The sequence below is a fragment of the Drosophila sulfurigaster genome, chromosome 2L (genome assembly GCF_023558435.1).
Source record: "Drosophila sulfurigaster albostrigata strain 15112-1811.04 chromosome 2L, ASM2355843v2, whole genome shotgun sequence".
NCBI classification, from domain to species: domain Eukaryota; kingdom Metazoa; phylum Arthropoda; class Insecta; order Diptera; family Drosophilidae; genus Drosophila; species Drosophila sulfurigaster.
In genome coordinates this window covers 2501393-2645571 of record NC_084881.1, presented here as the reverse complement: position 1 = coordinate 2645571, position 144179 = coordinate 2501393, and the positions used below count along the sequence as shown (strand labels likewise).

Here is a 144179-nt window from a genome sequence, read left to right as displayed (position 1 = left end):
AAATCGTGATAACTTGAATGAGTGAATAATACTACGCATAATATTTTATAACTACGACTTTTTTGCAGCAACGACTTAACACTTCCGCGACTTTTCAAGGAGTGAAGTGCTTTTGCAACTCTTGTTCTTCTTCATATTTTAACAGAGTGCATGAGCTGCCGGATCGCTAAACTTATTATTAACAGAAGTGACCTGTTTACATTCGGCCCTCCTGATCTTCTTCATCTGTCCCAGATGACAGTAACTCCTCGTTGTCCATCACAAACCTCCAGAGCTTCATATTGTCGCAGCTAGAAGCAGTGATATTAGGCCCTTCAACATCAGCTGCCTTACGAACGTCATATCGCCCATTTCCCTTCGCCTTTGTTATCTCGTATGGACCAAGATACTCGCTTGCCAGCTTGCGTCCGGCGACAAATTGCGTTCTCTTTATGGCGACCAGATCTCCAACTTTATATGTCTGCTCTAGCCGGCGCTTCTTGTCGAAATTGCGTTTGTAGACCTGCTGTGTCTGCTCTATATTTCGTCTCGCCTCCTCACGTTGCTTTTGACGCTCATTGTTGAATTGACAGACCATCTCCTCCTCTAACATCTGCAGTAACAGATCTTCGGATTGATTATGCATTTTTGCGCCAAAAAGTACTTCAAACGGAGACATCTTTAAAGATGCATGTACATGTGAGTTGATGGCTTTCTGAACTGCGGCGACGTGCTTGAACCACTTGTCTGGCTCACTTGTTGACAGTTTTGATATGATCGACAAAATTGTTCGGTTAACCCGTTCAACCTGTCCGTTACCTCTTGCCACGCCTGTCGTCGTCTTTACGTGGTCTACCTTCATCTCGTCAAGGAATTGTTGAAATCCATCCGATGTGAATGCTGCTCCTCTGTCCGTAATAATACGCTGGGGCAGCCCGAACACATGGACCATTCGTTCAACCTCTTCACAACTTCCTCATGGCCCGTCGACTTGGTTGGAAACAGCCATACGAACTTGCTGAATCCATCTACTGCCGCCAAAATGTACTTATATTGCTTAGCAGATGCATCCATGGGACCTAAATGATCCAGATGTAATGTGTGTAAGGGAGCATCGCCTTTGTCGATCGTGTTTAGAAAACCCTCTTGTTTTCCCAATTTCTTGCTGTGGATTATACATTTTATGCAATTAGAGATCAAATTAATTGTCTTACTCTCCACATGTGGGATCCAGAATTGCTGCTGGATAGCATGCATCGTCTTTGTGTCGAAAAATGACCAACTTCGTGTGCTGTTTGAATAACCTCCCGCTCCAGTGACCTTGGAACAGCTAGTAATTCGCTTCCATTAACATTTTTGAAAAGAACGCCCCTTTCAGCTTAAATTCTTTATAAGGTCGTTCTTTAACGATTTCTATGATCGCCTTCATAAAATCGTCTTGTTGTTGCGCTTTCCTTATGCGAGCTGTCAGTTCGGTCGTTACCACCATACAGGAATTTGGGAAACGACTAAGAAAGTCTACATGCTGCATTCTATTCCCAGGGCGGTGTTCTGTTTCAAAACTGAAATCCTGCAAGTACAATATCCATTGCCCAACTTCTCGTGGAACCTCCTGTTTTTGTTGTAGCCTTAAATGCGGCGCAGTCCGTCAGCAGCTTAAAGTTAACACCCAGCAAGTAGGGTCTAAACTTTTTGATGGCTAAATAGGCTGCTTTGACCTCTAAGTAATAGCTGTGTCTTTTTGATTCGGCGTCCGTCGTTTTCTTACTCCAATAGTAAATCGGGTGCATCTTGCCCTCGAACAACTGCAGTAATACAGCTCCAAAACCGTCTTTAGAGGCATCAGTGTAGAGCTCGGTCGGGGCATCTCTTGAGTAAATATGCAATACCGGTTCCTTCGTCAGTATATCCTTCAACTGCTGCATTGCCTGTAGTTCTGCCGTACCAATATGGAAATCTGCTCCCTTCTTTAAAAGATCAGTTAACGGGCGTGCAATGTGAGCATATCCGCGAACGAATTTTCTGAAGAATCCCGTCAATCCCAGAAATGACTGTACTGCTTTGATATTCTTCGGCGTGTTGAAATGGCTGACTGCTACAGTTTTCTCCTTTCCCGGCCAAATTTTACCAGCCTCAATGGTGTGGCCCAGAAAATTGATTTTATTTTGCATAAAGCTGCACTTCTTCCATTTAATTTTTAAGCCATACTGCGCTGCTGTCTCCAAAACTCGTCTGGTCTTCTGCAAGCATACCTCAGGCGACTCGGCGTATATGATTATATCATCCACGTACAGCTGCATGTCTCCAGAGTTTATAAGGTTCTGGAATACAAACTGAACAAACCTTATGAAAGCAGCTGGCGAATTTTTAAAACCAAACGGCGTTTTATTAAATTCGTAAAGCCCTTCACGTGTAACGAAAGCTGTCATCCATTTGCTTTCTTCTTGAATTGGCACGTGGAAATAGCCATTCTCCAAATCCATTATCGTATACCAACGTGCAGCCTGCAAACTCTCAAGCACTTCCTCCATCAGTGGCACCGGAAAACAATCCATCAGTACCCTGTTGTTAAGTTTTCTGTAGTCGACGCATACTCGCAGTGTGCCGTCCTTCTTTTAACAACAACTACTCTGCTTGCAACATTTGACGACGATTTGCGTACGACTCCATGATCAATCCACTCTTCTACTTGCTTCTGTACAGCGGCAGCTTCATCTGGTGATAACCGAGCAGGTGGATGGCGAAACGGCTTAACCACTCCATCTGGCACTATCTTTAGCTCGACAGGACACTGTTTAACAACTTGCGGCGGGTTCTCGTAGGTGTCCTCTATCAACTGCTCGATAGGCTTTCGATATTTTGGCGAAACTGTAAAGAAGACTCTTCGCAAATATTATATACGTCATACTCATCATTATGCATCGAGCTTCCTTCCATATTCAAAAAAGTATATCCTCGTTTGTCAGCCACCATGCGAAATTTATTGATGAAATCGTGCCCTAGCAGTACATCGTATTCCATTTCATTGCTAGGCACAAAAATAAAATTTTGGTCAGTTGACAGCCGATCGACCACTACTTGCGCGTTGAAACATCCAGTTGGTTGTGTCGTGGCATTGCCCAATCCACGCAATACTGAGGCAGTCTTAGTAAGCTCTACGTTCTTCATTTGATCTACGATATTTGCCTTTATCAACGTCACATCCGACCCTGTGTCCACCAGACAGTCTACTTCAAGATTGTTGACTTTTATCTTTTGGTGCGGCTGTTCTCGTATACAATTTTATTAACTTTTTCAACTTTTGTAGGACAATTACGCGAAATGTGACCCTCTCGATTGCAACTAAAGCATTTTGTGCTGGCATTGCAATCCTTTCTTTTATGTTCTGTCGAACCGCAATTATAGCAATGCTCTTTTTTTCCAGCTGACGTCATTTGCTTGTTGTTAAAATTCGTTTTCTGTTGCTCACTCTTCTTTTCATTCACATTCAGCTTATCGTAAATCTCAAACTCTTCTTTCAATGACTTAAGTGACTTACATCGCAACATACTGCACTTATATTCATTTTTAATATCGAGTCCATTTACTATGTGATTAATTACAGCAATATCTTCAATGTCACCAAGCGCAGCTATCTTCCTCATTTGCAACATGTACTCGTGCATTGACTCATCTTTCTTCTTCTTTCTATCCTGCAGCTTCTTGTGTAAATCTGCACTATTGACACTGCATGCAAACTCTTCGATCACACTACGTTTCAGTTCTTCGTAACCGCACACATCTTCAGACTCCAGGAATAGCTTGGCTGTTCCAACCATCTTGCCTCTGGCTTGAACATATTTCTGTTTTTCTGAAAGCTCGTAGGCATCCGCATTTCTTTCGAAAATTTCAAACCACTTTTAACTGGTATCGATTTTCCATCGTAATCGGCCACAACTTTTTCAAACTTATCGGCTGCAATCTTAATCTGGCCACTTTGTTTTCGTCAACTTCTATTTTCAAACTTAACAGCTGCAGCATTTGGTCAACTTTCTCAGATACACTGCTGGTCACTCTTTTTCATTTTCCTCTTCCATTTCGTTCTCTACCACAAGTTCTAATTTCGACGTCACCTCTTCTTCTGCTTCTTTGTGTTGTACATTCGTTTTCTTTGCCGGCGTTTTTTTGTTTTTCTTTACTGGCGTATTCAGTGTAGCCATTGTGTATGTATCCCGCAACGCAGAAACGCAATTACGCAGATGATCACCAAAATTGAATTGAATTGAATTTTTTGCAACTTCCACTGTAGTACTACTGCTTATTGGATTCGGACCTTTCAACTTATTTTGAAATAAGGGCTTCAACTTACAAGACCCTATTTCACAACTTTGCAACTGTTCCGTCTATCCGTATTTTCAGCAACAACTTTCAATTTTTCACACACAAGACTCACGACCGGTTGAGCCCCCAAATGTAAAGTATTTTTATTGAATGTAAATTAATTGTTTATTATAAATCGTGATAACTTGAATGAGTGAATAATACTACGCATAATATTTTATAACTACGACTTTTTGCAGCAACGACTTAACACTTCCGCGACTTTTCAAGGAGTGAAGTGCTTTTGCAACTCTTGTTCTTCTTCATATTTTAACAGAGTGCATGAGCTGCCGGATCGCTAAACTTATTATTAACAGAAGTGACCTGTTTACATATATATGAGTATGCTGCAACATGTTTTCAGAGATAATAGCGAAGATGATAAATTCCACCAGAAAAGATAAGTTGAGCACCAAAGCCAAGATGGCTATCTAAATTTTCTTTGGGTATCTTCGGCTATCTTTGACGTAAGCACTGTGGTCTACACCCAAATGACAGATTTTTATTCAAATACTTATAAGTGTACGGACAGGGTTATAAAGGTTAGATAGTATTAGTGTTAGTGAAAGGATAATAATATTAGTGTTAATTCGATATATTGCTTAACAGCTATGGGAAAAGCATATATGTTAATATGAACAGTAACCGTTGTAACTGTTTTCCGGAGCCGCCCACCACATCAAAACAACTTAGGTTAAAATTTGACGAGTAACTGAATATACCCACAGCATAAGACCCTAGGTGAAACTAAGCATTTTATTTTTATCGAATAGAGGTCTTCGGTGGTCATCTTCACCCTTTCTAACACGTTGAGTCCCCATATTAGGATCACCTCAAGGTATTCTTCTGATGGGATAATCGTTATCGTGGTGTAATCAATTTTTGGAGGAGCCTCGTTGGTGCCTTATTTCCGGCAATAAACACTTAACTTGGGGTTCGTCTACTGCATTTATAAAGCTGATTGTGTGACCTCCGCCTGCTGAGTACCTCCTTGAATTACCTTTGTAATCCACAAGTCATCACACGTAGCTACCACCCGCCTGCAACTTAGAAGGCCAATCGACCAATTTATCTTTTTTTGACAAGTGAAACCCTATTGAAAATTCTGTGCCATAGACTTTTCGAAATATTCGACTCGAAACTGATGAGTCATTTAAGACTTGATCATTTAAATAACTAATGTACAATTTATAAGAATTTGATACATTTCTAAATTCGTTGGGTAAATAAACTTTTGTATTATTTTTGCGGCAATAGTGCGAAGGCACAGCTGGTAATTATACCCGCTACCCATAGGGTAGAAGGGTATTATAACTTTGTGCCGGCAGGAAATGTATGTAACAGGTAGAAGGAGGCATCTCCGACCCTATAAAGTATATATATTCTTGATCAGCGTCAACAGCCGAGACGATATAGCCATGTCCGTCTGTCCGTCTGTCCGTCTGTGTGTCTGTCCGTCTGTCCGTATGAAAACCTAGATCTCAGAGACTATAAGAGATAGAGCTATAATTTTTTCGACAGCATTTGTTATGTTTGCACGCAGATCAAGTTTGTTTCAAATTTTGCCACGCCCACTTCCGCCCCTAAAATCAAAAAATCTAATTACAAGCGTAAATTTAAAGCTAGAGCTGTGAATTTTGGAATATACTATAATTACTATAGTAGTTATGATTCCTGAAAATTTGGTTGAGATCAGATAAAAATTGTGGAAGTTATTAAAGAAATACTTTTGTATGGGCAAAAACGCCTACTTACTAGGGCTCTTAGTTGCTTTGGCCAACAATCTGGTACATTGTGCCGTCTATGGTATATTTTGAATGGTGTGCTGTATCGATATACCAAACATACCATGTGGTATATTTTTAGTATTTTTATTAGTATTTTCGGTATATTTTGAAAATAATACCGCAATATTTTGCCCTTATTAAAAATGGGTAGCGTGTATCTCACAGTCGAGCACACTCGACTGTAACTTTCTTACTTGTTTTTTTTATAAAATTTTGTACAATTTCAATTTTAGACCCATCAGTTTTATTCTCCGACCCTATAAAGTATATATATTCTTGATCAGCGTCAACAGCCGAGACGATATAGCCATGTCCGTCTGTGTGTCTGTCCGCCCGTCCGTATGAAACACTGGATCTCAAAGACTATAAGAGATAGAGTTCTAATTTTTATTCGACAGCATTTGTTATGTTTGCACGCAGATCAAGTTTGTTTTAAATTTTTGCCAGGCCCACTTCCGCCCCCGCAAATCAAAAAAATCGCATAACAAGCCTAATTTTAAAGCTAGAGTTGCGAAGTTGTAGAAGTTATTAAAGAAATACTTTTGTATGGGCAAAAACGCCTACTTACTAGGGGTCTGAGTTGCTTTGGCCGACAATCTGGTACCATAGACATACCATAGTTTTAATTTTATCGTAACATATACAGTGGTTTTCAATGTGCGCGCGAAATTATCGTATGTCCATACAAATTTTTTTTCATTTGCATGGAAATACTTCAAACGCACAAAAATAAATAAATACAATAAGAAATGTTTCTAATCGCTCAAACATCTAATGATTTTGCTTATTGTTTGTTTGTCTTTATGCCGTTAATTTTCGGTGTACAGTACACAGACTTTAAAAACTGGAAACTTTTTTCAAACTCTTTATTTAAACATAAAACATTACATTTATGTAAATTACGAATTGCCGTTATTAAAAAATGCCCATTATCAATAGAATTAAATGATGAATATTTTGAAAATTCAAAGAAGTATATTTTTAATTTGCCTAATTCCACTCAAACAATAATATTATTATATAATTGTAAGCTAAATATTTCTAGGAAAAATTTGATGATCTTAATAATTTATGTAAGCTTAATAGTATATGTACCTCCCAGATACCACAATGAATATAAAAGTTTGGGATATTCTTCGAAAGTATTAGATTGTTTAAACGAAACAGATGAAGACGATGATATTTTGGTTTAATTTTTCATAAATATATTACAAATGTGTTTATAATGTTGTTATTTATTAAAATTTCTAAATAAAATTTCTTAATAAAATTCTAATTTCGTATAATAAATCAAATTTTATTATCGTATGTCGCACGATGTGCGCAAGAGTATGAAAACAAAGCGTGCGAAATTATCGTATGTAATTATATTTTATTTTTTCATGAAATGTCGCCTTTAATGACAAAAATTAAGTTTTCATTCGTTATTGTAGCTAAAACCACGAAACCTTGAAAAATATTTCCATGATTTTCTCATTTATAAAAGATTAAATAAAAAAAAGCTTCTCCTGAAAAATTGGATTTTTCAACATACGATACATTCGCGGAAATGCGTCGATATGTTCCCAAATTTGACGAAATGTCAGGGTAACAAACAATTTTTATCTGATGGAAACCAAATTTTCAGAACTCATAAGTGATCATTGTAAATTCGCAGCTGTAGCTTGAAAATTACGCTTGTAATTAGATTTTTTTGATTTTAGGGGGCGTAAGTGGGCGTGGCAAAAATTTGAAACAAACTTGATCTGCGTGCAAACATAACAAATGCAAATATCTCTTATAGTCTCTGAGATCCAGTGTTTCATACGGACGGACGGACAGACGAACAGACGCGCAGACGGACAGACGGACATGGCTAGATCGTCTCGGCTGTTGACGCTGATCAAGAATATATATACTTTATAGGGTCGGAGATGCCTCCTTCTACCTGTTACACATGTTTCCTGCCGGCACAAAGTTATAATACCCTTCTACCCTATGGGTAGCGGGTATAAAAGATACGCCAAGACGATAAATTTGGCCAGAAATATGTTAGTTGCAGAGCAATTTGCTTATTATGATATAAACGGAAAGAAATAGAAGTATTTGACGAATAATAAATAAAATTTATATATACCTATATTTTTTGAATGCCCTCAGTGGCGAATAGTTTATTAAATTGGTAATTTTTTGTTAATTTCTTTTTATTGCTTTTGAAATTCTTCTTCTTCGAGTCTGAGTTTATTTACTATTTCAGCCCTAAACTGTTTTCCGCGTGATAAAACTGCATCATTAAAACAGATGGACTTGTATTGATTTGGTATGTAATTGGATGAATAATACCATACAGTCGAGCACACTTGACTGCAGCTATCTTATTTCGTTTTTTGTTGATATTCTTTCTTAATATCTCCGCAGAGGGTACAATATTATATTCAAATCGTTTGAGTTTATTTCTTTTATGCTGGGTGAGATCAACTGACCAAATGCATATGGCCAAACTGATTCAACTATTGCTGCTAATCCAAATTTCTCCTACTGCCCACCTAAATGCCTGTTATGTATACTTCGATTATCTTTCTTTTTAAATTAAAGGGTCTAATAACAACGAGATGAGTTTCAAGTCAAGGTTCTCAACTCCTCAGCACGCAATGTCCTTTGATTATGCGGCTGTGATAGCAGCACTTTGTTATTATTGTTATTCCTTCTGGCCTTGTCAGGTGGCAAGCAAAAGTTGAAGAAAGCTCTTCTCATTAGAATATTCTCAACGCAGATTTGACAAAGCAGCCAGCCTAAATGTAGGTTAAATTTTCCCTCTTTCTCAGGTTCAGTGCGTGTGCTTGTGGGCGAGAGGTACTGCGTGTGCTGAGGTGGTGTGGTTTCGACGCTTACACGAACTCAAAGCTCACACCCTCTTCCTTCCTTAAGGATGTTGTTGCTATTGTTGTTGTTACAGCTGCGCATTTTTAAACAAGATTAAAGCGCTCACGTCGCCAGGCTTGCACGTCAAAGGTGAGATGGTGATTGGGTGGCCGAGGGGAAACATTGTGGCAAGCATACGCAAAAGCAGAATAGCTGTCGGCAATTTGTTGATTTTACAGTAAATGGGTCGCATCTTAATGAGTTCTTACTAAATATTTAAGAGCAATGTTACAAGAGCGCCGCAAAAATAAGAGGGTAAAATCTCAGAAGGCTAAAATATCTTAAATTGTAAAATATTCCATTTTCACAAAAAGCTGTGCATGTTTGTGTTGAAATTTCCAAAATTGGAAACCAAAATGTAAAGCAGTGGAATTATAAAATCAAATGGCTGACAACTGGCATTATATTCCATAAAGGCATCGGCAACCGAAACGAGGCGTTAATCTACACAGCGGGTTTTCGCAACAAGTAACAAAATTTGTAATAACTGTCTGCCTATATGGGAGATAAAAGGAAAAAAGCAAGATTACTTAAATGATTAACATTCCATTTTTCACACAAATACTTGCTTAAAATTGTTTGCATTGATTGCGCTGCTGCACAATTCAATGCTTATGTAATGGAGATGTGGGTAATACAACGATACATGTATATGATATATACGCACATACTTATGCATAATATACAAAAGTACTCACATGTGCACATGTATGTATATATATACGTACATATAGATTGACATTTGTGTCACGCATGTTTGTAATTTTAAAAATTTCCCGCCTGTGTAGCAATAAATTCCCTTAATGAAGTTTTAAACAAAAAAGAAAAAAGTGGAAAAATGTTTTCAAAAGAAATAAAATAATTTGCATTTATCGAATCGCAAATACTCTTGAACAAATCCCTCATTAGTCTTTGGGAAAACAAAGGTGGAGAACTAAATTTATTTGTTCGGCTTAATCAAAAGTGTGGACTGATTTCTCTATAGTTATATTGTTTGGACTCTTAATATTACGCGATAAAATAATATATATTTTTATCTTATAGTTCGAGCAACGTTATCTTCTTAACAATTAAGTTACACACAATTTAGAGTATAAACTGCACGATTGCATTTTGGAAGGTAAATTACGTTTTTTACACCTCGCCCATACATTAAATGTAATTATTTCTTTAATTAAAATATTTAGTGAAACAGCAAAATAAAGGTTGACAGTTGAACAAAAGTCACGTTGTGTGTTGTTGCTACTGTCCAAGTTGAGCGATTCAGATTAATTGAACTCATTAAAAATATTATTGCGTATCATTCATAATGGAATCGACTTACATACTTATGAAAAACAATCTTTTTTAATATGACCAGATTATTACAATTTATTGCGCAACTGATTTGAGTTGTAAAAATGGGTAATTAAAGCCATCTTCCGAGTAATTTTCCGTGGAAGGTCCATCATCATTTAAGAAACGACAAAATTGAAAAATTAAAAAATTGACCCTCTACTGCATGAGCACAAATATATTAAACAAAACAATTTTTTTTAGTTTATTTGAGTTTATTGGGGTAAAAATAATATATGTTCCGACTTTTTATTTTTGTGGGCGCATAGTTTGGGGGGAAAAAATGAAGCCATATATGGATCTGTATGCATTTAGCGCCTTTTCGAGTTTGCCATATATGACTTTCTATGCATTTATCTGAAAGTTCATAAAACAGTTTCTTTTGCCATTATAGCATTAAAATACATTACATTTTTCACAAAAGGTGTATGAGCGGAAAGAACAATAGTTTTGGCAGAGTTTCCGTTGCTTTTTCCAAGTGGGAAAATGCCCAATATTGTCCATCCGGACAGCATTCAAGGGTGTTTTTGGTGCTTTATTCTTTAGCTGGTAGATGGAGTATTTTCCTTGCTTGTCCTGGGAGGTGAAGTTGGAGTCATCGCAGCACGTCCACTCTTTTAATTTTTCCTGTCTTGCACAGATGCTCAGCTTTTAAAAGCTTGAACTCAAAAGTGGCATATATTGATATGTCTTAAGACGCCATAAACTCCATGAATTAACCAATCACATATCAATCATGTGAAAAATATTTGTTTATACCATTTTCTTGAACGTAATTGAATTGTATAAAGTCCTAATAAAGAATCTAGCAAGTCAACGCCACCCATATGGTAATTGTACACATCAACTGCCATAGGAGAGTCGATTTCTTAATACTTTTTCGTACGCGATACTGCATATGGGTAATTTCTCTGAGGGATGTCGCGTGCGACCATCTTTACAGTGACAAAAAAACATAACCTGACACAATTTTAAAAATAAGAAAGGGTATTTTTATAGCTTTATATTAGTACTTTAGTTAGAGCTATGAATGGTTTTGGAATTTTTTTCTGTTTTGTTTTCTGTTCTGATGATTGCACAAATTCGTATGCAAAACCAAAAATGAACGAATTTATATATTTTATTGTAAAACAGAAGAAGTTCCTAAAATCAATCATAGCTCTAAAAATAGTGCTAATCCAAAGCTTTAGGAATAACTATCACTTATTTTTAAAATTGTTTTATTTTAAGTATTTTTTGTCCTCTAAAATGGTCGCACGCGACATTTACCAGAGAATTACCCATAAACAGCCATATGGTGCTTCCGCAGTTTTTACATAAAATTGTACTCTTGATGCTCTACCTATAGTTAAATTATATTTTTATTATAAATAATAAAAAATACTTTTCAACGATAACCGGGCTTTTTAGTAGAGCAAATTTATTTTCAAATTCAGGAGTATTCATTTTCGTTCATATGCTTGAGACGCCTGCTCAAAACTAATTGAAACTTGAGATAAGACAACACAAAACTGTCTGCAAACAAAATTCGAACATTGAATAGTGCAAAGAGAATAATTAATAACAAACGGTTTAGTGTATGTACCATATTACCACTACAAAAAATAATTGAAAGTGATAAGATATTTTAATGTTATATTTGAAACTTTAATTCACCACAATTATCTGTCAAAATCTGTCAAAGACAATATAAAATACAAAAAAACGTAAAAAGAACAAACACAAAAAAGCTATAAACGAATGTGTTCGACTGTATCATCCTATGTTCATTAAAACTATGTTTTAAAAATATAATAAATTTATATACCGAAAAATTCGAAATGTTCTATACATTCAATTTCAATTTGTTATATCGATCTAGTAATTCATTTAAAATATACCACCGAGTATAAAATATACCAGATTGTCAGCTACCAAGACGGGTAGACGGGTATTATAATGTTGTGCCTCCAGGAAAAGTATGTAACAGACATATGGAGGGAGTTCCGGTCCTATAATGTAAGCTCTTGATCAGGGTCAATTAAAAAATGCCGAAGTCTATAATTGGTATATCGATATAGTGCCACATTTTATTTATATACCATAGAGTACATATACCAGATTTTCAGGAATCATAAAGTATATAGTTGTTACTGTATGTGGACGTTGGAAAATTAGAAACAAACTTGTTTGTGTTAATTTCAAGCTGGAACTTGCACTTGTCTGGCTCACTTGTTGACAGTTTTGATATGATCGACAAAATTGTTCGGTTAACCCGTTCAACCTGTCCGTTACCTCTTGCCACGCCTGTCGTCGTCTTTACGTGGTCTACCTTCATCTCGTCAAGGAATTGTTGAAATCCATCCGATGTGAATGCTGCTCCTCTGTCCGTAATAATACGCTGGGGCAGCCCGAACACATTGGACCATTCGTTCAACCTCTTCACAACTTCCTCATGGCCCGTCGACTTGGTTGGAAACAGCCATACGAACTTGCTGAATCCATCTACTGCCGCCAAAATGTACTTATATTGCTTAGCAGATGCATCCATGGGACCTAAATGATCCAGATGTAATGTGTGTAAGGGAGCATCGCCTTTGTCGATCGTGTTTAGAAAACCCTCTTGTTTTCCCAATTTCTTGCTGTGGATTATACATTTTATGCAATTAGAGATCAAATTAATTGTCTTACTCTCCACATGTGGGATCCAGAATTGCTGCTGGATAGCATGCATCGTCTTTTGTGTCGAAAAATGACCAACTTCGTGTGCTGTTTGAATAACCTCCCGCTCCAGTGACCTTGGAACAGCTAGTAATTCGCTTCCATTAACATTTTTGAAAAGAACGCCCCCTTTCAGCTTAAATTCTTTATAAGGTCGTTCTTTAACGATTTCTATGATCGCCTTCATAAAATCGTCTTGTTGTTGCGCTTTCCTTATGCGAGCTGTCAGTTCGGTCGTTACCACCATACAGGAATTTGGGAAACGACTAAGAAAGTCTACATGCTGCATTCTATTCCCAGGGCGGTGTTCTGTTTCAAAACTGAAATCCTGCAAGTACAATATCCATTGCCCAACTTCTCGTGGAACCTCCTGTTTTTTTGTTGTAGCCTTAAATGCGGCGCAGTCCGTCAGCAGCTTAAAGTTAACACCCAGCAAGTAGGGTCTAAACTTTTGATGGCTAAATAGGCTGCTTTGACCTCTAAGTAATAGCTGTGTCTTTTTGATTCGGCGTCCGTCGTTTTCTTACTCCAATAGTAAATCGGGTGCATCTTGCCCTCGAACAACTGCAGTAATACAGCTCCAAAACCGTCTTTAGAGGCATCAGTGTAGAGCTCGGTCGGGGCATCTCTTGAGTAAATATGCAATACCGGTTCCTTCGTCAGTATATCCTTCAACTGCTGCATTGCCTGTAGTTCTGCCGTACCAATATGGAAATCTGCTCCTTCTTTAAAAGATCAGTTAACGGGCGTGCAATGTGAGCATATCCGCGAACGAATTTTCTGAAGAATCCCGTCAATCCCAGAAATGACTGTACTGCTTTGATATTCTTCGGCGTGTTGAAATGGCTGACTGCTACAGTTTTCTCCTTTCCCGGCCAAATTTTACCAGCCTCAATGGTGTGGCCCAGAAAATTGATTTTATTTTGCATAAAGCTGCACTTCTTCCATTTAATTTTTAAGCCATACTGCGCTGCTGTCTCCAAAACTCGTCTGGTCTTCTGCAAGCATACCTCAGGCGACTCGGCGTATATGATTATATCATCCACGTACAGCTGCATGTCTCCAGAGTTTATAAGGTTCTGGAATACAAACTGAACAAACCTTATGAAAGCAGCTGGCGAATTTTAAAACCAAACGGCGTTTTATTAAATTCGTAAAGCCCTTCACGTGTAACGAAAGCTGTCATCCATTTGCTTTCTTCTTGAATTGGCACGTGGAAATAGCCATTCTCCAAATCCATTATCGTATACCAACGTGCAGCCTGCAAACTCTCAAGCACTTCCTCCATCAGTGGCACCGGAAAACAATCCATCAGTACCCTGTTGTTAAGTTTTCTGTAGTCGACGCATACTCGCAGTGTGCCGTCCTTCTTTTTAACAACAACTACTCTGCTTGCAACATTTGACGACGATTTGCGTACGACTCCATGATCAATCCACTCTTCTACTTGCTTCTGTACAGCGGCAGCTTCATCTGGTGATAACCGAGCAGGTGGATGGCGAAACGGCTTAACCACTCCATCTGGCACTATCTTTAGCTCGACAGGACACTGTTTAACAACTTGCGGCGGGTTCTCGTAGGTGTCCTCTATCAACTGCTCGATAGGCTTTCGATATTTTGGCGAAACTGTAAAGAAGACTCTTCGCAAATATTATATACGTCATACTCATCATTATGCATCGAGCTTCCTTCCATATTCAAAAAAGTATATCCTCGTTTGTCAGCCACCATGCGAAATTTATTGATGAAATCGTGCCCTAGCAGTACATCGTATTCCATTTCATTGCTAGGCACAACAATAAAATTTTGGTCAGTTGACAGCCGATCGACCACTACTTGCGCGTTGAAACATCCAGTTGGTTGTGTCGTGGCATTGCCCAATCCACGCAATACTGAGGCAGTCTTAGTAAGCTCTACGTTCTTCATTTGATCTACGATATTTGCCTTTATCAACGTCACATCCGACCCTGTGTCCACCAGACAGTCTACTTCAAGATTGTTGACTTTTATCTTTTTGGTGCGGCTGTTCTCGTATACAATTTTATTAACTTTTTCAACTTTTGTAGGACAATTACGCGAAATGTGACCCTCTCGATTGCAACTAAAGCATTTTGTGCTGGCATTGCAATCCTTTCTTTTATGTTCTGTCGAACCGCAATTATAGCAATGCTCTTTTTTTCCAGCTGACGTCATTTGCTTGTTGTTAAAATTCGTTTTCTGTTGCTCACTCTTCTTTTCATTCACATTCAGCTTATCGTAAATCTCAAACTCTTCTTTCAATGACTTAAGTGACTTACATCGCAACATACTGCACTTATATTCATTTTTAATATCGAGTCCATTTACTATGTGATTAATTACAGCAATATCTTCAATGTCACCAAGCGCAGCTATCTTCCTCATTTGCAACATGTACTCGTGCATTGACTCATCTTTCTTCTTCTTTCTATCCTGCAGCTTCTTGTGTAAATCTGCACTATTGACACTGCATGCAAACTCTTCGATCACACTACGTTTCAGTTCTTCGTAACCGCACACATCTTCAGACTCCAGGAATAGCTTGGCTGTTCCAACCATCTTGCCTCTGGCTTGAACATATTTCTGTTTTTCTGAAAGCTCGTAGGCATCCGCATTTCTTTCGAAAATTTCAAACCACTTTTAACTGGTATCGATTTTCCATCGTAATCGGCCACAACTTTTTCAAACTTATCGGCTGCAATCTTAATCTGGCCACTTTGTTTTCGTCAACTTCTATTTTCAAACTTAACAGCTGCAGCATTTGGTCAACTTTCTCAGATACACTGCTGGTCACTCTTTTTTCATTTTCCTCTTCCATTTCGTTCTCTACCACAAGTTCTAATTTCGACGTCACCTCTTCTTCTGCTTCTTTGTGTTGTACATTCGTTTTCTTTGCCGGCGTTTTTGTTTTTTCTTTACTGGCGTATTCAGTGTAGCCATTGTGTATGTATCCCGCAACGCAGAAACGCAATTACGCAGATGATCACCAAAATTGAATTGAATTGAATTTTTTGCAACTTCCACTGTAGTACTACTGCTTATTGGATTCGGACCTTTCAACTTATTTTGAAATAAGGGCTTCAACTTACAAGACCCTATTTCACAACTTTGCAACTGTTCCGTCTATCCGTATTTTCAGCAACAACTTTCAATTTTTCACACACAAGACTCACGACCGGTTGAGCCCCCAAATGTAAAGTATTTTTATTGAATGTAAATTAATTGTTTATTATAAATCGTGATAACTTGAATGAGTGAATAATACTACGCATAATATTTTATAACTACGACTTTTTGCAGCAACGACTTAACACTTCCGCGACTTTTCAAGGAGTGAAGTGCTTTTGCAACTCTTGTTCTTCTTCATATTTTAACAGAGTGCATGAGCTGCCGGATCGCTAAACTTATTATTAACAGAAGTGACCTGTTTACATATATATGAGTATGCTGCAACATGTTTTCAGAGATAATAGCGAAGATGATAAATTCCACCAGAAAAGATAAGTTGAGCACCAAAGCCAAGATGGCTATCTAAATTTTCTTTGGGTATCTTCGGCTATCTTTGACGTAAGCACTGTGGTCTACACCCAAATGACAGATTTTTATTCAAATACTTATAAGTGTACGGACAGGGTTATAAAGGTTAGATAGTATTAGTGTTAGTGAAAGGATAATAATATTAGTGTTAATTCGATATATTGCTTAACAGCTATGGGAAAAGCATATATGTTAATATGAACAGTAACCGTTGTAACTGTTTTCCGGAGCCGCCCACCACATCAAAACAACTTAGGTTAAAATTTGACGAGTAACTGAATATACCCACAGCATAAGACCCTAGGTGAAACTAAGCATTTTATTTTTATCGAATAGAGGTCTTCGGTGGTCATCTTCACCCTTTCTAACACGTTGAGTCCCCATATTAGGATCACCTCAAGGTATTCTTCTGATGGGATAATCGTTATCGTGGTGTAATCAATTTTTGGAGGAGCCTCGTTGGTGCCTTATTTCCGGCAATAAACACTTAACTTGGGGTTCGTCTACTGCATTTATAAAGCTGATTGTGTGACCTCCGCCTGCTGAGTACCTCCTTGAATTACCTTTGTAATCCACAAGTCATCACACGTAGCTACCACCCGCCTGCAACTTAGAAGGCCAATCGACCAATTTATCTTTTTTTGACAAGTGAAACCCTATTGAAAATTCTGTGCCATAGACTTTTCGAAATATTCGACTCGAAACTGATGAGTCATTTAAGACTTGATCATTTAAATAACTAATGTACAATTTATAAGAATTTGATACATTTCTAAATTCGTTGGGTAAATAAACTTTTGTATTATTTTTGCGGCAATAGTGCGAAGGCACAGCTGGTAATTATACCCGCTACCCATAGGGTAGAAGGGTATTATAACTTTGTGCCGGCAGGAAATGTATGTAACAGGTAGAAGGAGGCATCTCCGACCCTATAAAGTATATATATTCTTGATCAGCGTCAACAGCCGAGACGATATAGCCATGTCCGTCTGTCCGTCTGTCCGTCTGTGTGTCTGTCCGTCTGTCCGTATGAAAACCTAGATCTCAGAGACTATAAGAGATAGAGCTATAATTTTTTTTCGACAGCATTTGTTATGTTTGCACGCAGATCAAGTTTGTTTCAAATTTTTGCCACGCCCACTTCCGCCCCCTAAAATCAAAAAAATCTAATTACAAGCGTAAATTTAAAGCTAGAGCTGTGAATTTTGGAATATACTATAATTACTATAGTAGTTATGATTCCTGAAATTTGGTTGAGATCAGATAAAAATTGTGGAAGTTATTAAAGAAATACTTTTGTATGGGCAAAAACGCCTACTTACTAGGGCTCTTAGTTGCTTTGGCCAACAATCTGGTACATTGTGCCGTCTATGGTATATTTTGAATGGTGTGCTGTATCGATATACCAAACATACCATTTGGTGTATTTTTAGTAATTTTATTTTTTATTAGTATTTTCGGTATATTTTGAAAATAATACCGCAATATTTTGCCCTTATTAAAAATGGGTAGCGTGTATCTCACAGTCGAGCACACTCGACTGTAACTTTCTTACTTGTTTTTTTTATAAAATTTTGTACAATTTCAATTTTAGACCCATCAGTTTTATTCTCCGACCCTATAAAGTATATATATTCTTGATCAGCGTCAACAGCCGAGACGATATAGCCATGTCCGTCTGTGTGTCTGTGTGTCTGTCCGCCCGTCCGTATGAAACACTGGATCTCAAAGACTATAAGAGATAGAGTTCTAATTTTTATTCGACAGCATTTGTTATGTTTGCACGCAGATCAAGTTTGTTTTAAATTTTTGCCAGGCCCACTTCCGCCCCCGCAAATCAAAAAAATCGCATAACAAGCCTAATTTTAAAGCTAGAGTTGCGAAGTTGTAGAAGTTATTAAAGAAATACTTTTGTATGGGCAAAAACGCCTACTTACTAGGGGTCTGAGTTGCTTTGGCCGACAATCTGGTACCATAGACATACCATAGTTTTAATTTTATCGTAACATATACAGTGGTTTTCAATGTGCGCGCGAAATTATCGTATGTCCATACAAATTTTTTTTCATTTGCATGGAAATACTTCAAACGCACAAAAATAAATAAATACAATAAGAAATGTTTCTAATCGCTCAAACATCTAATGATTTTGCTTATTGTTTGTTTGTCTTTATGCCGTTAATTTTCGGTGTACAGTACACAGACTTTAAAAACTGGAAACTTTTTTCAAACTCTTTATTTAAACATAAAACATTACATTTATGTAAATTACGAATTGCCGTTATTAAAAAATGCCCATTATCAATAGAATTAAATGATGAATATTTTGAAAATTCAAAGAAGTATATTTTTAATTTGCCTAATTCCACTCAAACAATAATATTATTATATAATTGTAAGCTAAATATTTCTAGGAAAAAATTTGATGATCTTAATAATTTATGTAAGCTTAATAGTATATGTACCTCCCAGATACCACAATGAATATAAAAGTTTGGGATATTCTTCGAAAGTATTAGATTGTTTAAACGAAACAGATGAAGACGATGATATTTTGGTTTAATTTTTCATAAATATATTACAAATGTGTTTATAATGTTGTTATTTATTAAAATTTCTAAATAAAATTTCTTAATAAAATTCTAATTTCGTATAATAAATCAAATTTTATTATCGTATGTCGCACGATGTGCGCAAGAGTATGAAAACAAAGCGTGCGAAATTATCGTATGTAATTATATTTTATTTTTTCATGAAATGTCGCCTTTAATGACAAAATTAAGTTTTCATTCGTTATTGTAGCTAAAACCACGAAACCTTGAAAAATATTTCCATGATTTTCTCATTTATAAAAGATTAAATAAAAAAAAGCTTCTCCTGAAAAATTGGATTTTTCAACATACGATACATTCGCGGAAATGCGTCGATATGTTCCCAAATTTGACGAAATGTCAGGGGTAACAAACAATTTTTATCTGATGGAAACCAAATTTTCAGAACTCATAAGTGATCATTGTAAATTCGCAGCTGTAGCTTGAAAATTACGCTTGTAATTAGATTTTTTTGATTTTAGGGGGCGTAAGTGGGCGTGGCAAAAATTTGAAACAAACTTGATCTGCGTGCAAACATAACAAATGCAAATATCTCTTATAGTCTCTGAGATCCAGTGTTTCATACGGACGGACGGACAGACGAACAGACGCGCAGACGGACAGACGGACATGGCTAGATCGTCTCGGCTGTTGACGCTGATCAAGAATATATATACTTTATAGGGTCGGAGATGCCTCCTTCTACCTGTTACACATGTTTCCTGCCGGCACAAAGTTATAATACCCTTCTACCCTATGGGTAGCGGGTATAAAAATACGCCAAGACGATAAATTTGGCCAGAAATATGTTAGTTGCAGAGCAATTTGCTTATTATGATATAAACGGAAAGAAATAGAAGTATTTGACGAATAATAAATAAAATTTATATATACCTATATTTTTTGAATGCCCTCAGTGGCGAATAGTTTATTAAATTGGTAATTTTTTGTTAATTTCTTTTTATTGCTTTTGAAATTCTTCTTCTTCGAGTCTGAGTTTATTTACTATTTCAGCCCTAAACTGTTTTCCGCGTGATAAAACTGCATCATTAAAACAGATGGACTTGTATTGATTTGGTATGTAATTGGATGAATAATACCATACAGTCGAGCACACTTGACTGCAGCTATCTTATTTCGTTTTTTGTTGATATTCTTTCTTAATATCTCCGCAGAGGGTACAATATTATATTCAAATCGTTTGAGTTTATTTCTTTTATGCTGGGTGAGATCAACTGACCAAATGCATATGGCCAAACTGATTCAACTATTGCTGCTAATCCAAATTTCTCCTACTGCCCACCTAAATGCCTGTTATGTATACTTCGATTATCTTTCTTTTAAATTAAAGGGTCTAATAACAACGAGATGAGTTTCAAGTCAAGGTTCTCAACTCCTCAGCACGCAATGTCCTTTGATTATGCGGCTGTGATAGCAGCACTTTGTTATTATTGTTATTCCTTCTGGCCTTGTCAGGTGGCAAGCAAAAGTTGAAGAAAGCTCTTCTCATTAGAATATTCTCAACGCAGATTTGACAAAGCAGCCAGCCTAAATGTAGGTTAAATTTTCCCTCTTTCTCAGGTTCAGTGCGTGTGCTTGTGGGCGAGAGGTACTGCGTGTGCTGAGGTGGTGTGGTTTCGACGCTTACACGAACTCAAAGCTCACACCCTCTTCCTTCCTTAAGGATGTTGTTGCTATTGTTGTTGTTACAGCTGCGCATTTTTAAACAAGATTAAAGCGCTCACGTCGCCAGGCTTGCACGTCCAAAGGTGAGATGGTGATTGGGTGGCCGAGGGGGAAACATTGTGGCAAGCATACGCAAAAAGCAGAATAGCTGTCGGCAATTTGTTGATTTTACAGTAAATGGGTCGCATCTTAATGAGTTCTTACTAAATATTTAAGAGCAATGTTACAAGAGCGCCGCAAAAATAAGAGGGTAAAATCTCAGAAGGCTAAAATATCTTAAATTGTAAAATATTCCATTTTCACAAAAAGCTGTGCATGTTTGTGTTGAAATTTCCAAAATTGGAAACCAAAATGTAAAGCAGTGGAATTATAAAATCAAATGGCTGACAACTGGCATTATATTCCATAAAGGCATCGGCAACCGAAACGAGGCGTTAATCTACACAGCGGGTTTTCGCAACAAGTAACAAAATTTGTAATAACTGTCTGCCTATATGGGAGATAAAAAGCGAAAAAAGCAAGATTACTTAAATGATTAACATTCCATTTTTCACACAAATACTTGCTTAAAATTGTTTGCATTGATTGCGCTGCTGCACAATTCAATGCTTATGTAATGGAGATGTGGGTAATACAACGATACATGTATATGATATATACGCACATACTTATGCATAATATACAAAAGTACTCACATGTGCACATGTATGTATATATATACGTACATATAGATTGACATTTGTGTCACGCATGTTTGTAATTTTAAAAATTTCCCGCCTGTGTAGCAATAAATTCCCTTAATGAAGTTTTAAACAAAAAAGAAAAAAGTGGAAAAATGTTTTCAAAAGAAATAAAATAATTTGCATTTATCGAATCGCAAATACTCTTGAACAAATCCCTCATTAGTCTTTGGGAAAACAAAGGTGGAGAACTAAATTTATTTGTTCGGCTTAATCAAAAGTGTGGACTGATTTCTCTATAGTTATATTGTTTGGACTCTTAATATTACGCGATAAAATAATATATATTTTTATCTTATAGTTCGAGCAACGTTATCTTCTTAACAATTAAGTTACACACAATTTAGAGTATAAACTGCACGATTGCATTTTGGAAGGTAAATTACGTTTTTTACACCTCGCCCATACATTAAATGTAATTATTTCTTTAATTAAAATATTTAGTGAAACAGCAAAATAAAGGTTGACAGTTGAACAAAAGTCACGTTGTGTGTTGTTGCTACTGTCCAAGTTGAGCGATTCAGATTAATTGAACTCATTAAAAATATTATTGCGTATCATTCATAATGGAATCGACTTACATACTTATGAAAAACAATCTTTTTTAATATGACCAGATTATTACAATTTATTGCGCAACTGATTTGAGTTGTAAAAATGGGTAATTAAAGCCATCTTCCGAGTAATTTTCCGTGGAAGGTCCATCATCATTTAAGAAACGACAAAATTGAAAAATTAAAAAATTGACCCTCTACTGCATGAGCACAAATATATTAAACAAAACAATTTTTTTTAGTTTATTTGAGTTTATTGGGGTAAAAATAATATATGTTCCGACTTTTTATTTTTGTGGGCGCATAGTTTGGGGGGAAAAAATGAAGCCATATATGGATCTGTATGCATTTAGCGCCTTTTCGAGTTTGCCATATATGACTTTCTATGCATTTATCTGAAAGTTCATAAAACAGTTTCTTTTGCCATTATAGCATTAAAAATACATTACATTTTTTCACAAAAGGTGTATGAGCGGAAAGAACAATAGTTTTGGCAGAGTTTCCGTTGCTTTTTCCAAGTGGGAAAATGCCCAATATTGTCCATCCGGACAGCATTCAAGGGTGTTTTTTGGTGCTTTATTCTTTTGCTGGTAGATGGAGTATTTTCCTTGCTTGTCCTGGGAGGTGAAGTTGGAGTCATCGCAGCACGTCCACTCTTTTTAATTTTTCCTGTCTTGCACAGATGCTCAGCTTTTAAAAGCTTGAACTCAAAAGTGGCATATATTGATATGTCTTAAGACGCCATAAACTCCATGAATTAACCAATCACATATCAATCATGTGAAAAATATTTGTTTATACCATTTTCTTGAACGTAATTGAATTGTATAAAGTCCTAATAAAGAATCTAGCAAGTCAACGCCACCCATATGGTAATTGTACACATCAACTGCCATAGGAGAGTCGATTTCTTAATACTTTTTTCGTACGCGATACTGCATATGGGTAATTCTCTGAGGGATGTCGCGTGCGACCATCTTTACAGTGACAAAAAAAAAACATAACCTGACACAATTTTAAAAATAAGAAAAGGGTATTTTTATAGCTTTATATTAGTACTTTAGTTAGAGCTATGAATGGTTTTGGAATTTTTTTCTGTTTTGTTTTCTGTTCTGATGATTGCACAAATTCGTATGCAAAACCAAAAAATGAACGAATTTATATATTTTATCGTAAAACAGAAGAAGTTCCTAAAATCAATCATAGCTCTAAAAATAGTTCTAATCCAAAGCTTTAGGAATAACTATCACTTATTTTTAAAATTGTTTTATTTTAAGTATTTTTTTGTCCCTCTAAAAATGGTCGCACGCGACATTTACCAGAGAATTACCCATAAACAGCCATATGGTGCTTCCGCAGTTTTTTACATAAAATTGTACTCTTGATGCTCTACCTATAGTTAAATTATATTTTTATTATAAATAATAAAAATACTTTTCAACGATAACCGGGCTTTTTAGTAGAGCAAATTTATTTTCAAATTCAGGAGTATTCATTTTCGTTCATATGCTTGAGACGCCTGCTCAAAACTAATTGAAACTTGAGATAAGACAACACAAAAACTGTCTGCAAACAAAATTCGAACATTGAATAGTGCAAAGAGAATAATTAATAACAAACGGTTTAGTGTATGTACCATATTACCACTACAAAAAATAATTGAAAGTGATAAGATATTTTAATGTTATATTTGAAACTTTAATTCACCACAATTATCTGTCAAAATCTGTCAAAGACAATATAAAATACAAAAAAAAAACGTAAAAAAAGAACAAACACAAAAAAAGCTATAAACGAATGTGTTCGACTGTATCATCCTATGTTCATTAAAACTATGTTTTAAAAATATAATAAATTTATATACCGAAAAATTCGAAATGTTCTATACATTCAATTTCAATTTGTTATATCGATCTAGTAATTCATTTAAAATATACCACCGAGTATAAAATATACCAGATTGTCAGCTACCAAGACGGGTAGACGGGTATTATAATGTTGTGCCTCCAGGAAAAGTATGTAACAGACATATGGAGGGAGTTCCGGTCCTATAATGTAAGCTCTTGATCAGGGTCAATTAAAAAATGCCGAAGTCTATAATTGGTATATCGATATAGTGCCACATTTTATTTATATACCATAGAGTACATATACCAGATTTTCAGGAATCATAAAGTATATAGTTGTTACTGTATGTGGACGTTGGAAAAATTAGAAACAAACTTGTTTGTGTTAATTTCAAGCTGGAACTTGCACTTTTGGCAATTAAGACAGTTCAGACACAAACCAATTACTCCACTTCCAATTTTGCGGAAACTATAAGAAATATCTTGAATGATAAGCACCTTCCATGTGTAGTCTATACGGTAAACGTGGTTCAGGATTTACTAAATTTAGCGACCTCAAAAAGTATCGTTAAAAAACACATTCGTATATATTAAACTAAAGGAATCGCAAGAGGTTGAATAGTCATACGGGCTTATAGCACTTTCGCCTTATTTATCACATCTCGGTTAAGTGAGAACTTAATTTTTAATCCACGATTGGTAAACGTGTTGGATCCTCGTTCCAAAAGCAAGGCATCTTAAGCCCAACGAATAAACCACACTAGTCAAAACCTGAGATTCAATCAAAGCAAGCAGATGCCATTATATTAGTTCGACTGCATTTACAAAAACGGAGAATTGTGAATAGAATAGAAGGAATGAATTTATTTATTAAAATTGCTGAATGTATTGTCATATATACTTACATGCATACACACTGAAATCCTATATGTATGTACACATGCTGTATAAATGAGCTTTTACCTCGCAGAACTTCACAGCTTCGAAAGCTTAGATTATAAGTTAGTCAGAGCGGAGTTACTTGAAGAATTAACAAAGTTATTAATTATACTATCGACATAAACCCGCGTATAATAACTAAACAACAAATTACAAGTATCACGAGAGCAACTGAGAAAGTTGGCAATAAACACAAAACTATATCACCTAATTTTAGATGAGAAGCCACCTTTATTTAAAAAAATACGGATTAAATTTTTCTACGTTCTGGCTTTCAGCAGGGCAGGCCAAATTGTTTCGGACTTCTAACATTGTTGGTAGCTAATACAATTAAGTTATTTATAATTTTGATTTATTTTGCTTATATAATAAATAATTTTTAAAATTTCTTCATTTAAACATAGATTTTTTTGTCTAAAAACATAGAAATTATCAATAAACGCCAACATAGAAGTTTCATTAAAACTTCGAACTTCTGCTACCGTATGTGACATCGTTTGACTGCTCATAAAATCCTTCGACTATGGAGACGTTTTGATACAGTTTTCAGCTTGAAAAACTTGTGTTTGAAATAAAGATGCGACCTTCAACAAATAAGATTTAAATACTTTTGCAGCGAACGCAGAAATTCAACAGTTATTCGATAGCAATTTCTTCTTTTTATATTACATGGCCATCAATATAGGCGATGTTCGATTTGCAGCACAAACATAAATAGTAGAGTACTCGGGGTTTTGGTCCATCATAAGTTAGTTGGAGATTAATAGCCGCACTGAGTGCTTGGCACCTATCAAATTCAATCAAAGACATTCATCAATTTTCAATTTGGCATTTGGATGGGGGAGGCCAAGCCCGGTACAAACTACCTAAAAAAGAACACACAAAAAAAAAATAAGAAAAACAACAGCCAAAAAAACGGAAGCTCGTTTAGGTTCATGCTATGTGACTTGGCTGCGATTTCTTCGTCGACAGACTCGGACGCAGTTTGTTCAAAAGGCAAGGCGAAAAAAGACTGCTGAAAATATGAAAAATCGTCGCTGACCGCATTGAAAAAACAGCAAAAAAAAGCATATACTGCCACACATACTCAAATACACACACTTCAAATTGATTCAATGTCATAAATTAGATTTGAAATACTCAAAAGCATTGGCAAATGCTTTCAAAAACGAAGGCGGCCATAAAAAATGTGTGAAAAATTTGCTTTTGTCATTTGAAATGTTTGCGCACATTGACAGGTTGGGGTCGAAAATGAAAAGAAAAAAAGCGAAAGAGGAGGGTAAATGGGGAAGGAAAAGGGAAAACCAATGAAGCACCGCAAATTGTAAAATGAACTTATATTGAGGTGTATTTTGAATAACGTTTCCAATGGAATTTCGTCGTTATATCAAATCTCCCTTATGTCTCTCTTTTATCGTATTTCCTCTTTGTCCTTGTGGCTTACGAGGCGAATGCGCAACTTTGCGTGCCTCATAAATGATGTCGAATCAATTAATTTAAAGCGCATTTCCAAAGAAGGAATATCGAGACAGTAGAAAGAGAGGCACAACCAGACTGTGTTACAATAGTAGAACAAAGCACATGCAAGACAAATTTTCTTATCTTAGGCAAATAATAATGAGTGAATACATTGAGTATATATGTATATAAATATACATAAATAATACGACAGTAATCAACAATAAATAATAGTACAAGAGTACTCGATTAGGAGAAGACCTATGTCCCTCAATTTTGATACCCATAGGTTAGAAAGGTATTACAACCTACGGAAGGTTATAGCCTGTGGGAAATGTAACAGTCAAAAGGGGGAATCTTCGATCTCTTGATCAGCATTAACAGCCGAAACTATATATCCATGTGCGAATTTGTCGTCAGAATGTCTTGTCCGCCCGTATGAGCACCTAATACCGCAAATTGTGACAAAATGGAAAGCAAGCGTTGAAGCTGCAGTCATTTTTGGTACATACAATCATAACTACAGTCCTTATGTTCCCGAAAATTTGTTGCACTCCGTTTTGATTTTTAGACAATGTGGCGGATCTACATAGCTTCAGTATCATGAGCCATTACATAATGAAAGAGTTCTGTTGTCTACCAATTAAGTTTCTAACTGAGGTAAACTTAACTCAAGTTTGAAAATATTTTTTGAAGAAAACTACAAATTTGTTGAGAGTTTTCATAAATGATTATCGTGTTTTCGCATACAATAATAAAAATGATGCAAAAAGATTCAAGTCAAGTATTGAATTGCTTAATATTGGTTGGTGTCCATTGAGAACAGGGAACACTCGGAGAATCCCTTTGGCAACAATCATGAAGCAATCAATCACTCAAGTTGCCCACTGCCATGCAGCCCTAAGCACTAAGAGCAACGGCAATACGAGTATGTGACGACAGTCGGAGCTCGTTCACTTCTCTCTGTTGACACTTTGGTGTCACTTTAATTAGTGAGTGGAACGATGAACTTCAAATGAGTGTCGTGTTTGCTGTATGGACCTGGTCTAGTCTGCTGAGTAGCGCATCCATCATTGTGAAGACCTTCAATATGATTTTAATATGAGTCACAATCGTTGCACAAATCACAGAATCACGGTAAGTGCTTCCAATCATACCATCAGTTATGACCGTGATTAATCATGGACAAACTGGGACAGTGAACAATGAATCAGTTGTGATCTGTGACTATGAAACGTTGGGGTAATTTTAGCGCTATTGCTGGATGGAATCAAGAATTGAACAGATTATAATAAACACACACATATTTTATTTAATATTATTGAAAGATAAAGCCGTCCGTAAGTGAAATGTTATATGAATAACATGAAAAATATGCAAGCTTTAAATAATTCTTTTGTGAGTCAAATATACTTAAGGGCATGAAAGAATATTTAAATATTTTGAATTCAAATTAGTCTACTCTTACAATAGCAACCAAACGAAAGCAGAAATCTATAATTTACCATTACCAGGTAGATGCTTTTTTCTTTAACCCTCATCTATGTTACTTTTTCGTTTGGTCAATTGATGATTTATTCAAGCAAAAGTCACGACTTTGATCTGGCTTTAAGACTTCTTTTGCGACGCTTCAATTAAACATGTTGAGCACGTCAGGTTTCAATGATAATCGTGCTGGGGGGTAAGGGGTGGTAAGTGCCTTGGCGAGGACGACAGTCACGTGCCGCAGATATTGAAAATTGAATCACTGCCATTAATGTGCACAAATCTTGACTTTCAGTTAACGTCAATGCGATAATGGAAGCAGCGAATTCACCTGAAGGTCGAAGATGGAGACGCCGTGTCGTATCGCGCACCCTTCCCAGTTGCTTCAGTAATATAGAAGATGCGACATATGGCGGGCTGAATCTGCTTTGAATTTTTCAACATTTCCGCTTATTATTTTACGTGTCAGATTTGCGTGTCACGCAGCTTCCATGCATTGGGCATGCTGGCGTTAGATAGGCAAATATATGGGATAGGAGGGATTTTTAAGCGAAAAAATTGTGGGACAGAAGAGGGAAGAGACGAGAAAAGGGTAGCGACCAGAGAAGGGCTTAGTGACGCTCATGTTTATGCAAATTAAAATATGTGCATATCAAATGCTATAACAAAAATTATTTGCATATTATGCCAATTACGATTGCTCTATGCTTGGCCAATTTATAATCAATTTCTATAACTGCATTTAAATGTATCTACCAAATGTAACGGACATAGTGTCAGATTTTACTATTTTCCATAAAATGACCATACATTTGTTTTGAATTGTCTCATTATGTCTTTCTATATAAATTCCTAGTCGACTCAGCGTACTCATATAGTATATGTATATACATAAAAAAAAAAACGAAATATAATATAAAATATGGCACTTTCGTTATTTTCACTTATTGTAGATTGTTTAAAGCTGTCTAAAGTGTATTCTTCATCTTCAATGTCATGAAATTCTAAATTTTGGTTTACAACTAAACTATCCCATGCTGAAATGAATTGTTTTTACTTCGGACACTGATACCTCTACAGCATTTATGTATAAAGATGACTGAAGTATTGTAAATGTAAGTAAGTAGTACTTTTAAAATAAGCATATGTTATGAGACTCGCCTCAGATTTTAGTTAGTTATTTTCGGGTTATTTTCTATTAACGAATTGCAACATTACTTATGAAAAATTATTATTCATGAGCAATAATATAGGTTTTGTTGAAATAAATGATTTCCAGTGACTGCTTAGATCCCCGTTTGTTGTTGCATTCGCCTCTAGTGTTACTCACATTACGCTCATGAGCCAAATATTTACATAAGACAAAGCAAGAAAGCACAATTCTACCATCTTACTCATACACTCGTTAGCCATTCCTCGTTGTTGTCTTTCGTACGTCAGCGTTGGCCAACGTTTTTATGACTGCAGTAACTTTGCACCATAAAATAGGATTTCCTACTGAGCCTATTCACAACTTTTCGCATTAGACTTAAGCGCAAAGCTCGCCGCCAGCTTCTATGTGTATATGATGTCTCCCGCGCCCTCTTCCTCTATCTTCAGTGTACGAGTATCTCCACCCGATCACCCGCGCGTCCTAAGGGGTCAACTCATGGCAATTGCAAAAACAGCAGCGCCAAGCGTTTTGCCTTCTAGCCCCTACCAAAAACATACACGCGGCAATAAAAAACCTATACACATGTGAAATGCTGGCGGGATTTATAGACGCTGTGAATCCACATCCAGGGCGATTCCCCTTCCACACACTTCGCGACTCTGGCCATGGCGATGTCGGCTTCTAACTAAACTTTTGTTTCCTTTTTTATTTCTTTATGCTTTTTGGTTTTTAGTCAGATAGTAGATAGCAAAGGGAGTCAACCACCAGCCGATTGTGGTCGTCATCTCTGCGGTTAACATATTTTTTAAAAATACATATAAATAAATGGCGATGGATGCATTAAATAATTTCAACAATTGTAATGGAAATATGACACAAGGCCAAAAGAAAATATCCTTTTAAATTAACGACATTGAGAAACATTAAAATATCCTTTTAAATTAACGACATTGATTATATAAATTAGTGAAATTATTATTATATTATTATTATTATTATTATTATTATTATTATTATTATTATTATTATTATTATTATTATTATTATTATTATTATTATTATTATTATTATTATTATTATTATTATTATTATTATTATTATTATTATTATTATTATTATTATTATTATTATTATTATTATTATTATTATTATTATTATTATTATTATTATATAAATCATGAATAATAAATAAATTCCTTGGAATAAGTAAGGGAATAAAGAAAGAATTTTGGTCAGCAACTGAGCGAAGAATCTAAGTATTTAATATGGACTAGTCGCATAAGGCAGCATGCCCTTTCCTATTACGAATATCCAAGAAGCAAATAAATCAGCTTCGATAATATCATCTTGTGCGTGTACCCATTGACAGGGCGTCCTTTTATAATAAAAATGTTTGGCCCATCCTTCTTAGTAGATTTGCCTGTCCAACCAATCCCAATAAATTGAAAAACAAAATCATTCAATTTAAAGGCGGCAAATCAGGCGTAGGCCAGAGCCCTGTTCAAAGGATTGAGTCTAAGATATTAAAAGCGTATAAAGTATTTCGTACGTTTGAAATAAGACATCAAGAATCAGAAGCCAATAGTGAACTCAGTAAAAATAAAGTCATCACAGCAATTTTTTTTTGTATATACCGAATAAGTTTCTCTTTGAAGTGTGTATGACATTCGGAAACGATGTAGACCAAATTTTGCAGCAGATTTTAGCGTTTTCTCTGTTTTTTGTTTTTCTATAAATATAAATGCTAAATTTAATTTACTTATTTTAAGAATAAATATTTTGCAATAGAATAATATAATTTTGTGAATATATATTTCATATAATATTTTATGTAAAGGACAAATTTACTTTGTTAAATTTACAATGTGGTTTATATTGATCAGAGCCAACAGCCGAGACAATATTCCCAGATGGACATGGCCGTCTGTATGAACACCTAGATCTCAGAGACTATAAGTGATTGACATATATTTTTTCTTCGACAGCACTTATTATGTTTGCACGTAGAATAAGTTTATGACCAAGCCCAATTCTGGCTTGCAAATAGATTAAAATAGAAAAACAAGCATAATATTATATTTGGTGCACACAATTATAAATACAGTATTTAAAATGCCTGAATATATTGTGATCAGATAAAAAATTTTGAAGTTATTTAAGAAATACTACGCGTTGTTGCTTTGGCTGACAATCTGGTATATTATGCATTATATGGTATATTTTAACTGTAGATTTTTAGTATATATATATATATTTTAATTGTATATTTTTTAATTAATGCCGCAAAGTTTTGCAATGGGTATCTCACAGTCGAGCACATTCGGCTGAAGCCTACTTGTTTATTAAGTAACTACAAACATCAACCAAAATACTTTTTTCTTTATTATTTATTCATTCATATCTTAGTTAGGTACTTACTTTACAGTCTACTCTATTGAGATTAATAAAAAATATTTAATCATTTTATGTTATTATAGTAAAATGTATACATCTAATTTTCATATCATTTCTTATGTTTAAACAATAATTAATGTACTAGTATAAGATATTGTTAATTAACATGCCACGAATCCCTAGTCAGGACAAACTAATCCTAACTTGTTATTATAGTAAAATGTATACATCTAATTTTCATATCATTTCATATGTTTAAACAATAATTAATGTACTAGTATAAGATATTGTTAATTAACATGCCACGAATCCCTAGTCAGGACAAACTAATCCTAACTTCTTTACGAAAATACCAAATATTCAGTCTGGTCACATAGAGTACAAAGATCGCAAGCGTGAAATATACAAAGACAATTTAATGACGACTAAATTAAACCTTTGTGTTGATCTAGATATGTAAGTGCTGTCACATTTGACCTTTATGTTCGTTAAGTTATATTGCTTTTAAGCCTGGTGAGACGCTGAGGTGTAAAGGTCGCAAAAATTGGTATTGTCGTCTTCAAAGTTTTCGTCAGACACGAGAAAACTTTGGCATAAAGTTAAGTAGCGAACAAATTTTTGGTTCCTGGAGCTGTTCAAAATGAACAAAAGAAACTAATTGACTGGGATTAACGCCTTGGGGTAAATCTTTAATTGGGGTAAATTTGGGTCTCAAGGTTAAAAAAAAACTGCCAGAGTTGGAATGCTACATTTAACTGCTTTCGACTGTTAGAGTATGTTTGGCCAATTGCCATTCAAGTGAGTGGAAACAAATTATAGTATTGTTAAGAAATTGTCTTTCTATAGCTGAAACTTTGAAACTTTGATTGTCGGTATAAGTACATAAATACATATATCGATAGTATATATAGTAATTTCGAGTCTTGCCATGTTTGTAACAGTTTAAAGACTCTTTTAATAAGACGATGACTCACAAAATGTAGAGGGTCTCTCACGGCCCATGTATTCGATATACAGTCTTACTTTATGTTTGGTATGTGGGGTACGCTGCAAATGCTGACAAAAATTTATTGTGTGTGAAAATGTGTTGACTTCACTCAAAAGTTCTCTTTGCGTCTGCTGTCAAGTTGGATTTATATCTGTGTTTTGCTCATTGTTTGGTCAAGTTATCGTGCGTGGCGTTTCATGTGCTCTTATCCCGCCACAAGCTTAATATCGCAAAGTGATTTTCGTATTTTCGCAGTTTTCCAGGCAGTCCTCGAGGACTCGTTAGGTGGTGAGTCCATAGATTTATGGCTGCCTTTGATGTATGCTTATCCCTTTTTGCTGACACTGCATTTCCAAGTTGTTCTTGCTTTCATTTTCATTTTTGTTTTCGTTTCTTGGATTTCGGTTATCGGTTCCCGGTTCTCCTCGTCTTATAAAAACACAGCGACTGCAACTTTCGTTTAACCCTCATCCTTCTATCAGACCTTTCACAAATCCTCATTCTTTCGCTTAGCTATAAACAAATGATTTCTTTGAAGAAGGACAGGCAAGCTTAAACTTCAGCTGGAAAGCGTTCTGCCGCTATTAAAAATCACTTTGAGCACTGGGCCGTGGTTGGGAAAAAAAGCACAACATGTCAGAAAAAATATGATAAATTGTAGTTTAATCTTGAGAATATTATGCAAATCTTTAAAAATTTAGGAAAACGGTCGCAGCTAGACTTTCTCTATTGCCTATATTCAGTATATTTTAGTTACTCTTTTCTAATGACAACTATGTTTATATTTCTGAATTTTAAATATTTAGGCATCCTAATTATTTTTAGTTGAGAAAGCCAGATACAAAATTTTAACAATTACGGATGTTAACATCGAAAATCTTCACTGTGGTGAGTGTCCCTGTTCAAAGAGTATTACTCCATTAAAAAAGAAATTTTGCTTTCTTTTTGTACAAAAAATGTCAGTTGACATGCTGCAAAAGGGTAAACTTAGAATGGTCTTATTATTTTAACATTTAATTTATCATTTTTTTTATTTGAATTGATGTAATCGTAATGAAATTTGAATTATTCTTAGTCGTTAGAACGAGACACTACAAAATGAACCCCATGCTTGAAGCCTTTTCTTTAATTTCCTAAATAAGTCGCAACATATTTGATATCTTACATTTAAAGTAAGAAACAAATAATGTGTCAATAAATCACGCCCTTCACGAGCACAAATAAGGAGAAACTCTGACCAAGGGGTCTGACGACAGCTCAGCAGCGCGCAAATCTAATTGTAAAGTTTGTAAACTGTTCCAAAAAGAAGCGCAGAAACCCCAAGATACAAGCCACCATGGCGTCATTATCAATGCGTTGGAACAAGCTCCATACCCTATACCCAACCCCAAGCCATCAATACGACCCTGATGTCTCACACCAGGCTGGCTAAGTGGAACCGCACTTTCCTCCATAGCTATCCTGACTTCCTTTCCATTTCACGTTTTCTTAACTCCCACTCACACGCCCACCTCCCTCCGGAAGTTTTGGCTTTTCCCATTCAGCGTCAGCTGGTCTGCTTCGGAGCGTCTGGAGCTTTGTTCCGCGGACACTTTGCCTTAATTTTAAAGCCATCAATTTAATGGCATTTTGAGCTTTTAAAGTGTTGTTATGTTTTTTTTTTACCAAATACCAGATATTTGATATAACAATTATATAAATAACTTATGCTTATTAATTTCAATTGTCAAACAAGAAGATGAAGAGAGCTGATAACAAGGCCGGCGGCTTAGGATCTACAAATAATAATAATGTTCTAAGAAACTCAAACATTGGACCCTCTCGCAAATTATTGTATGTAGTATTACTGGCAGTATTTTGTAAAATAAGCGCAACGAGACTGCGGACTTTTACGAGAATCAGGGCTACTCTAATAGAATATAAAAAAAAATGTGAAAACAAAATTACTTCAATGTTTATTTGTCAAATTTAGATTATATATTTCATAGTAATTACTATTATTTAAAGTGCTTCAATAAATATGGTATATAACTTAAATTTTATTTGCCAGCCCTGGCATGAAAGTCAATCATTGGAGGGTGTTTTTAGTGGCATACTAAAAATGCGCCACACAACAAATCCCAAAATCCCCGCTAGCAAATTTATTTTAATTCACTTTTGGACATCGCGTTGTTGTTTTCTTTTTCTGTCTTGCCTTTGACATTGCCAATTTCCTTGGCACTCTAGCAATGGCTAAGTCCTGCTCCGGCTGCTGTTGCTGTGGCCCACGTCATGGCTGACACTTGGCGACATTGAAATGAGCACTTAAGGCAAATACGCCAAGGGGCTAAGGCAAAAAACCAACGACAACAGCAAAAGCAGAAGCAAAAGCGAACAGCAAACAGAAGTCGCTATATTATCAAATGTATTTTTATGCTCTTTTGATTTTTATGACCCTGCCAGCAACACCAACAATGACAACAAGGGGAATAACAACTCTCTGGGCAGTTGATAAGTGAGCTGGGAAATAGGAAAACCCCTGCTCTTCAGGGTCTGGGTCTGGGCATGGGCATGGGCATGGGCATGGGCATGGGTCTGGGTCGTCATACCCCCTGACATGCCAAATAGTAGTGCTCGTACAGCTACTTAAAATTAAACAAATTACACCAGAACAGAAACATTTTCGTTGAGGAAAAACTGTCGTCGAATTGTCCACAGAGCTGTCAAGCTCGTCGTCGAGGATATTATTGTCTGTGCTCCTTCTAGCGCGTGCTCGAATTAAATGTGCCGTGAAATAAATCCAACAAGAACCCACACTCAAAACTCAAAACTGAGGAGGCTTTGCAAAATGGCCTTCAGCGAATGTGAACCAGTTTCCACATCCATAGTGTTATGTCTACAGAGTGTGCATTGAGTATTGTGTGTCTCAGAATTAATAGAGCCAGACAATCAAGAAGCACTCTTAAAGAATTTGCCAACACACAGTAAAATAACAAGATAACTTCTTAGCGCACACAAGCTGGAATTTATAAATTTCCAATTCTGATAAGAACATTTTTAGTATAATTTTAAGTTCATGATTGTGAAGTTTCAGCATTATGTCCGTGACTTCATAGAATAATTGGACAGCCCTTCTCTGAAGTTTAAGTACCCTACAACTATATTCATAATCTTTGGACATGAAATTATACTTTAATGACTTATTTAAAGGGTAACGGGTAAAGGGTAAAGGGTGAGATCCGTAGTAATGTGCTGTGCTTTAATGCGATGGATCACTGTATGTTCTCTTATGTTCTCTTATGATCTGATCACGCATAAATTGTTTTTCTTTTCCTAGCCTTCGACATGATTTAAAACAGTCTTTTGAATGTTAAAACTTACTTTAACTCTTAAGGGTCGCATTTGAAATTGATATTTTTCAGCACAAGAAGGAATTTTCGAAGTTGAATCGTTTACCAAATCAACACATAATTAGTCAGCTGAAAGCGAAATAATAAAAACCCAAAGCGAACTACAACATAGGCTTAGGCAATCTTGACAATGCCACAAGATTTACTTAATACAATTTTCTGTTGGCATTGCTAATTTATGGGGGCTGCCCATTGGCTAAGAGCCTTGATAAGGAGTGGGAAGGGAGGAAAATGGATGGAACTCTCGACCACTTAATGCCGCAGCAATGTAATAAAAATCCAAGTAAATGGTCAAACAGAAGGACGAAGCGAACGCAGGGGGCAGTTGGGGGGTGCCTTATAAATGTGCCGTTAAATATTTAGTTGATTTAATTATGTGCTCGAAGTCCTCGCTCCTTATGTGGGGTGGAAATGGCCATTAAATCAACCCAAAGTTCACAAAATACGCACATTCATGGGGCATTGTTTGTTTTTGCTTTGCCGTTGCTAGACGTTTTATATATTGCCACTACTACTAACATATGCCTTATGTCATATGGCATAAGAGGCGAGGAAGATAGCAGCAGTTGATGATGATGATGATGATTTTGTCGTGTGGTCCTTTTTTGTAAATTAATTAAACAAATAAAATAATATGTCAGCAGCAACAGCAAGAGACAATAAATACTAATTTGCCTGTTTCAACACAAATGTCATCTTTGAGAAAGTTAAGTAAGGCAGGGACAGAAAGGCGAATAGTCAAATACGGCAAGATAAAGAACCATAGAGACAAATGGAATGGCTCGAATGTGTGGCTGGTATTGATTCTTGTCTTTACTTCGTTGCCTGGCTACTCTGACAGTCTGCCTTTCTTGCGGTTTTGATAGTTATTGCCTTGGCAACCTGATAATGTTCAATGTGAATTCAATTCAATTTAAGAGTTTGTCTTTGTCATTGTTTAGAAATCGTTTATGTGTCGGAAAGTTGTTGTTACCTCATCAACACAGAATATTTATTTTACATTTTTTACATTTGATGATGTATTTTGACATTTCGCAAAGATTTTTAATATAATTTCATTTTTGAAGCACAAATCAAAATATGCAATATACAATAACTATACCCGCTACCCATAGGGTATTATTATATAACTTTGTGCCGGCAGGAAATGTATGTAAAGGTAGACCCTATAAAGTATATATATTCTTGATCAGCGTCAACAGCCGAGACGATCTACCCATGTCGTCTGTCCGTCTGTGTGTCTGTCCGTATGAACACCTAGATCTCAGAGACTATAAGAGATAGAGCTATAATTTTTTTTCGACAGCTTTTGTTATGTTTGCACGCAGATCAAGTTTGTTTCAAATTTTTGTCACGCCGTTACATTCAGTGTAATTTAAAAGCTACAGTTGCGAATTTTGGTATATACAATAATAACTATAGAAGTTATGATTCCTGAGAATTTGGTTGCGATCAGATAAAAATTTTGGAAGTTATTATAGAAATACTTTTGTATGGGCAAACACGCCTACTTACTAGGGGTCTTAGTTGCTTTGGCTGACAATCTGGTATATTGTGAATGCGGCACTACACCGATATACCACATATACCATTTGGTATATTTTTGCACTATAATTGGTATATTTTGAGAATAATATCGCAAAATATATTGCTTTTATTTAAAATGGGTAGCGGGTATCTCACAGCTTTCTGACTTGTTTTTATTATAGTAAGTGTAAATTGAATATATGTTTGTGTATCGCAAAGAGTATTAATTTTGTTAACAAGAGATATAATAAGGTAATTGCGCAACTTAAACCTAATTATTCAATAAATATACCAAAGGCTATATTTGGTACTACATTCAAAATATATCATAGAGTACCAGAGGCTAAAGCAGGTAGTACTGTAGGTCCTTTTTGCCATACAACATTATTTCTTAAATAACTTCTACAATCTATTTCGACAGCAATCATAACTACTGCAGTTACAAGAATTATTGTAAGGTAAAAATCACGACTCTGGCTACAAAGTTGTGCTACTAATCTTTTTCGATTTACGGGAGCGGAAGTGGACGTGGCAACAATTTTAAACAAACTACATAACGACGAATTTGGCTATATCGTCTCCACGGGATCGAGTATAACAAGCAAAAGAGCTCTGCACAAGACTGCACTGCATCGCAGTAATTTAATCGAATTCCCATCAGTGAGGTGAATAATAGAAGGAGCAATGACAACATCCTATAGAATTGTCGATCCATAGTTGTTAATGGTGATCTGATTGCTTCAAGCATTCCTGCAAAATAATCAAACATATTTGTATATTTTTATTTAAATTATAAATGAAGAAAGGATTAAAATATATATTTCACTACATTAATTTAACCCTAGTATCAATACTAGCATACTAATACTAAGACACCAGTCGCCGAAACACACGCACCTTTTACTCACGCATTGAGGGTAGTGGCAGTGGCAAGGCCGTCACTTTGCGATATTGGGCAAATGTGAAGCGCTTCAATGGCGCAATGAACGACGAACCGTCACTATGCAGACAGAGCGAGAGCGAAAGCGAGAGCGAAAGCGAGAGGAAAAGAGAAAGTGGGAGTAAGAGAACCGTGGATATGTTTGGGTGTGTGCCGTCGTGTTGGTGGGTAAAAGTTATGGTTGGTAATATCAACACTAAAAGTGTTTATGATATGAAAAATGTTGACAACAACTGCTGGGTGGAAAATGCTGAGCATCAGAAAGAGACAGTCGATGTTACAAGCATTCACCCACACACACACAAACAGGCACCCACACATACAGTGACGTGTATTATTGCGCTCGGCGTTTGCTTTTGTAGTAGTTTTTATCGTTGTTGCTGACTTTGATGAAAAATATGATTATGTCCTTTATGCGAATGCCTTGCAGTAAAAATAATAATAACACACACCACACACTCCCATACACATGCTGATATAGATATGTATGTATGTACATACGTACACACATTTGTATATAGTATACGAGTAGTTACATACGACTGCCTCGTTGGCTGCCATATCTAAGCGAGCTTTATTTTTGGCAACGTTTTTCATGACTTTGTTCTTGACTTTATTGGTTGCTCGTCTTCCTTTTCCTCGACTGACGCCGAAAAAAAACTTTTGGTTATTTTGTCTTGTTGTTAGTGTCGATGTTGCACTGTTCTCGTCCTCTTCTCTTCTCTTCTGTTCTATTCAGTTGCTCAAAAGCTGAATAGGAGTAGTGATGGGTGGAAATCCAGAACTACGCTACTGTCATATGTTTGCTTTATTATCGCTCATTCCCCAACCCATAACCCTAACTCTAACGCGAGCACTAACCATAACAATAACAGCAATAAGTGCACCCAAGAAGTTGACCATAAAGTGACAATGTTGCCAACTTCCCCCAAAGGCAGATTGACACCGCCGTAGCCACATAAACCAGAATGTCGAATTGAAAACGCTGTCTGTCTGTAAAAGACTGGAATATTCACAGACGCTTGACTTCACTTGTCAATGTGTTTTTCTGTCTTTTGATAATTGTTTGTCTATTTATTAATATATAGCTAGGAATGTGCAAAAGTGAGTAGCAAGTTTAAATTATTTCGACTTTTTTTAGATGAGGAAATTGGAATTCTAATATTTTATTTTTCTTAAATTGTGAAACATTTAAATTGACTTGACAGAACAAAAATTTTAACGTTAACGTTAACCCTTAATATTTCTTCTTCTTTAAGATAAAAACATAAAGCATTGTGAAATTTTTTTATACATTTAAAAATAAGGCTATCTAATAAAAATTTAAAATTGTATTCAGATTGTGGGAGCGGAAGGAACAGGATTCTATATTATCTATGGAATTTTTATGAAAAAGAATGAATAAATTTTGAGTCTGATGGTTTCAACAATTAATATTTGGGTTTAAACCAGTTTGTTGTCCTCCCTGTTTTGTACTTTTTAGCTTGAGTATGTATATACTTTACTTAAAGATGGAAAAAAGAAATAATTTTCAAACGTATACGTAGGGTCCTGTCCGTTTCTACTGCTCACAATTTTATGTGAGTGCTTCCCATTGTGAATTTCGGTTTTAGAGAGATAATTACAAAAAATGTTTTTCGCGTCCCGACAGGGAACAACAGGGAAGTTTTGTATGGGGCGGATTGTGCGGGTTGCGATTTGGGTATGTTACTTTTTCTTTTCCGCAGAACGCTGCTTAGTTTTTATGCACTGCGCGTGTGCTTCGTGTTAAATTTGTTGCTTAATTTGAAAAGGCAACCCACGTAGATTAGACATTAAAAAGAAACAGATACCGCAGACAAGCAAAGCGAGAGTACTTAAGGTTTGTTGCTTGAACAAGTGGTTAGCGTAGGCACTGGGAAAAGGGAAAAAGAAGCGTTTACATTGAGCGAAAGACTCTCAGCTTGCAATGTCTTTGCCTCAAGAAATGTTTATAGAACATTTTCAATTTGCTATGCAAATAGATGGAAAGGAAAGCTTTACAGATGATGCACATATGTATGTATGTTGTTCCCCCCGTCAGCGATTTAACCTTCCACAGTATCAAATACCTCTGGCCAACTGCAGTTTCAGTTTCAGTTTCAGTTTGTGTTCGTTTTCGGTCACTTCGCTTTACATTTCGCTGCAGACTAAAACCGTAACTCAACTGCCATCCTAGCATCGCAGCAATGCTACATCCTAGCACCCCTGTATGCCAGCTTCAGCTCCAGCTCCCCGATTGATTGCGCCCTTATGCTGTCCATACCTTTGATGGCTTGCCAAACAGTTGGAATATGATTTTTGCAATTTTCGCATGAACTCAACCAAAAAATTAAACTTGACTACTCTGCAAAATTGTAAAGTTTTTAATACGTTTGGGGGCCTTCCCCTGATGTCGGGCTTGTATGTTTGTGTGTGTATGTGTCTGTGAATATTAGGAGTGCAGCGGCACTCGGGAGGCTCAGGGATGTGGCGAATAGTCTTGGGGATGTGGCAGTTGCCTCTGTCATGCTTGTCAATCTCTGCGCCAGTCAATGAGTAAAAAGTTTGCGATTTATTCTCTCAATCTGTTTCTCTCTCTCTTTCCCTGTGTTAGTCGCTGTGGCACTTTTATATTGTTTGAAACGATTTATCTTTCTCTCACTCTCACTCTCTCTCTCTCTCTCTCTCTCTCTCTCTCTCTCTCTCTCTCTCTCTCTCTCTCCCGTAATCGCGCTTCGCCATCGCGTTTACACATTTCATATTATTTTAATAAAGGCATTTTAATTAACACACGCATGTTACATTTGTTGATGTTGACGATGTCGCGTATTGCATAATTTTTGTAATCTTCTCCTACGTTGCTCTCTCTCTCACTCTCTCCCTCTCTTTCTCCGTCACTCAACATGTTATACCAACTAGATCCTAACTCAGAAATTAATTTAAATTGCTTCCCGGTTTGGTTGTTGATACTTTGATAAACAATAACAGGAAAGTGTGTTTGTTTTATCTAAAGGTTGAATCACTTTTACTAGATTTATTTATGTATTTACCTTATAATAGATCATCCCTCATCATCTAAATGTATGTAGCAGATGTCATGCATAAATGTTAATTAGCCTTTTGGTTTCCATCCTATACGAATTTTAGAATTGCGAAAAATGGGTATTTTTGCAGTGATTTGCGTATTTTAGAGCTGGGAAATAATTGACATTTTAAATTATTTATAAAACGTAACAAGTCAGTAAGCTATAGTCGAGTGAACTCGACTGTGGGATACTCTTTTTCTTTCAATTAATTAAAAATAGTGCGAAATCGGTGTTTTCGTTAAAATATTCCGAATGAATATATCAAAAATATTCCAAATTAAAGGTTAACTTTTCCTATTGTATAACATAACTATTGTATATTCTGTTCGGGAACTCACGAATATTTCCAAAAATCCTGGCCCTCTTTCTACTTTAGTATGCAATGTGTCGAGGCAAATGAACACTTGACCCTCTGTCGGGGAGTCACAAGTATTTTTAATTATATCAATAACGACGCAATGCAGTTGCCGTGAAATGAAGCTTGTCGTCTTATCTTGGATCTTAAAAGAAAGATGTTGGGTCCGGTGAAGTGAGATTTAAAAAAAAAATTGTGATATCGTTTGCCTAGGAAAAATTGTTTTCCTATTATTAATTTCACAATAACCCAAAACAATTTTTTTTTAATTTAAAAAATAGTTTAGAGAAAAGTCTTTTTTTGCTAAATGCTTAAGTATCATTGTAGTTAAAAAAATATATATATTTTCTCTAATTATTTAGTCCATTAACATTTTATGCTTGTCCATCTCTTAAAATCTCAGAATTTTGTAAAATTGTTAAAAATTTGCATATCTCTTCGACTATTTCCATTTGCCCATACAATTTTTTCGATTGACCAACATCTACGATTTGAATCTGTTCGCAATCTCATTTTGAGGAATTACAAGAACTAAAGTTATTAATGTGTGTAAACTTACGTTTGTTATTTGCTTTAATACCCGCTAGCCATAGAAGGTTAAAATAATTATTAAATGGACTTAAACGGCAAAAGGGCAAATCAAATTCGTAGTAGATTTTTTCGACCATAAAAAATTGAAAAAAATGCAATAAATAAGCAATGGTCGAAAAAATAATAAATAAAGCGTAGAAAGTTTTCAAGAAATAATTTTTGTTTGCTTATGCAGTCGGGTCTTATCGAGTACCTATTAGGTACTACCTAACAACAAGTCGTGTATGCTCGACTTACTTGTCGTTTTTGATTTTTATGTGCACTAGTTGATTGGCAATCAAAATTATGTAGGTTACATTGACATTTTTTATTGATAACAAACAATTTAATTAAAAAATTGAGGAGTTGAAACGATGGAATTGAGTGCCATTATTCTATCATTATTTGTCCAAGCAAGTTTATTCAAATTCTTAAAAAGCAATGTTAATATTAGCTTAGAAGTTTGCGTTTCTACGTGTACGTGTCATCTGGGCTGCTAATGAACATCGATTTGATCAGAGGCAAAACAGCTGCTGTGAGCACCCAGTAATCGAAATCAGAATTTAAATTGACTCATTAAAATATACAAAAAGCGGGTCGCGCGACAATTAGACAAAAGCATCAGAATGTCACCCCATCACGAAAACGAACCACACTCTCTGCCCTGCTCCCGAGCCATCGAGCTCCCTTTCCAATGCCCACAATGTTATTCCGTCACGTTGCCCTCAAAGATCCCGAGTACCCAACACTGGGTCATTAGTTAATTTGCCAAACGGCGTTTGTTTGTCTCTACCCTAGCCAAAGAGCTTTTTTGCTCTTATAAAAAGAATGCCATCTGAGATAGAAATTGAAGTCAATCTCAGCATTACCCTTATCTACGATATGACCTGAATTATATCGACAAATTGTGGGAAACTTATAGAATAGCAAAGCATTCGCATAACGCATCGCTTCAATGCACATGCGATACGAGAAGTTCAATGCAAGACCCACTTAAATTTATGGTGAAACATGAACACGCTACCAATGATAATTTACTCCAATTTAATTGTCATTTGATAAGATTGCTGGAATTCGAAGAGCAAGAAAAAGTCGGCTAATTGGTAGTCTCGTAGGTTCTTTTGCCCAGTGTTCTCTTCAAGGTCGTTCTCAATCTTATTCGGACTTCCTAGTCCGTCCGCAACTTCGTCGCCTTAGTCAACGTTTGTTAATTTATGTCCGCATACACATAGTTCTTTCCCTCGCCGGGTTGGTCTCATTGAGTTTGGGTGCGTGCAAAGCCGCAATCTGCCCGGGACTATTAGATTTTATTGAGCCGCTGATTTACACGCCGCGCTTCAATTCAATTTAGGGTCGAGGCAACCCTCGTTGGTCAGAAGGTGGAAAAGGGGATTCGTGGCGCTAATCACATCTAACAAAACTTTATGTCGGTCCGGGATAGAAATGGGAATTTAATTTTCACACGCCGACATTTGGGTAAATCGATATGAGAAAACGGCTAAAATGTATATGCCATATGAGCCACCTAACAACAAAAAAATCGGAATATCACTAGTCGACTATTAAATACCTAGTATGTATGTACATTTAAACTCCAGTTATATCCAACAAGAATAACATTACCAAATATAGCAATATATCCCTGAGCTTTTGCGAAAATAGAAAATCGTGCAGTCTTCATTAATTTCGCATAGTTGTTAAACCCTATAAACAAATTGGTACCGGGTGTAACCACAACCATAGCCCTAAAATATAAATCACCCGCATAATTATAAAATCGATAAAATTTCTATTAAAGATTTTTCTTTAAATTTCCCGTCGATTCTCTATGAATCCCTCAATGTTACGTGCTCTGTGGTAGACGATCACATTCATTTTATTTACATTTATTGACCGCAGCGTCAGTAAGAATTGTCTGTGTATGTGGATTCTAGTCGACTAATGTTTCACGATTTTAACGAGTAAGTTGGTGTTTGGGGGATACAAGTCCGGCTCAAATTTGCTGCATGTGAGAATAGTTTTCCATTTTACACTAGCGGGTGGCAATGCCGTAAAAACTCTAACAGAACTTCATAAAATCGCTACGGAAGTGGTCCTTTATATATGTGCCCTAAGAAGTACACTGTAGATGCCCAATTGAGATGTGTAATATATCAACAAATTCACCGAGAAATAAGATCTAAAGGTCAAATAATTTCAGGTAAGACTGACTTGTAGATTAACGCAATATTATTTTCCAATAAAATCGATCTCCCGCATATGCATATAATATAATAATGTAGTAATAAAAAATATATTGCCGAATGCATAGCTTGTTATAACTATTTCTGTATAAAATCGAATATTTACACAAATATGGAAGGAGATTGATTGATTTATTCAAATTAATTGGTACTTGGTTTATCTGAAATCTGATTTCGATATAATTATAGTTCGATGTCGGCCAATGATTGCTGAGCTTGATCTATAATTATTGAGCAATTGAATATGACAAACAAATTAAAACGTAGGGATAATTATATTGTAGGTCACCCCAGACGAACGCAATTCAAATTACATTGCGTCACACGTTAGCATAGTGTCGCTTTTCAGTAATATGTCTTTGGGGTCAATCTTGGAATGAGAATGGATTTCACATGGGTGCGTCCCAAAAGAATAATGTACACAAGAGTCCGCTTTGCTCGGCAGCTGTCAGCGCGGTTTCCAATTATTCGAATCCCAAATACCCCGAAAGTTGTCTGCACAACTTTTTTTGCATATCAATGCCACAAATCAAAGGCGAATTTCACTTTTCCTGTCAATTTCGCTTAGTTGAGAGTTTAATGTGGTTGACCATTGGGTGGTCGGCCGAATATTCATCTCCTAGTTCCTCATTCCTGCCCGTCCTGTACATGCAACCTCCCCAGTCGAAATATCTCGCATCTCTTGTATAAATTTGATTTGCTAATGAGCCGAGTCAAGACCATATGAAATTTAAAGTACTTTTTTCTACATCTCTTGTGGTTTTATCAGTGGGTGTTTGCGAACTGTGGCTTGTGTGTGTCAACCACAGACTTGGGTCAGCATTTAAGCAGAGGTTCTTCTAATTGCCACCACCGGGTTTTTGGGGGTGTGAAAAATATTTATTTGATCAAGATAAATGGCTGGAAATGTGAAAAGTCGAAAGTTTTAATTGCCCAGAGATTCATTTTGCCAGCTGAATATTTGAAAAGTGAAGAAAGTTATATATGTATGAATGTATGTATGTATGTAGGAATTGTATGTATGGGACCAAATAAAGTTGCAATAGAATTACTGGTGAATGTTCAAATGTGTCATTGTGTGAGTAAAAGAACACCTTTTTGTTTTATGCTCGCAATCCTTTTTATTTTATATGATTTTACTTTTACTTTATTTTTTGTATTCTTATTTTTTGTCACATTCTCAATGACTTAGTTTTTTTTTTGTTTTGTTTTTATTTTCTTTCTATTGTTGTTTACTCATCGATCATTATAGTCTAAAATATTTTAAGCTAATCTAAACTCTGACAGTAGGTTGTCCTTAAACGTATTGTACTCTCTAACAATTGCATACACTCTAGTTTTAAATCTTAACTTTTGCTACGCAGGACTTTATGAATTGTCTCGAGGAGTCACATAGAACTCGGATCCATTCAATATACTTATTTTGTGTATGACTAAAGTCTTAAACAAGGTAGATTTTTTTACACAATTTAATATCTACAGTACATAATAAGTTAAGTATATACAATTTATTTTCTTATTTTATTCTTGTCGTTCGGGAACATTTTTAATACAAATAATTTCGCTACTAATTTTAAGAGTCTTTTTGAAGTTGCCTTATGTTAATACTAGTATTAATATGCTTATTCATGTATCATACATTGGTATCTGATTCACTCTCATTGAATTTACCTCGCATTTCAATCTAAACTTCCATGCAATTCTGATAATATCGAAAAAGAAAGTATGTTAATTGGAAATATAGAGGAACTATTCGAAGATTAAAATGCAAGATTAAAAAACGTTCGAATACAAAATGTTGGATGGAAGCTTAACGATGCAAAACAATTGCAACAATTATTTTCAATTATTTTCAGTTGATTCGAATATGTGTCTGCGATATGGTCGATAGCAGGATATGTGGTTCTATCGATCCAACTGTTTCACCGGAGTATTGCTCAAATTTGTTTCATAAATTTGTGCTGATATGTGATGGTATTTTTTGGATACTCAATAGATATGCAACGGATACTATAATATGTTATAGATGATCCAAAACAGAAAGTGGATTTAAACATCAACATAAATCACGTATGGGAATTTTGCTCATCTCTAATCGATGTATATCGAATACATACATATTTATATAGAAGTACGTACAAGTACAACAATAGTTCTACATATACAAATGTATATATAATAGCTATTCATGGACTATCTAGTGTGGGTATAGTGTAAATGGATCTATGTTTAATACTTAACTCCATTTAAACGCAACTTTCGGGCACACGTTGAGTCATGAGACAATCCTTGATGGCATTTATGTTGATATTGTCGTCCAAGTCCTGCGACGAGTTGCAAGAGGTGGTTGTCGTCGAAGTCACCCCGACGCCCATCACACTACCCATGCTGCCCAGCAGAAGACTCGAGCCAGAACCGGGTGTCTGATGGTGTTGCTGTTGCTGTTGCTGTTGGTGTTGCTGGTGATGATGATGATGATGATGCCGATTCAAGGTTGCGGTGTGACCCACACTGGATCCTGCTGCCTGTTGCAGCGGATGATGCAGCCGACTACTTCCATAGGCATTCAATATGTAGCCTCCACCGCTGCCCAGACCCGGCGGAAGAGTGCCAACACCGCTGCTGTGCGCTGGCTGCAGATGCGCCGCGAGGGTCGCTGTTGATGACAGCGATGTGGGAGATCCGATGATGGCTCCGCCTATTGCCAAGGACAGAGGCTTCCCCCCACCTCCCAGGCTACCCATAATGCTGCTGCTAGGCGAGATGACAGTGCTGCTGCAGCCGCCACCTGCCGCCGCAACAGCAGCCAACAGCTGGGCTCTCTGCGCGTTTATCTGATTGTAGGTGACCGGCGGATTCGCTGGATCACTGGACAACGTGGTAGTCATTGTCATGCCCGGCGCCTGCAATGAGATAAACAGTGGTCTAAATTAAAGCATAATGTGGCGATACGACTTCAAGTATGTACGACACAAACAACATTTTAATTCTTAATCCGCATTGGTCATTGTAGTACTAAATCGGCATCTACATATAGCGAATTATTCTTTTGCGGTCGGAATTTTCGAGAAACGGAATTTAAACAAGGGAGAAAGCTTTTAAATAAAAGCAAAACAGTCCGGTATTATCCTTAAAATATACCAAATATTATACTGCAAAATACTGAAATATAGATAAAACCATATTTGGTATATTTATGAAGTACTATATACCAGATTGTCAGCCAAAGCACATCAGGAGTCATGAATACTATAGATATTCTTGTCTATATAAAAATTCGTGAATCTAGCTTCAAACTCCTTGCTATTCAATATTTGTTGATTTGCGGGGGCAGAAGTGGGAGTGGCAAAAAATTGAAACAAACTTGCTCTGCGTGCAAACATTACCAATGATGTGAGAACAAAATGTCATCTCCCTCTCTCTCTCTCGTTCTCTTACTCTCTGAGATCTAGGTGTTCATACAGAGGAATAGACAGACGTGGCTATATCGTGATCTGCTGATCAAGAATATAAGTTACAAAAATTTCTTGACAATGCTACGATTAGCGGGTAGATCTAGTTTCTATATTCAACATAATTAATTTATATATATACTTATATGGAGATGAATACTTTTTTAGATAATTGTTTTTACTTTTCAATGAAGGAATTATAAAAGTCGTATTAAATCTGAGAACTTCATTCCCACGCCACGGTAACCGCAAAATTGTAGTGCATGCTGAGCCTTCACGCATCACTATCAAAGAATTTTTGTTTTGTGCTATCGAAACGAAAATGTAATTGAATCTCTGGGTGCAATTCGAATTATAGTATCGAACTGCAGACTGGCGAAATGGTGTTGTTGTTTTTTGAATTGCAGATTCCCTGTGCTTGTGTTATGTTTGCCAATATTTAAAATTATTTAATTAACGAATTGAGTTATGCTCGGCATAGACCAGCCCAACCTCGGACTACGCGGACTTCTGCCGGATGGTAATTGAAATTTAATTGAAATCTGCGCAGCAATCCCCATTTATAGAACGTATAGAATTCCATTTTCATCAAATAGTGATGCAGGCAAATGGCAAATCTCCATAAAATATATAATATATATACAAATGTTTCGGAGCTAGAGTTTTCATCTAACAGACAACTGTGAACATAATTTATACATACTACACGTGTACAAAAACCTATTAAAGTAATAATTTATAAAAAGGATATCAAAACTCTAATCATTACAGTTGGGATAAATTGACAAAGTCCTGCCTCTGGTACATCAATGGCAACCTGGTAGTAGTACCTTATGGCAATGCCGATAAACTTTTGAATGCTTAAATGAGATATACATACTTGTAACTGAAATTTTATGAATTTAACACATCAAAGGAAAAATCAAAATTATTAACAAATTTGGAAGATTTAGTTAGTGCGTTTTGGATTAGTACAGCTGTATTCATTAAAAGTGCAGAACAATTATTTTTAACACACCAGCAAATTGGTTTAGTCAAGAAAACATAAATTTAATGCCATGACTAACACCGTTCATAGATTTAAATCTAATTCAGAACTTATGGTGGATTTGAAACATTTGAAACAAATCTGATTTGCGAACATAACAAGAGCTGTCACAGAAAATTATATATTATATATTAATATAAATTTAGGTGTTACTAAATATACCACTTCCCCTGAATATATATTTTACATAATAATAATAACAATAAAAACACCTTCAAAAATATTTCCAAATGTAATTGAAAGAGTTTGTCGACGGTAAAGTGGTAAAAACTACATGATCACATAGTACTGTTAAAAAACATTTTCTTCAAGTAAAAATATTTATATATATAAATTAAATTGAAAAGTAGATTACAAATCTACTTAAAAATCAATCTTAAAAATAAATCTTGAGACAAAGATTTCATTTTGAATCATCATTTACAAGCAAATTATAATGAGCCACCCATTAACTTGAAATTGCGATTTAAGAAATCACATAATTAACATTGTAGCAGTGCATCAGTCAGTAATGATAAACAATTTTAGATATATTCTATAGATATGTATATATTGCATGTAAACGTGGTGTACAATGTCTCTAAGTAATTATTTTGCTGAAGAATTGATTGATTATGGCCAGTCAGACATGATGTATCGTATATGAACAAAGAATCTTTGCAATGTGTATCAAGTGTTTCTTGCAATATCCTCCAGTCAATGTTTTTTTATTTTTAGCTCAATGCCAGGAGAGAAATTGTGGAGGGAAAGCCACTGTACAACTAGACGTGCGCTCTGACAGTTTAAAAGCTTTTTTAATAAACACCTTTTTCAATAATACTTTGTGTAAGGTGTTAAATTTTTTTGTCGACAAGGCGATTAGGGTAAAAAAAAGCTTCAGATGGAAACTTGTTATTGGAAACTGGGCTGAGGTTACGCATTTCTGTGGTTGATTTCTGGTTAGCATCGACAATTTGACTTCTTGATTGGTTTTAGAACGCAAAACCGATAGCCAGATAAGAGACATCTGAACTCGTAGTCGGATTACCTAGACGTTATTAGTACCGTTAGATTGAAATCTTTACTTAATTTTATATATTTTAAGGATAAATTTGATCGAGTAGTACTCGTTTTAGTCAATACCCACAAGTGGGATGTGTGCGTCAGCTTTGAGTTCGATTGGAAAGATTTCCCTGAGACCAAAGCCAACTAAACAAAACAAATAAAAGTGTTCTTTATTCAAGTGGCGGATACTTACATTACCATTGGGAGACCATTTGGAAATGCTGCCAACGACTCCAACACCAACTCCAACGCCGGATGGCGTCCCAGCAGCTACAAACTCATGAGCATCGCGCTCCGCGGAAGCAGCTGCGGCGACCGCTGTGGAGGTGCTGCTGCCAGTGGCTGTGGCGGCTGTGGTGCTGCCCACATTGGAGGCATTGCTGCCGCTACTGCCGGCGCTGCTGCTGCCAACTGTCCGAGATTGAAATTTATTGATGATGATGCCACGTTTGGGGAACATGTCCATGTCCGTGCAGAGTAAGGGCCATGTGTACATGTGAGAGTGTGCGGTTGCGTTTTAGATTTGCGGATTCCATCGTTAAAAATATTTACGATTAAAAGAAAATTGCATTGGTTGATTGGATTGAATTGGTTTTCGTTTGGTATCGTTTCGTTTCGTTTCGTTTGGTTTGGTTGTGTTGTGTTGCGTTGGTTCCCGGTCGTATTGTTTCGTTGATGAGATTGATTACGATTACGGGTTGCCCAAAAGCGGAAAGCGGAGAGCAGGAAGTAGGAAGCAGTGATGTCAATGGCAAGCGCGATTGAAGCACACATGAAAATAAACACCAGAGAAGTGATCATTTGATTAAAGTTAACGGGTAAAAGGCATGTTGTAATTTTATTTAACCGAACTAAAACCAAATACGTAAAATAATTGCTCTAAATTTGAGATTATTTTCCTTTTACAGACAAATTTATAGTTCTCAATAATCACTAGTATGTGTAAATTGAATGTTAATCACAATCGAGAAAGTTTTATAAGCTCACCATATTGAGAAGGTATTACATCTGGATCTCGTTCATCCTCAACCAAATCTTCGGATGATTTCGTTTTAATATCCGTGTGCTGCCATCGTGGTTTTTCCAAGTTGCCACTCTGTAATATATTAGATAATATTATTTGGATGCCCGAATAAAAGTACTGCATGAAGGTGATGTGCTTACTTTTAAGACATCCCCCGATTGTACAACGACGCCTGCAGATGTTGCCTTGTTGCCATGCTGGCGATTACGCCGTAAATTGTGCACAAATGTTACCGCAAATATCCGTATCGCTATGGCCACTCCAATGATTATGATGGTCAACACGCTGCCAACAATCACCGGAGACAGCGTTAGAGTTACATCGTCGTCTATTGTCGTTGTGATCGTTGTTATTGTAATTACAGGTTGACGGGCACCAGTCATAAATCATCGTCAGTTTTACATATACACGAATGTAGATACCAATCACATTTATCATGTTCATCGTTTTTATTGTGCGATTGCAATCACGATAGTTTCGTCGTTGTCGTTTCCACGGTTATATTTTTAGACCAGTTCAGTTAGTGAAATGAGAAGTAGAATTGGAAGAAGATGGAGAATGGGCATGAGTATTAACAATAGATAATAAAAAGTATTCATAGAAGGCTTCTGCATGAATTTACCCCATAGTAAAGTGTTCTTAAAAATACTGCACTTATTCTTATTCTTTGTTGTACAGTACGCTCCTTAGAATAAAAGAAGATAGCGCGACGTTTTTACTCTTCGGACAAAAGTGAGTATATGGTTGTACTCTTCGTGAGTTAGTACTACATTTGTCTTTTTCTAACACGCTGTTCATCAAGCGAAATTATAAGGAGAGCTAGTGTGTGCTATTTATTTATTATACAAATGTGCAAATGAGTTTAGTATTTTTCATAACCATTGCCCTTTTTTTTTTATTTCCACCTACAAACAAATTGACAATATTCACCGAGTTATTCAAGAAATAAGTTGTCATTGAATTAAATTTCATAACATTGAAGTTGAACTTTAATAATTCATTAAATAGACTATGAAATATTACTTTTTATTATTTGCCGAAGATTATCACTTCTCACATTCGTAGATGATCTGCAACCACAGTGCCGGCTGAAGTGCAATGCAGCTGCCGCTGGCATCCCTAAAAGCAATTCTACACATATTTTAAGACACTTGAAAAGGCATCCATCCCATGAGGCAGGCATGTTGATTATGTAAGTACTGCAGATGACTCTGGTAGCTGTCAAATGTCGCCACCATGTGTGGAGACTGCCAGTTTCTGCGCTGTGCCCGCGTCAGTGTCTGAGTCCTGGCATGACAACAAGAAGGAGCAGCAAGTCCTTCTTATGGGATTAAAACATGAAATCACAGAAAAGCAGGCAGACGGTGTCTTCAACTGGTCTCGGAAGCGGGCATGTGTCAAATGCAATCAGCCCTATGATTCCCATCCATCAATCAAAATCCGACCATGTGTGTGTGTGTGTGTGTGACGGGATGTGGATGTAGGAGTTCATATGTGTATGTACATATGTGTGTATGTCACTCACCTGTCTTGTAAGCTGTTGAGCCAATTATGAAATCCGGTAACAAATATGCCGCACTGCGCCCCTTTTGATTGTAGGAGTAGATACGCAGCCTCAACGAGTTATTCTCCTGCATCATAATCGAGGTAAGCGTGTCCAGATTTTCTAGTGAGAAGAGTGCTTCTTCTGCATTGCTCAGATTGAATCTATGGCAGGATGAGGAGATGGGAAGGGAAAATGCAGATCGAAAGATTATTATTATTAAATCAGAATGGCAAATCAGCAACATTGTGCCTTTAATCATGTGTAATCAAATGTCTGAAATGGTGCAAAAGCCAAACAAATACCAAAATATTTCTGGCTGCTTGCACATACGAATTCCCGGTTCTCACTTGGAGTTTTGTCCCTCTCCAATCGCATCAGACAACACCCCAATCCTTAAACCCTTCCTAAAAAGGCATTCACAATCCACAACACCCAATGCTTCAATCATGACCTCAATTTGAATTTGATGCCTTTTGCCTTGTTGCGGCTTCAACTTGTCTTGTCTTTCTTTCTTTTTGCTTTTGCCAAAACTCTGAAATATTAGGGTTCAATGTCTATATATATTTTATATTATTTTCGCATTCATTTCATTCTCTTGCTCAGGGTATTCTCATTTTCCTGTGAAACACATGACATTCTCTTATTCATATTTAAATTTGATGCAAATGTATTCTATTGAATATTCGATGACAAATCCATAAGGTCTTATCTTTACTTCAGAGATTAAGTTAGAGTATCTGTAATTCGACTACCAAAAGATACACTTCTAGTTGCATTTTGCCTTACAAACATATTTACATTGACGTCCATGTTTGTTACGATTTGGCGCAATCTTTTTTAATGAGGGTTCTTTTGATGTTTCGAGCACCAAGTTTCCCCCTGGACATACCCTTTATGAGCATGTTGGCTGCACGGTCCCATTGTTTCAATAAGCAATATTTATTAAACGATTTTGGGTATGCTTTTTGGGCATCTGACACTAGTATATATTTTTATTATTATATAAATATACTCGTAAGCTGTTCTTGCATAATGTAATGGGCGTGCATGAATATGATTCGATCTCCGATAGGAATTTGATTTCACATCTTCAGAATTTGAAATGTGAATTTCTTAGCAACTACTTATCATATTTTTAGGTACTTGATAGAGGCTTCAATTAGTATGGCGTCATTTTGGTCTAGTTAAAGTATTAAATAAAAATAATATTTATAATCCAATAAAATCTTTATTTCATTCGTTTTTAATAACTACAAATTAAATATACATTTTAATTAAACAATCGAATTAAATACAATAGAATAAAATAATAATACATAAACTGTTATATAATTAGGAGGTAATTAAAATCAAAATGAAATCAATCAGTCCAGTCAAGGTAATCCAAATGTTATATTCTCAGTTAAGTTAAACAACAGTATTTGGTCTCCAATTCTCAAGCTTTTAATGCAATAGATAATTACAGAGAAAATAGCAATCCAGACTGGTGCACGCAATAGCACTCAGAAGTGCTTTAAAGTTGTAATATTTAAGTTTGAAAACAATTGCCATGTCCTCGGGCTACCATTCAATTAAATGTTTGCAAAACACATATGCTTCAATTCGATGCCAAGGGCTAAGCACTGAGAGGTTCGACAAAGCAGTTATATGCGAATATAATCCGCTTAAAATCTACCCTGATTCGACACCCGCTGGCCAATTGCTCTGATGGCTGCTTTTAGCTGTGTGCAGTTGTAGTTATACTCGAGCAGAGCAGACAGTTGATTAATATGCTCACCTGGTAATGCCAGTGCGTGTTGAAAACATTTCGAGGACAAATATTTGGGGGAAGGCCGCCATCGTACCCCTGAACGCATTGGATATCCACACTGAGCTCTGTTCGATTGAAGATGCTGCAGTTGCTGACGCCATTGGGCAGAGCTACGAATTCCAATCAGATTTATGGTGTCCGTGTTTGCAGTTTGTTGAAGAAACGAGCAGTCATCGGATTGGAGAGGCACATAAAATGAAAGAACGTCGCTTACATTGAGACAATAGTAAACAGTTACTCAATTTAAAATACAATTCTTATCAATCTTTCTTTGAGCTTTGCTAACTCTAATTGTTGGCACCAAATCCTTGCCTTTGCCCGTATTTCGAACAGTTTTGCTACTCGAAAATAACAAATTGTAGTTGGTCAGCTGAAATCTTGTTTTCTTTTGTTGAATTTTACAAATTTCATAATAATGTTTCATATTTTTGACTCACATTCGTGCTCTACGCACACCTTGAAATCCATATTAGTTTTAAACACAATTAACTCTCTGCTTGGGCTAATATACAAATCAAAAGTAAATCACGCTGCCGAAATTTGCAGCTGCATTCGCTTGCCCTAACGGTAAAATTCCCGTGCATAAAAGGGAATCGCCGATTATAAATGCCCAGTGGGAAATGCACTTGAAGAACCTCAGTAGAAAATTTAGTTCGCTCGCCAACACAAATTAATTTGTGTGTATAGTATTTATTGTTTCACTTACCCGCCAAAACTACTTGGAAGAGACAAGGCTGCTGTTGTGTTCCCACCTCATTGGCTGCCCAGCAAGAGAGTGTGCCGTAATCCTGTCATATATTACATACACAGAAATATTTATATATATGTATATTTTGTGTGGATTGTGCTGCGCTTAATTGGTGGGACTGATTGGCCTGTTTACCTGATCTGTGACTGGAGTGTACTTTAAAATGCTGCGGCTTCCATTTACGCTGAAACGTTCGCTGCTCACGTCCAGAGTTTCACCCGAGTTGTTGAATTTCCAACGAAATGTTCTGAAATGTGAATATTGTTTTGAGTATTTTTTATTTTATTGTTGTTGTTGTTGTAGGGTTTTTTTTTATTAAATTTGTTGGCGTTGTTGTTTGCATTGGGCTGACGTTTTACCGGTAACGTTGTCACGAGGATGTGCGTGCAAAAGGCAGAATCATCAGGCCAGACGGAAGGTGGATCACGACAGGGTCAGGAGAGTAAACGTCGACGGCAACGCCGCGGCGGTTGCGTTGGCGGAGTCGACAAAGTTGGGGTTGGGCAAGACGGGGGAGAGAAGGGCAGCAAGTGTGACATGTTTGCAAAGTTTTACATTTTTAAAATAGCTCGTTAAAATATTAAAGGTTAAATATGTACTCCATCACACACACACACACACACATATCTGAGGCCCACTTACAATACTCTCACTTAATGTAACAGTCATACTGTCGAGAGCTAAGAGCCGGATTCTCGGAAACGGGAAGCTTTTTAAAAGGTTAATTATCTCTGACATATTTGGTTGAAAGCTTACGCTTTCCTTTTCTACCACATCTTTTAATTTTATAGCCAGATAAAGTACGTTTCAATTTTTAGTTTTATTTCCATATTTAAAAGTTAACGGCAACAATTTAAAAAATATGGCCAACAAAAATAATCGTAATATACTTTAATATCGTAGAATCAGAAATACAAAAAACGATTTGATTAATATTGAACGTAGAAAAATAAAGCAGCCCAGCTTAGAAAATGGAATTATGTTAAATTTAAAATAATTTTATTTTATTTTAAACGTTCGGCAACAACCCGTAATTGATTTGCATTTTTTGCAATGCGATACTTTAATTTAAAATAAAATAGAGGGAAAAACGTAGGCAAGAGCGAAAAAATTTGTTTGGCATCGCTGTCAAGCAGTTAAATGCTGATAAATTAACTTGTAGCCGCCTTCAGGCCAACAATCCGCGCCCCAAAGTATGCAGCAGCTTTTTCATGTTAACGTTAACGTTAACGTTGAGTATCGCCTACACTCTCGACTCTGCCCTAGCTCCGTCGTTCATCCGTTCTTCACCCGCCGCCAGCACGCTGCTACCACAACAATTACATGACGCAGCTGCGCTGGAAACAGCATCGCGCAATTTTCCGCTGGCTAATGATTAATTATTTTAGCATAAAGCGTCAACTCAAGACACAGAAGAGCCCCTACATACTCTCTCACCCAAAAACACGGACACGCACACATACATAGACAATGAGAGCCAGAACGAAAAATTGAAATTAAATACAAGACAAGCCAGATGGACAGACAGAGAGAGAGAGAGAGAGAGAGAGAGAGAGAGAGAGAGAGAGAGGGAGAGGGAGAGAGACCGGACGGAGGCAGCCAATAGCCTGGCAGAAAGTCGGTCGACAGGCCACAGCAGTGCGGTGGCTCATTAAAAAAACATTAAAGTGGGCAAATGTGGCGAATGCGAATTAACATAGTCCGTCGACCAGCCCAGAAACGCTCGTGGATGCCTGAAGGACAAACGCACCAGAGAATCAAAGCATAACAGCATTTGGCATTGCTTTTGAAGTGCCATCGAATCAAAATATTGTTAAATTTTCGCACATTTCCTACCATATAAATAGCATTTTCCGTTGTCGCTCACGCGCACACACAGGCTCACACACTAGCACACAATTACATTCATTTGTCAATTTAGCAAACTTCCATTCACAACAGGAAACCGGAAGCAATTGCCTACAACGGCAAAAAGGGAAAGGCAGCCGCTCTGGAAAACAGAATGGAATCGAATGGAATAGCTAATGGGTATGGGGATTGTACTCACCGAGGCGGTGGATCCGCTTGTATCTCGCATACAACCTCAACAGTCTCATCCTTGGAGGCTCCAATTAGTATAACGCGATCTGCGTGCTTGCAAACGGGTGTGTCTGAAAGGTAGATAGAAACAGAAAACCAATGTGAATTCATCGAGAATGTAGGTGTTCTGCTCGTATATAACACACGGCTTAAAATAACATAATATTTTTATACCCGATACCCGTAGGGTAGAAGGGTATTATAACTTTGTGCCTGCAGGCAATGTATGTAACAGACAGAATAGAAAACGTAATCGCATTGCGTGCATCGAATACCAAATAAAGCCTTTGGTAAATTGTAGCATTTTTTCGATATTATATAATATTTTGGTACATTTGTAGAATATGACTTAATTGAAAATGTGTAGCGGATATCTCACAGCCGCGCTCACTTGACAATAGCTTTCATACTTGTTTTCTTTTTCTGCTGGCAAAAAATTGTAAACTCTTTTCTATTTTGCATTTTCGTAATGTGACAACTCTTAGATATACGTGTATGCCATATGAATATTTGAAGATTATTCATGTATAGCCAGAGTAAGGATGAACATAAAGTCCAATACTCAACAATACGATACAATTCAGAAATGCCTATCCTTATGCTCTGCACAGGAGCGAGGAAAATTATATAAATAACAGAGCAGAGTCTGAAAGAGAAGGCAAGGCAAAAAACGCACAAAAGAGTTCTAGACAGCAAGACGCCCCCTCATCAGTTAAGCTAGGCTCTCTCCTTATTGCTGCTCTGAGGTAGGGCAAAAGGCAGTCAGTCAGTGTCAAGCGCAATGCTATTCGCAGAAAGCCGCTGAGTGGCAACGTCGTCCTTGTTTACTTGAAATTAATTAATGTGGCAACATGATTTAGTACTTGCAGGTAAATAAGGCGTTCATAAATGTTAAAGGATTATTAGCTGACAGCACACGTGGCGTATGCGTAATTTGGTTCCGCCTCCTCCCGCTTATTGCCCTGCTATCCACATCCCTCGACCTTTAAGCTCAACAAACCAAACGAATCCAACTGAAACCGAACCAAACCCATTAGCAGTCAGGCGAGTTGAATTTTTGATGAATTGTTTGTCTTAAAAATTTACAAAAGGGCGTAATTAATTAGCTGAAGCAGCCGCCCTTTGTTGTACTTGTTGTTTTTCCAAATGTTGATTGTTATTGTTTTTTGTTGATGTTTCTGTTATTGTTGTTGTTGTTATCGTTGATGTTGTTGTTGTTGTTGTTGTTGCTTATTTAAATTGCAAATTCACGAGGGCTGTTTAATCGGACGCCAGCCAATTAGCGAGACGCACTTGAGACACCACTTGAGTAATTCGAGTACTTGTTGCTCTTTGCCCCGAATAGACAGAAAAAGTTCAAAGGCATAGGTCAAAACTTTAAAATATGAAAAATATTGAGTTTTTCTCTTATCTTACTTTCTCGAAATCTAATCAATATTTGTATATGTATGCTTGATTTGCAATACATTTTGGTTTGATATAATGACTGTCTAATTTACATTAAAAACATATTTATGAAAAAACTTGAGGTTGTTTGCGATTACGGCTGTATCAAGTAGATTTACAGTCAGGTGATTGAAGTGTCTATCCAGCCAATCTTGGTTCTTCTGACTGAGTCCTCTCACTTCTTTTGTGACACTTGGGCTACTTGATTCCTTACATAATAAGACAGTTTAATCTGAATGAATTTATTTTTATATTTAAATGATTTATTAATTTGATCGCACGACAACTTGGGATGATACAAAAACTACGAAGGTCGTTCGAATGAAAACAAAATTCATATGAATATTTAAATCTCTGTTATCTATAAAGAAAAGATAAGAAAATGTTTTAAGAAAATTGCCCAGACTATTTACCATTTACCACTTTGTACAGAAACACGATGTAACAGATCGAGTTGCTTATGTTAAAATTTATTTAATTGCTAATTTTCGTATTTGTTTCTATTTATTATTGCATTCTATCTGTTTCTGCCTGAGTTTATTTACTTTTACAGCTGTTTGAATAAAGCGACTTAGGTGTTATCACTTGAATCATTGGCCTAAGCCTGCTGGTATATTTTATACTTTCAGTTTATACTCGTATCAGTATTTTTCCGGAATATAAATTAGATATATTTTAAAGAGAATACCATATTAATACAAATCAAGACAAAACTATTTAGATAATTTTAATTGGCAATGTGCCATTTCATTTGTATATGGGAAATGAAGCAGTCTGGGCATCCTGTTCGCTTAGAGTGGCACTTGGCTAGTGCCAAATCACATATTATTATAGTAAGAAAGAGAGTGATCAAAATCTCTTGTGGTGCAACTGGAAATATTTTATTTCGCGACCTGATAAACGAAAGTACAAGTATAATTTCGAAATATTAACGATTGCAGCTGCAGTAGTTGGTGCAGCTACGAAATATGATGCAACGCATGTGGCAAGCGAATGGATGATGATGAGGCTGCGACAGACAAAGGGCGGGTTGGGGTTGGATAAAACGGTGAAATGTTGTATTTATGCAAAAAGCGAAATGAAAAATATTTTCACAGCCTTGACTCGCAACTGCGACCGACCGGCTTGACACGAGTCGAGCAGACTTGAGTTGAGTTATAACATGAAAACGCCGAACACAAAAAATGCAATACATCAAATGAGGAATGGAAGAGAACGAACTGAGAAGCACCAGGGGAACTAGCAGCTTGACAATGACAACATCGCTGCCTGCTGCCAGACTTTATGATAAGAAATGATTCGTAAAGGCAAGTGCTGGGAGTTGTGAGGGTGCAATTTAAATTTTAAATTTGCATTTGCAAATTCTGACTATTTAACGATATGTAAACATATCCAGCTGACTAATATCGATTAATCGCATATTACATGTCACTTAGTCGAGTTAGCAGCCTTTGACAGTAATTTACCATTCCCACAAATAAATTACAGAGATTGATCGAATAGTTGAGATCAACTCTGTGTAAGCTCAATATGCGAATATCGAAGACCCATTAGAAAAAGAAGAAGAAGAAATTTTCCTTTTCCGTTTCTGGTACCAAGGCGCGTGGACCATTTGGAAAATTGATGTATAAAATTTTATATATAAAAGTCAGCAATCCAGAGCTGAACATTGTATTAAAAGGAAAATTTTCTCCATCTGCGTGGATATACCCACCAGAGTATTTGTTCCGATCATTTTAAGGTCTTTGCAAGTTAGCGCGGCGTGGGTTTATAAACGTTTAGAAAACGTTTAAACAGTTTGGCCACCGCCACCGCAAAGCTGCTGCTGGAGTTACAGTGGGCACATACATAAGCTGAAAAGCAAAGTAGATTGCCACTGTTCCTGCCGGTGCTGCCCAATTGGGCCGCACAAAAATAGTTAGCATTGGCTAACTGGAACACAACACAGCAAGCGAATTAGTGCCATAGCAGAGGATCGCCTCGATTCCTACCGGTGCTGCCCCATTGGGCCGCGCCAAAATTGTTAGCATCGGCTAACTTGGACTAATTCAAAAGGCAAAAGCAGTCGAGCAGAGGATCGACACGTTTCCTGCCGGTGCTGCCCCATAGGGCCGCGCCAAAATTGTTAGCATCGGCTAACGAAGACCCATGAGTTCAGAGGAGGGATAGAACATAGTGTTGCTTCTATGTTCTAAACAGTGATGCCCCCATAGGAGCATCCCAAGTATTGTCGCCGTCTGTGAGGATTTTCCGCGGCTAATAGCCAATAACCTGTTTGCCGCAAATTAGTTTGAATAATTTAAAGTATTGATATTTGCATTATTGTTAAATTAAAATGATTGAATTAACGTAGCGTTCTTATTTTTGTAATATATATAGTTTTATAAGCACATGGTATGGTATGTAGCCGATATTCAATACTGTTAACATTATTCTAATTCTTTTTTGGAAGTTCACACAGCAAACATACATCATCGCATCATCAACATAAAACACACACACACATCATTCATCATCAGGCCTGATCATCAGTGAGTTGTGTACATCTATACAAAAGTAAAAGTATGTGAGTACGGCTTGGCCGATAATTGAAAATATAATAATGTCGACAGTATAGGGTTTCACACATGCCATATTTGCCATTGTAGTATTGTATATATAGTTGTTTAGTATCGTAAATATTAAGAAAAGTTACAGGGTCTTGACCGCCCTTGAAAATGAGTCCAATTATAAAATCTTAACGTTATGAAGTTATCGAAAATGAATTAAAGTAAGCCTTTCGGGCACCTGAGTATAGTTGTGTGTGTCATAAATTAAACAATAAAAAGGGTAAAGACCATAATGGGCTTTACAGGACGGGAGGGTATAGAAGAGGATCCATGACATCTAGGATCTTCGACTTTTAGGCTTGTTCGTATGCCAATTCAGATTTTTGCCGTTTAAGATATCGATAAACTCTGCTTACCTCTTTTAATAATGTAACCTCAGCTCCTATAGATAACAAAAACCCACCCCATTTGCCCTGAGCAACAGTCGGCCCCCGTAAGCAGAGTACGTTATCATAGGCTGTGTATAATCGGTTTGTTACATAATTAAATGGCGCCCGAACGTGGGGCCAAGCAAGCTCGACATGCTAGATATGAAAATAAAATAAAGTACAAGGATTTCCATCCGAGGCATGTTAGCAGTTTGACCTGCACTGCAATAGTACCCCTAAAACTTTAACGTTCACTTGTTTGATTGCCTGGAATATTCAGGAGTTCTGAATATTTGGATCCTGACCACAATCAAACATGCGAATTAGACCCCTGAAGTAAAAAAAGATTTAAGTTCACCTCGGATTTATAGTCTGACTGATTAGCGGAACTATACCAGGGAACTATTATCTGATTACAACAGTGTTGTTTCACTTAAGATCGAGATTGTTCTGAATGGAGTGTTTCGTCAGTTCCTCTCTTAAGAAAACATCGAATCCTGGCAGTTTTCCCCAAAAAGGAAAAACTAAATTGATATCTTTTATTGGCAGAATACGACATCCTATTTATAAGTTGACACACCAATTGTACAAAGGATAAGACCCAAAATTTTATGATTTATATTGATTACCGAGTTTATCGTATTGAGTATCGTATCTTATTATCTTTCTTTTGGTTTATTTTTCTCGAAATTACCGGTTGGTAATAATTATTTTTGAATTCCGCGAATCTGCGTTTGCATTGGTTCGATTTTTCTTTTCCTTTTTGAGTTTTTAGGTTATTTTAGCTATTGAGTAGCTTAAACATTTTGCAGATTCAACTCTGTTTGTTTAGTTAAGTTAATTTCTTTTGGAGTGAAGTTTTTTTATTGCGTCAAATATGGCAGTTCGACGTAGCCTCGATAACTTGTTGGGAAATCCACCACGCGATCCGCAGTCGAGCTGTAGTATTTGTAATGACACTAGTAGTCTAACTGAATTTGCTGAAACCTTATGTAAGCACAAATTCCATCGACAATGTTTGACAACATGGCTGAGTGAAAATGAAACATGTCCAGTCTGTCGACGTGCATGCCCGCGCAGTCAGTTAGATGATATAGCGAGTGTTCCAATAGAACCCAATGAGCCATCCTCCAGAAATGCTAGAACTAACAATCCAAGTATCAACACGGGTGCAGTGCCCAGAAATCGGCCAAATACAAGGTCAAACCCAAGAATAAATACTGGAGTGAATCAAAGAGCGAACACATCAGCAGCGGCTCGAGTAGATCCAGCTATACCAGTTCCGGCCGAATCAAACGGCATATCGGAAGAACGTGTTCAACAATTAATATCTAGTTCATTAGAGACATATCGAGTTAACATGGCAACAGTTTTAACGGACGAGATCCGTGCAGCCATACGAAACTTAACTATTTCTGGAGTTCAACAAGAACGTCCGGAAGAACCTCAGCTAGAGTGGGACGTACCAATGCCTCCCATATTCTCTGGCAACAATAGAAGAAATCGACAATTTACAATACGAAATGATAACTCACCAATTCGTCGTAATTCTACTGACGAACGCTCAGATAAAACTTCGAATGTGATATCCAACTGGCATATCAAGTTCAGTGGCTCTGGCACAGACATTTCTATTGAAGATTTCATTTATAGAGTAAGTTGCTTAACCGAGCAGTGCTTGAATGGTGATTTTGATCTTCTCTATAAATACGGTCATATTTTGTTCACGGGGACAGCCTTAAACTTCTTTTGGCGTTGTCACCGAGTGGAACACGAGATGAACTGGTTCATTTTGTGTACTCGTCTACGAGAGAGATATCGAGATCAACGCACCGATCGAGATATCAAAGATGCGATGCGTAGGCGTAAACAAGGCCGTAATGAATGCTTTGATGATTTCCTCGATGCAATGGTATCCATAGCAGATGGTTTACGCAATCCTTTATCGGATGAGGAAATAGTGGCAGAAGTGCGAAACAATTTAAAGCCTGAGCTGTATCACGAGCTGTTGCACGTTGACACAGTTACATTGGCAAGTTTGCGTCGAGAATGTCATAAGCATGAAAACTTCTTTACCAGTAACAGGCTTAAGCCGATGACCACATCTGGTTTCCCTAGACGTGCAGTAAATGTTATTACGCATGAAGATTCTGATTCCATTCCGGAAGAAGAAATTACAGAGTCCAACAGTGTGTATGCGGTAAAAATATCAGACAAGATCAAATGTTGAACTGTGATGGGTTGGGTCATAGATACCAAGACTGTTTAAAGCCTCGTAGAGTGTTTTGCTACGGTTGTGGTGCTTTAAATACCTATAAGCCGAAGTGTGGTCACTGCAATCCGCATCCGAAAATGCACCACAGGATGTTCGTCCCAATTAGGTAACGAATATCCGCTTAAAGCCTCGGATCCACTAACGACAAACACTACTAACCCAACACACTTGTCACCTTCGACTAAAGATTGTAAATCTAGATCTTCCAAACGCCTCCAAGAATACTGGAAGTCGAAGCGTGAATTAAAATATTGCACAGTATCGACCATTACTTATACCAAACAAGATAATCGACCATTTATTAGAATTGACCTCCTTGGCAAGCCATGGTTTGCGTTGCTGGATAGTGGAGCAAATAAAAGTATTATTGGCGGAAGTCTTGCTAATCGTATTATCAATGAAAAGTTGAAATATCGTAAGACGACTGGCAATGTTCGAACAGCCGATGGTCAAAGACAACATATAATTGGACGAATTATCGCCCGACTGATCTACAACCATTCCCCATTTGAAATCGATTTCGTTATAGTACCTGATATTAAGATTGATGTCATTATCGGAATCGATTCATGGACAAAATTAGGTATTACAATCGTCCAAACTCCTATAATGGAAGAAATAGGAGCTATCGAAGCTGAAAATAATCAGTTGCCTCTAACTCTCAGCCAGAGTGCACAATTGCAAACTGTTATTGAGCAATTTCCTGCTTCAACAAGGGATGGACTTGGCCTTACTAATTTGCTAGAGCATAAAATAGATACTGGCCATTCAAAACCTATTAAGCAAAGGAACTACCCTTTGTCACCTGCTCGAGAAAACTGTTAGATTCAGAGATAGACCGAATGTTAGAACTGGGTGTAATTGAAGAAACTCCAGCATCCGAATGGTCATCTCCAATCGTACTATTAGTCAAACCAAACAAAATAAGATTTTGCTTGGATTCCCGGAAATTAAATGAAGCAACTATAAAAGATGCTTATCCAATGCCCAATCTAGAGGGTATCTTAAGTAGACTCCCCAAGTGCGATGTATCTCCAAGATAGATCTTAAGGATGCATTTTGGCAGATCGCATTGGAACCCCAATCTCGACTTAAAACTGCATTTTCAGTTACTAATCGTCCATTATATCAATTCAAACGAATGCCATTTGGATTGTGCAACGCACCTCAGACCATGTGTCGATTAATGGACCAAGTAATTCCATACCAGTTGAAATCTCAAGTTATGGTATATCTCGATGATTTACTGGTAATGTCTTCTAATTTCGAAGAGCATTTAGAGCATTTAGCGTTGGTTTCGGAGCGACTGCGAGAAGCAGGTCTCACAATTAATATCGAAAAGAGCCAATTTGGTTTGGTTAGAGTGGAATATCTAGGATATATAGTAGGTGAAGGTACTTTACAGGCTAATCCCAATAAGGTTCGCGCTGTACATGACTTCCCGGTCCCCAAAACACAGAGACAACGTAGAAGATTTCTTGGCATGACCGGTTGGTATCAACGTTTCGTTCCACAATACTCTGCGGTTGTTCATCCTCTAACTGACTTATTGCGTGGCAAAAGCTTAATTTGGAACACAAGCGCTCAAGAAGCATTTGAGCTTATAAAAAGTAAACTTTGCACAGCACCGTTATTGGTTCATGCGGACTATAAAAACCTTTTATCGTGCAATGCGATGCGTCCATTGACGGCATAGGTGCGGTATTAGCTCAGTGCGATGAAGAAGGTGTTGAACGGCCAATATCTTTTATGTCGAAGAAGCTCAATAAAGCTCAGAGAAATTATTCAGTGACCGAATTAGAATGCTTAGCTGTCGTTCTAGCCATACAACGGTTTCGAATGTATATAGAAGGACATCAGTTCAAAGTAGTTACCGATCACGCGAGTTTACGGTGGCTCATGAATCAAAAAGATTTGAGTGGTAGATTAGCGCGATGGGCTATTAAATTGCAAGGGTTTAACTTCACTATAGAACATAGAAAAGGTTCACAAAACGTCGTGGCAGATGCCCTGTCCCGTTCTTTGAAGACGCAGATATAAATGCCGTTGAAGTTGAAATCGTCCCTGAAATTAATTTAAATGCGGATGCTTTTCAGTCCTCAGACTACCAAGCCATGAAAGCAAGATATATTGCATTAAATTCACCGGATTATAGAATAGAAAACGGTTTCCTGTATCATCGTATCGACTTTTCTAATGGTCACCCGGACCATGATGAATCTAATTGAAATTAGTCGTTCCTCTTGAACTACGCACCAGTGTGATAGAAGCTGCACACAATCAACCATCTGCTTCACATTGTGGCGTTTCAAAATGTTTAGATCGGATTAGACAGAAATTCTTCTGGCCTCGCATGGTTACAGATGTACGCGATTACATTGGGAAATGTGATACTTGCAGGACCTGCAAATATCCAACTCACGTTCTCAAGCCACCAATGGGTCAGCAGATCGTTACTGAGAGACCTTTTCAAAGGTTATATTTGGATTTTATTGGACCCTTTCCAAGGTCGAAGCGAGGAAATATTGGCATTTTCATCATTTTAGACCACTTTTCAAAATTTACATTTTTAAAAGCGGTTAAAAGATTCACATCGCAGATAATCATCACTATATTAAGTGATATATTTAACTGCTTTGGTGTGCCGGAAGTTGTTGTCAGTGACAACGGCAGCCAATTCAAGGGTCATGACTTTTCTTCCTTCCTTAACCAATATGGAGTAGCACACACATTCACTGCAGCATATTCGCCTCAAGCTAATGCTGCCGAGCGAGTCAATAGAAGTATCAATGCTGCATTGCGATCATATTTACGATCAGATCAACGTGATTGGGATCAATATCTGATCGTATCAATTGTGCATTGCGCTCCCATCTTCATCAATCTATCGCCATGTCTCCTTATTTAGCAGTATTTGGACAGCAAATGATTTGCCATGCGCAGGATTATAAGCTGCTAGCGAACTTAGAATTGCTAAATGAAGGTGCTGCAAGATTAGACCGATTAGATGAAATTACAAAAATTCGTGCAAACATTAAGAAAACCTGGAGAAATCGTATAACACCAATCAAAATACGTATGATTTGCGTAGTAAAGTGCGTTCCTTTCAAATAGGGCAAGAAGTAGTCAAAAGAACCTTCAAGCTCAGCAATTTGGCCAATAATTTCAACGCCAAATTGGCGCCCGTAGGAGTAAAAGCCAGAATCAAAAGCAAGATCGGCAACTCGTTGTATCTTCTTGAAGATTTAGATGGGAAGGAGTTAGGCACTTTTCACGCAAAAGATATTTGGTAAACATCACCCTTTTTCAGCTTTGAGCGACAGTTTGCCACTGCCTTCAAACCTGTGGTGTGAGGGTGCAATTTAAATTTTAAATTTGCATTTGCAAATTCTGACTATTTAGCGATATGTAAACATATCCAGCTGACTAATATCGATTAATCGCATATTAGATGTCACTTAGTCGAGTTAGCAGCCCTTGACAGTAATTTACCATTCCACAAATAAATTACAGAGATTGATCGAATAGTTGAGATCAACTCTGTGTAAGCTCAATATGCGAATATCGAAGACCCATTAGAAAAAGAAGAAGAAGAAATTTTCCTTTTCCGTTTCTGGTACCAAGACGCGTGGACCATTTGGAAAATTGATGTATAAAATTTTATATATAAAAGTCAGCAATCCAGAGCTGAACATTGTATTAAAAGGAAAATTTTCTCCATCTGCATGGATATACCCACCAGAGTATTTGTTCCGATCATTTTAAGGTCTTTGCAAGTTAGCGCGGCGTGGGTTTATAAACGTTTAGAAAACGTTTAAACAGTTTGGCCACCGCCACCGCAAAGCTGCTGCTGGAGTTACAGTGGGCACATACATAAGCTGAAAAGCAAAGTAGATTGCCACTGTTCCTGCCGGTGCTGCCCAATTGGGCCGCACAAAAATAGTTAGCATTGGCTAACTGGAACACAACACAGCAAGCGAATTAGTGCCATAGCAGAGGATCGCCTCGATTCCTACCGGTGCTGCCCCATTGGGCCGCGCCAAAATTGTTAGCATCGGCTAACTTGGACTAATTCAAAAGGCAAAAGCAGTCGAGCAGAGGATCGACACGTTTCCTGCCGGTGCTGCCCCATAGGGCCGCGCCAAAATTGTTAGCATCGGCTAACGAAGACCCATGAGTTCAGAGGAGGGATAGAACATAGTGTTGCTTCTATGTTCTAAACAGTGATGCCCCATAGGAGCATCCCAAGTATTGTCGCCGTCTGTGAGGATTTTCCGCGGCTAATAGCCAATAACCTGTTTGCCGCAAATTAGTTTGAATAATTTAAAGTATTGATATTTGCATTATTGTTAAATTAAAATGATTGAATTAACGTAGCGTTCTTATTTTTGTAATATATATAGTTTTATAAGCACATGGTATGGTATGTAGCCGATATTCAATACTGTTAACATTATTCTAATTCTTTTTTGGAAGTTCACACAGCAAACATACATCATCTCATCATCAACATAAAACACGCACACACATCATTCATCATCAGGCCTGATCATCAGTGAGTTGTGTACATCTATACAAAAGTAAAAGTATGTGAGTACGGCTTGGCCGATAATTGAAAATATAATAATGTCGACAGTATAGGGTTTCACACATGCCATATTTGCCATTGTAGTATTGTATATATAGTTGTTTAGTATCGTAAATATTAAGAAAAGTTACAGGGTCTTGACCGCCCTTGAAAATGAGTCCAATTATAAAATCTTAACGTTATGAAGTTATCGAAAATGAATTAAAGTAAGCCTTTCGGGCACCTGAGTATAGTTGTGTGTGTCATAAATTAAACAATAAAAAAGGGTAAAGACCATAATGGGCTTTACAGGACGGGAGGGTATAGAAGAGGATCCATGACATCTAGGATCATCGACTTTTAGGCTTGTTCGTATGCCAATTCAGATTTTTGCCGTTTAAGATATCGATAAACTCTGCTTACCTCTTTTAATAATGTAACCTCAGCTCCTATAGATAACAAAAACCCACCCCATTTGCCCTGAGCAACAGTCGGCCCCCGTAAGCAGAGTACGTTATCATAGGCTGTGTATAATCGGTTTGTTACAGAGTTTCTGAGCAGGCAGACACACAGCGACGAGTTGGTTGGCTGAGGGAGACTCTTGACATCCCAGCCAGATAGATGAGGCATTCAAGCAAAGTACTAGATGTGTCGCTGTTGCTGCTCGTAAAGACGAGCAATGCTCCCAAAACTGGGCTGGACATCTGCTCAGTAAATTCTGCGATAGTATGTCGATGTAGAGCAAACAGTTTCACCAAAATATACGAGGCAGCATCTTTGACTTATTTATTTAAACACTGTAGACACTAAGTAGCTATTACTTATTCCTAAACCATTAATGTATTATTTTTTTTTAAGAATTGTCTCTATTCTCGATGAGAGCCATTTGCCGAGGCAAAAATATACATAGATATCGTGGTTTACACGTAATTGCTTTGTTTGTTTTTATTCTATATAGTATATTTTAAATGTAATGATATGTCGTTGTTCCAGTGTGCCCTGTTTCCCAAAACTCGGTTTGAATTCAACATACAATATTTGAAATGACACTTTATCCACAGTGTGGATTCCACACGTCAAATCCGAAAGAAAATCGCTTTTTTTCACATGCGTGAGAGATTTAAAAATATCGGACACAACCGATATTTATCGAGGTGAAATCGAAACGGAGCTCACCACAGCAAAAAATGGTTATAGAATTAAGCGCTGTTCCCAGATGCGCGAAATCAGGTTTTGTTTTACGCGCAGCTTCATATAAAAACGGCCGTGCAGTACTCCGATACTGGAATGGATATCAACTCAGCAGTTCCACATGCGGATAAATAGACAACCTACTGTTCCGCACTCATATCGGATAAGTGAAGAGGAGCATCTAGATGGAGTTTGAAAAATCAAAATAAAGTTTCTGAGGCATTTTCTCGTGAAGAGAAATAGCATTAATTAATATCGATACGACTCAAAATTTGTTTGTGCGATTTCGTGCATCTGGGAACAGCGCTTTAGGGCATATGTTTTGCAATTGAGCGACCACACTTAAAGTTTACCGATACTCATTTTTTTTGCTGTGGAAGAAGCAAAATGGGATTCGATCAAATGTATTAGTATTTCTCCAATAATTAATTTTGTATATTTTAACTCTGACGTTCGCAATGTTTGCTTTTATTGCATCGGATATTTTATTGTCTAGTCTAATCAACTCTGTCTTTCTGCCTTGTTTTTTTACTCGTAATACTCACATTTTACTCTCAATGGCAATTGATTGCTGACTGTTTCGCCCTCATCGTTAATAGCGCTGCATGCATAATTGCCGGCATAGTGTTTGGTGATCTTCTGAAGTACCAGGCTCTGATTGGAGCGTATGACGCGGGCTGAGGTATTATGCTCCAAGTGAATACCCTGAAAAGAACATGAGCAACACCAAGATATTGTAATTATAATATTTGTTATTAATTAAAATGCAAGAGCATCAAATTTGGAATTCTTGATTTGAGCCCACTAAGAAAATTGTGTTTATCTAAGTTAATCATCTAATTAAACAGGAATCTAGATGCGAAAATTAGTAAATGAATGTCAGTTTAATTACGAGCACAAAATTTATTCTATATGCTGCATATATCCATTAACTACACAAAGCTTAGCCTTGAAGGCGTTTGTCAACAGCGTCTCTCGCTCATTTGCTGCGCTGGTCGATGGCTTGGTTCACTCAGCACTCTTTGCTGATTGATTGTGGGGAACAGAGACTGCACTTGAGCGACGGCAAAATCAATGCCACAAATCCCAAAACTATTTTGCCCAAACGGCACACTACGGACCGCCTCTTGCCACATGCCGCACCTTTCGAACCAACATTCTTGGTGTGAATTGAAATGAGCAAATGTAGCGCAGAACTGTGCATCCTATGGCAGTGGCTGCAACTCTGGCAGATTTGGTGGCAAACACCACAGCGTATACGCAACTTGCCATGTTATTGACACTTAAACTGAAATGAATGGAAGTCAACCAAGCAGACAGCCTGCCTGTGTGTGTCCTGGACCCTGTTCTTAGTTCCTGCTTGCCTCCTCTCATTGGGCTTGAGTTCATATTTGTTAGCGTTAGAGCAGAGTGAATGAGAACGAGAACGTGAACGGGAACGAGAGAGCGGGCGAGTAAAGAGAAGCGTGTCAATTGGGAGCTCACTTCCAGCTGACTTGACGCGACCTACATTATGTAACCACAACAGTTTCCGCCATTGAGGATTCGATTGTACGTGACACTCGAAGTAAACATCATCGCCTTCCTTGATATCATCCGGTGTTAGCGTGGAGCCCAGACGCAGCGTAACCAGCGGGGGGATCTGCAAATTAATAGAGAATGTGTTAGTAAGCAGCGACTAAGTGATGAATAGCTGAATGGATAGTAGGTATGGTATATATGTAGGTATCAATAATAACAGTTTTATGTAAGTTCGATCGAGTCTTATCCATTAATTAATTAAAGTCTGTGAACTTGATCTATCAAACCGCAATGTACTGAATTTATAGACAATATTATTTCATTGGCCATTTGAAGCGTGAAGTTGAAACAGAAGCGTCACTTCAGCTGTCTTCACATTACCGCTGCAACTGAAAACCAAGTAGATCTACTTGGTGTAATAGTTGGTAGCAAATATGAGCAATTTGCTGTAACGACAGCACCATCAACAAAGAGTTATGACAACATCCTAATAGAAAGAGGTCAAGGATCGGGGACCAGCTGCTGCCGGCAATGGCAATAGCAATGTCGATGGCGCTGCTTGTGAACATGTGTTGCCGCTTAAGTCGTTTGAATCTGCTTAACGAGCCACAAACTTTGTGACAAACACGCAGCAAAGGCGACAGGCGCAGGCAGAGACAGAGCCACAGCCACAGCCACAGCAACAGCCCCAGTTACAGACACAGACACAGGCAACGCACAGGGTCGAAGGTTAGCCCGAATCACGCTAGCGAAGGACTCACGTGCCAACTTTAATATTGTTGAGTTATTGGTAGCCAAAGCCATACGACCAAACGGCGCCCGTCAAGAGTTAGAAGGCGAGGCCAAAAGTTTGCTTACTTTAGAATGGCCCAGCAAAGTTTATTCTCTCCGCGACGAGGTCCTCTTCTAGACCTGGCCTTAGTCTACATCGGCAGACTTGCTCGTTGATTCCTTCAATCAACCCCGTGGTTGCAAAGGTCCTGCAAAACTCTTTCACTTTCCGCGACGTTGTACTTCCGCACACATGTTGCACGTCATTTTTATACCCTTTGCAGAAACTTCGAGGAACGGGTGTGGTGCGCTTGTGAGTGTGATATTTCTGCATCTTCCCGTGAACTTTAATATTACTTATATATGTTTCACGTATAAAACATAAAGTTATAAAGTTCTTATAAAACATTTACATATGGATTCAAATCTTTATTGTGCAATTAAATGTTGCCTTAAAAGTGAATCATTTTAAGTATTTTTATAACAACTTGGCCATTATCATGAATCATCATTTTAGCTAAACAGACGCAATGCAATATATGATTATTTTCTTAATTTTACATATTGAAATAGAAGCTTTCCAGATCTTGTGTAGATCTATTCCTATTGATATAGACAAGAAACATAACATACATAGACAAGTTAGTTGGTTACAGGGTGTCTAATAAGCGACATACTTCGATTAAAGTATTCTTATTTATTGTGATTACCATTCGCCGAAGCCTTCTAAATCGTCTGAGATGTTAATGATTTTCATGCAAAATATTGAGACGCCCAAAAAAATAATTTAAGCTCTATCCACCAATTGTAAGGTTTTAATATCCGCTGTAGAAGAGTATTATAACTTTGTGCCTTCAAAAAGATTTTTTTTAGATTTTTGTCATGACCACCCCATTATATCGAAAAAGAATAGAATAGCAAACGTAGTTTTGAAGTTGGAGTCGATTTTAGTTACATACAATACTAACTAGAGTATTTATGATTTCAGAAAATATCGTGGCTGACAATCTGGTATATTTTTGTATTGTACCTTTACAATGTATTAGTATTTAGATATACCAAAAACATCCTTCTTTATCTTCTAGCATTCTAGCATTCGATATATTAAATTGGTATAATTTAAGAATAATATCGACAAGTTTTAATTTTATGAAAATTAGGCACCAGGTATCTTATTTTTATTTGGGAGTGCGAATTTTCTATAAAAATACTAGAAAATTAGGGTCAACCTAATACCAAAGAGGTTTGTAACAAAGGATTCCATCAAGTTTATCAAATAAAGTCGTCGTTGTTGTTATTATTGTTCTCCCTCTTTAAGTTATCATATTCAACTGGACTTGAAGTAGTAATCTTAGATGATTGGCTTGCCGCTATATATCATCTGGCTATAATCCCTGCTCTGCTCTGTCGTTCTCGTACTTTAAAAAAAAATATAAACTCCAATTGCGGCATTGAGGAAAATATCGCGATGCCTTCGTTCGCTCTTCTAAATGCCAGGCACGCACACAGCACAAGCGCCAATGTAGCCAGCCATAAACAACGAACAAAGGACGCAGCATAGAACACACTCACACACTCGTATACGTATACGAATACGGATTCGTATTCGTATTCGTATTCGTATGTGTGCTGGTGAGTGTTACTGCGCTCATGGGAATCTCTATGTCTGTGATTGCATTGCATGTTTTGTTGTCCTGTTTCCTTGTTTGCTGGGGCCGCATTATAAATTTTAAAACCGAGCGAGTGTCACATACTCGTACTACGCACAGAGCGTACAAACATAAAGAAAATTATATATACAAGCAACGCAACGCAACGCATTCCGAATGAAATGAATGCAGTCTTTACCCCTTACTGCCGCCTTGCCCCGCTGCTTTCATAAAGTATGGCAAATGGCCTTGCCAAATGTCGTGCCTAAGAAGCCAAAACGAAGTTGGCATAATAACTCAGGCATGATGCTGAACACAGATATCACATAGGAGCAACAAAAACAGGCACGAAAAGCCAACGCCAACGCAAACAACAACAACAACAACAAAATTAGCATCAGCAGCAATAAATGCGAAACGAGGCGAAGCATATTTGCCTGTGCGCTCAAATTAAGAATACGCTAAATTTTGTATGAAGGCAAAATAAGGCTTCCTCAGCTGTAATTGTTTTATTTTTATTTTTTATATTTATTGTTAAATTCAACTATGAAATGTCTACAATTGAACTGACTTAGCATATATCAAGAAAGTATAAAGTATTAAATAATATAAAAAAATAATATAAAAAAAGTAAAAACGAAAAGAGTGGTATTTAAATTAAAATTAATTTAAATTTGGTTTTTGGGATTTAAATAATGTTAATTATATTTATATTTAAGTATAATTTCTGAAGACAAAATCTATAGTCCAGTGTGCTATGTATACAGTGTGATACTCGCTTAGAATTTTTAACAAGAGTTAAAAAAATGCGGTATTATTCAAAAAATTGAAAACTGAACTGTATTTGTAATATCAATATACAATATAGTTCAAAAAAAGAATAAAATATGCAAGACTATCAAAGAAAGCAGCTAGGACCCGATCGCAGCAGCCATTATTTGCAAACAACATTATTTCTTAAATAAATCTTATCGCAACCAATTTTTCAGGAATAATAAAGACTGCAGCTTTTTTCTTAATGTACCAAAAATCGACTATAGCTTGTTATTCTATTATTTTCGATTAAAGTGGACGGAAGTGCTGTCTATATAGAGACATATATATTAGATATCTATCTCTTGTAGTATCTGAGAACCAGGTGTTTATACGAATGGACGGACATGGCTATATCGTGTCGTCTGTTGAAGCTAATAAAGAGTACATACATCTACTTTGGTAATTCGGTAATGTTTCCTTCTACTTCTACTTCTTCCGTGAATCAAGCAAATTTAATCTTTAGTTTTTAATGTTTTATATTAAAAAATCGACTTTATTGAAATAAAAATAATGTTTCTGCTGCGAGTCAAAAAGCTAACATGAATAAGTATGGTAAATCAACAGATAGCAAGAGATAGTAAATTAAATAACCTGCTGTGAAGTTAGAAGGCTGCAATTGATTTCTCAATAAGAGTAACAAATTAATAGGTATTATATGATAATACATGGTGAATTTGGTAAATAAGATAAAGTTAATTATATTCCACAATTCCAGTAACAAATTATATGTAAACTGTGTATTTGATTAGATATAAAGCCAAGTCCAATACTGTGTCATACTGTTAAACTTTCAATCGAAAATGGTTGGTACAATTCAAGAGTACTCTTTAATTGCTTACTTTAATTTTGTTTAGCACTCACTCTCACTTTTATCCACATGCATCGTATATTAAACGTGCTGGGTCTCTTACAGTCGACATCATTGCTAGTAGCTTTAGCTTATTTTTCATTAAAGCCAAACGTTTACCTGCTGTGCAAAACACCCACATTCATTTTCGTATATGTATGCATATATGTATGGATGTATGTGTTTTTTATGAATATTTTGTCGTACGTGTTGATCATAAAGTTTATTTACTCGAATGTGGAGTAAACGTCTCCGTGATGGCTACAAAACAAACAAATAAAAAACAATATTCAAAAATATAAAATATGATGCTAAAAAGTGTGTGTGATGCATAAAAAATATTATACATGCTTATTTTTTAACGAAATGTCTAATGAGAAAATGTTCTTCTTGATTCTTTACAGCTGGCTTGCGGTGTTGGGTAACAATTGCAGTTAGAATGTAGCATTGAACCAAGTAAATGATTTTACGTGATGTATCGATTGAGTATGTATGTATGTGTATACATATATTATTATGTATGCTCAGCCGAAATAATAAAATACTTTTACAGTGACAGCCAAAAGTACACATACGTATATCTAAGAGCCGAAGACAGAGCACTTGGCTCGCTACAAGTTCTCGACTCACGATTTAACTGGACTCTCGAATTTCAAGCTTTACGACATCCGCAGTGTTTTATGGCTGTTGACCCATTGCGAATATAATAAAGATTTTTATATACTGAATACCTTGGGACTACTTTAATCGATTTTCAAGACATACCCCATCAATCCAAATGCATACTATTATATTAATAGTATAGTGATCTTGTGTGTTGTATTTCTTTGGGGGTTATTTCCAGGTTAATAATAATGTATTCTATATTACTTCTCTAGGGCGATGTTCTGCTTGATGCAAAATGAAAATTCGATAAACACATTCTAGCTGTTGTGAATAAAGCCTTCGGTATGTTTGGATTCATTAAACGCTGGTTGAAAGAATATATCGCTTAAACTTAAACACGTAAATCTCATTGACTTGTCCTTATGTATGGATCTTTTGTCTGGAATTCCCAGAATTGAGTCAGTGCAGAAAAATTTTTTGATTTTTGCTGTTCGTTGTTTAAACTGATATCCTCAAATTACCGTAGTTAACTTTTATTACTAAACCTTCCTTCTCTTATTGACTGTAGGCAGAGTGTGGTTTTTTTTTCAGAGACTAATTAAAGGTGAAATAGATTCTTCGGAGCTATTAAGCCAAAATAGCTTTGCTCTTCCGGTGAGGATCACTAGGAATATTCCTTCTCTTTTCATTCCATGTATAACTTCTAACTATGCTTCCCATAACTTTTTTTGTATTTTGTGTGGGAATTACAATAATCCTTAAAACGTAATTTGCTCTAGTAAATTAAATCCTCAACTTAAAACGTTAATACTACTATATTTATCTAGTATTTAGCTATCTATGTATTTATATATAAATATATTTCTTTATCTATAAGCTTTATTAGTTTTACTTTGTAAGTTGTCCAAAGTCTTGAGTGTTCGCGGTTTCCGTTTAATCCATGCTATTCAAAATTTATTTTCCTCATACCATGCTGGACCACTTGATGCCGTTAGTACGTCAATGTCCAAATAAATATTATATATGTCATACTTTAATATTAGAATTTTACTACAAAAAAAACTCTTAACAGTCCATCATATAATGGAAACTCGCAGAAAGACTTGAGAATTGGCTGGGTTATGTAATTTACTAGGTACTTTCTGGTAGAATGTTTTCCATATTGAGAGTCCTACTTTGATACTGTTGTTTGGTTATTCCACTTTGGTAGCATGGGTTGCACACACAAAAGTCCTTCATTTAATTTAAGCGCCTTCCATACATTTTGTTAGCCCACATATTTCATTTGAGGGGGAAAACGGTATGAAAGAGCTGTGGTAGAGGTGGGTACTGAGGTATGGGGTTGTGAAGCGAAGGCAGAGACAGAGACAGAGGCAGAGGCAGTGGCAGAGGCAGAGGCGCAATGCTACCACGGCGGCTGCCTTCTGGCCCATGGCAAATTATTCACAATTTGTCATTTGTCTTTGATTTATTTGCATTTTAAAGGCTTTCAACGGCGACGTCGACATCGCCGACGTAATAAATTTAGCGAGCTGTCTACCTTTTGGTAGCTGTCGGCAATGCTTTCTTAGCTTCTCTTTTGCGATTCCATTTTTTTTTTCGTTGTTGTTATTGTTCTCTTTTTCAATGTTTTTATTTGTTAGTGTTATTGACGATGTTGTTGCTGTTGCTGTTGCTGTTACTGTATTTTTTATACTTATTTTTTATACTTAAACTCAATTTGTAATACTTACAAACGACATTCAATTTCCACATGGTCTCCAAATACAGGCCATTCACATTTGGATTTTCCGCACGGCATGTTATCGATTTACCATCGTCGTCTGTGGTGGGCACAAAGCTCAGTTCAGAGCGTGTTGAGTTCTTTGATATGTCGTCCTGAAAATGTTTCTGCATTAATTAAGTTTCGCCAGACTTGAGCCAATGCCAACACCCCCTTGGACCTCCGGCGCTATTCCCTCCTACGTTAGTGTGTTTTCTTTGTACTTTATGTATGTGTGAGTGAGTTTTCTGTTCTTTTTTTCGCAAATTTGTCGAAATATTTTATGTTTGCAATTTAAAATTTATTGCTGCATACTTTAGGTTTTATGTGACGTGTGTGGGTATTATAAATTTTAGAGCGCCAAGCAACACATAATTAGTTGTGATTTTGTAGTCGTTATTCTGACTCTTACTGTTGCCTTTGCTCTTGCTCGAACCGGCCATAAAATGTTCATTTTTAACAGTGTATCCCCCAAGCGACGAGACACTAACATTCTTTACCACCGCCGCCCTGTGTTTGCAACACATTCAGTTTGTCTGATGACGTCGATGGCGTTGTAGAATTTTGAGTGTGAACTTTAGACCTATTAAGTATTTAGTGTTTGTTGTTTTTTAGTGGAATCAAGGAGTGAATAAGCTGTCAGTTAGCGACCCATTCTAATGTTTTCCTTTTAAATAGTAATCAGATTATTGCCAAAATTTCCGTCTACTATTCGACAAATGTTTTGCATGTATTTTTATTGTAAAATATTAGCCTGAATGAGTTTCCGTAGAATGTCTTGCTATGGTACTTTATTGTTATACCGGCTCAACTTCTTAATAAATCTAAAAAGATAGAAAATCAATAAACTGAAATAATAATAAAACATTCCAAGTCTACATATGTTTTATAAAATAAAGTACAAAAATACAAAATTATTTCTTAAATTAACTTCTAATTGGATCACAGCGATCAAAAATACTGTAGTTGTTGTAAATGTACCAAGAATCGCGACTCTAGCTTTATACGCTATTTAGATCATCTGTTCTGTAACTCCTTCAATGATGCAGTTCTATGATTCAAGTGTTTACGACAAAACTGCATCACGCGAACAACTGTTTAAGGGTGCAAAAGTAAAAAAAATCTCAGGAGAGTGTCAAAGGGCATAGAAACAAATGAAGTTAAAATAAAATATGATACACTGAGGGCATTTACAAAGTGTAAGTTTATATAAATTGTATTTATTATTCATCAAATGACTCCGGTTTATTCCGGTTTACGTTGTAGTAAGCAATTTGCTTTGCAACGATCGTATTTCTATAAAAAGTGCTCAAATTGATCATCTTGACGATTTTTTTTAAACACTTATGACTTTTTTCCATTTTGGTTTATTTTGGGAATTGCAAAGCAATTTGAAATAATTTTAAACTTGCAAGTGAAATCACCAGCTGATTTCCTTTGATATCGCACTTTTTTCGATATATATACCCAAATATTCTCTATGATGCAGCTAAGTCTAAAAAGCGCATTAAAACTACGACTGATATATGATTTATTCGTATCACAGGGGGCGTGATTAATATCTAAACCAAACTTGTTCAGGGTGCAACAAAAACAAATGCTGTCGAAAAAAAATGATAGCACTATCTAGTTTTTCATGTTAACACACAGGCAGATAGACAGACAGACGATTATGTTTATATCGTCTCGGCTGTTGACGTTGATTAAAAATATATGCTTTATAGTGGCTGAGATACCTCTTTCTGGCTGTTAAATAAATTTGCTGGAGGCAGAAAGTTTTGATACCCTTTTACTCTATGTGTATGTATAAAAATATAAAATAAAACAAAATGGAAACAGATCTTTAATTTTTAACTAAACAACTAAACAATTATAAAATAAAATAATGAACATTACCAAATTATTAACTGATAACTTCAAAAGCTATATCCAAACTTGAATGTTTTATTATTATATAAATATAGTTTGAAATCGTGCAGGTAATGAAGCCATGAAGCCTTTCTTCAGTACCTGAAATTCTATCACTGGAATTTTGTAGGTAAGTTTCGCTAGCAAATAATATGGTTAACTTTCCATGACTATCCTAATTAGCTTCAATTGAAAAGGAACTTTTCCGTAGTTTGTCGTTGGCTGTCGGCGTCCCAAAGCTGATTAATGTCGGGCTTCATATGTTGTTGCTACTGTTTTTTCGTTTTCTCTTGAAATACCCTCATGTTTAGATGGTCCCTGGCAACTATCCTTAGCCTTACATAAACGCACAAATACCTTTGCCACACACAGCACCCACACATTTGTAGACTAAATAAGGCACCAAAAGGCATGTAGAACATGGCTCAAGCCAGGCCCGCCGACTATCTGGTTAGTTAGTTGGCTAGCTGTCTGCATGGACTGGGCTGGGATGGGCTGGACTGGCTGTCTGAAGCGGCCTTTTGCCGCATTACGGTAACTTTATGCCACGTGAAAACTACTGAAAAACATTTCCGGTCTTTAAAGGAGCGTAGCTGCAAACGGCAAAGCAATCAGCAGTGGCATGCATAAACGAGTATGCATATAGGGCGGACAGACATGGACATAAACAACAACAGTTTAGATTCGGGGTAAAGGCGAAGAATAGCGGCTTTGTCTGGTGGCCAAGGCAAAGCGAGTGCGGAACGAAGCGCTGCAAAAATGAATTGCAACAAAATTGCGCTAAAACTCCCATAAATTTATCCAAAGTTGAAACAGAAGAAAACAAGAACCAAAAAAAAAAAAAATGAAAATGGCAATGGAAAAAGCATACTAAAGTACTAAGGGAATGGGGAGCTGAGTAGGCGAGGCGAGAAGTAGAGAATTGTTGTGTATTGTGGAGTTTATATCACATTATCTGTGTTTATTCTATTCGGGGAGTTCGGGGGACGGAGAGTTGGAGCCAGAGTCGGAGCCGCAGCCGGAGGACGGAGGACTGAGGCGGCGTGTGCCATGGCGAGTGTAAGACACGCCCAGGGACAACAAGTGGGTGTTTCTTTAGTTCCTCTCGACCAGCCGCCCTACCCCTTTTTGTCACCGGACAAGAGTTACGAGCCACGTTTGTGTGTGGCATGACTGTGCAAACACAATAACTTATCGAGCTGAACGTGAGTCAGTTAACACCCAGCCCAGACAAGCCCAACAAACATCCCACCACGAACCAGAAACCAGCAACCAGTAACCCACACAGAACGTCAATTGCGGTCGTGTGAGAGTCATTTCCCCTTCCCCTTCACCCTCTCCCTCTCACACTCCGTCTCACTTTCTCATCGCCGTTATCCCCTTTCCCTTCCAGCTTTTACCTTTGTGCGTCGCAATTGACGCTTTCCCTTGTACCAGGTGATGATGGCATTTGGACGCGAACCTGACGATTCGCAAGTGACTTCGTATCGACGATCGGCAATCATTGAACTAGGCGGATCCAGGATTTTCACAGTCAATGGTTTCACTGAAAAAGTTGCAAGTTTCAATTAACATACATATATGTGTAAAAACATTTGTTATTCGACTACAATCTGATATAATCCACAAGTATAATCCTTAAATATGTAAATGAAACAATTACGTAAAAGCTAAATTTGTGTTTGGCAAGCAGACAAGTGATTACTCCCTACATACTCGAAGTACTTCAGAATAGTTCATGAGTGTAATGACCCTCAAACAATTGACTTATTTATTATCTTTACTTAGTATGTTACTCACATATGATGGAGTGCATTATTTGAGGGAATTGAAGCGAGGTATTCACTGACCAACACTCCAGTATTCTTTCATGTTTGTTTACATGTAATCAAATTATGGCTACATTAGTTTTGCTATTAAGTTATCTATTTGCATAATGAATTCATATGAATACTTCATCTCCAGCTCAACATTAGTTTTAGATAAGTCAAGCGAATAAGGCACAATAAAATATTAATTCGTTGTGCTCCCATAGAAATTATAACGTCAATTACTCATCGCGGGGCATGGTTTAAAAAATTTTATTCGTTGACCAGTTGGGTATACTCACAGTGCATGTCTAGAATGAAGCTCTTCTCCTTGGGCTTATCTAATTGAGTATTCAATGCTTGGCATGTGAATACTGAATTTAAATCGTTTCGCTGCACCGACGGCCACAAGAGTCGATTCTCGATAACATCGCCGGAATTGTGCTCGTTTTGATTGTCGACAAGTAGTCCATTTACGAGCCAGCGTACCTGAGGTTGGGGACGACCTATGAAATAGTCACAAGACGGAGCAAATTAAAAAAAAAACAATGTACTTATACTACTCGTATGTATGTATGTATGTAAGGTTGAGTGCACAATCATATAGTATGTATGAGCTGGACAGAAGACCCTAAGGAGTCAGAGAATAGTGCAAATTAAAAAGTCAAGCTTGAAAAAATAGAATGAAATGGAAAATGAAAGCAAAGCAAAAGCAAATCGGTTCCAAAAGGCAAAGCAAACATTGTGATATTTTCATTTTCAGGCCAATGCGGCTTGAGGTTTTCGGGCATTTCCCAGTTTATTAGGGTTTTTTCAGCCAAAGCTTTTAAGGAAATTAACAGGAAATTGTCTAGCCGGGCAAACGGACATAGACATCGGCGAAACCATGTGTGGCAACACATATGTAAGAGAACGAGTATACATACATACATGTGTATGTACGTACATATGTACATATGTATGTGTACACATATTGGTCGATTGGGTATTGCAGGATTTTAGAGCGGTCAAATGAGGTTAGGTTGATCCGTTTACTTACCGCCCACCACACGACAAGTGATAACAATATCGTCCCCCCTCCTGCTTGGGTCCCAATTGCGTGCCATTGAGCTGCCGACCCCATCGGTCCAGTATAAGAGGTAGCTCCGGAAGAACTGCAACAACAAAGTGCCACAAAGCGACACGGAGACAGATGGATAAATTGACAAATTGATGGACTCCACTCCACACTCGTCTGTGTTGCTCTATGTGCTACTTATAAATAGAAGTTTCTTTTTCGATACTCACTTATGACAGACAAATTGAAACGGAAGCTTTGCGTTTGAGCTGTGCGAAAATCCACACGACATCGGTAAATGCCTTGATCATGACGCTTGATATCCTGTAAAATTGCATTCCGTATATTACTATTGTGTGAAAGGAAACACATCATTAGCATGCTCACACTATACCAGACACACACACACACACCTAAATACACACGCACATGCATACCACAAATACAAACACAAACCAGCTTTTGTTTCTGGCTATGTAATTTTCAATTATTGCATGTCACTTAAGTTGGACGACTCTGTGGTCTAAACTGTGGACACTCAACTGCTTCTAAGACACACGGTCTACGAGTACACTTATTCATACTTACATATATGTTATAACACACTATTTGTGTGTTAACCTGTCTCACAGTTTCTGGGTATTATTGAAGGGCCTCAATGTTGCAATTATGCTGGCATTGACTCGGTAAATGCCATTTACTCTTAATATTAAAAGTATTTTCATTTTTCGAGCTCTTCTACATTCAAATATAGTGGATTTTCAACCAAAGCAATAAATATCTGACAGCTGCAGCTGTTCTTCACCATATTAAATTATTTCTTTAGTAACTTCTAAGTTTTTTATTTGCTCGCAACATTTTCAAGAATCATAAAAAGTGTTGTCTGTTTGCCATTCTACCATATACATATATATAGAGGTATTGCCAAATTTGTTTCTTCTATAATTGTTGGTCTCTCCGATATAAAGTTTTCTATATTTGTATTTGATCATCAAGAATTACTTTTATAAAATTAACTTCAACATATTCAAGTGTATGGAAATTTGTTTTATTTATGTCATTTGACATACTTCATTTATATTTATCGGTTTGTACCCATTTTCAATAATTTTTGCTTAATTGCATTTTCCACATTAAAAGTTCTGCTTAAGAAGAAACTCGAAAATATGTAAAATTATTCATGTACTAATAATTAAAATTCATAATATGAAGGCATTGCATTTGAATTGTACAGAATTACCAATTGTTTTTTAGGGATACTATTGGCCCTTTCAGCATTTACCCTTAGTGTAATGTAATTCTATATTTATGGTGTCAGGTTAATTGCTGGGCAATTGAAAAGCAATTAAAATTAATTTATGAAGTCAACCAAGTCTCGCAGAACCATTTGTTACACATAATTCATGGCTCGCGAGGATCCAGCCAGGATTCGTATTTATGCTGGCATGTCGTCTGCTTATGAATATAAACCATATTACAAGTAAGTATAGTACTACGGGTATTTTTGTTAGCTTGTCGCATCCGCTTGCCCCGCCGGCATTATAAAGTTGATGGCACCGTGAGTGGCAAATTTATGGGGCTGCCTCTTCGTGTGCATTTCCCATTCATTTCGGAATGTGTGTTCATGCAGCTTGTTAACGAAGAGCCAGACCAATTGCTATTGCTGTTGCTTGGCCCACGTAATCCCTTGCTAGAGCTGAAGCCCAAAGCCAAGCCCGACCTCAAGTAACTTGGCCTTTAAAAGTCAAACCGTTTGTGGCAAAAGACAAAGCGAGGCGTTAGTTCAAGTAGCTACCACATTGAAAGTGTAGTGTAATCTGTGTAGCTGATGTTTGTGTGTGCCATTGGGTATATTATCTCTCTTTCTCTCCCTCTGTCTCTTTCTACATGTAGTATATGTATGTGCGCATGTGTGTGCAATGCATCACAATAACGGTAAATCAAGTTATCTGTAAACATGCAAGACATTAATAAACATTTCGCGTGCGCGAGGCAATTTAACAACTTTTGATATCTAAATTTGTTTTCACATTGAGGAATCCCAGGCGCAGCAAAAGCAGTTTTTCTACCTTCGTTTACCATTTGGTTTAGAGTTTTTCTTTTTCTGTGCTTTTCAATACGATTGCTACATTCGTTTACTGATTTTACTAGTTTTATTTCACGCTCCCATCATTTGGTGTAAGCTTATTCCACTGTCAATGTTTCAGAAGAAACTCTAATATATAACATAATAATGTTATGCTTTAGACTTAGATTATTTATATTTTTATTGAACTGTAGTTTTAATTGGATTTGATTACAGCCAGAAAACTGCAGCTGCCATAGCTATATCTATTCTTTTCTAAACAGTTATTTGATTTACATTTTATTTGATTTTAATATATAATAACAAAAAGTCGCATTTCATTAAGAGTTTCCAACTCTGTTATCTTAGTCCACACAGAAGGATTCAATGTGTTAGCATTCTTTAAAACTATAATTATACTTCAAAACAAGCAATTTTGATATGTCTCTACTACATTTTCTTAAATTGTTCGGCTTACGTAAATTGAATTGAACATTTAAATTTTTGATTTACGCTAAGGCAGTCAAAAATTCCGGTCTGCCCTTTATACAAGTGGGAAAATATATGGGTTCGTTGGGTAACAATTTTAAACGTACCTTAATTTCCAAGGTTGCTGGCTGCGAGTCAAAATGAAATTTGGCGCGTGAGCCAAAAACCTCTGGAGCTGACCAGTGCCGAGGTTGTTCTATGGCCATATTATCGCGGACGTCGAAGCTGAAAGAACAAGAAAAGAAGAAAGAGATAGCAACATCAATAATGAGCGAAGAAAATTATTATTTTTCCTGAGCCAACGTATATATACATACATATGTATATATGAGAAGAAATAAAACGGAGTTAAAGCAGAAAATGTAAATAATTTAAATTTCTTTTTTTTTTTGCACACAAGAATATGCCAAGTTGTTAATAATTTTCGAAAGTCCAAATCCCCTCAAAAACTAGAACGTGGTCGGCAAAATATATTTTCCAGACTAAAATTGACACATTTATTTTCACTTTTTCAGTGGTCCCATTCCCACGCCGACTTCGTTGCCAAGGATAAGGCAAAATAAAATCTTTAAAAAATAATGGTAATAATTTTCCTTAAATAATAAACGTAATTTTACTTCTATCTTTTTTGATTTTTTTTAATTTACTTTTTAACCATAAAGCAAAGCATTTCCTATATTTGACTTTAGAAAGATGAATTCAAGAAACATAATTATAGTATTCTTATTATTTTGTGTTCTTGCCATTGGATGGAAAACTTAATTAAATAAGCGCTGTGTTGTGAGACTCTGAGTTTCAGCTGCTCATCAGCTGATGAGCATGCTGCCAGCATTTAATCTATGGCACACAGATAAAATATTTTCCAATTTTCTTGTGCAATCCTTTTCATGTTCATCGTCAGCACTGCATTTAATGCCCCAAGTTTAACCTAAGAATACAAGAGGCCATAATACTTAAGACTTTGAGGAATACTCGCTGCTACCCATAATATTAATAGTGCCATAAACATTCATTAAATGCAGGCATTTTAAATGTTCTAATTGTTAGGCGAATAATTTCATTTGAGTATATAAGTAAAATTATTCGTATATATTAAAATGTAAGCTCAATGGACAGTTGTCCATATATAGAGTCGCGTCCATATTAAATATTTGGAATATTTAATAAATAAAATTGGCTTCATTAGACGAATATGTTCTATGGCTCCACTTTCTCAAGTACAGTTTTTCTTCAACGGATAGTACAGAAGTGGGTAGTTGATGTTATCGCATTTTTACATATTATTTATTGATGAATGAGCAAAGCTAAAACCTGCATTTATTACTTTAAAACTTTGGCAAATACGCTGACAACACTGATAATCGTGTTCAGGGGTAACATGGTACATATATTTAATCATAAAAATTATGTTAAAATTTAGTTTCGACGAAAAATTAACTTAGCATCTATTCTATTTTTAGATATCCGGAAAAAAACTGGCTTGATAATAAAAAATGTTGCCTAATTTGTTGACCTTTTTGCGAAATATTTTTAAATGCTTTTTTAATGTTTGCTACTTCCTGCGAAAGTACAAAAATTATACTTATTGAACACTTTTATATGAACTTAATTCATAACTTTTAATATGGTGAATATTTTACATACTACATAAGCACTGGCTGCAAAGGTCGTCGTATTAACTCTAAATCATGATGTTAACTTTAAATTTATGATTTCTTTTCGATTTTTTCAATTTACGGGACATACATTTAATTTTGTACTGTTATACAGTAATTATATTATTTACCCAACGGGTAGCGAGTATAAGCAGTTGTTCTCTAAAGGGTTTTGTTAGCGGTTTTCTAATTATACCCGCTACCCATAGGGTAGAAGGGTATTATATCTTTGTGCCGGCAGGAAATGTATGTAACAGGTAGAAGGAGGCATCTCCGACCCTATAAAGTATATATATTCTTGATCAGCATCAATAGCCGAGACGATCTAGCCATGTCCGTCTGTCCGTATGAACACCTAGATCTCAGAGACTATAAGAGATAGAGCAATAATTTTTTTCGAGAGCATTTGTTATGTTTGCACGCAGATCAATTTTGTTTCAAATTTTTGCCTCGTCCACTTCCGCACCCGCAAATCAAAAAAATCAAATAGCAAGCGTAATTTTAAAGCTAGAGCTGCGAATTTACAATAATAGCCATAGTAGTGTTATGATTCCTGAAAATTTGGTTGCGAACAGATTAAAATTGTGGAAGTTATTAAAGAAATACTATTGTATGGGCAAAAACGTCTACATACTAGGGCTCTTAGTTGCTTTGGCTGACAATCTGGTATATTGTACCGTCTATGGTATTTTTCGAATGCCCTATATATATCTATATACCAAATATATCATTTGGTATATTTTTAGTATTTTTGTAGTATATTCGGTATATTTGCAAAATAATACCGGAATATTGGGTATCTCACAGTCGAGCACACTCGACTGTAGCTTTCTACCTTGTTTTTTTTTAAATCTCATGTCGTTCCAATAATAGAAAAAATATATATAAATTCTTGGGCGCTTTTTAAAGGTATTCTTAAAAACAGAGTGGAAATTGTGAGAACCAGCTGTATGATCGAAACCAAAAGTATTGACATTCTGTTCATTTTATAATTGTTTTTTGTTGCAGCTACTTTTTGGAATGCTCTGTGGTGAACGACGCGTTAAGCGCCCCTTTTGTATGCAACACGCAAAAATGATTGCCGCCGGCTGGCAGCAAAATGCAACAACTTAATTGCTGCGTGCCAAGCGGAGGCGACTCAAGTGTGGCACGAGACGGAAGACAGTGAAGAAGAAGAGGGAGTGAGCTAAAAAGCTAGAGACGGTAACCCAATTTTGGAACGTTTGCTTTTATTTTTGTTCACTACTCGCCGCCATTTTAATTAAAAACCAAAAACAGCAAGAAAAAATGGAGAAAAAAGTATAAATAAAACTGAGAACACTTTCCAGATTTGGGCAAGGAGTTTCAGAACGTTTCTCCCAGGTCTCAACGTAAAACCTGTTCTTTGAAGGCTATGTTTTGCGACTCTAGCAAATTGAGTGTAATGAAAGCCATTTATAGCAAGGTGTACATAATATTATTTATAATACCATGAATACCATGAATACCACAAAAGATCGATATAATAATGTCATCAGCGGGCATTTTGATACACATATGTAAAAATGTGAATTTTTTTTATGTTTTTTTTAACTGCGTGTAGTTTTTGTATTATTTTATAATGTTTAATGTCATCCATTTGTATCGGCAACTAAATCAAGCCATATCTCTCGTGGTGTTGTCAAATCCCGTTACGGAAAAAGGTTTCTTTTTTAATTATTTATACATATTTGATTTAAATATTTTTTATTTCCAATCACTTTTTATACCCGCCGCCAATAGGATAAAATGCTATTGTAACTTCGTTTATAGGATATGTATGTAACAGGCAGATATAAAGTAAATAAAATATATTCCTGATCAGGGTCAACATCCAAGACGATATAACCATGTCGGAAGAATGAATACCTAGATCTCAGAGACTCTAAGAGAATATAGATAAAATTTTATTATTTTTGCAAGTTGACCAATTTTGTTTGTGGCCTACTTACGCCCCCACAATTTGTCAAAAGTCGAATAAAATGTGTGAATTTGAAACTTGAGTTGGTTTTTGGTGCATACAACAATAACTACAGATTCCTGAAAATTTAGTTACAATTATATAAAAATTGTAGAATGTATTTAAGAAATACTTTTGTATGGCAAAAAACGCTTAATGCAATCGGATTAACTAAATTTGGCTGACAATCTGGTATTTATACCCGCTACCCATAGGGTAGAAGGGTATTATAACTTTGTGCCGGCAGGAAATGTATGTAACAGGTAGAAGGAGGCATCTCCGACCCTATAAAGTATATGTATTCTTGATCAGCATCAATAGCCGAGACGATCTAGCCATGTCCGTTTGTCCGTCTGTCTGTCTGTCCTTCTGTCCGTATGAGCACCTATAGTAGATCTCAGAGACAATAAGAGATAGAGCTATAATTTGTTCGACAGCATTTGATATGTTTGCACGCAGATCAAGTTTGTTTCAAATTTTTGCCACGCCGAGTTCAATAAAATCGAATAACAACACACACGAATTTTGGTGTATACAATAATAACTAGTGTATTTATGATTTCTGAAAATTTGATTGCGATCAGATCAAAATTGTGGAAGTTATTAAAGAAATAATTTTGTATGGACAAAAACGCCTACTTACTATGGGTCTGAGTTACTTTGGCCGACTGGTATATATTGCCGTTTATGGTATATTTTGAATGTGGTACTATATCGATATACCAAATATACCAAATGTATGTGTTTTTAGTATATTTGTATTTATGGTTTAATTTGAAAAATACCGCAATGTTTTGCTTTTATTCAAAATGAGTAGTGGGTATCTCACAGTCGAGCACACTCGACTGTAACTTTCTTACTTGTTTTGAAGTCTCTTCGGTATAATTTAGTAGTTGTGCGGTATAGTTCTGATGTTTTTGTACAATATGGTTTGATTGAAAATGGGTAGCTAATGTCTCACAATTGAGCACGCTCGACTGTAGCTTTGTACCCAGTTGACTTAAAATAACTCATGAATATGATCTTCCGACTGCTGGGTTCAATACTGCACTGACCCGACAGTAAAGCCTAGGCAGAGACCTATAGAGTATGCACTGCACCAGAACTCCACCAACAAAAAATCATCGGTAGTTGAGCCCACATTTCTTGTGGCTCTTCGTCAGAGGTTAATTACTAAATTAGGTAAACATAATTAGGTTAATTTAGTAGGCGTCTGTCACAATAAAAACACACACATACACATAGTTAAGTCACTTTTTCGGGTAAGGGGGACTTATCAGCTGCCTGACAGGTGCAAAAAAAATAAAGCAGCCAAAGTCGACTTGTAAGTTACCTTTCTCTGATTTTTATGAGCGATGTATATTTTTCATCAAAATTAATTCAACATGTTTGTCTTGTCTGCGTTGAATATTTGCAAAGCTTAATTATTTCCATTATTAACTAAATACATAAATATATATATCTTCGATCTCTTCAGTTGCAAATTCAATCCATACAAGCTATGTAAGTTATAGGGTATACACAAATACAACTACATATACACATGTGTGTGTATGTGTGTGTGTGTGAAGTTAAGGCAACGATTTAAAAGGCGGCTGCTCTAGAGGCTCGTTTGCATTTAATTAAATGCTTATAAACAGACAGACAATGAGCCAAATGGGCCAGTCAGTCCCCCTCTCACACACACGCACACACACACACATACATCGACATGTGTGCACACACACACGCACAGATAAGGCACTCACCTATATAAAGGTATGCCCGCATTATCACGAAACCATAAGACCATATAAACATCGTGCAAGGGCTCGGCAATGGGGCAAGGAAGTGACACTGATTTACCCTCAACGGCATCAATGTCCTTCGTTTTCACTGCGATTGTGGCGAATGTAGATGTAGATGGTGATGTGGATGTGGATGTGGTTGGCATTATTGTTGCGTTTGTGTTATGTTGTGTTTGGTATAGTGCCGTCGCCATATTATTTTCGGGTCAGGCAAATTATGTTGTCATGGTTTTTGGTTGGTCAGCATCAGAATCAGCATTCATATGGGCGTCGCATCGTCATCAGCAGCATCGCCATCGCCATAGCCATCGACATCGGCAGCAGCAGCGACAACAAGCCCAAAGCAGGCGTCGTGGTTGTTCGGTACATGAAAATAGAAAATAAATGCGTAAAATTTGTTAATTAAATGTTCGTTTCTTTTGGCGTGCGTGGCTATTTTCACAGAGGAGCCAACGGTGGGGTACGAAAGCCAGGACTCTCGCAATTAAATGTTGATGCCAGCTTAATTTCAACGTAATTACAAACGCGTAAATTTTTATATGGCTACCCATTTCGCTTAGAGCCCGTTTTATTTATTTATTATGCATGTGCAAATGCCTGCAAAATGCTTTTAAATTCACATTACAAGGACGACAAAGAGCGTACCAGAGAGAGAACGGTATACAACACCGGTTCCAGGCCTTGCGAAAACGAGAGGCTGACAATATAAAATTGTATGGGATTTTATGACTTTATGACTGTGATCAAGTATAGTTTCAATTGGAATAATAGAGGACCTCAGAAATCATGATTATGGAAATTAAATGTGACCATGATATATACCAAAATTGGTAAATAGACAAAATTAACTTTATCTAACTAGCTGACTTGAGTTTTAACTTAGAATTAATAATTAAATAAATATGAAAGACAATAACCTTCAGATTCAGTTTGAACTTATTATTTGTGTTTGTATCATGTTTGGAATTAATAATTAAAAGCAAAAGTAATGCAAAGAGCAAAAAAATAAGAAAGCTATAGTAGAGTGTGAGATACCCGCTAGCAACAATAAAACAAATTATACCGCAAAATACTATTACCTTAAAAATATACCATAGAGTACAAAATAAACCGTATATTAACCAAGGCAACTAAGACCCCATTAAAGTCGGTGATTTTTTTAGTCATTAGACTTTACTGTAAACTTGATATTCGATTTGCGGGCGCGGAAGTATAAGTGAGAAAAATTTGAAGCAAACGTGCAAAAAAAAGCTGCGGAACATTATATCTTTATCTCTTATAATCTCTGAGATCTGAGATCATACGTAGAGACGGACAGACAGACGGACATGGCTATATATGTGTAAACTTTTCGGTAAATTGCTCAATTTTCCTGTTACATACATTTTCTATAGGCATAAAGTTATAATACCCCTCTATCCTATACCATATATAATTAGGAGCTCGATAACGTTTTTGGGAAACATAAGCCAACTGTCGATGTTAATACATATGAATCACGATGAGTTCATAGATATAACAAATTTAAACAATTTGAGTATTTAAGCTTAGTCGATTTTACAAGTATGTTTCAGTTGGGATCTGAAATATGTTATGGTCGATTCCCCACCGAAAGCATACCGAAGAGAAACCAAAAGATAAAACATTGTATGCTACTAGTATCTTTCAGTTTCTTGGCAGACAGAAAATTCTTCTGTCTTTGTACATATCTCTCTATAGACAGAGCCCCCGATTTGCAGCAAAGAGATGACGATAAGCATTTATCTTTTTACACACAATAAGCAGAACGAATTTAACAAGTCGAGTACACTCGACTGTTAGATACCTGCTTATACCCCATTTCCATGCCCCATTTTCAATGAAACCAGATTCCACGCATATACCACACAATACTAAAATATACAAAAGACTATATTTGGTATATTTCTATAGTACGCTACTACAAAATCTACCAGATAGCTAATCAAAGCAACTAAGACCTCTAGTAAGTAGGCGTTTGTTCCTACACAAAAGAATTTCTTAAATAACTTCCACAACTTCCACTTCTATTCGCAACTAAATTCTTCAATCTATTATTATTATTGCATGTACCAAAAATCCCCGTTCTAGCTTTAACATTAACCTTGTTACGATTACAATGTTTGTCGCAAACATGTCGAAAAAACTCTATCTCTTATAGTCTCTGAGATCCAATATTTTATGATAGTCGGACAGACGGACATGGCTATATCGTGTAGGCTGTTGACGCTGATCAAGAATATATATACTTTATATGGTCGGAGATGCCTCCTTATATCTGTTACGTGCATTTCCTGACGGTACAAAGTTATAATACCCTTCTACCTTATGAGTAGCGGGTATAAAAACAAAATTGATAAGTATTTAGAAGTGAGAAGTTTTGGCAGATTTCCATGTTGAAATTTAAAATCAATTTGCAACATTGAATTTAGAAGATTTTATGCATTAAACTTCACCATGTTTTATGTTATTAATTGTTAATCTATGTTATACATTTCATCAAATGCAATGGCCAAGAATAGAGAGCGAACAAATAAAACCAAAATTTGCAATTATTTCTTTATTTTTCTATCGTATATCTGATACCATCGAGGCTGCAGAGATATGCAGATACATTTATTTACATTTGTGTATAAATACAAATGTCTATGTTGAAAATGTTTCACATCGGTCGAGAAAAGGGGAAGCAAAGGCCATAAAAATGTTGATTCGGCCCCCTTCACCCAGAATCATGCTATCCAACCATCCCCATCTCCTCACAAAAAAAAGAACACTCAATTCTGCTTTGCACTTCACGGCAAGGTTTTTGGCGTTGGCATTGGCGTTGACTTTATGTGTAAATATGAAAAAATGTCATTTTATTGCCACAATGCGTCGAAATTTTGTGAAAATTTATTGCGCATACGCGGCGTTGCACAATAAATTTGCGCTTAAATGCCCAGCAATTCTTTGAGTGTGTGAGGCTCTGTAAGTGTGGCTGGGGCTGTGGGGAAGAGAGACGTTGTGAGTAGCGGTGAGAGCGATTGTGTGTGTGTTTATTTTCATCTGCTGACATTGCGGACAGAAGTTGGCGAACATCTGCGATATTACACAGCCGAAAGAGTAAATGCTACGAGCAACAGCTGGAACTAAATTTAAAGCAAATAACTAAATATTTAATAAAGGGGTATATGCATCAAATCGAGCTGAATGTACAGAAAATTCGACTCATTTCAACAATTAATTTACTGTTTTGTTGTCGTATCTATTTAGTTAAGGTCTGAGTATTTTAAAGTCGAGCAGCTATTTACTTCACTTTACAGCAGCTACTTCAGTTTGTCGTTGCAACGAATCAATTGTTATCAGCACCATGAAATTGAAACCGAGTTCGCCCAGCAAAGTTTCCCATTTGTAGCGTCAGATGGCGACAGTGTGTTCACATTGAATATTCGCACCACGACGACAGACCAGGTGAGTGATGTTTTAAGTTCGAAGTTTCGAGCGAGTCTAACAATCAGATATGATAGCTCTAATTGATAGTGAAGAATGATGTAGATAATAAGCGAAAATGAGTTAGTTTCGTCGCCTTATCACATGTCGTACATAGTATCTTGTGAAAGGCAATTAGATTAATGGACATCCATGCCACGCATTGCAGACCCAACGCCGAAAGATCGCAACACCATGGAACCATTCAAAAACGAAAAGTCTCAGTTGAACAACGTGCCTATCATGGCCATGAAGAAACGCTATGTGAAGCGCCTGGTGCGCAAAGTGATATTCCTATTGCTAACCGTAGCCTTCATCTCGCTAGTCACTACAATGATCGTTGAGAAACGTCTGAGCAATGGCAAGCCTTCGAACGAGGTTGACGAAAGTAATTTGGATCCGAACGGAGATGCAATAACACCTGAATTCAGGGCTGCTAACATCGTGCCGACACGTCGAGCACCTCGTCCGCCGTTCCAGGATCGAAATGCTGTACGTGAGGAGCAGACACCGAAAGAGAAAGAGAACACAGTTAAGATGTTTACCTTGCCAACGCCACAAGGTGAACGCAAAGATTGGAATGACTATCAGGCCATGGAAGATGACCAAAAGCGCTCAGGCACTGGAGAACATGGTCTGCCGGCCAAGATTGAGGATCCTGCTGAGAAAGAGCTGGAAGACAAACTGTATAGAATGAATGGCTTCAATGGACTGCTATCCGATAAAATATCAGTGAATCGTTCACTTCCCGATGTCCGCAGAGAAGAGTAAATATATCAAAAAGCCCGATCGTTTTTATTTTGATGCCTAATTAAATTATTTGCAGATGTAAGACACGTCAATACTTAGCAAAGTTGCCCAAAGTTAGCGTCGTGATCATTTTCTTCAACGAACACTTCAAAACGCTTCTGCGTTCCGTTTATAGCATCATTAATCGAAGTCCGCCAGAGCTACTCCAGCAAATTGTGCTTGTCGATGACGGGAGCGAATGGGAATCGCTAAAACAGCAATTAGATGACTACGTCTCCCTTCACTGGCCAGATCTGGTTGATGTGGTTCACAATCCCGAGCGACTTGGCCTGATCGGGGCACGACTGTCTGGCGCCAAAGTAGCTACTGCTGAGGTTATGGTCTTCTTTGACTCTCACATTGAGGTCAACTACAACTGGGTAAGGTTCAAATATTTCAAATATCTTTTTATGAAACAAACATTGAATAAGCTGAAGTTGATCAGAATTAGGGATGATGAACGATATGATACATTATCCGAAATTCAATTAGAATACAAGAATATATCTCATAGAAACGAGAGCAGCGAAAAAAAAATTATGCAACTTTATCCACTTGTCGGTATTTATTCTCTATCCATTAGATATTTTTTCTCTACACAGAGCACAAAACAAGTATAGCATCGATTAATTACTAAAATATACCGAAGAATCTATTTAGTATATCGATACAAAACATAACAAATTGCCAACACAGCAATTGTGACCCGTCAGCAGCAGCTGATTTTTCAAAGTGGCCATGCTAAACATCTAAATTAAATTTAAACTGTGTGAAAATATTGCCAGTGCATCTAGTCCCTGAGATCTAGATGGTATTACGGGCAGACTGACAGACGGACATTTAGAATATAAGATATATTCTTATAAATACAAGAATGAAAATATTTTTTATAGGGATAGTTTTTAGATCTTAAAAAAGAGAAAAACCAAATCTTGTACTACAAGTATATTAGGAATTTTTCAATTTGGAATTCTTGTTTCAAAATTTGGTTTGAGATCAAAGAAATTTTATTTTAGCTCAAGATTTGCAATTTAATTTTCAATTTATATTTAATTTCTCTGTGTAAGCTAAGCAACAAATTACACTATATTTGTTCTCGCTTCAGCTGCCCCCGCTACTGGAACCCATTGCCATTAACAACAAGATATCTACATGCCCCATCGTAGACATCATCGATCACAGCAACTTTGCCTACAACGGAGGCTATCAGGAGGGATCCCGAGGGGGCTTCGATTGGCGATTTTATTACAAACAGCTGCCAGTGCTGCCGGAGGACAGTGTAGACAAATCTCAGCCATATCGCAGTCCAGTCATGATGGGCGGCTTGTTTGCCATCAACACTGAATTCTTTTGGAGTCTGGGAGGCTACGATGATGAGCTCGACATTTGGGGTGGTGAACAGTACGAGCTGAGCTTCAAAATCTGGATGTGTGGCGGCATGCTGCTCGATGTACCGTGCTCCCGTGTGGCCCACATATTCCGCGGTCCCATGGATCCACGGCCAAATCCCCGCAATTATAACTTTGTTGCAAGGGTAAGCATTGAAATAGCGAATGTCGATCAAAACTGATTAATTGACCCCATCTTGAACAAACGGAAATAGAACCACAAGCGAGTTGCAGAGGTTTGGATGGATGAGTACAAGGAATATGTCTACACTCGAGACCCGCAGACCTATGATAGTATCGATGCTGGCGATTTAAGGCGACAACGTGCGATTCGAGAGACATTGCAATGCAAATCCTTTGACTGGTATATGAAGGAGGTCGCACCCGACTTTCTCATCAAGTTTCCGCCCATCGAACCTCAACCCTATGCATCGGGTGCTATTCAAAGTCTGGCTTATCCCCAGCTATGTCTCGACGCTATGAACTTGGGTACCAGTAATCCGGTGGGCTTGTATTCCTGCCACAGCAATCTCACATTACCTGAAGGAAACCAAATGTGGTTACTCACTGCAGACCGCGAGTTGAGACGCACTGGTAATGATGAATGTCTTGATGTCCAAGACTCCCAAGCAAATGCGACGGTCTGGATGTGGGACTGTCACAATCAAGGAGGCAATCAATTCTGGTACTACGATCGTCAGCATCAGTGGATTGTGCATGGTAAGGGTGGCAATCGCTGCATGGAAGCATTTGTTGAGAACAACGTGAACGCGGTTTACACTAATGATTGCCAGGAGAACAATGACCGACAACGATGGAACTTTGGCGTTCTCAATCACGAGCTATTAGATCGATTCTTCGATAACATTTAAGCTTTGTTCAAATTGCCAGCAGACTAAAGATGAAGTCAACTATATAGTGTGCACAAGTTTTGATAAACTTATTATAGTTTCTTAATATGGTTCCATTTTTATTGCAGGTGTTTAAAATACAAATTTGACTTTAGTATCAAAATATTATTGTCATTATGCTTAATTTAAATACAAAAGGATTTAAGAATTATTAACTAATGCCTTAAAATTTACACTTGGATGAAGTTTATTCAGTAGATTCCTCTTTTATTTTTGTCAGCTGTAAAAACTCTTGTAAGAAGAATTTATTGATTGGATCACATTAACAGCCATTTTAGGACAAGCCTTAATTTGCAATTTGACTTTGCATTCGCTTTTGTCCAGGCTGTATGATGGACCCTGAGAAGTCAGCCATTAGGCTTGTTTGCTCTCCTCCTCTTTTTCTCTCTGTCTCCATGTCGCTCCGACTGAACCGTCTTTGTGAGACTGAATGCCAATGCATCAAAGGCAAAGATATATTTCACGTTGACTGCATTACTAAACGGCTACAGCTTTAAGCTGGGATCTAGCTTGCGGAACCATGTACCTCCGTGTACTCAGGCCAAGCAGAGGTACTTTGAAAAATGTTTACTACATGGGAGCTAGTCCTAGGTTGAATCCTTTTCTGGTTGCATTTTTGTGACTGGTTGCATTTTTGTGACGTCTTTGGGTGGCCTTCACTTAACTACAGCAGCTCAACTACTCGACAGCTCGTGCATGCTAAAAGCTATTTAAATATGCTCTCTGTGAATGCCTTGATTGGCTATATGCCAGTCCGTTCCTTGTCTGACTTTGTCGTCGCCATTGCCGTTCCTTGGCTTTGGGTTCGGTTCGGTTCGGTTAGGTTTAGTTCGGTTTGATTTAACTTGCAAAAGCACACAAATAACAGAACAGAGAAGAAGATGTGAGCATCAACACCATCTCACTCACTCAATTTCTCACTTTCCGGAATTACTTTTTTTGCATGAATTAACGAAATAATCGTATATCTCCTTTGAATAGGACTTGAGAAGTGAACTCAGTCCTCCCAATTACATTAAACACATGATACGAAATAATTCCTTTACACGCTGACGGCATGTCATAATTAAAACATTTAATTAATATTATAAGCGCATCTACTTAAATAAGATTATTGTGGTATTAAGCCAACTTTCAACTTACAACAACCAGTATGTCAAGTCGAAAAAAAACTTTTACTCTTCGAACAAACCTCCGGACCAAACACTGGGAAATGAAATTTCTAATGCAACTTTCACACACTGGTCTTTTATTTTGTGGCATACTCTCATAACTTTTCATGCTCCAAGTGGCGAGTACCACGAACTGAAATTCGGAGGAGCATTTTAATTGATATTTAAGTATGGTTACTGTTACTTCAGTTTGCGTAATTGCCGGAGCGTCTTGTGCCCTCCAATTAGCGTTACCATACAATTTAGCATGACGTAAGCAAGGACTCCTCCAGCCTGGTGCCTTTTGGCCCCCAGTTGCGACACAGTGCCTGCTCCCATATGGAATGCGTTTATTTCATGTAAAAATATTTCGTTGACAATTACACATCACCAGATACCCACAGAAAAGAGTTTCCCGACTGAGTTCCCTCTTGATTATGGGCATGTGGGAGGGTGTGTATGTGACATTTTGCGATTAATCGTCGGGCTCATTAGTGGTGAAAATATTTATGAAGACCTGAGGGAAATCGCAGCGTCGTACAGTCATTAAATATACATTGAAATCACTCTCCTTTCTCATTTATGTATTCAGGAACATAATGTATTCATATGTCTATTTTGTGAAGATCTTAATGGATATCATAAAGTTCTACTTTGTTTACTACTCTCATTAATTATAATAACTGATTGCATCACTATAGCATAACTTTGTTTCTACTCTCAAAACTGCATCACTATTCAAAATTGATGAAAAAGATGTATTGCTAAAACAGTAACTTGAATATTCCATTACAGGTTAATTTAATTTAATAAATTATAGATAGCAGGTAATCAGGTCAAATGAAACAAGTAAGAAACAAGTAAGTCGCGTGTACTCGACTGTGAGACCATATTTTAAGACAATATTGTCTAAATATACCGAAAATATGCCGTAAAATAGTAGAATATACCAAGGGATATATAGCATAAAGTACACAACATACCAGGTTGTTAGCCAAAATCACTAAGACCCGATTGCAATAGAAGCAAAGAAGCGAAGAGTCTCATATCTATTATTGGCTGTTTTATTTACAGACAGACAAAAGGACGGAATGGCTATGCATATCCTCTTGGCTGTTGCATCTTATAAAGAATATATTTATATGTGTAATGGGATCGAAGAAGTCTCCGTCGAAGAAGTCTCCGTCTGCCGGTTTAACACATTTGCGGGATGCAAAATGTTAGAATACACTATGGGCCGGGGGTATTAAATGAAGATCGTTATAAAAGGCTGATTGAAGTCAGAAACTTTAATTTAAAGAATGCTAAAAATAACAAGGAATTAAAAGGAAATATAGTTTTTATTCTCAATCTTAAGTAATGGTACAGTATTATAATTGGAAATATTTTTATTTTTGCATTAATAAATAAGGTCGTTAAGGTAGCTATAAAGTTGTTAACAATTTAGTTGTATGCAGTACATCTTGTTGATAGGGAATGCTGTCGTCACTTTCCTCGTTAATTATTTAAATCGTTAAATGCTGTACATTTTTTTTGTGCACCCATGTCGAGTTGCTGTGTGTGCATTGGTGCGTTGTGTATTTAACTTTTTGAGCCGCTTTGTGGTAGCATTATAAAAAGCTCTGAACACTACGTTCTACTGTACTATGTATACAGAAGGAGTACAAGCATTATGGCCACATTATGGCATCCTCCCAAAATTATCACATAGTATGTGTTTGTGGTTTTCGCAGTCACATTCTGCAGAGTCAGCAACTTCCTCTTTTGCATCAACTCCCTACTTTATCGTCAAACATCGCCTGGCTTAAAATTGCAGTTGTTTGTTGTGTTCATTAGTTCACTACCTTTTCACTCATTTACAATTTATTGTTACTATTTTCAGAACTAGCAGTAATAGTGGTTTTGATTTTCAAATTACAAATAAAGATTGGTCTGACAATATTATATGCGAGGAAAATGTAATAGGATTATTGTTTTCGCATTTTGGTTGGTAATTTATTAGAAATAATTATCCTGTACACAAAACACTGTCGATTATATTGCTCCCAGTTGTTTATATTTTCATATAGCTTAACAAAATTGAATCAAATCAAAAGTGTACCTGAAAGCTTCATTACAGATCGATGCGAATAGCTTTCAATGAAATTTAAATTTGTAAAACAATGTTTACATACAAACCGAATTAAATTTAATAAGTAGTAGCGTAAAGTAGATGATAAAACCAAATCTAATGTATCTTTTTGTTATGCTATTTGACCCCAAAAGTAGTTCACCTACTTATACTCATAATGGCATAAAAGAAGGATGATTTTCGATGTGAACATAAATTGCGAAAATCCACTATTAGTTACATTTTCAAACCATTGTGTATGTATTTGTATTGGCGCCACAACTCGAATGAATTCTAGGATAGAAGGGTTTGATATGTTAGTTTTACGCCTCCAGCAGCGTTAAGAGTCGAGACGATATAGTCATGTCATGTTCGTCTGTCTGTCAGTTTGTCTGTCCACCTAGATCTCAGAGAGAGGAGGCATGCAGATATTATTTAAATACTAATTTTATAATGCAAAATACGGCTGCATCTATCAGGTCTTAGTGGCCATTGATTTACATTCTGGTATATTCTGCACTCTATGGTATATTTGAAATTTAATAGTATATCAATATACGAAATATTGCCATCGGTATATTTTAATATATGTTCACTATATTAATTTGGTAATAATTGAGAGTGGGGTACATTTCAAGGATCTTAGTATAAAATTTTATTAGTTTTCTCATGTTCAGTGAACACTATTTTTGAATTAGCATAACAATCTTTTTGAAATCAATCGTAGCTGAGTAGCTACGTTTTGTCAAAATGTTTCTCGATCAATTAATACTCGAGCATTAACGAGCTTGTAAACTGAGATTACTGATCTAGGCAGGATCTTTCCATATTTTCCGACATTAACCATTTGCATTATGTTAATTGCAAAAGGAGCTGATAAGCAGGCTGCTGGCCGGTACATTAATTACCAATTAAAAAAAATTGCCCATCGAGATATCGATTCTTTCTGATTCAAATAATTTGTAATACATACATCAATTATTTTTAAATATAACTGCTTAAAATAAACTTTATTTTATTATTATTCTCTACTAAGATCAATAAGATGAAAACAAATCCGACGAAGAAGGGAATAAACTTTAGCTTAGCTTTTATGAGTATATAAATATTCGACTAAGATATACCCTATACCCAACTTAGCGGTAATCCATAGAAGCGAAAAATGATTTATGTGCACTCATTTCAATATTAGACACAAGATAATGCTAAAGCGTTTATCAAACTTTCAGATTGTCTAAGTGGATAATAGAAAATTGAATATACGTATGTTTGCACCGGAAGATGAAAGCTCTTCATATAGTTGAAGTATAAATGAAATTCTTTATGTAAGCATCAGTGCATCAAGCTTTTATACCCTTTGATGCTTATTGAAGATGAGCACCCGAGCAGACTACAAAAAGGGGGTGGAAACTAGTTGGTTGGCAGACACAAATGAAGCAGACAAATAAGGCCAGTTTTATTATAAAGTAACAAAAATCTGCAATCTGTGCACAACTGAACTCAACCCTATGAACTGGCCTCTGAACTTTTGTGGCATGGCTATAAAAAAAGTGTTACTGTTCTCGATTGTTGGTTTTGGTCTTTTTGTTGTTGTTGTTATTGTTGTTGAATAGTTGCTTCGCTACTGTTGCTGCCTCACAAAAGCAACTTCAATTTTATGCAAAAGAGGCAAAAAGTTCAGAGGTGTTGACCATGTTTGAGGCAAAAGTAGAGGCGAATATTGAATTTGTTTTAAATGACAGCATAATAAGCCAACAGACCCAAAAAACTTTTGCGAACTTCGGACCCAAGGGGGAAGACCGAAGCCGGGTATGAAAGTAGTCAATTTATGACTGCTGTGGGAATTCGAGACTCTTCGACTTTAAAACAAGATTTCGAAATACTTTAAATGAAGTAAAAGACAGTTGAAATGTTTTACAATAGATCAAAATAGACTTTTCAACTATATTTTACGAGTCAATCATAGAATATTTACATTAATTTACAATTAAATGTCTACTTCACAATTTTAAGATTGAAAATAATACATTTCATTAAAGTCTCAATTTGTAACTTTGATAAGAAAAAGCTTGCTATTCACGAGGTCATTCAGCATTCTCCCAAAGTATTATTCGACCCGAAAGTTCGAAAAATCAATACAATACAGCAGTAAAAAAATAAGAAGTAAAACAAAGTGAACGTGCAACACTTATTGTGAGCGGCAAACATCAAGAAGAAAAACCATTGTGCTCTCATACCTTGATATAAAGCATCCAAAAACGAAAAACTATTTTGCATAAAACAAAAGTTTTTGGGTTTCTCTATGGGAGGCTATTGAATCATACAAAAACACGTATTACATATACACAGTATGTGCACAAAATAGGTATATGCATGTTGATATGAAGTGCCGTTGTGTCTCAATGTTTCTGTTGCTCGTTTGTTTGTCGCCATAAGGAGACAAAACGAAGAATGTATTGTGAGAGATGAGCGCAAACAAACAACACACAATACTCTTGCTCATACGATAAAACCTTCTCACCCATTGACCTACATTTATGCAATAGAAACTTTAAAAGAATCAAATTGAATAACATAAAAAAATCACACTTTCTGCCGTTGATGGCACACAGGATGAGCCGTTGACAGCCGCTGCCACGTGAGCGTTGTGAGAATTTGGCGATATTAAAATATCTCCTGGAAGTGTGTGCTCCACCAGTTGCATAGATAGAGAGAGAGCGAGAGAGAGAGAGAGGGAGTGACTCCCACTCGTCCCATTTAATGTCGTCTTCTCTTTTTTTCTATTTTACACTCTGCTTTTGTGCACTGTCATTTGCTGAATATTCATATTTTTGATCCCAAAAACTTATGAATTATGAAATATGCATACAATTGTCTCCCTTTCCCTAGGCCAAGCCGAAAGAAAGAACGAAAAGAATGCAGTCAAAGCAGAGCTAAAAACAAAAAACACATCATGGAATCTCATCTCAAACTCACGCCGTCTCTTAAGAGAAGGCTAGCACACATTTTTTAAGCATGTGCAGAAATATCTCTGTATATCCAGTTATCTATGTATGTATATTTGTATGTCTGCTGCTGTTGGGCGCTGATGCATTGTGGCTGAATGCGTTTGCAAACTGAGGTGACACAATTTCATATATTTTTCCACCACTTTGTCTCTATTTATTGTTTCTCATCGTAGAATTTAAAATGCATTTATGTTGATGGTATTTCAAATGAAGCTCGTTAGTGATGCAAAGCATAGACTATTGTGTATAAATTAAATATTGGAGCAACCTTTTCACAATTTGCAAAATACTTAGAATTGTTCTAAATTCCAACAAACTACAAAATTATGTTCAAAAGAAAATTAGAATATAAAATCATTTCAGTTAAATTGATGAAAACTCACTTCGCATAAATTGAAATTTAAAGAAAATTATTCCACATATTTTGGGTGCAGTAAGAGAAGAAACCTTTAAATTTTTGTAGTCTTAATTGTATTCATGTTGACTACATCCTGGTTAGCTTAACATACAATATATCTACATACATACATACTACATGTTTTTTTTTTGTTGTTTTGGTCTGCAGCTTCGCCTACTCGGGTTGTCGAGGAGGAAATAACTTACAATTGACCTCGTTAGCCGCAATCTCATGTGAATTGTGTTTTATGGACTCATCTCACTTTCCTAGTCTTATTTCCTTTATCTTTCTCGCTCTGGCTCCCAATCTGTCTCTCTTTTTCTGTTTCTTTTTCTCGCTGATTTTTTGTACCCCACTCTCTCCATAGTTCTTCTGATGGTTCTTTTATCTCGTTTTGCATCGGTCTGCGAGGTACTAAGCCGGCTAGTTGGTTAGTTGGCAGTCGTATTAGTGTCGTGACCTCTTGAAGTAGCATTTCCTGCTTTTTCATGGGCTAAAGAAGCCGCACCCTCAGTAGCTAATAGTGATCCAATTATGTTTAGTCCAGGAGCATATACCACACTGTGAGCAACATCTTCAAGTACAGTATAAATTGTGGTTTCTCTGCCACGTAGGAAACATGTAGTATTCTACAGTTCTGATACACTTGCTGAGTAGCTCAAATTGAAGCGAGTGCTATTTTTACCGTTACTTTAGAGTGGGAGATGCAAACAGAGTTAAAAATATCACATTTTGTGCATTACTCATTATTCTTCATACTTTATTTCGATCTTTCTTGTTTTCCCGTTCTGCTACGAGCGACGAAACAAAACTTTAAGAAGTGGCGTATAATTTTGTACAGGAATGTACAAATATATTCATATAATTTGTGTCATATATAATATTATGTGTAAGGTTTGCAAATATAATTTTACTGTTATCAATTATTGCGATAATTCTGATCACAAAGTCGCTTATTTTTTTTGTAAAATCAGATCAAATAATAAATTTTACTGCGACGAAAGATTCAAATGTTAAATGAGTTTGCTAAAACGAGCAGCAATTGTCATTACAAGAACACACATCCCTTCAAAAATGGGAAAAATAATAATTTCGAGATGCTTCGCAAGTCTCATTGTCATGTGTTAAAATTTAAAGGATTCCAGCAGGTTGTTGCTGGAGCTCTGGTGCGGATTGCAAATAAATTAAAAATGATTGTGAGTGCGGTTGCTGGCAGCACAAATATGACGTCCCATCTACCACATTGGGTTTTATTTCAGTGTTTCATTGCTGCTCGTTGCAAGCATAGCAAATCAACGCACATGAAATTTCAGCAAACAACAAATGTAAAGTCCCTAAAGACATATAACACACGCACACACACACACCCGCACACACGAATAACAAAATATAACTTGTTATCTCATCGGTTCTTTTTTATATAAATAATATTTCGTCTGCCTCGTTTTTGGTGGTTCCCCAGTGTAAATGTAAACAAGCGCTTATCAAAGTATGTGTATGTGTGTATGTTTGCATGTGTCTAAAGAATACATTCATACGTAACACATATGTACATATATGTATGTATGCATGGACACATGTGTGTATGAGTGTGTGAGACAGCATGTATTTGTGCCTGTCAACTGTCATTGCCAGTTGGTTATGTGGCTTTTGGTTCAGCGAACAGCAACAATAACAATAACAAATATTACAACGCTGAGAACACATTCCAATATTCATACCAATGAAAAGGAAAGAGAAACGATAGCAAATATGTTCAGATGTTATTTGTAATAGCCTAAACAAACTACCAATAATAATACAGAACACAGTCCTTGATCTGATGAATGAGCACCAAAAATATGTGCCTAACACGGTCTTAATCAAATATTTCCATCAAAAAATACATTCATTACTTTATAATGAACATTATTGCCGTTTTAAGATTCGCGTTTTACATCCAATAAAATTCCTCGTTCGACACGTTTCATTTCGTTTAAGAAAATCGGAGTAAAAACTATACACATATGTACATGTACATATCATATATGGATTAAAAAGCTATATCAGATACATTCTATAACTACCTATTAACAGTGCTTCTGTTGCTCTTCTAGTTGTTGTTTCTGCTGTGATCCAAATAACAAAGGTTGAATATTGCAACATTTTGCTTTAAAAATGTCATCACCTAAGTGTTAAAATCGCTCTGCGTATCAAAGCAAACATCTGGGAGTGGTGAGTAAAAGGGAAGCGAAGGGAAGGGAATAGATGTACATATGCAGAGAAGCAAAGAGCACGATTCAATGTACATATGTACATGGCTATTGAACTTTATAGGTTTGAACGTACAGAAGTATGTGATATAACAGCACACACATATTTATGTATTTACATATATAGGGGTATAGGGGGGATTCAACGTAGTATATTCAATGGCAATAGCAATTCGCTGTGTTATGCTGATCTAAGCATCCTCGACGGGCAGCAGCTGTTACCGATTGTTGTGGCCTTTTAAGGCCGCTCAGCCGCATGAATTCTGAAAATGCTTGCGAATGCTGGCGATTACATGTGATAGGAGTTGTGTGTGAAGCCTTGTAATAGCTTAAACTCTCAGCAATTGTGACAAAACCTTTGATAAAGCAAGTAAAACGTGGTTTTATAAATTGTTTCAAAGATAGTCATAATGGTGTTCACAACTAACATAAGTATAAGAAGTACTAGTTATCAAGCTATGGTATTCGAAATGACGAGGCACTAGAAAGTTAACCCTCTAAACAGAGCAATTCAAGAGAGTTCCGCTGTATTCTTCCCTGCTTATAAAATAAAGAAGAGCAATTTCTAATAACTGCGACCAATTGAATTTTGCATGTGCATGTCTGCATAACGAAAACTCTATCCACAACAAAAAAAATTAAAGCAAATATTGCGTTGTTGACATTGATATTTGAAAGAGAACAATTCTGCATTTGCAAGAGCAAACTTTGTATGCGGGTGCAAGCGAGTGCACTATTCTAATTGTCAAAGCAAGCATTTGCTGATCGTGTCTTTCACACAGGCAAGCTCGCATTTTCAACTGTATTCTGCAAAAGCAAAGAGCGAAGCGAAGGCGAGTAAGTGCTCTGAAAGAGAGTTCTGTAATGTTCTCACACGTACAGGGGCTTACATACATACATATGTATTATGATGCTTTCGCGTTCTTTTGCAAAACTTTAATTTATTAACAATAAAACGTTAATTGATTGAATTATGAAAACCGCTGTTTGACATTTTTGTCTGAATGAATGGCATATTTCTAAAATATGTATGACATACATATGCAATATATATTTAATTTAAAGCAAATTAGTCAGCACTTCAGTAAATAAAGTAAAAAACTATGTATGTAGCTCTAAAGACGATTGCGGTCGACTGTGAGATGCCCACTGTATTATTTTTTCACTACACCAAATTAATTTATCGAAAAATATTCCAACATACCGAAAGCTTTACAAAAAGACAGATAAACAGACGAACATTGTTATATAGTTTTGGCTATTGACGCTGATTAAGAATATATATTCTTTAGGAGTCAGAAATGACTCCTTTTGCGTGTTACATATACATATTTGAATCTGTTCGGTTGATTTCCACAAAAGTAATTTTTATTATAGACCAGCTGAATAATTACACAGTTTGACAGAAATGGCTTAAGACATCACCCGTGTTCTTTTTTTTTTTATAAAATGGCTGTGGCACGTTTTATAAAGTTTTATATATTTAAGATATTCTTAAATAATATTCATATATGTATATAAAAATCGTCAATTTGAATAAACACATATATTTGTATATATTATCATCAAATTAGTTCCCTCCAAAGTTCCCTCGTTTACCTCATAAAGGATATTCTCTTAAACGTTAGTAAAAACAACGGTTACCTGAAAGTGTCAAACGGCAAATTCCAAAAATGATTATATACATATATATTTATGCATACCTCCCGCAATATGCAACAACGACCAAAAAATACCACAAAGGTGTTTGCAGAGCGTCAAAATAAAATATTTTATTGGCACGCACATCCCGTCGAACCCAACCTTATTTGAGTTACTCCTGCCGCCTTTATTCGCATGTTAACAATAACAAACAATAGGTAAACTAAAAACAAACGGTAGCAAAACCCGCCCCCGCCCGCAAAAAAAGAACGAACGAAAAGAAAAGAAAAGGAAAGGAAATATGTATATTGCGTTTTATCTTCAGATTTAGGTTTTGTGCGACAAAAGCTTTTAATATGCAAATGGCCAAATGAGTGGCCCCAGTCGAACAGCGGCAAAAGTGGGAGAAACCCTCTCAGCTTTTGGTATGCGAAATGCGCGATGGTCAATTGGAACATTTGCACATTTCATTAACGCGCGTAGTTGAACATGGCCTCCCCAAAGGCAGGCTTCGACTTGTGTGTGTGTGTGTGTGTGGGTAGACTTCCTCGACTGGGGCGGACTATTTGGCTTGGCTCTTAACTAGCTGACGCAGCTGCAAATGGCCTTGCTTTGATGTTCTTGCCTTAACTTTACCAATGGGCTATATGTAAATTCCTTATGCCAGTGCAAGTATGTGTGGCTTGACGCTCGCTTCCACACTTCAACACACTTATTCATGCACATTTGCATATCATTATGTGTATTTGGGCCACGCCACGCCACGCCACGCCAAGCTAAACGAAGCCGGCAGCTCAGACGTAACACCCAAAACTCACATAGTTTCCTAGTGCTCTTTCTAGCATACACACACATACTGTATCTCTAACTCTCTCTCCGCCTCTAGACAGCACTCGTTCGCTCTCGTTTTGCTTTACCGGGTAGTAATCTTAGCGCCTAGATTTAAGATTATGACCTGGCTGAGTCTGCGGCTCGCCGCTAAAGTATCTTTGGTATGCCAGTGAGTAAATCTTTGGATGCCGTTGGAACTTACAGGTTGCAGGTCGCAGGTTGCAGGTGTCAGGTTATTAATGTAGCATTCAACATCACAACTCAGTCATTCAGTCAGTCCCTCAGTCTTAAATGGGCTTTCAGTTATTACACTATGAGGCACATTCGGCATTTCCTTAGGAACCAACACATATATTAGATTTCTTTCTTTTAATATTGTAATTTCAGGTCGTTGCTACTACAAAGAGATTCTTTGATGCCACACCTTTGATACTCTTCTTGTTTTGAACATTTACAAATTTTGATTGATTTAATATAATTAAAATCGTTAAAGTGAATAAAACTTTATTCAACAGTTGCTTTCATTGATACCATCGTTGAAAATCATTTGACATACGAATAGAATAGAGTTTGGCTTTCGCTGATGCTCTAATACAAATTAAACAAATTATGTAAATGAGCTCAGCTTTCTTGTTTAGATAATTTCAATACATATTAAAGTTATATTATTTTAATTCGTCAAGATTACAAGCACTTATTTAACCCAGCATTCGGACTAATTTTAAATGAGACGTATGAAATCTATTGTAACTTTTGCTCCGATGCAGTATCGTCTGCTCAATTAAACTTTATTGTTCTAATACTCAAAGCTCCCAGCGCTGCCCTCAAAATCCAATTAAACTTAAAAAGGCGTCTGGTACAGGCGCCATTTATCCTGTTTAAGGATTCCATTTCCTACGTGACATATGCACAATTAAAATTTTTAATTGCCTGAAAAACTTGCCATCATACAGCGTCAGACAAAGAAAGTGAGAAACAAAGAAGGGGATAAGGGGACGAAAGAGAAATATGTGAATGTTATATACATACACATGGTATAGCTGAAAACCTAATTCCAAATTGAGCCACGTTTGTAACCTTGAACCTTGACTGCTCTAAGCTGGGGGCTCAGAGACAATTCTTTAGATTCTCTCCCATTAGAAGCAGCAACAATGCAAGGACAATGTTAGTCGTTGTTATCGTTTTTGTAATTTGTTTTTGTATTTGTTTTTGTTTTTGTTGATGTCCTTGTCTTGTCTAGGCGACTCGGCGTTTGCGTTTGGCGTTGGCGTTGGCGTTTCCATTGGCGTAGTAGGATCTTTTTGTGTATTCCTTGGCAAGCTTGTGTAGCATTTAAGTTACGCTTTACCCTAATAAGCAAAAGTGTCTAACGTAGCGTAACTAAATGCGAAAGGCAAACATTTCATTAACAAACACGCACAAAGTGGTAAGGTGCTATCAAGCAGCAAAAGAGATTCCCTTCCATGTACAGTGTGTGTGTGAGAGACGGGGGGGGAAGGACGATTTTCTACACATTGTAGACAACCAGCCAGTTGACAGTTATGTATGTAATATTTTTTTCTTAGCCTTGTATCCCACCAAAAACGGGGCTGTCTTTCTGCCTACCAGAGCTCAGTCTACAGGCTAGCTGTCAAGCCCACAAACACATGCAGACAGACAAATACGTACATGTTCTCACACGTTCACACACCCACACACACACGGACTTTGTGTGCGCTCTTTGAGGGTGTGTTTGAAATTTCATAATATCTTTCATTTCATTCTTTGCTTTACTTTATTTTAAGCTCTTTGCTTGATTAGAAGGTGTTGCCATAAATGTCCTTTGTGCGCTGTGTGTACGTACTTGTATCTGAGTAAGTGGGTCTGTGTGTGTGTGACTCTGTATGCGAGTGTGTGCAAGTGGGTGTGGATGTGTGTTGGCTTCAAATATTATTCCAGCTTTTGTGTGTTTGCTCATGTGTAATTTACATTTACCAGGTGCTTTATGGGGACAAGGCAACAAGGCGACAAAAATTTAATAAGACTCGGTAAATGCTCATCCTGTTATTCGAGAAATGATTAAGGCATTGCTCAGCTCTTCCAAACGATACACTGCCTTCAATTGAGCATAAATATGAGTATCAGGATGTTATTATACCCGCTTGTATCGACAGTATCAAGGGTGTTTCAAATTCTTGCAACTTCTATATATATTTAAGTAATTTTTTTGTGTTGTATTAACTTGGTATATTCTAAGAATAATACCACTCTGTTATTTGAATGTAGTACTTGTCATTTTTATTATGATAATTATCAGATGTACAAATATCGATTTGATTCTCAAGACAGAGTTTCTAACGCATTCTATCATCCTCTCTCGCAACCCTTAACTTGAAAAGGGAATACAGCATTAATCGGAGCTTCCTCCGGAGCTTCCTCCGCACTTGCACTGGCAATTTCCTACACCCGCGAGCATAAACCGCAATCAAAGTCGCCGCCGGTTGCCGTCGAGATACCCGCTGAGATCTTTCGCTATGAGTAACTAGCGAATTGATGCTTCCACCCTAAGCCGAAAGCAACAACAAGTTGCCACCTATAACCCTCAGACGTTATATAAGCCACATAAAATACAAAGTGCCGCTGCTCCTATGGCTGCTTCTCAACGGGTGCGTTCAACTTTTACGTATTCAGTCGCCATAAATGTCATATTTTATCTGCTCCTGCCACCCCGACTGTAACTGTGTCTCTAGCTGTAGCTGTAGCTGTGGCTGTGGCTGTGGCTATGGATGCTGCGTCGTCATCGTCGATGTCTGGCTAAAAATAACAGTTTCTAGCGCAAAACTTTATTAAAAATTTATATAAAGTTGCTGCTGCTGGTTTTGCGTTTGCGTTTGCTTTCGCTGCTGCTGCTGCTGTTGCTGCTTTTACTTTTGCACACTCTGCCTTTGAGTTTAAAGTTTCATTGCTGCCATTTTTTACGACTGCCCAGAAAAGTGAGCCACGATTTTGCTGAGCTACCAACACGATGTGGTCTATTTATAGTGGGCGTGGCTTTGTGCTTTTGCTTTCGCCTTTGCACCACATCTCAATTCGTGGGTAGCCAAGGGCACTGGCATTTCTATAATTTAATATATGTGAACAACCAAAGTAGATCAAAGAGGTTGCGCTATTCAAGAGTAACTGCCACGAAATAAAAAGGGACTGAAAAAGAGCGCCGAAGAGTCTAAATATATTTCGAAGCATACATATTTAACTTGTCAATTTCATCGACCCAACAACAGAGGATGAGCTGGTCTATATAAGGAAAACAATGTCCTAAGACACATAGACTTATCAATTACATTTTCCTATTTATCGATTTGTTTCAATGTTTCAATATTAAATGTCGAAATGGTTAATTTCTTTAATTTAAGAGTCAACTAAAACCGAAAACTAAGAATTTCAATCATATAATATATAAATTAAAAATACAAATTTAACCACTCTTCTTGAAAAGAACAATAAACTGAGGACACATACACCTATTTTAAGAAAAAGCATAACAGTGCGGTATTATATAATAAAATATATCGAATTTATACTATCCTGGAATATATACCAATGGCCATATTTGGTATATTGATATACTTGTAGTACTACATTCAAAATATTCCAAAGTGTACAAAATATTCCAAATTGTCAGCCAAAGCATACAAGAGATTAGACTTCGTTTAATATGCTTAAAGCAGACAATTTAGCAGGTAATATAATATATAGTAGCCCTTTCGTGGTCGTACTAAACATTGCCGTAGTTTATTCAAAATAAAGCTTATCAAGAAACGCTCGTGTGTTTCTTTTTAAATTAAGTTTCTAGGTCAGCCGCAAGCAGCAAGAACTACGATGACAACGCAACAAGAACAACATTAGCAGCCACAATGCAGCCAAGCAGCTGCTGTTGGTAATGATAATGGTAATGATAATGATAATGATAATGACGAACACGACGACGACTTCGTCCACAACACCCGTCCGAGGAGAAGTCTAACAAATTGCAAAATCCACTTCAAGCCACACCTTGAGTAAACAGATTCGACTGCAGGTAAAATAACTCGGACCCAAACCATGCTGCCACAACTTAACTGTGCACACTGTGCGTATACTTAACGTAAAACCCTAAACCACAAAACCGCTAAAGAAAACAAGCAGCTTTGAGTAGACTAGAGAATAGTAAGAGGGACAGAGAGAGAGAGAGAGAGAGAGAGAGATCGAGCGATGTAGCTGGTTTTCTTGTATCCCATGCTTTTCCGGCAGACGTAGCATTTTATTTAAACTGCAGTTAATTTGCAGTCAAGCATTTTAATTGTATTTTTGAAATCTGTCTTCTACAAGTTTTACATGCGACAAATTCAAACGACATTGTGCACCGTGGTTCAACGTTTATAAAATGCATAGTGCATAGAATTCTAACAAATATTATTTGATTGCATGTCATAATTTGTTTAGAACGCTTAACATTAGATATAGGTATTAATATAAGATATGACTGATCCGTTTTGAGAATCACTTTTGTCGATTTGCTATCCACAGTGCTGAGGGTCGGTCAGTCATTTGCCATTCGCCATTCGCCATTCTCTATTCGCCACTTGCCAGTTGATGTTGCCATCGTCTTAGGCTATTCGGGTTGGGAATGGCAGTTTTACAGCTGCGGCCAAAATGGCAAAGCCACTGCCATTTTTAATGCAATAAAAGTCAACTTAAAATATGCAAATTACAGTAGTTTCAAATTTGTGCAGACTGCCGCGACTTGTGAGCTCAGCTCGACTGGCACTCCACTGGGCTCCAATTCTCTTGACTCCCGGACTCTGGCTGTCCTGGCTGTCCGACTCTCTTGCTGCGTGTGGCTGCCTGAGATGTCCAAGTGGATGCGCAGCTGAGCTTTGCCTGGTGCGAAATGTCATTAACATTTCTCCGGGCCATGGACTTTTAATTGTCTGGTTGGGTTTCTTCGGGCACAACCCAGCAACCTCAACCCCGCCTTGACCTCGGACGCCTTTGAAGTTGGCCAAGACATTAATGTATATTAGTGTCGCAATAAATTAAAAGCATTTTCCTGTTCATATTTGCCAGTGTTCGTCGCACTTAAATCTAATTGCAGCCGAGCAGGGCGCAAGACTGGCACTTAAATTGCCGTTGTCGTTGAATTCACCATTGCGAACTTTCATTTCGTAATCAAACACACGCAAAACGCTCAACTAATTCGCCATTTTAAATCCATTCTCACACCTGTCCAGCCACCTGGCAAATTCGCTAATGAGTCGTATCATGTTACTGAAAGCTCAACTACTTGTACATGTTAGAGCCATCCTTTGTATATTTCTAAAGTAAAGAAATACTCAAGGCAGCCCAAGGCGGTGCCCTGCCTGGCTTCCTTGCTTGCAAATAACAAAAGCGTCAATTCCAAACAATGCTTAAGTGGGAGGTCTCAAAGGTCTCGCAGGTTATCGCTGGGTGTCGAGCTTCCATCACTAAGCCTCTTAGCAGAAGGTGTCAAGTTTAAAAATCAATTACTTCAAAGTATTACAATAAGAAATCAGTCCCATCTCCCATCTTCTGCTACCTAAACTCATTTAATACATAATCACGACCCCAAATAAGGTAGTCTTTTTTTTTTTAGTGCCGCCTAACGATAAAGAACACGAAATGTTTGTAAACATGAAACCTGAATTTCAAGTAATTGATGAGGCTTCCGAGTGTGTCATAGAGTCTCTCGCTAATGCTGTGTCATCACCATTATAATATAATTATTATTTAAAATATACCTATATCAGTTCAGTGAAATAGCAGTCTTTAAATACAGTTCAACGGAATGAAATGTTCCTCTTTAATGAGTGAATTGAAGAGTGTCCACTACATCACTTAACAAGTACTTTAAATGGACTCAAGCTTAGCATGTTTCACTTAGTCTAACAATGATAAATTTCATTCATCATTTCTCATTAGGCAACTACGGTTCGGTTCGTCTCCAAACAACCGCACCACATTGCCACATGGAGCAAATACATGCCCTAAATGGATAGCATCGGAGTGTATTCATAGTAAACGACTGGAATATTTTTAGTCACTCGCGAGGCTTAGAATTAACCCAAATGGAGCGCGTGTCTTGCTCAAGTTCACAACTTAAATTGCGCAACACGCACATCCCCCGCCCCCTATCTCATTGCCCCCCCTCGGTTGGCCTCTGTTCGCAGCCTGGGACACATGCAAACTGCGTAGCGTAGCCTTTGATTGATGGAGTTCTACAGGAGATGGGGCGCAACATTTGTGAGGCATTCAGAATGCTAAACACTAATGGCAGCTTAAATTAGATTAGAGACCTCTCCGAGAGAGGCAACAGCCAGCCCAAGGAGGCACTCGAGGAGTGAGTGTGACGCGTGACCAACGCATTTGCCATTTCCGCACCCGCAGCCGCACAACCGCACCCCCTTCCTCGCTTTTATTATCCTTCAATTTACATTTTCCAAACGAATGTTTTTCCTTCTCGAATTTGCTGCCAATTATTTAAACTATTTGGTTAGCCGAAAATTAACGCATATCAAATATGAACTCATAAAAATCGCACAAAAACGTATAAACAAGATTTATGGCTACTGACGGCGGGCACACGCAGTTAATGGTCATAACGTATACGCAATGTTGGCCCCTTTACTTTGAGTGTTGAGATATACATATAAATCGAGGAAGAAATAAACATAAATACATATGTATAATCCACTTTATTATGTTTAAAGATTTCGCCTGACCATGAAGGTCAAGACCATGCTTGTTATTTGATTTTATACGATATGCAAGAGCAGAAGTGGGCGTGGCAACAATTTAAAGCAAACTTGATCTGCGTTTAAAAATAACAAGTGCTGTCGAAAATGAAATCGTATGTCTAACTCTTATATGCAATGTTTCACATTTAGAGACGGACAGACAGCCAGCAGAACAGAAAGACGGGTGTAAAAACCAAAATATGAAATTTGATATTGTGACAGGACTTTTATTTTGTATTTTATATAATATTACAATTATATTTTTACTCATAATATAAGCATGCCTTGAGGCTATCGACTAGAATGGAAATTTAAATAAGGGTATTTAAAAACAGCTATGACATCTTTCGTGTTTTACTTGCGTTTTTGCTCGCGTCACAAAATGAAACTAAAATATATGAATTGTATTTTATTGTATTGTTTGTTTGTTTCCTTTTCCATGTTTAGGCCGTGTGAGTAAGCACGTTTGTGTCGTTGTTTGTACGGAATTTCATGGTTACAAATAGTTAATGTACAGTTAATTATTACATAATTACTCGTCCACACGACAGAGAAATCGTGCATTGCCGGTCTTCGAACTGGTAGCGACTGCAAAGTCCATTTACTCTCTGCCACCATTGGCCGGTCGCCGTTGACCATCATAAATATTAATTATAAAAGCAGCGTAAGAATAAAAAACCAAACACGAGCAGGAATAATCATAATAATCAACAAATGGGTTAACGTCCTGAATCACACAACCTTCCTGCTTCTCGATTGAAATTAAATTTTTATTTAGCCAGCGCCGTAAAGGGGCCTTGGAATAAAAAGTTTCATAAAATCGGGGGTCCGTTGAAGCTAGCTTTTTTTCGATTTCTACCAACTTCCTCTATTTTTAATTTTTTCAAGCCAGCCTAATAGTAAATATTTTGAACCTCAGAAGTTGCATTTTCACATTTACATTTCACATTTATAGAAGAAACACATTTGATTGAAGTATTTATTATTCGTTATACATAATAGCTTTTGAAAAATGTATACAACATTAACAGTGAATTGCGAATTCTATGATAAGAAGTTTAATCAATTTGGTAATTTAAGTCTGTTTTACAGCCGCAACTGAAGCGATGAATATTGCACAACAGTAGCATACCCAAAAAAACACAAACATGTAATTTCAACGTAAGGCTATACAAGTAAAATATGTTATAGTATTTGACTTTTGCGTTGGGCTCTTACCTCTGACTTGACGCCAATTATACGAGCTCAACCCATACACTTCGGTAGGTGTGTGTACTCGCATTGTAATGTAATAATAACATGAAATAATTTATGGTACATGGAAGTCACAAAAATGGGAGAGAAGTTTGTGCCCCTTCCCTGAAAAGTTATCGTTCACCACACAAACTCCACGAACCATGTCCCAGCTTGTTACTACGCTGTTGAGTCAGCTGCCAGTGACAGCCTTTAGCCGTAGCCGTAGCCGTAGCCGTAACCATGGCCTGTAGTCGCAGCTTTTTGCCATAGCCTGTAGTCGTGGCCTATAGGCTGCTTGAAGACGACTCTTTAGAATATTGTTGCAAATGTATACGCGAGGCACACATGCACGCACAACATCTCTGCGACTGGGTGAGGAGGAAAACTTGCAGATTCTATGGATTTAGTGAGAAAAACTGCGTTTTTCTAATGGTTGCAAGTGGTGGGAGCGCTCTTTTGTATTCCGAACTCTGTTGCGTTCTTTATCCTACATCCTTATTGTCGAATTTCAGGCACCTTTTTGAAATTCTTCGGCTTTTGTTTTACAACTTTTTGGCTTGAATCCTTTTGAATTTGAAGCACGCGCTGCATTTGATGTTGGCGAAATTTGCGCGCGGCGAAGTTCACAATTTCTTTGCACAAAGGCGAAAGAAATGCAGTGCCGCTGAAGCAGCAGCCTGACGACAAATAAAGGACGTAGGACCCGCCAGCGATGTCCTTTGTGCCCAAGCACGTAAATTGTGCAGATAAGCGACGTAATTTGCTTTTTGTCACAACATACCATGCTAGCCTTAGTGACAATAAGTGAATCTTGGCAATACCGGACTACGATATACTCTTTACCTGCATTATGAGAGGCTTCCTAATACAACATATTGTGAGTATTCTATCAAGCTGATGATTTCGGACAATATCTGATGCTTGTGTGTGGTATATACTTGTTCATCATCATCAACATCAAATTTTTGCCAAATACATCCTGCTTTCTCTCTTTAGCAAAGGAAAAAAATGTGCAACCTCTTTCCGCCCAATTCACTCTTAATCAATTAGGGTCGCAGATGCTGCCAAATCACCTGACAAACAGACACTTGTCAATCCAAGCTAATTTTATTTAAAAAATCACTGAAAACTCATCTACAACCTGTCGTCAGCCCTAACTCACGACTGCAGATTTCTACTAAGACAGAGAATTTTCGAAAGATTAATAGTTGAAACATTTTAGAGCTCGGCACAAGTACAAGAATTATAATATGTTGAGGGTATTAACAACAAACATTTCAGCTTCGTGGCGTCTAGAGGAAAGTGCTGAGAGTCTTAAAATGAACTCGTGGCAATGCGTCAAATGCAATTAGCAAGTTCCCAAATACAAGCACTAAAGCATTCTTTGTTTATATGCTGAAAATCCCGAAATCTACTCACTACCTGGGCTTCAAATCTCTCAGGACCTGTGAACCTGTGCGCATAATCAAAAAAAAAAAAAACCAAAAAAAAACATGAACCCGCAAATAACAAACACGCGAGAGTTTTCCTTTTTCTTTTTTTGTTGTTTCTTTTTTATACAAAGTTTAGTAACCGGCAACTGTGGTGACGTTTTCCGGAGGCGGCAACTGCTGCACTCAACATGTTGACAAGTTTTTCGGTTGTACGAACAAACTTACCAAATGGCCAACTGTCACTGAGCCATTCAGTCAGCTAGCCATTCAGTCAGCTAGTCATTCAGTCAGTCAGTCATTCAGTCAGTCAGCAGTCAGCCAGTCAGCCAGCAAGAGCGACAGTGTGTTAGTTTGTTAGCCAGTCACTGTTTACTCCTCGTTGCATACTTTTAGGCGCCTGCTTAGCTGCAATGCATTACAACGCTGTCCCACTTCATCCACTCCTAGTTCGCTGGGTTCGTTCTCGTTCTATGACCGCTGCTCCTTCGAGATTTATTATGGCCTAACGCTGCTTCATCTCACTGTGCAACTCTGCTGAGCTGTGCTGTGCTTTTGCCGCTGTTGTGGACTTTGCTTCATGTGATAAAATGCTTGACACTTTTCTAAACGCCCAAAGTTTTTGGCTGGCAAGAGATTGTCCTCAACTCTTACCCTTTCCTCACCCCGCTCACCCGCTCTAGCTACTTTTTAATGTGTTTTAATGCCCGTCTGGTGCTGCAGTTACAACTTCTCCCCATCTTGGCCCGCTCTCTCTCTCTCTCTCTGTCTCTCCTGTCTTTACAGTTTGTTGACATTGTCTGGCTTACAGAGAGCATAAAGCAGAAATGATTTACGCAGTTTTCCACTTGCATACCCGCACATGTTGTGTGTGGCCCGAACGTGGCCCGGGTATAATAAATAGCCAAGCGTTCGGCAAGGTACTTTTGTCAAAAAGTTAGAAGACCCGCATCCACCGTAGCCCCTTGCCCCTTGCCCCTTGCAACAAAGGTGTTTTGCCCAAAAGTCACCTGAGAAAGAACCGAAGCAGGCGCGCTCAATGGCGACGAACAACACTTCCTGGCTAGTACCTAACCAGCGATAAACTGAGTGGGACAATTCCAAGTTGAGAGAGCTGCATTTGTCAGGTGAGCAACAACTTTTCAATCAACTTGTCTTTTGCTCTTTTACTGCCTTGAGAGTCCCTAAGCTGGTGATTTTCTCAGCGATACAACTTTCTCGACATTTAAAAAGCAATTTCACTCTCAGATTGAAGTAAAGTGTTGCTTAAATTAAATTGTGTTTTGTCATACTTTCCATGATTATCCATATCATTCAGAAATCGTTGTTCGAAACTTAAAAGGCGAATGTCGTTCAGTTTTCCGATTCACCTCTCACCGACTAACTAGTGTAAGAACTACAAAGTGCAAGTGCTTTGAAACATATAATATCAATAAGCACAAAAGTTGTTCAGCATGCAACTCGACATTTTCTCCTGAAATTCATATTTGCTTTATGGGTAAATTAAGAGAATTCAACTAACTTGGATACAAACCATCTTATTGTCTTTCTATCTATGTGCCACGACTCAACTTGTCAAAATTCCCATAAACGTTTGCTCTGCGCTAATGCAGTGTTTAGCTGAACGAATGGAGCACCGATGGAGAAATGGCAATGGTCGAAAGCCTTGTGCAGCATGTTGCTCAAGCACATAAAGTGGAATGAAATCATAAATGCCCGGACACGTGCCAGAGCAGAAAACTTGCAACTTGCAGCTTGCAACTTGCAACTTGCATCTCGCTATTTTCCAGTTTCCACTTGCCCTATTTCTAGAGGCTGACAACGGGGTGTTAAAGTTTTTGGCATACGCGGAGCCGAGAGTTAGTTAAATATTTAAATTTATTTATTGGAGCACCTCGGCTTTCCCTAGAGTCAGAGTCAAGGAAGCAGACAGCGTCGTCCGTTGTAGCCTGGTTGGCCATTTAAAATAATCAGAAAACAAAAAGCATGAGCCAAACTTACCGTGTGCATCTTTGCCCAGTCCGGAGCCAACGGCACCTAAGCCCATGCCGAGGCCCATTCCCATTCCCATGCCCATGCCCATGCCCATGGACACTGGACCGTTGTGTCCTGTGGCAGCTCCTGTTCCTCCTCCTCCTCCTGCTCCGCCGCCACCGGACATAGAGTGTTGGTGTGCTAATGTGACCGGCATTACGAGAGCCTGGGCGAGCAGCAGAACCAGCGCCATAAAAATTTTCCACATTGTTAACGTGACCATTTGACTTTTATTGCACTTCATTTTCATGCTCTCTCTCTCCACTTCGCTCTGTCTCTCCTTAATATATCTATACATACTATATACTTATATATATATATAGATATATATGTATGTATGGTTTTGTAATTTCTTGTTAACCAAAAGCTGCAGTTTGCTCGTGATTTTTTTTAATATTTTTGGTTTTTTCTTCTTGCGCTTGTTGATTTTAATTTGATGTGGCTTAAGTTGGATTTGGTTTGCAGATTTCGCCAGTCGCCGCTGCAGTTTTAGCCCGTCCGGTTGCTGGTTTCTGGTTCACTTCTCCCGCTGTCCAACTAGACATTCTCATAGCTGAAGTACATTTCGAATATTTTCCTTGGACCCGGATTGCCAGCTAAAAGAATTCCAAATGGAAAAAAAACCTTAGTTGAGCACGAGTACATTGAAAAGTTTTTCCGAAAAATATGGGAAAAAGAGTGGGAAGAGGCAGAAGAGCTAGTTAAAAGTTGAACAAAGTTTTGTTAAAGTCAAATTGAAGCCGCAATTATCGAGTTGTAAAGTGTCGATACGCCCACAAATATATACGCACAGCTGTAGAAATTCCCAACTAAACTGTCTTAAGGTAAGACCATTCAGTTATCAACTACTTAAGGCAACACTTGGAAAGCGTCATCTTGAGCTCTTATTACACTTCAGTTCAAAGTTATTTGTCACAATTATACCAATTGCATAATTCAGATAGCCTTTAGACATTTTTACATATATATTGTAGATGAATTTTATATGGTGATATTTTAGTTGTGGATTCAATTTTTGAATGAATTGCATATATTTGATTTTTGTAAATTTCATCAGTCTTATTCGTATTCTCTTGTATATTATTGTAAGAATAATACATTTAGATGTAATTTATTTAGTGCTTATTTGACACGTTTTGAATTCATAATAAAAACTTTGAATTTTAAAAAATTAAACCTCTTTGACAACTGACTTTTCGTATTCTTTTTTGATACCCCGTCAAGAAGAAAAATCAGGAAGAAGAAAATTTCCGTTAAATACAATCTTCCGCCGCATCATTCCATAAGAGGCTGACTGTAAGAGAGGGACTCTAAAAATGTGGCCGTATTCTGGCAAATATTTTGGTATATTTATCAAAAAAGTGTAAAAGTGTCGATAAACTTAGGTAGGCAGAGGAATGCAGAAATGGTCCAGTTGACGCAATAGTCGTAAACTAAATTTTCAATTTTCAAGTAATATTTTTAAAATTTTTTTTTAAGAAAGATAGCTTGCCAGCGCTAACTACAAGCAAAGGTATTTCATAATTTTCCAGAGCTAGCATGATTTGTTTCATTGTGTGGAGTGCATAGAACAACTCACATGAGAGACGGATTGTATATTGAAAGCAGCGAGAAGCAGCAAGTCTTTCAATAGACTGTCAAGTCCCAAAAGTCCATCTCGTCTCGTCTCGCCTCATATTCAAACCCTTCACCCAATCCACCATGCTCCATTTCAAGTAGCGTTGCAGATAAAGCAGCAGCAACAAACAAAAATTTACAATTTCCGGTGAGTCCTTTAACTGGCTCTCCACCCACTCTCTAAGAGTATTGCTAGAGTAAGAGTAGATTGTCAGAGTTCGATAAAAATTTGCCGTGAGCAAGGAAAATTCGAAGGAAATGCTTCGCTGCGTCGCTCACTAAAGCAACAGAAAGCAACAAACATTGAAAATATTAAGGTACGAAATTTGACAGACGACATAAGAAAGGCAAAGGCAAGTCATATACCTTTTCACTAAGAAAGCAACGAAAATATACAATTTATAAAAAAATGTTCAGATGCAAATAATAATGATTTGCAAATACAAAACGAGGCACACAGCAAACTCCGAGGTAACTTGAGCAACAAAAAGAAAACAGAAAGAGGAAAGAGGAAAGGGGAAAGGGGAAAGGGGAAAGGGGAGAGAAAGAGCAATGCTGACAAGAGAAAGGTGGCGCTAATAAATAGACACAAAAGGTGATACCAAAGAAGGTTGCAACAGATACTGACTAACTCGAAAAAGGCAAAAGGTTCACAGTCTAGGCAAAGAGATAAAATTGTGAATGGGATTCTCGGGGTGAAGACGACCATGAGGACAAAAATACAAGAAAATTCCCTGGCAAATCAATGGAAGCGCTACCTGGCCAATTTTTAAGTTTCATCTGACCTTTTTCCTTATACTCTTTCCAACTAGAGTCCTTCCATGTTTCTGAATAGCTTTGCTAAGCAGCATATTCTCAGTCTCTTATATGCAATTTGTTGTCCACATTAGGTGCACCCGAAAGAGTATTCGAAACAAAAGCAATGAAATTCAGTTTCAAATTCTTTTTCTGTTCGGTTTTCATTGTCATTTTGTCAACGCGTCCGCTGAGTGTCGTCGCTAGAATAAAATAGAATGAGAAATGGAACACGGGGGATGGAGAATGGAGAATGGAGTACAGATGAAGAACTTCAAATGGAAGGGGAAATGGGAATGAAAGTAATGATAAGGATGTAAGACATTACAATAAGCGACAAAATGGCCGTGCGATAAGTGAGGCAAAGCGCGAAGGGCGATGGACAAAGGAGGGACAAAAGAAGGTGTCAATGTGCGAGCAATACTAATATACATAGCAGCTGATAATACATCCCATAATGATGATAACGACAACGATAATTAATGAAACGTTAATGATGACGATGGCGGTGATGATAAAGCAAATGGTCCAAAAGGCAATTACAAACAAAACAAGTAAGAAAGTTACAGTCGAGTGTGCTCGACTGTGAGATACCCGCTACCCATTTTTAATAAAGGCAAAATATTGCGGTATCATTTTGAAAATATACCGAAAATACTTAAAAAAAATACTAAAAATATACCAAATGGTATGTTTGGTATATCAATATAGTACCGCATTCAAAATATACCATAGACGGCTCAATATACCAGATTGCCAGCCAAAGTAACTAAGACCCTTATAAGTAGGCGTTTTTGCCCATACAAAAGTATTTCTTTTATAACTTCGACAATTTTTATCTGATCGCAACCAAATTTTCAGGAATCATAACTACTATAGTTATTATTATATATACCAAAATTTGCAACTCTAGCTTTAAAATTACGCTTGTTATTCGATTTTTTTTGATTTGCGGGGGCGGAAGTGGGCGTGGCATAAATTTGAAACAAACTTGATCTGCGTGCAAACATAACAAATGCTGTCGAAAAAAAAATATAGCTCTATCTCTCATAGTCTCTGAGATCTAGGTGTTCATACGGACAGACGGACGGACACACAGACACACAGACGGACAGACGGACATGGCTAGATCGTCTCGGCTGTTGACGCTGATCATGAATATATATACTTTATAGGGTCGGAGATGCCTCCTTTTACCTGTTACATACATTTCCTGTCGGCACAAAGTTATAATACCCTTCTACCCTATGGGTAGCGGGTATAAAAATTGTGTAGGTTCCATTTTTAAATATCGCACAAAACAAGAACGAAACTGAACTTCAACTACACTTGAGCAATTTGCGCACAGTCGAGTGCGCGCATTAACCCAGAGAACAATCACTAATATATGTATGTATATGTATGTATGTATGTACATTTATACAGACATACATACGTACATATAGATATATGTATGTATATACTCGCACATCCATCTACCCACAGTCGGAACCAGAGACAGAAAAGGACACAAAAAAAATACAACAACAAAGAGCGAGCCAAAATCAACATGGCGTACAGGCGCCGGAAACGGAAACGTCGGACGGTCGAGAGACCTATCTACCAACCGATAGCCAAACAGTCTAACAGCAACAGGAAAAGGGGCAAAGCAATGGAAAATATCTAAGATATGAAGCATGTATGAGAACTAAATACTCTAATTTATAGGTTAAAAATTATGCAAAATTATAATTTTCATGATATATAGTTTGCGTTTAAATTTTTTATAATACATCGAAAACATGTAAAAGAAATTAAAATTTTAAAATATTTATAATGTGTAAGATTGCTAAATTTCGCAATCTTTAAGTGATGAAATATTTTTGTGTCTTGCAATATTTCATAATCATTTTACTTTTGTTTTTTCTGAATATGTGTGTAGTACATAAAACTATTTAAAGATGTAATACTTTTCTTGTATATTCTCAGCACAGTCAGAAGAATGAAACAAAATGAAAATGGTAGCATTTTATAGACACATTTTATTGCATGAAGGCAGCTGTCGCATCGCTGCCAGCACAAGCAATTCAAACTGGAGAAATCGCTCCTGACATGCACTCATATGATATGCCCGTCCGACAACTACATATGTGTGAGAGTATATGTGTGTGTGTGAGTGTGTGTTTCTGTATGCTAGTGTATGAGCCACTCTAGACAATGGCCCGTCAATAGCTGCCTCGGCATTTCCTGAAACCCACTCCACTCAGTTTGCGAATCCGAGCCAAACTTAACACAGCTGAACCGAACTGAACTCTGTGTGGCTCGTTGTAGTTTATTATTCCCGCTAGTCTCATTCTTTTCTATTTGGTCTAAATAAATTTTTATCATGTGCAAAAGCGGCACAAGGTCCTGCTTTCCAGCTAGCCAGCTAGCAGTCGTATCCAATGTGGCGGTGGTCTCTACTCCGGTCTTCGGGGCAGTCTATCATGGCAGACGCCAGTTGGTTCGTTGGTTCGTCATTTCGGGCGTTATTCATTTATTCATTCATTCATTCGTCTTTCTTCTCGCCCTCGCCCTCATCTTCCTCTCCTTGCCTTCATCCTCGTCCTGTGTTGCTCCATTCCCTTCGACTCCCTGACTGTTTCTTATGGTTTTTGTGGTTATTGAAGCGATCATTTGGAACATGCACAGCATTTTCATGTTTGTTATTCTCTCTGCTTTTCCTCTCATCCTCATTTCGGCTTTTGCCTTTATTATGGCCAACACTCTCCCTGCACTCTCTTTCCGCTTTACTCTGCTCATGCTATCCTTGGTGTACTGTTCTTTCCCTATGTCCATTATTAATGGCCAAAACGTTTAATATGCGAATTTAAGAAAATTACTTTCATAACACGACATTAATGGCGACATAACTTCTCCCCCCTCCCTCACCACCACCCAATCGCACTCCCACTCATTGCATAAATGCTGGTCGAGCTCATAACGCATATCTGATTTTTAGTGTCGATGAGATTTATGCTTCCGTTCTGGACTTCGTCCGATTCGCGCAGCTTGACTTATGGACATCGCTTAAGCTTCGCGATTTATTGGTATCCTGCTGTTGTCTGCCCAAAATGTATACTATATGTATGTGCTCTCATTGTACATATGAGCCCAAACAGGGGACGGGGGGATAATTCAATTGCAAGATAATTCTTGCAGCATTTATCGCACTTTCCCAAGCATGCGGTGGCAAAAATGAAGTGTAAGTGCTTTCAATATTTCACATTAATTCAACACATGACTCCACAAAGTTATGTTCTCTTAAGATTAGTAGTACAGAATGGATATTGGTCACAGCTTAATGACAAGCGATTAATTCATTTAAGATTAATCACATTTCGAAGGGAACAACATCCTCATTACTGCAGTGCACTGAAAAGAATCACTTCGTAGTCTATGTTCAAAATTCCATTTCCAAGTTCGGTGCCTCTTTCAATAAATTTATGTAAATATTCAATTTTAACAATTTCTTTTGCCGCCTTTGACAAATGATAAGGCCAAACAAAAAGCAGTCAGGCAGACAAACTTTTCACACTCGGAACTCACTCGGTGAGAATCAGGCTAGCCCCAAAAAATAAGGATGTCCCGAATTTGCGTATCAAAATTAAAATGAAACCACACAAAGAAAGGGAGATTGAGTTCTTGGAGAAAATGGAGGAGGACCAAACTCATGGCGGGAAATGCAGAGGCCGAAAAGTTTGCAACATGTTTTTACTATAAATTCCGAGGATGCCCGACTACCAGATACCACGAGGCAACTAGCATTTAATATGAACTCGGTCAGAGCATAGAACCAGATGACAAGCCAAATGTCTCTGCATAATCAGCTTCTCTTTTGACAAAATATAGTCAGAGAGGGTCCTCATTATGTCTGGCACATAATTCTACCCATTCTCAATTGGTACAGGGTGGAAAAGGGAAAATGGAATGGACCATGTGTCCCGCTGTTGCTGTTCATCCTTATAGAGGGATCAAGCCATCACACAGGCACAAAGTAAATTTCAATTTAACCTTCATCGAGCAGAACTCATTTATATTTATAAATGCGCCGACAACGCAACGGTGAAAACAGGAAATGAATATAAATAAATGCCAAAATGAGGTGGATGAGCAAATAGGAGTTGTGGGAGAAGGAAGTTCAAAAAAGGCCGAAGAAGGAAATATGAGTTCAAGCACAATAAAAAAAACTGCGTGTGTCTCCGATCAACATAAAAATACAGCAACAACAACAACAATGCGAGTGGCAACAGATAGAAATGAAAACAAAATATACACAATAGTATCCTCACTCATGTAGCTAGATGGAATAGAAGAGCAGTCATAATAATAAAAATAAATAGCCAAAAAGGACTGAAAACCAGCATCGAGTTAAAGGGATACAAATCCATCAAACTCGAGGGTAAGTCGAATTATGAAATGAATTTCGTCTGGCTTCAAGTCAGTTTTTGTCTCAGTTAAGAAAGTAAAGAAATTTAATGTTTATTTTTATTATATAATATAGTCAACAAGGACGGATGCATTTCGTTAAGTCTTCCTTAAGAGAGCAAATCGTACAAGAATAAGTAAAATAATAAAAATCAATCTAACCCTCACTTTCTGATGATTTTTTTAAAAAAAATGAAGAAAACTGTTGACTATCTTCAACTTAAGTAAATTTCCAGTAAAACTTTTTAAGCAAAAATCTTAACGTTTCAGTTTTTAATCTCTGGAACGGAAGCGTCTCTCTTGTATACTAACAACTCACTCGTTATGTTAGTTATGCTACAGGAATATTTAAATTTGAGCGACGAGGTGAGTCCTGATCGGTAAGTTGCAAAAAACGGACGCTCGTAAATGAAAACAAGTAAGATAGGTACTGTCGAGTGTGCTCGACTGTTAGATACCGGCTACCCATTTTGAATAAAATCAAAAATCACATTTATACCGTAAAATACTAAAAATATGACGAATGCTATTTTAGATATATTGATATTTTTAGATAAATTCAAAATATATCAGACTGTCAACCAAAGAAACTAAAATTCATAGTCATAGTTATCACATACAAATACATTTCTTTAATAACTTCTAAATTTTTTATCTTATCAAAATTACGATTTTTATCGATTTGCTGCGGCGGTAGTGGGCGTGACAAAAATTTGAAACAAACTTGATCTGCCTGCAAATATAGCACGTACTGTAATATCTCTACCCCGTATAGTCTGTGGGAACGAGGTGTTCATACGGACAGGCGGACATATGTAGCTATAATGGCTGAGGTTACATTGGAAACACAAAATTATAATACTATTCAACAAAGACATTTCACAACGCTTGTTATTTATTTTATCATTTGTCTTCCTCACTAATAATTGCGATAAGTTCAGTTAAACATTCGAAAGTTATTCTAGATCATTTTAAGAATCTGCAAGCAACAAATATTTTGAAAAGAAATTATATACATAATATATAATAAAATTCATTAGCAACCGCACTTAAATTGAATAAAAATAATACATCAGAGTTGAAAAACATATCTCAAACAGAAAGAAATCTAGATTGAATAGTAGAAAATCTTGATTTAATATTTTTTCAATCTTAAATAAATGTTGATATGAGAGTTTTAGGTTGATTTATGCAAGATTTTAACGTTTTGAGATTAATAACATGTTTTTTTAAGTTCAAAACCTTACTTCAAAAATGTTTTATTCTAGATTGAAAAGTAGATTGAAAATCTTGATTAAAAACTTTTCGATCATAAAAAAAATGTTGAGACAAGTCTTACAGGTTGAAATAATTTTTAAACAAGATTTTGTTACTCAATCATCGTTGAGATTAAAAAATCTACTTTCAAAAAAATCTCACACACATAAACACTTAAATCAATTTTTATGTTTTATTTTAAACAATCTAGAACGTTTGATCTTGATTTAAGATTTTGCTTTTTTGGTTCAATTTTTTAGATTTTCCCATTCTTGAAAAAAGATTATAATCTTAAATTTGAAGATTAGGCAATCTACAGTTTTTGTAGAATTTGGATCTTAATTTGAGAAAAAACCTTGGTTCAATTTTCATTCAATATATTATTCTCGGTTTTAGAACGTTTTTCTTTATATACACAATATTATGTACAGTGCATAGAAGAAATAAAATAATACGTAAGAGTTGCTTGAAATGCTGAATATTGCAACCGCAACCTTTTCACGTAACGAGTAGAGAGCAATTGAGAAGACGGGATCTAGCTTTCGTCTCTCAGTATTTTTGCGGATTTCAGCCAACTCGTGCTTCCAAACTGTTATTGGTATGGGTTTATTTACGGGTTTGCTGTTGCTCAGATCGATTACCGCTACAAGTGCCAGATACTTGAGCTTAATAAAAAAAAAGAAGGAAAAAACGCAAACGCACGTGTCTAGAAGTCGCATTTTCCCCACGTTATCTCGGTGTTGTTGTCTGTTTGAGTTTGTGTTTGTGGCGCCTGTTCGTGGCTGTCTGTCATTAGGAAGATTGATTTCAAAAGCGTGTAACATTTTTTCCACCATTGTTGTGGCAACCACTTGCAAGGACCTCCCTCAAATGAAATATACGCCCCTTCATATTTCTGCTTGAGTCTGGTTTGGTTTTGTTCTGTCAAGCGGAGATCATTCTGATTATATTTGTTGCCTGCCATTTTTTGTTTGCTGCTGCTGCTGCTGCTGCTGCTGCTGTTGTTGTCAGGTGAATTCAAATTAAATTCTATTCCCATCAACCGTATATGAAAAGAAGCAAAAATAAGAGTATGCGGCATTTATTCCACCCATTTTTGGACACTTACTGCCACGAAACATAACGAGAACAATTCATTCAAAATATAAAATATAGTTGCTTGATAAACTTATCTTTTTTTAGAAACTTCATAAAAATCACACTTTTGCCAATCAATTTGCAAAAGTGTATTAAAGCATTGCAGACAATTTAATTATGCGCGTGCATTAAAATCCGAAATCACATAAAACTTTAACAACTCAAACTCTTCACAGCATGTACTATGTGCGTATATATGATATAAACTTATTCACAGGACAGACACACGTGTACCGTATTTCAAATGGGGCTAAAAAGTACATTAAAATCACATTAACCCGTCAACGGTTACCTCTGCGTATACGTAACTTTTGTTTATGCGTTTTGCTTAATGCCTTTTTGAAGTACATTCGCACGCAAATTGGTTTTTCGGTTTGCTCAGCACTTTGATAAGCCAGCGATTCCATATAACACAAACAAACACTCATATGCTTATGCGAGGTCGATAGATATATCTGACATCTGTTTGACAACTAACCCATGGATCAGGGCTGTCGAATGAGAGCAGAGGGCCCAAGCGACCAACCAACTCTTTGCACCAAGCTTTTAAAATCCTCAAATGCATGCCTCGCCTAACGCAATTGGCTTTTCGCTAAAAAATTTCAACAATTACTGAGCACTCAGAGCCCACACATCACGTCCTCCTCATTTTGTCAATCATCACATATCTAGGGGAATTTCGTTGTTAAGTAGGGCATGGAAGAATATTCGAAAAGTTTTGGTTCATCGCAAATGCATCAAATAAAATTTGTCATTGTGTACGTAAAAGTCCCCTTAACTGAAAATATTATTTTCTTTTATTTTCCTAGCTTTAATCAATTTATAAACGCTGAGTCCTGGTTTCAATATTTATGTGTAACTCTGGTTGTTTATTTGTATATTTTTATTTTTCCTTTTTTCAGCTTGCTTTTATTTGTTTTAAATTCAAATACAAGTATAGAACTGAACTGAGAGAAATGTTTTCTTTTACAAGAAGTGTAATTGATATTTAATAAAATTATCTTGATTTTTTTCAAAATGTTAGTTTTTAGTAAAAAGGTAACTTATTTTACATCTTTCCTACTCCCATTTTATTAATTTTGAGTGTTCGACAATATGACCGAGAAGTCTTCTCATCTCCTCAGTGACTCTTTCTTTGGCAGGACAATGGTAACTGTGGCAAGAGAGACACAGGGGCAAGTGAAGGCATCTAGGCGCACAAAAAATAATAAAACAAGTAAATAAACTTCAGGCAAAAGTTTTGCAAACTTTTGGCAGTCAGTTGGCGCATTTTAAGTTACGGCAATCGACACAAAATGGGAAACGGAGTGGGATGGGATGCGAAAAGCATCGTAACATGAAGCGAACGGAATTTGGTAACTTCGGTAAAATGGAGTATGTGAAGAAGGAGGGCTTAAGAGTTTAAAACCTCAAAATTCACAGCTGCTGCCAGAAAAATGCAACAACATATTTTGGATGCTGCCTTAACATGATTTTTGGAAACTAACAAGAACTCACCTGGCCAACAAATTGAGCTTTGCTCTTCCAAGTGATATTCCTAAGTTGTTTCTTATTGTTGACGTTGTTGTTGTTCTTGTTGATATTTGTGTTGTTCTTTGACAGTGTCACGCACAATAGCATTGGAACGACCAGCAGGAAAACATGGCCAAAACTTTTGGCCACGTGACCAACTGAGTAAGCCGGAATTTTCTCTGCTATGATTATCCCAAAAAGGAGGAGGGCAAGCGGTCACACCGACAGCAACACACACACACTTTAAACATAAAAAGCACTTGCAGAAGTTATTTTACTTGTTGTTGTTTACTCGCTTAATATACTATATGCTAAAAAAGGTTGATGTTTGACGCGACGGTCGAGTTGTTGAGGGGAGAAACGAGGCGACGTCTTTTATTTTATTTAACTATTTATCAGTGACTTGAGGCTAAAGGCTTTCTCTTTTGAAGTTGCCAAAACCATTTGACGTTTGCCACATTCGCGACAGAGTTGAAGGTGAAGTGAAACAAACACGCAAACCACATATTCCTTAGCCCCCGAACATTAAACGTTATACTACGATTCACACGCGAGAAGATTTCGTGATATTTTAGACTACTAAATATTTGCTTTGCGCAACGCACAGTTTCTAACAATTTGTAATATCGACCATTGATTTGAATTTCGCCGATTGCCGCATTTAGCGAAGTCGCCGAATTCCAATTACAAGTCAACGCGATTTATGACCGAAACAAGCGTCAGCATTTCTGCACACGTTCAAACCACTCCGACGGCTGAGCTTCAACTAATGCTGAAACACACAACAGCAGCTTCGTTGAGCTTCGACAGGTCGATTCGTTAATCACGAAGTGTGCAAACGATAGCGCTCCTACACGACATGTTTACAGGACGAAAACAGACGACTAAAACGGGCACAACCCGAAAGCAAAGGCCGAACCACTTGCCCTGCTGAATGTAAAGTTCTTATGAGAAGAATGACGCACTTAAGAGAGTTGAGCACAGAGCACAAGTAAGAGAGTGAAATGTGTGAAGTAAAGCTGTTGGTAACGGATATCGATTTCAAAGTTTGCTTTGAAATTTGAAATGAATATTTTAGTTAAAATCAGGGAATAAATTTAAAAATATAAACAAACTTATAAATAGTGCGGATAAGTGCAAAATGCTATCCATCAACACATTTTATACAGGGAACTCAAACTTTTTCTGTTACATTAGGAAAGAACGCCATCTATGAAAAGCTTCAGTACTAAACTGCGAGTATAAGAGTGATTAATTTAGGTAGAAATAGTTTGTGTCTAAGCTATTTAATATTCGTATCGTATTCTTTGGTCAGAGGCATTGGCAATAAAATATTAGGATAATCAGTAACTTAAAAATAATTTCTGTTAAAATTATATTAGATTAAAAATATCACCTATTTCAGAAACACTAATTTTTATAAAATAAACACCGCTTCAAAAAAAACATTGCTGGCAAATTTAAATGTTCCTGAAACAAAAGTTTCTATAAATAACCAATAAACACCTAGTCTCAACGGTCTGTCATATGAACTCCAACATATGTTTGTATTGTACTGCGCTTGTCAATGTTTATCGCTTCAGTCACTTGCGTTCATTCTGTCCCCTTCTCGACTTGCACACTACCCTCAATCATTCTCTATTTTAACGATCAAGCAATCGCTCAAAGTTAAAATTGTCGTCAAGTTTCTTATAGAATGCTAAAAAAATTACAAAATAAAAGAAAACAACATGTATTTTGATAAGAGAATAAGGACTGACAATTAAATACTCTATAATGATAGGGGATGACGAAAATAATGAAGCAAAAAATGTGCAAAATAATAAAATAACATATTCAAATATTAATTAAAAAAAATTTTAGCTTTGGTCTTACAACCGAATAGCCGGTTATGGAAGCGACTATGCGTAAGTTGTTAGAGGGTATCAAAAAGAAACCTGAAAACGAATTGCAACAAAGTGCTCAAACACACTCAACGAAATTGACTTAAATAAATAAATGACATAAAAACAAAGACAAACACATGCACTTAGAGACAGTGACAAAGAGACGAAGCAAAAGAGACAGACGCATGCCAAAGGGCAAGAAGTGCGGGCACACTGCACTCACATAGACAAGCACATACACACAAAGCAAATTTACAGTTGAGAAATGGGTCGGGAGGCAAAGGAGAAGGGCTGGGCGATGTGGGGTAAAGCTTGTTTGCAACGTTTTCATTTCATTTGATGCAGTCGATGCAAGTCGAGACAAAAACAATGACAACATTTAGTAGCTCATCCATTTTCATTTGTGTTAAGCAAAAGCCAAAAGTGCCTTGAGATTCAAGACCGTGGATCCTAAACCCTAGACTCCAGACGGGTGGCTGTCAACTTTTCGGAGCCACTGTTACGCTTTAGACAATGGAAGAAGCATAACTCAGCACTGAATTCGCTCTACTTGCATTGCTTGACAACAGACTAAAGATTGCTGCATTCCCGAGCACCGCTTCCCAAGCCTAGCCCCACCCCCTCTCAACCAGCTTTCCATTCCCATTCCCATTCCCACTGCCATTGCCATTTCCCAAGAAGGCAGCCACCTTGCATCCCGTTGCTCGTTAGCGCAGCTGCCGAGAATTTATCTTATTTTTCGTGCCACTCACTCGCTATTTATTCTGTTTGTGATTATTTCAGTTTTTTCCAACTATTTGTATTTCATTTTTCTTCCTCTTCTTTTTGCTGCTCTTTGTTTTCCTTTTGGCGTATTGGACATATTGTTAGCCAAGTGATCGATGCAAATTGATGTGTATTGTTAATGGAATTTAAAGTTACAAAAAACGACAACCAAGTTGATTTCTGTTCTTGTTATCGTGCTGCATACTAATATGCAGGCTATCTACAGTGACTAATATAAGTCTTTGAACTACCTTTCTTTATTGTTTGACATTTAAATAGGATCCCAAAAATGATTTACATTTATTTATATTGGTTTTTTTTTATTGACTTACAAATAAACGCGTCTGATCAGATGTACGTTGTGAGAAAAGTGACTTGTTTAAAGTACTTAAACATGAAGTCTTTCATAGCCAGGGTCTGTGAGGTTATATTTCGAACGGAAATTTGTATCGACCCTTGGACTATATGTTTATTACTGTTGTGCATGGAAAATATTGGTTATCATTGGATATTTATCATTGGTCGACCATAACTGCTTACAAAAATTATATGAGTTCTTTCGCTATGCAAGAGAAGGTCTATTTAACTTTTTGGGAGTTAGGGGAATAATAATTATTTTTATATAGAGTATGTGTGGTGTATATACTATGTCTCAATATATATATTCTTGAACTACGTCAGCAGCCGTCTGCCCGTCAGTCCTTTCTTACTTGTTAGTAAATGGTTAGGACCAATAAGTAACATAATATTATATTAATTGTAGTTAATCTTAATCTACGTGGCAGAGGAAAAAGTAGTATACATACATATACTACTTTTGCCTATATAGTCAAGATAGTTAAGAATCTTTTACCGGTTAAAACTTCAACTTTTCAAGCAGATTAAAGAACATGGAAAATTTCTCAAATGCGTAATATCGAAAATTTTAAAAGATTTATTGGAGCGGCAAAAGCAACGAGCTGAGTTTCAAAATGCTCCAGTTGTTGGCGGACAACAAACAGCAAACAAAGAAGGAAAAAGACTTTAGCAAAGTGACGATTAAATTCTCTTTCAAATTGAATGCATCTATCTATCGGTATAGACAAATATAGAAAATTCAATGTATTCGCTTATATGTGATTAGATCTGTAAATAACGGATTCCGAATTCAATTGGGATTTTAGAGATACACATATATAAATCAGGATTTACAATTTAAGTTCATCTTATGCTAACATATAGAAAAGAAGGCAGAGACCCTTGGAACAGGTGGCGTAAGAGGAGCAGAATATTATGAGTAGAAGCTCGTTTGTTTATATTAAAATAGAGAGCCAAAACAAGTCCGAAGGTTCTGTACACAGATTTGTATTGCATAGCCGATTGTCGGCAGCCAACAGCAATAACAACAATAATAACAATAGGCAACTATGTACTAGTCCTTCCCTCCATCCTTTGGCCCGACCCGGGTCTCCCTGTCGCATCGCATGGCCTGCTGTTTTGTGAATTATGCGCTTTCCGTTGCATGCGGCGGCATCAGAAACCGGAGCCAAGGCCCGGAGACTCAGTCAGAAGAAGTCGAAATAATACCATGATGCGCCTGCCTGCATATTTTTGAAGTCAGCAGGCGGCACAACACTGCAGCCAACATCCTGCAGCCAACATCCCTTCCATCAGCCCTTCCTTCTCTCTGTAATGCTCTCTGTTTTATGTTTACAGCCACCCACTACACAGGCAGCCCTTCGTTTTTATAATAAAAATGTCATAAATCTTGATTTCTTGGACTAAACCAAAAAGCGTGCGATAGCGACACGAGACTGCCTATACTCATATGAGTATGTGTGAGAGCTGGCTGTTGTGTATGTATTGTGTTTCTGGCAATAAATTGTATACGACATATTTGTGCATATGAAATACATTTTATTTGTTTTTATTTATCTGCACACGCTTGAGAGTAATTGATTTATCTCCACTCAAAAGAGGGCAAGCTTATATTAATGTAATCTTTTAATCACTTATCAGACAGCTTCAAATCACAACATGACTCGACTAAATCCTGAAGACAAAAATAAAAAGGAATGAAAAAAACATTGAGATTGAACATCACTACACATAATACTCTTGAAAATACGAATTATTAAATTAGTAATAAACGTACTTGAAAATATATTTTTTCAACTTTATAGTTGTTGAATTGTATTTCTAAGCAATTTGGCGGTATATATGTATATACATATATAGTATATATGTATATCAAAGATGTAAGTTCTTCATCAAACTGAAAGATGTACTAAACCACTAAAGATATTTAAAAAATTTAAATGAAGGTTGGTACAGCAGAATTTGTAGATTTGAAATTAAAAGTAGCTATGCTGAACATATTGAATACATTGTCGACAACGATGCTAATGATAAACAATTCAGAAGCAGAATTGGGTTTATAAATTCAACTTTTTTGAAGAATTTAAGAATTTCCTTAACAAGTTTGGCCTTAATAATAATTATAAACACCTGCTAAAATCAATAATAAAATTGCAATGCCGACTATAATTAATGGATTTCAAAATAATTCAGCCAGCATCGCATTCGTGGTCACAGCTGAAACTATGGGCGAGCTCAAGGCTTTATAACAATATAACAATACTTCGATCCTATTTATTATCACCTTTTTGAGACGAGATTGTTTCTAGAAGGTACAACCTCATCTTATCGTATTAAACCATACCCACTAACGGACTGAAGAAATCTACAGCTAGCATGAAGAGCAACATCCCGCCAGACGTTGTTGCCGCTGTCACCTCAACTTTAGCACCATCCCAGAATAGAGGCAGTCCAGACAGCTCATCGACGGAGCCTACCGAACTCTCAGAACATCTATCCAAGTTTGAAGTTTTGGAAGTTCTGACACTGGACCTAGGTTAGAAGGTTAGGTGGACGTCGCTGGAGAAAAAATGACTACACAGGAGTGACACCAAACTCAAGTCTTTACTTGCTTTTCGGTTTTTAAAAAGGTTTGACAAGAGGACATGACAGCTAGTGCTAGGTAAAAACAATATTTCAAAAATTACGAAATATTCCTAAGTGCATCGACACCTAAAATGCTCTAGGCCAGTTTTGCACCTGGTTTCTAGCACCCAAAATCGTCTACAGAAAGTTAAGCGTTGCCCTTCACAACAGTGGTGAATATAATTATGGAGGGGATAGATAGGATTAATAATAAATAATAAGGATAAATTGTATTATCGTGTTTTGTTTTAATTTTTTTGTTGCATGGACGTAAGTTCGCTGCTGACATTACATTTGATGAACTCATTAAATGTTCATTAAACCAAATATGTATTTCACTAGTGCATAATGACTGGACAAAAGCTTCTATTCCCCCTCGGATATTCAATATTCAGTGATCTACAATTCTTGAACATGCAAATAATGTCCAATACGATCAATATCCCTCTATTTAAACTATAAAAATATTATTTTTAGTACAAAATGCGTCAATCTAAAAAAAATGTTCAGAACATTACTGAGATTTTGGAATTGCGAAGCTGCAGGAAGAGGTTATAGCGAGAAAATTAGAAAATAGGATATTTACCATTGCCGATAAAGAACCTAACTCTATGAAGTTGCTATCAATTTATTGACAAAATTTTTATTAATGTGGTTTAATTTAAATATGGTTAAAAGTTATATATCGAATCAGCTTCTTCCAATAGCAGAAGAAGGCATCTCGGACCCCATCAATTATATATAATCTTTATCAAGTTTGTTTCTAATTTTTGTCACACCCACAAACGCCCCAGCAAATTGACAAAAATCAAAACGTAAATGTAATTTTGAAAACAGCTGCTTTGGCAATTTGGTATATTTCGTATTCTATTGTCTATTTTAAATATAATTATTCCAAATACAGCATTTAGTACATACATTCATTTTATGTATGTAAATATTGTATATAGGCGTGGCAAAAATTTTAAACAAATATAAAAAAGATGGCAACAAAAATGTATAGCTCTATCTCTTATTTATTGTCTCTGAAATCTAGGACTAGGACAGACAGACAGAAGGACATGGCTAGATCGTCTCGGCTGTTAACGCTGATCAAGAATATATATATTTGATAGGGTCGGAGACGCCCCCTTATGCCTGTTACATACATACCGGCACAAAGTTATAATACCCTTTTACGTTATGGTACGTTATCTGATTGCGATCAGATAAAAATTGTGGTTATTAAAGAAATACTTTTGTATGGGCAAAACCACCTACTTACTAGGGGTCTTAGTTGCTTTGGTCGACAATCTGGTATATGGTATATTTTGAATCGATATAACAAATATACCGTTTTTGGTATATTTTGAAAAAAATACCGCAATATTTTGCTTTTATTCAAAATGGGTAGCGGGTATCTCACTTTCTTACTTGTTAATTTTTTTTTTTTTATTTTCCATTTTTTTGCCTCTATTTACTCTTCCGATATGAGTGCCGAATAATAGGTTGCCTTTTTTTTGGAAAACTGTTATTTGATATTCACTTACATTCCAGTATCGGGAGTATCGATATTCTTAAAAATTGTTTGTGCTGGGAACTGTGGAACGAAATGATCCCGCAAAATTTTTGCACGAAAAAAAAACGATTTCGCGCATCTGAGAACAGCGCTTAACTATAATAACATTGTCGTGAAATTTCGCCCATATGTAGTTAACAGTCTTGTCAACTAGCTCGAAATGTTTATTCCGCGAAGTTTGAATTCAACTTTACTCCTTACATATTCATTAATACTTACAGTAGTATACACAATAATACACGAATATCAACGTCGTTCACTTATTCAATATGTGGACAAAATTACGCTGGATGCATGGTACATGATAGTCGATCATAGCACGTTTGCGTTAATTAAAAAAATTTAAATTCATTGATAACATTTCTCAATCAAATGTAAATTATCAGTTAAAAATAACAAATTAAGTGAATTCCCAAATCGCATTTAATATATAAATGAAATGTATTAAAATTTGTTATCATTTAATGAAAGCACTTCAAAAAAAGACCTCTTTATCGATTATAATTCTGTTTATAAGGTGGTTCTCAACGTTGTCGACTAACATTATCATAGAAATAGTCTTCGCAATGAGAACCGTAACTCTTTGTCTTTTGGTGCTCGCATCGGCCATCAGCCTGTACGGAGTGGTAGAGGTTAGTCTTTTCTATTTCCATTAGAAACAAAAAAACGAAATATTTTTAACTATTATATTTTAGGCAACGCCTTCAAAATCCGACCGCTCTCTGACTGACAATGGCTTTGTCAATTTCCTTCGTGCTGTTTTGACCACAGTGCGCGGTGTGAACTGTACAGTCAATGAAGTCGGCGAGATTTTGGTGGCAACAAGCAAATATATTGATGACATCGGTGGATGCAGCACCGATGTACCAAAGGATATTGCAAAAAATTATTAAGTCATGCAACCAAATAGTTACAATCTGCGATGACATCATACATCTTAATAGTCAGCTCTGCAGTGATGAAGAAGGCTCAAGTGTCACTTCTACAAAGTGCTTCGTTAATCTTTTCAGTGCAACTGTGAAACTTACTCGCAAAATTCACGATACCTTGGAGTTAATTGCTAAACTTCCTTCAGATACGGAGTCCTGTTTTGTCGATGCTACCAATGAAATTGAAGATAGCTACAATAATTTCTTGCCAAACATTAATGAATGTTTCAATGCATAACTTGTATAGCTAGAAAACATCACAATAAATATACTATGCGCAAATAATTCGAACCTGTAACACAATATTTTAAAATAGGATGTACATCTTCTTCGCTAGATTTTAAACCACATTCGCAAATGAATTTGTAAGAAACAATTAGATTTAAGACTATGTCCTATGTGTATATATATATATATTTTACATTTTTGAGGTCATTTCAAAATTAAGTTATCTTCTAATACTACTGTATTAAGAAAAAACTCCATTCAATAATGATTCAATTTATTAAGCTCTATTCAAAGCACACATTTCTTTTTATACCCGCTATATAGTACATAGGGTAGAAGGGTATTATAACTTTGTGTCGGCAGGAAATGTATGTAACAGGTAGAAGGAGGCATCTCCGACCCTATAAAGTATGTATATTCTTGATCAGCATCAACAGCCGAGACGATCTAGCCATGTCCGTCTGTCCGTATGAAACACTGGATATCAGAGACTATAAGAGATAGAGCTATCATTTTTTTCGACAGCATTTGTTATGTTTGCACGCAGATCAAGTTTGTTTCAAATTTTTGCCACGCCAACTTCCGCCCCCGCAAACCAATAAAATAGAATGACAATCGTAATATTAAAGCTACAGTATACAATAATAACAATAGTAGTTGTGATTTCTGAAAATACAATAATTACTATATGCAGTTCTATAATGCAAGTGTTTACACCAAAGTCAAATCACATGAACAGCTGTTTAGGGGTGCAAAAGTAAACAAACTCAGGCAGAAAGAAGAATATTAAAGACAATTGAAATTATATATACTGAGGGTATTCAAAAATTTCATACAAATGTAATTTATTATTCATTAATTTATTCTAATTATTTGCGTTTTGGATCGTAATAAGCAAATCGCTCTAGAATGCGGTCAAATTGATTGCGTTGTCGATTTTCTTTAAACATCTTTGTCCGTATGCACCTAGATCTCTGAGACTATTTAGAGCTAGAATTTTTTCACTTTGTTATGTTTGCACGATGTTTGTTTCAGCAAATCAAAAAATCGAGTAACAAGCGTAATTTTAAAGCTAGAGTTGCGAATTTTGGCATATAGTATAATTACTACAGTATTTATGATTCCTGAAATGGTTGCGATCAGATAAAATTGTGGAAGTTGTTAAAGAAATACTTTTGTATGGGCAAAACGCCTACTTACTAGGATCTTAGTTGCTTTGGCCGACAATCTGGTACATTGTGCCGTCTATGGTATATTTTGAATGGTCTCAATACAAATTTTAGAGTGACCGTTTTAGTATTTTTAGTAATCTTAGCATAAAAATAATACAATAAAAAATGGGTAGTATCTCACAGTCGAGCAGAATCAACTCATTGCCTATATTTTCGCATGACCGATAATCAACTCCCTAAGGTCATATTACTGAAACTGGTAGCAACATTTTTTGATTTTAATTTTCATATTTAGTCTTCAACTCCACAATATTAGTTTATTCTATTTCGCACGACGAGAAAATGATTCTGACGCTTTCTTTTTATTTTTTTAAATTCTAGATGCTTCTCTTCTCTTTTCCGATATGCAAAACTGCTGATTTGATATCCAATTACATTCCAGTATCTATGTTATATGCTTCAAAATTTGCAAAAATTTTGCAAGACGGTTTTGTTTATATGGAGTTGCGCTTAAAGAGAGAATAACTTGTTTAATTTCCTAAGAGTATCATTTAGTCAAACAATTAAAAAATTATTATTTTAAATAATTTGATATTATTAAATATTTATTCAACTTAATTAAAGTTAGACCAATTTTCATATTGTAATCATGATATGATTATCGACGATATATGTATGTACAATATTCTGGCATATACATAGATACTGTGAATACACTAAATAATCTACATATTTGTAAGTTAGCATCAACAATTTTAAATAAAATCGTTTGGTTTGCAATTTCATATAATTTCTTGAGAGTTCAATTGCCAAGAATATTATTACCATTACTTTTACTAAAGTAAACATATTTAAAATTCAAGTCGTTGCTTTTTCTTTAAATTTATATATCGTCAGATCTTAGAGTGATTACGCATTACAATTTTCATACATTTATTCACTAAACTAATTGTTACTGGCATGGATTTCATTGTAGGAATAACAATTAATTACCTCAAAATCCGGAATAGCTATCAAGTAATTGAAATATTGATCTAATTGATAATAACAGCTAAAATGCAGGTAGATTTACACAACATTGTGTCGTAGATTTACAATTATCTTATCACAAATAAATATTCAATGCTTCTGTTCATTTTCGGGCTGTGTCGATTACAATTTCTTATGACTTAAATATTTAAAATAATTTATTTAAAATTAGTGCTTTAGATTTAACAACAATTTTTAAATACGTCAGATGAAAGCTTATACAATTTTGATTTACTTGCATTTTTTACTTCTTTGTTTTTATTTTTTAAATTAGGAAATTATCACAAATTGTTTTGTATCATGTTTTCGTCAATTATAGTACTATATATTAGTTTTCTTTTGATTTTATATTTGTCTTGTCAAGAATTTGTTGATGAAGCCTAAGCTTTAGACTCTAGTTGCAAAAGCCTTTACCAGTGATCCATATCTCGAATACGCTCCACAGGTGGGTTACTGCAATGAATATAACTGTCATTGAAACGAGCAGAAGGTTAAAATGGTTATTTCATTCTTACGGCAACATTCTCGCCAAAGTATGTTTATGCAAGGGCGAAATTTGTGCTGCAGCCGAAGCAATACTGGACCCAGAGTCCTGGGACAAAGTGCGTTGCATGTGATGCATAGGATGCTCAACAATGTGACCTCCGCCCACAAATTGCAGCTGTTGTTGATGATGATGTTGGTGCTGGTGCTGGTGTTGGTGTGGATGTTGGTGTTGGTGTGGCAATGCGGCGTGATGCGTAGGCTGCTGGGAGTGTGTTAAGTGCTGAGCGCGTCGGAAGGGATGTCGCCAGGGACTTTTGGGTGCATCGCCTTGGAATGCCTTGTTTTCGACGCCATTACTTGAAACGCCAGCAGGACTTCCCCGCCGAGGAGCTGTGGCCTGCATATCACGTGCTTTGGAACTGAGACGTCGCAGTATGCGGGAGCCAAGGCCGGGAGGATCCTCCAACCCACGACTATTACGCGGCTTGCGGTAGCGCACGTCGCTTGACTCCTCTAAGATAACATGGCGGTCATATGGAGTGCCATAGTAAACTTCCAAAACGGTGGAGAAAGTGTGTGGCCAGACCAAGTCAATAATTGAGATCAACACGCCAGCAATGAAGCATAGGATTCCTGAAACCCAAACAAAGTTTTAGTTGTAAATGTCAAGTAACAGATGCCCTGTTTTTCACTAACCTGCAACAAGGACGAGCCAGTAACACCAGCCGAACCTAAACTCCAGGCGTCCTCCTTCCAGGAATATGCACAGCGGCCGCTGAGGCAGTAGGCAATGATATCCCACTGCTGTGCATACCAACAGGGCACCTGTCAGAGCCTTGAGGTAGGCGCCATATCGGGGCACTGCCAACAGCAAAAGATTCATCAGCAGCCACGACGCCAACGATGCCCACAACATAATGCTAGCAAAGTAGCCCGCTGCCCGATATTGTCCGCCCCATGAGAAACCCTCTCGTCCCAAACTGAAGTACTCGGCCACAGTAAGAATCGGAAATGGTAATCCCCGTTGCAAGGCCAGGCGATAATTGGCACTCATATCGTTGGCGCCCTCCCATGTAAAGCGCTCATTATAATCAATATCTGGGGAAGTCCAATTGCCGATTGGTATGGCTGCAAAAGAAGAAGATGTAATGCTTAATTACTCTAGCGATTTTAAATTCAAACTGGAAAACACGATTTGAACCGCAAAACTGTTAATTTCACAGAAACTAAATAAAAATATATATTGTAATATAATTGTATACACAAATTTTAAAATTGATTATCTTTTATTTCAATTTGAATTACAGGAGTAGCAGTAGCAACAAGTTTTCTCGAGTTTTGTCAACAAGTTTTGTATATAGCAAACCAACTGATACAGTCTCTGCGGACTAGGTATTTATACCGTGATACAGACGGAGATAATCACATCACATCAGCTGTGGACGCTTATCAAAAGAATACTGAAGAAGATTTGAATGTGTAAAATGATATAACTTTGTGCCTGCATGAAATGTATATATATATCAGGCAGTACGAGTCATATCTGAACCCATAAAGTATATATATTCTTGATCAGTGACAACAACAAAAAATGATATAATTAAATGTTAGTCTGTCCGAATGAGAAATGAAATAGAGATATAATTTTTATACCCGCTACCCATAAAGTATTTTCATTTTGAGCCTGCAGGAAATATATGTAACAGGCAGAAGGAAGCATCTCTTCTTAATCAGCCATCTCCATCTGTCCGTCTGTCTGTCTGTCTGTCCGTATGACACACTGGATCTCGGAGACTATAAGAATAAAGCTATAATTTGTTATTTAGCACGCAGATCCAGTTTGTTTAAAAGTTTTACCACGAGCACATCCGCTTTCGAAAATCGAAAAAATAGAATAACAAGCGTAATTTTGATGCTAGAGCTGTGTTTACCAATAGAGTTATAACAACAATATTTATGTTTACGAATTTTGTAGAAGTTATTAAGCATAATGAGCAGGTCTTAGCTTCTATGGTATATTTCAAATTTATATGGTATATTTCATTTTGAAAATGAGTAGCGGGTATCTCACATTCGAGCACACTCTACCTCTACTTGTTTTCATATTTTGTGATTATGCCGCACAGTTTTCAATAATTCTACAAACATAAACGACTAAAGTGTTACAAATAATCTGAATACAAACAAAAAATTAACAGCAAATGATTAATGATGTCCATAAACAAATGCTTTTAGAATTAAAAGTAAACATCGTGCAGAGAACAACGCTTGTATAGCGCGTAGGGTGGGCGATGAAATAAGTGATTTTTGAAAGGCAAATTGAAAATTAGGCAAACATCAAAAGCGAAACAGTATCATAACGAATGGTGACTAAAATTTCCTATAAACTAGCAGAGATTCATTAGTCAGTTGATGAATCATCGCAATGCGCAAAGATTTTTACTAATTCCGATTTC

At 36.8% G+C, this 144179-nt stretch overlaps 3 protein-coding genes and 1 long non-coding RNA gene across 6 annotated transcripts in view; 2 read left to right on the top strand and 2 right to left on the bottom strand.

Moving 5' to 3' along the window:
• Nucleotides 1-45648: 45648 nt before the first annotated feature.
• On the bottom strand, nucleotides 45649-131454 carry LOC133850776 (neural cell adhesion molecule 1). The gene is given in 22 exon segments (XM_062286965.1): nucleotides 45649-47464; nucleotides 50299-50516; nucleotides 51093-51201; nucleotides 51270-51457; nucleotides 52655-52836; nucleotides 54453-54502; nucleotides 54504-54595; nucleotides 55192-55273; nucleotides 55369-55480; nucleotides 57281-57383; nucleotides 70314-70473; nucleotides 71279-71410; nucleotides 77716-77856; nucleotides 81049-81194; nucleotides 81759-81962; nucleotides 82496-82532; nucleotides 82534-82610; nucleotides 82744-82837; nucleotides 85175-85292; nucleotides 90449-90575; nucleotides 119892-120520; nucleotides 130674-131454. Coding segments are annotated over 21 exon segments (3360 nt in total). The 5' UTR covers nucleotides 120223-120520; nucleotides 130674-131454; the 3' UTR covers nucleotides 45649-46807.
• On the top strand, nucleotides 83644-87799 carry LOC133850777 (uncharacterized). The gene is made up of 3 exons (XR_009895697.1): nucleotides 83644-83741; nucleotides 83832-83993; nucleotides 87731-87799. It is a non-coding gene; the product is annotated as an uncharacterized LOC133850777 (long non-coding RNA).
• Nucleotides 93941-97180, top strand: LOC133846413 (N-acetylgalactosaminyltransferase 4-like). 2 transcript variants are annotated; one of them, XM_062281398.1, is made up of 5 exons: nucleotides 93941-93955; nucleotides 94143-94740; nucleotides 94800-95142; nucleotides 95868-96296; nucleotides 96366-97180. In XM_062281398.1, exons 2-5 carry the CDS (start codon nucleotides 94169-94171, stop codon nucleotides 97020-97022), a joined length of 2001 nt encoding a protein of 666 aa, XP_062137382.1. In that variant the 5' UTR covers nucleotides 93941-93955; nucleotides 94143-94168; the 3' UTR covers nucleotides 97023-97180. The 2 variants fall into 2 exon arrangements, with proteins under 2 accessions (XP_062137382.1, XP_062137373.1); XM_062281389.1 differs by lacking the exon at nucleotides 93941-93955 and having other exon boundaries at nucleotides 94047-94740.
• Nucleotides 131455-141569: 10115 nt separating the features above from the next.
• LOC133850774 (dual oxidase maturation factor 1) overlaps nucleotides 141570-144179 on the bottom strand; it is a 13560-nt gene continuing 10950 nt past the window's right edge. For both annotated transcript variants that reach the window (XM_062286961.1, XM_062286962.1), the window contains exons 5-7: nucleotides 142420-142851; nucleotides 141753-142356; nucleotides 141570-141690 (exon numbers count right to left, since the gene is read on the bottom strand). In XM_062286961.1, coding sequence (XP_062142945.1) covers nucleotides 141648-141690; nucleotides 141753-142356; nucleotides 142420-142851 — 1079 coding nt within the window. In that variant the 3' untranslated portion in view covers nucleotides 141570-141647. The remainder of the gene's footprint in view (nucleotides 141691-141752; nucleotides 142357-142419; nucleotides 142852-144179) is intronic.

Excerpts from the sequence above, each read along its gene's own strand:
- LOC133846413 (XM_062281389.1), top strand. The coding sequence starts at position 94,127 with ATGCCACGCATTGCAGACCCAACGCCGAAAGATCGCAACACCATGGAA. Across the intron at positions 95,143-95,867 it reads TTGAGGTCAACTACAACTGG|CTGCCCCCGCTACTGGAACC; the intron begins GTAAGGTTCAAA and ends TTCTCGCTTCAG. Across the intron at positions 96,297-96,365 it reads ATTATAACTTTGTTGCAAGG|AACCACAAGCGAGTTGCAGA; the intron begins GTAAGCATTGAA and ends AAACGGAAATAG.